The sequence below is a fragment of the Ovis canadensis genome, chromosome 5 (genome assembly GCF_042477335.2).
Source record: "Ovis canadensis isolate MfBH-ARS-UI-01 breed Bighorn chromosome 5, ARS-UI_OviCan_v2, whole genome shotgun sequence".
NCBI lineage: Eukaryota > Metazoa > Chordata > Mammalia > Artiodactyla > Bovidae > Ovis > Ovis canadensis.
In genome coordinates this window covers 112,631,522-112,775,700 of record NC_091249.1, presented here as the reverse complement: position 1 = coordinate 112,775,700, position 144,179 = coordinate 112,631,522, and the positions used below count along the sequence as shown (strand labels likewise).

Sequence of the window (144,179 nt, the reverse complement as noted above, 5' to 3'; positions counted from 1 at the left end):
CTGGAGTTCACTCAGACTCATGTCCATTGAGGCGGTGATGCCATCCAGCCATCTAATCCTCTGTTGTCCCCTTCTCCTCCTGCCCTCAATCCCTCCCAGCATCAGGGTCTTTTCCAATGAGTCAGACCTTCACATGAGGTGGCCAAAGTGTTGGAGTTTCAGCTTCAACATCAGTCCCTCCAGTAAACACCCAGGACTGATCTCCTTTAGAATGGACTGGTTGGATCTCCTCGCAGTCCAAGGGACTCTCAAGAGTCTTCTCCAACACCACAGTTCAAAAGCATCAATTCTTCGGTGCTCAGCTTTCTTCACAGTCCAACTCTCCACATCTATACATGACCACTGGAAAAACTGTAGCTTTGACTAGATGGACCTTTGTTGGCAAAGTAATATCTCTGCTTTTCAATATGCTATCTATGTTGGTCATAACTTTCCTTCCAAGGAGTAAGCGCCTTTTAATTTCATGGCTGCAATCACTATCTGCAGTTAATGTCAAATTGTGTAAGATGCTGCAAAAGTTGTTCTTAGATAGGGAAACTTTTTTAAAAAAGTAAAAACTTAAAAGATAACTAAAACTATTTTCAAGGAAGAGCTGGAGCATCAAGATGTAGCCTGTAATATTTTTGAATAAACATGAATATTAAACTAAATTATAGAGATAATTAATAATATCCAGATACTTTCTCAATACGTCCTGGGATGCCATACAGGTAATAAAAATAAATAGGCAAATTGCCCAGTCTAGCAAATATATTTGAAGCAACACTGAGGGATTAAGAACAGTTTTATAAATGATATGTTAGTGAATAAGGAAAACACACACACACACAAAAGCTCTTTTTTGGTAATATTCCCAGGAAAATCCATTGGTAACAATCAGAGAAAAATTTTATAGGGTTTTTCTGTGTCACTCTTTACTGGCATCAGTCTAACTAAAGAGAATGATTAAAACAAGCTAAGACAAATTATCTTTCATTTTCTTGGCCAACATTTCTATAACATGTTCCTCTTTCAATTATTTATCAGTGGGGGAAAAAGTAGTATGCAAGCTTTCCATACTAAAATTCAAAACTTTTCTGAAGCTTTGTGTAGAAGTATTGGTGAAATAATTTATCACTGTAAATCATATTTACAACTCACATATAGGGAGATAATTTTTTTTAAATTAAGGATTGTTTTGGAATTTTAAAAAATCTGAGTCAGATGATCAGCTATGGTCATTGTTCAGTGATCTATTTATAAAGCAAAATATGCTATTTTATATCAAATTTAAAGTTTAACCTTGAAAATTGATCCTGCAGTCCCAGTCTCACTTTGTCAGAAGAAATGATGCATGTCATTGATTAGACTTTCTTCATAAAACTATAAATGTAAGTTGTTTAATCACTAGGTCACATCTGACTCTTGTGACCCATGGACTGCAGCCTGCCAGCTCCTCTGTGTATGGAATTTTCCAGGCAAAAATACTGGAGTGTCTTGCCATTTCCTTCTCCAGGGGATTTTCCCAATCCTAGGGTCTATCCCATATATCCTGCATTGGCAGGAGCCACCAGGGAAACCCCAAAATATAACTTGAAGTATGGATAAAAACAGAATAATGTTATACTAAGAGCACAGACTACAGAACCCAGTTGCCTCAGGTTGAGCCCTGAAGGCTGGTGTTATGGGTACAAGAGTTTCTTTCTTTAGTGGAGGAGGATAAAGTAAAAAAAAAAAAAAAAAAAATGTTAAAGGAAAACAACTTTGTACTAAGGAAGATAAATAATGACAGTGTTTCTCCGCTAGCATGTTTGAGATTTTTTTTTATTAATGTTTTTTTCTCCCCATAATTTTTATGTATTTTTTAATTTATTTATTTTAATTGGAGGCTAATTACTTTACAATATTGTATTGGTTTTGCCATATATTGACATGAATCCACAACGGGTGTACGTGTGTCCCCCATCCTGAGCCCTCCTCCCACCTCCCTCCCCATCCCATCCCTCTGGGTCATCCCAGTGTACCAGCCCCAAGCAGCCTATATCATGCATCGAACCTGGACTGGCGATTCATTTCACATATGTTAATATAAAAGCTGCAGTCTGTTGACACCAACACCACTCTTGAGCCTGAACCAAAGTAATTGCAGCTTTTCCATCTGAGTTAGACACACTCAGGGCATAGATACCAAGAGAGACAGAGAGAAGATAAATATAGTGTACAGTACAGAACCTATATGTAATACAATGTATATTGAGTCCATTTCATTCCTATTAAATGTATTCAAAGCTGGAAAATAAAGGAACCTAATAAAAAGCATTTTTTATAATAGAGAAAAAGTTAAAAAACAACAGATTTTCACATCTCTTCCCATTTTCTCCAACTATTCTCTCTTTCAATGTACCCAGTGTTTGTTTGAAAATTAATAGATTAAGTTCCTTCTTTGTAGGGAAAATAAAGCCTTAATAGTTATACAACCATTATTTCCATTGTACAGAATTGAAGACGATAGCATTTTTGTCCCCCCTGAGCTAGTACCACTGTAATTCATTATGAGATATAGACTTTGTCATTTAAAGGGAATTCAGTACGTTTCAAATGAATCACTATGCAAAGCACAGCTTCACAGAACACAACAAAGTGAAACAAAACAAAGAATGTGTACGCATAGAGACGTGTCTTGGTGATGCGAGTCTCTATCTGAAAGTCTCAATAGACAATAAAACAATGTCTTAGTAAAGAAGAAATACTAATTCTAATTTTTTAAAAAAAATTCAGGTTGTAAATTTGATGATTTGGGGCAAATTGGAGGAGACAGTACTTGGAGGAAACGGCAAGACTGAGGGAGAAAACCCCATACGCTGACAATCAGGCTGACTTGGAGCCTCAGAGCCAGAAACTGTGGACCCGCATGGAGTCCACGGGAGCAGAGCCCTAGCTGATACTCACAGCACTCTCAGAGCTGGATGACTCAGCTCCAAAATTATTTTCTGCTAAAGATCAGAGCCTGAGGGTGAATTTATGGCCATGTGAGGTCATTTTTCCAAGCCCGAAAGAGACGAGAGCTTTCTATGCTGAGGTGAGGCAGAAGATTGAGACTCAAAGTGGATGTTCATACATAAAGCAGACTTGTGTCTCCCTCTGTCCTTTCGGGTGTTTAGGAAAGGTGGTGTCAGGAGATAAACCCATGTAATTTTTAAGGATTTTGGATGAAGATTTTTAAGGATAAGGATGAAGAAAAGGGCTGTCTGTATACCATGTACAACTCGAGGAGATGTATAAAAAGCAAAACAAAGATAAATAAAGCAAAACAAAGATATTTTAAAAATTCACTCTCTACACAACACCACCACCTTTTCCTTTTCAATCTGAAATAACATGGAAGAATATTTCCAAGTAGTTTGCATCCACCGGACCGGGGTGGAAGCAGAAAAGTAGGCATGAAGATGCCCGTCTAATGGGTAAAGGTGGCCGCAGTCACACTGACATGGTGACTGGAGAACAAAGGTGAGACAGTTTAACTGCTGGTATGTACGTTCCCTGCCCACCTCATCAGCTTCCAAGCTAGGAAGAGAGGAGAAAAAGTGGAAGGAGGGTGGAAAATACTGAATTGACTGAGTGTCTAACCGCTAGACTAGAGTGGGGAGCAGGAAGCGGAAGGCGGAGACAGAGACACAGACAACCTGCTTTTACCTTAAGTGAGTGCCAGTGTTTTCCAAAAAAAGTAGAAATGAGGATGAAATACCTAAGGGCATTTATGAGAAACAAGTCCTTACTTTGGCAGTTCCTGTTTGCAGACGACAAACTTTGGGCCTGCTCTGCCAGTGAAAACACCTTGATCCAATAATGGTACATTATTGCATATCTTATATAATATGATGAAATATCTTAGATAATATAAAGTTAGTAGCATTATATGACAGCAGTACTAACAAGCTGTTCCTCATGTTTTAATGTTTGGACAAAATAAACTACTCAGCTGCTGCTGCTGCTAAGTTGCTTCAGTCGTGTCCGACTCTGTGCGACCCCATAGACGGCAGCCCACCAGGCTCCCCCGTCCCTGGGATTCTCCAGGCAAGAACACTGGAGTGGGTTGCCATTTCCTTCTCCAATGCATGAAAGTGAAAAGTGAAAGTGAAGTCGCTCAGTTGTGTCTGACCCTCAGCGACCCCATGGACTACAGCCTTCCAGGCTCTTCTCTCCATGGGATTTTCCAGGCAAGAGTACTGGAGTGGGGTGCCAGCAAGTATGCATAAAAGAAGGAGAAGGAGACAAAATTGGAAGTAGTTTGTCAGTATTTAAATATTGGGATAGGGTAACTTAAGAGATGGTGGAAATGGCATCCACGTCAACTTGAGTAAAAGGAAAAGAAAAAAAAAATGTATAGGATAGACCTACCTAGACTTCAGTTGTTAACCTTTTAGAGGGAGAGGGATTAAACCCGGTGATTTTTCAAAGTACAATGTAGGACTGTCATTCTATGGTTCTTTGATGTCAGAATGCAATTCAGAGCTTTTGAAATACATTAGAAAACCCAGTATAACTTGACGTCTCCTGGGCCACAAGCAGACACGAGTCTTATGAAAGAAAGTTTCAAGGATGGCATTCACTAAGGATGCAGAACTCACCCAAAGAAACAGATGAAAGAGGGAATAAGATAGTAAAGGACGTACTAGGAAGTAAACGGTGCAGACATAAGAAGCTCAGGCAGAAACAACCTGAATTAAGACAGTGTATGTATAAAGGAGTAGTGCTTATCTGGTTTTATCGAGTTTAGATACCTGAATTTGAATTCATTGACAAGTAGGTTTCAGATATAGAACAGGAAACTATCAAACTGGTCTCTAGAGGAATTTCTTACCAGAGTACTACAAAGAAAGAAGGTTTATTGAGAATATCTGAAATCCTAGAAATAAATTATGTGTATGATAAAATACATCTGGGGACACTGGTATCATTAATCCTTCAGATAAATATTTATGAACACCTGCTGTGAACTAGACACAAGGCCATATTCTGAAAATAAATTAGTAAACAAGGAAAATACAGTCTTTCTCCTCTCGAGACATACAGTCATTGCCCATCTTATGGATCCCCCTCCTTCCCCGTGCTCTGTGTGCCCCAGTGGGGCTGATGGTCACAGAAAGCATCTCCCCGGCTCTCACATCACCGGGCTCCAGTCCTGGTCCCGCCACAGAGCAGTGCTGGTGGGAGGTGGGAGGGACAGAGCAGCCAGGATAGCCTTTGTGCTCTTTCTGTTGCATCTCTTCACTGGTTCCCACTTCTTCCGAGTGGCCTCTCTCAACAGGGTCCCATAGGAGACCATGGATTCATGAGTGCTCCTTTCATGTTTTCAGGTCCCATCTGGTCTTCCTGGATTCTGGGCTCTCAGAGCACCGCGTTTTCCTTTTGTTCATCCACATTCCAGTTGCTGCTAGTTATCTTGGTTAGCTCTATGTGTCTTCTTAGCTCTCCCCAAATTTCTATAAATTATGTCATGGAGGTTGTTTTCCTGACTTGACCCTAAGTAATCCACTGCCTAATAGAATAATTAAACAAGGTTACAGAAGACCTAGGCTGCTAAGGACACATTTGTCCATGGGGACTGCCATAGTCTTAGGTCTAGGAAATGTCTCTCAAGGCAACTGACATGAATGCTGGGACCTGAAGATCAGTGGGCTTCACGCCACTGAAAGAAAAGGAAGATTTCAGGCCTTGCAATAATAGCGCCCTCAGAATTACCATTTGTGACTGTGTGTATATGGTGAGAACATATAAATCTACTCTCTGCAAATTTCAGATATATGGTCGATTACTAGCTATAATTACCATACTGCACATTAGATTACTAGAACTTACTCCTCTTAAAAGTAAAAATTTGTTTGTTACGGCCCTATTTCCACCAGCCCCTCCCCGCCCTCCGCCGCCCTTGGAAACCGACATTTTTCTCTCTGTTCTTTAAGTTCAGCTTTCTCAGATTCCACATATAAGTAACATCATGTAATATTTGTGAGTTTGGTTTATTTCACTTAGCATCGTGTCCCCCAAGTTCATCCGCATTGTCAGAACTGGCAGTATTTTCTTCTTTTTTTAAGGGTGAATAATACTTAAATATGGAATTCCCGGGTGGCTCAGCGGTAAAGAATATCCCTGCAATGCAGAAGACTTGGGTTCAATTCCTTGGTCCAGAAGATCCCCTGAAAAAGGGAATGGCAATGCACTCCAGTATTCTTGTCTGGAGAATCCCATGGACAGAGGAGCCTGACAGGCTACAGTGCATGGGGTCACAAAAGAGTCAGACATGACTGAGTGACTAGACCACCACCACCAATATTTAAATTTAGCTCTCAGGCTTCAGGAATTGTGGGCGTGTAAGACAGGACTGGATGAGTGTTTGATGCTATGCAGGTTAAGCAAGGGAAGGGTTTGAACGATGAGAAGTGGGTGAGGAATGGACGGGCAGGGGGCTCTGCGTTTCATCTCACTGTGGAAGTAAAGAGATGTTAACCCACATTGGTGGTCGTGGTGCTCAGTTGTGACTCTTTGTGACTCCATGCACTGTAGCCCACCAGGCTCCTGTGTCCATGGAATTTTCCAGGCAACAATAATAGAGAGGGTTGCCATTTCCTACTCCAGAGGATCTTTCCAACTTCTCCCCATAAAATATTACATTCTTTTCAAAAATTCATTTTTTTCATTTTCTTTCCCCCAGATAACCAGATGCTTCACTCTGTCAGCTCGTTCAGGTGTTAACTCAAATATCACCTACTCTTTCCTCCTTCATCTCATTCAAATCCCCAACTCCACCTAGAACTACCTATTTCTTTCCCTGGTTTTGTTTTTCCCCTGCATGTTTAGCATTAGTAATGAAGCAGATTTTTATTTTACTCTGTGTGCATTGCTTCTCTGTTCCCAGCATCAGAACAGTGCCAAAAACATGTAGGAAGAGTAAGAATTTGATAAGTACTTCTTTAATTGAATCCAATTAAATTATCTCAACTCTGCTGATCCTTTTCCTTCTGACAATGATTTTATGAGCCATTATCACTAAGTATTTAGCCTTTGAAACAATAAAAGACCAGAGTTCACTTTATGTAGAATCTGCATCAATTGATTTCTACAGAGACTTTGCTTCCCTCTGAGATGTTCTGCAGTATGCTGACTGACAGTCTGACTTGTTTTCCACAGGAGCAGCGTCTGTCTGGCAGCTTTGGCTGCAGCTCTGTCTGTTCCAAAATGCTCTGCCTACTTCAGGGTTATTTGCTATGTTAAGTGTGAGGGCAAAAGAAAGACACTTCTCTCATGAGGGATTTGAACTGAAAGTGAGTTGCCCTTCTTATATAGGGCCTTACATTTTCCGATAAATATTCCCTGGAAGCAATTTTGTATCATCAAGTTTGCAGATATTGTTTGCAGACAATGTATGCAGACATTGTATTGAGCAATGTTCTAAAGGACAGAATTTGCGAGGGAATGCATGAGGCAGTACTCCCGCCTGGGAAATCCCATAGGCGAGGGGCCTGGTGGGCTGCAGTCCATGGGGTCGCTAAGAGTCGGACACGACTGAGCGACTTCGCTTTCACTTTTCACTTTCATGCATTGGAGAAGGAAATGGCAACCCACTCCAGTGTTCTTGCCTGGAGAATCCCAGGGACGGCGGAGCCTGGTGGGCTACCGTCTATGGAGTCGCACAGAGTCGAACACGACTAAAGTGACTTAGCAGCAGCAGCAGCATGAGGCAGAGTTGGGAGGAGAAAAGGGAGGAATTGGATGCAGCTGCAACAGAAGGTTCAGACGATCCCAGAGGAGATCTGAGATGACAGTGGCCCCTGAGAGAAGCTGGGCATCAAGGCCCAGGGGCCAGCCAAACCCAGCCCCACAGTAGCCATCGCTGGACTCTGCCACTCCAGGAGTCCAGTTCAGTTCAGTTGCTCAGTCCTGTCTGACTCTTTGCGACCCCATGAATCGCAGCACGCCAGGCCTCCCTGTCCATCACCAACTCCCGGAGTTCACTCAGACTCACGTCCATTGAGTTGGTGATGCCATCCAGCCATCTCGTCTTCTGTTGTCCCTTTCTCCTTCTGCCCCCAATCCCTCCCAGCATCAAGGTCTTTTCCAATGAGTCAACTCTTCACATGAGGTGGCCAAAGTATTGGAGTTTCAGCTTCAGTATCAGTCCTTCCAATGAACACCCAGGACTGATCTCCTTTAGGATGGACTGGTTGGATCTCCTTGCAGTCCAAGGGACTCTCAAGAGTCTTCTCCAACACCACAGTTCAAAAGCATCCATTCTTCGGCACTCAGCTTTCTTTATAGTCCAACTCTCACATCCATACATGACTACTGGAAAAACCATAGCTTTAACTAGATGGACCTTTGTTGGCAAAGTAATGTCTCTGCTTTTTAATATGCTGTCCAGGTTGGTCATAACTTTCCTTCCAAGGAGTAAGCGTCTTTTAATTTCATGGCTGCAGTCACCATCTGCAGTGATTTTGGAGCCCAAAGAAATAAAGTCTGATACTGTTTCCACTGTTTCCCCATCTATTTCCCATGAAGTGATGGGACTGGATGCCATCCATGATCTTAGTTTTCTGAATGTTGAGCTTTAAGCCAACTTTTTTACTTTCCTCTTTCACTTTCATCAAGAGGCTCTTTAGTTCCTCTTCACTTTCTGCCACTCCAGGAGAGGAATTGTCAAATTTCAGCGCCTCACCTCCCTTCAAACAAAGGCATTTCAGAGGGAACTACTCTGTTGCTGGTCTCCACCATGCAACACTCCTGGATTCTGTTGGAATGAGTCTCCTGAGGTGCACCCAACATCCCCTGCAAACTTCATGTGCATTTATGGGAATAACCAGAAAAGATAAGTTAAAAGAAATTAGAGGTGCAAGAATGAACAGGATTCTTTCCTTGAAGGTAAATAAAAGAATGAGTATACAATGAATAAGATGATTCTAGGTGTTATCATAATCATAAGATATAATAGTATCTTATTGCTAGATAGGAGATAATAATAATTGGTTAATACTTGTGTCTCCTCTTAGCAAAAACAAAGTTTTTTTTCTGCTGAAATAGGCAGTTATTAGGATAGCATGCATTAAATAATTAACTATTTTTACAATCATTAATTGTAATATTTCTCTTGCAGTTATTACTGTCTTATTGTACTGGTCATACACATTCACAATGAAAGTTTTAAAAATATTTTAAAAGCTCACAAAGGCAAATAAGAACACAAAACCCCACTACTCAGATGATGTTTGTTGCCATTCAGTTACAATTCTTTCAAGATGTAAGCTAGCAATCTTTTCTCAGTTTCTACACACATTCTTTATATACATGTATGCATGCATACAACATTTACCCATGCTATTTTTAACATAAGATACATGTTGTTTTATATCAACTGTATTTTATTTAATATATCATGAACATTTTAATAACTTCAGATTTGCTTATACTGTTCTACTGATTGCACATTATTCTTTTACACAGATGCATCTTTATTTCTTTATTTCACAAAGTTACCATAATTCATTTCGCTGATGAACTACTGCTTTTGATGTAGACAAATAACACTTTAAACTCTTTCATTTTTCCTTAAGCCTTGGGCAGGTTTTTCTAAAAGCCAGTTACTGCAGAATATGTGACAACATATTTTACACGACACATTTATAATTCTTCAATATGTTCCTCGGCATGCAAGGAGGCTTTGAGGCAGAATATATCTTTGAAGGTAATTAACACTAAACTGTTGAACCACTAAAATACATGATTATTTGTACTGTTTAAATTTTGTTGAATCCAATTTTTCATTATTAAAGTAATTCAGCAGTTGCTATCAAGTTCCCTGAGAGAGAATACACACTGCTTTAATCTTTAATCACATAAGTGAGGCTTATTAGACATAAAGTTACTTTTGCTTAATTTAAATACTTCCTTTAATAAAAATGCACAATATCATTTAAATATTTAATTCTAGTAGCTTCTCTGAACTGTGTATTGCTATTGAAGGTGCATTAACAGGCGGAAATTAAAGACTTGGTAATGCACTAGATAGAAATTTTTAACATTCTTTTACAGTAAACTCATTTTGTATAGTAATAAGCTTTGTCATTGCAAATGAAATGCACCACCTGCCACAATTAGTGTTATGCCTCTTATTTTTTTAGTACATCTCAGAGCTCTAGTGCAGTGGTATAATTTGCATTGTTATAGCTCAGACAAAATGCTAGAACTTGATTCAGAATATGTCTTCCATACCTGGGTCTGAGGTCATTTAATCTATTAGTTACCAGTTAGGTACCATGAAATTTTAAAAGAAAGCACTGGGTTGGTAAAATCAGGGCAAAAATTAATATATAAGTAGCTAAATCTTTCAGGAAGGAGTACTTGACTCATGTAATCTAGTGAAAATTGTTGTTGCTTAGTCGTTGAGTCCTGTCCAACTCTGCGACCCCATGGACTATAGCCCACCAGGCTCCTCTGTCCATGGGATTTCCAAGACAAGAGTACTGGAGTGGGTTGCCATTTCCTTCTCCAGAGGATCTTCTTGGCCCAGCAACTGGACCCACAACTCATGCATTGAAAGGTGGATTCTTAACCACTGAGCCACCAGAGAAACCCAGTGAAAATTAGAACCTCATATTAAAATATAAATGTAATACAACTTATCAAGTAAATGTATTAAACTATATAAAGCTAAAGTTGTAGCAATAATAATCTTCAGCCAAAGCATGCAAATTACCTTTCCAACATTCTGTGGGAAAATGTGAAGAAACCTAAAAGAAACGTTCTATTGAATAGACCTGATTTTATTAATTATACCTGAGAACAGTTCTTAGTAGGTTGAATATTGCACCATAACCATTAAATTTAAGACAATGACGAGGCCAATAAAACAACTATCAAAAACATAGTAAATTATCTCTCTCGATTTTGAGAAAGGTTATTAACAGTATTTCATTCTCTATCTTGCAAATTCCATTTAAAAATCACTGTGGAACATATATGTAAATGAGAATTAAAAATCACAAAATCTCTGACTTCTAACGATAGAAATAGGAAACATAAGATATATAGATAAATAGAGGTAGAGACAGAGATGTGTGCCGAATCAGAGAAGCCCAACTCTTGGATAGAGCTTTCAAAGTGTGCAGATGAACCCCTTTCAGGGAAAGACGGGGAGATAGGCGATTTTAACTGTTCCCTCTACATTGAGCCCTGGGTAGAGTAGGAAAGGCACTGGAATGGGAGCGCCTTTGCCTTCATTAACAATTGTTCCCTTGTTCACTGTGATCTTGTAGGTTTCATGGACACAAACCTCAGTGACGGTGGGAGGTGGGAGTTGGGGGTTCCTTCCCAGTTGTATGAGGCTGTACTAGATGTGGCGTTTATAGCAAGAATACTTGTTTTTCTTACAAGTACCTGGCAATTATTCTTTCCTCTGATTTTTTTTTCTTTGCTGTCATGGAGTTTCACTGTACACATGCAGATTGGTATTCAGCCTAAGACCCCGAGAGACACATCTGTAGATTTCCAGAGCACTTTCTCTATGTAATTCCCTCTTTCTTCCTTTTCCATTTTCTATTGCTGGTTTTGAGGATTTCAGATATTCAATAAATGGCTTTTATTGTCAGTTTCTTGGGAGAGATCACTAGTGTACAGTCATGAGCCTGCCCTGGCTATGCAATTAGTGATGCAATCTCTCCATTAAGCAAGCTCTGCTATCTAAGCAGACAGTGCTTAAGAGTCTAGTTATACTCAGAGAGAGGTGACATTGTAATCACAGTTAAATTTCTGAAGTATACTTTTACCTAAGTTTGAACGTCCAAGTTTCATATGATACCTGTATTCAGTTCAGTTCAGTTGCTCAGTCATGTCTGACTCTTTGCGACCCCATGAATCGCAGCACGCCAGGCCTCCCTGTCCATCACCAACTCCCGGAGTTCACTCAAACTCATGTCCATCGAGTCGGTGATGCCATCCAGCCATCTCATCACCTGTTTCCCCCTTCTTCTCCTGCCCCCAATCCCTCCCAGCATCAAGGTCTTTTCCAGTGAGTCAACTCTTCACATGAAGTGGCCAACGTATTGGAGTTTCAGCTTCAGTATCAGTCCTTCCAATGAACACCCAGGACTGATCTCCTTTAGGATGGACTGATTAGATCTCCTTGCAGTCCAAGGGACTCTCAAGAGTCTTCTCCAACACCACACTTCAAAAGCATCAATTCTTCAGCGCTCAGCTTTCTTCACAGTCCGACTCTCACATCCATGCATGAACACTGGAAAAACCATAGCCTTGACTAGACGGACCTTAGTCAGCAAAGTCATGTCTCTGCTTTTCAACATGCTATCTAGGTTGGTCATAATTTTCCTTCCAAGGAGTAAGTGTCTTTTAATTTCATGGTTGCAATCACCATCTGCAGTCATTTTGGAGCCCCCCAAAATAAAGTCTGACACTGTTTCCACTGTTTCCCCATCTATTCCCAATGAAGTCATGGGACCAGATGCCATGATCTTAGTTTTCTGAATGTTGAGCTTTAAGCCAACTTTTTCACTCTCCTCTTTCACTTTCATCAAGAGGCTTTTTAGTTCCTCTTCACTTTCTGCCATAAGGGTGGTGTCATCTGCATATCTGAGGTTATTGCTATTTTTCCCGGCAATCTTGATTCTAGTTTGTGCTTCTTCCAGCCCAGTACTTCTCATGATGTACTCTGCATATAAGTTAAATAAGCAGGGTGATGCCTGTGTTAGTCCAGGGTTTTCCAGAAAAACAAAACCAATGAGATATGTTTAGAGAGAGAGATAGAGGTTATTTAGCTATAAGGAATTGGCTCACACAATTACAGAGGCTGATGAGTCAGAACTCTGTAATATGGACCAGCAGGTTCAAGACATAGTAAAGCCAGTGGTGCAGGTGAAGTCCAAAGGTGGTCTGCTAAAGCTTCACTCAGGTCTTCAACTAATTTGAAGGCAATGGCACCCCACTCCAGTACTCTTGCCTTGGAAAATCCCATGGGCGGAGGAACCTGGTAGGCTGCAGTCCATGAGGTCGCTAAGAGTCAGACACGACTGAGCGACTTCACTTTCACTTTTCACTTTCATGCATTGGAGAAGGAAATGGCAACCCACTCCAGTGTTCTTGCCTAGAGAATCCTAGGGACAGAGGAACCTGGTAGGAGGCTGTCTATGGGGTCGCACAGAGTCGGTCACGACTAAAGCGACTTAGCAGCAGCAGGTTATCAAGGGCTATCTGATTCACCCAAAGTTTACTAATTTATATTCTATTTTCATCCAAAACCCTCCAAGTTGACACATAAAAGCAGCCATCACAATAACATTTAATGTTAATCCCTTAGGCTTATGAAAATACTGAGAAATAGACAACTTACTGTAAAAAACGTTGGATAAGTTAACAAAGACATGCTCATTTTATAGGATGAAATGGCAAGAGTTATTGTGAGGAGGAGAAGCTGTGGGTTAAAGAAAATAGAATGGGAAATATTCAAGAGGTTGAGATAAAGAGGGAAATGGTGTATTTGTCATATTCTGTTGTTGAATCTCAGTCGAGTACCTACTGTCTGAAAGCCTTACTTGCCAGTGGCACAGAAGAACTGTGAAGCCTTGTGAGCGCTAATGACTGCAGGTACTGAGTCGCATGTGAAAACCCTACAGTTACTGTCTGTGATAATTAATTAGCAGTTTAAGTCACACAAGGGCTAAGAGACTTTTTTAGCCTTAGCTTTTGGTGTAAACATTGCTAAAGAGAAAGCCATATTACACACAGTGAGAATTAAATAATTAAACTTTGTTAAAGGAGTTCCTAATCTGCCTACTGCTTCCCTGCTGGCTCCGATGATAAAGAATCCTCCAGCCAATGCAGGAGACCCAGGTTTGATCCCTGGGTCGGAAAGATCCCCTGGAGAAGGTGATGGCAGTCCACTCCAGTATTCGTGCCCGGGAAATCCCATGGACAGAGGAGCCTGGTGGGCCACAGTCCATGGTGTCACAAAAAGAGTTGGACATGGCCCAGCAACTAAACAATGACAAGTCTGCCTCCCAATCCATAGCAATCAGTTTTTTTTTTTCTTTGCCTTTTTTTTTTTTTTTTAATTTCCCTTATCGGTCTTGAGGCAGGAGCCAAAAAATGGATGCATTCCTGACTGATTTGTGAGGAAATTTCCCTGGCTACCTTATTTTCTTTTTTCTCCCAGGATACTTGAATATGTAAAATTCCTGTGCTACTTTGATTCTTATCCTCCACTCTCAAAAATAAGTGCCCTGTCTGGTGATTAGGAACATTTTAGTCCAACTCTGCGTCACACTGTCTGAAATGAGGGACAGAGAACAGGAACTTGTGCCTTTTGTGTCTGCCAGACGCAGTACTCTCCCAGGGAGTCAAGGGTTACTGAGCCACCTCCATAATCACAAGGTTCTAAACACTCATTCAAACATTCTCTTTAATCTCTGAACATATAAAATGGCCCGTAATTCATTTGTCATTTTATTCCTTCATTTTGCATAATAACATGCAGACTATTCTTATAGCTCTCCTACCACAGTTTTATTTCGATGTTTGGAAACAACACAAAGACATACGTAAACATTGGAGTGAGTAGATGATGCTACAATAAATATCAACGAGGTCTATTTTCATTAATCACCCATTCAAATGTGCACTTTCAGGCTTTCTAGATGAAGCTATCTCCCACAATATGAAAACATTTAGGTAAGTGTTGGTGAACGTTATGTGCAGCCGTGTGATAACTCATGAACATTTATATGAATCTTTCATTGCCCATCCAAATAAATGCCACATTGAGCATTCAATATGTTTGAATGTGCAGTCTCGTACAAAAAGTATCCTCTTTCTTCAAACCATAATGTTACCTATTGCCTTACCATCGGGCTTTTAAAATCATCCTAGAATGTGATTCTGCACATATCATCTTTGGGATTTTGTGCTATGAGCCATGGGATGCTCCTATACACTGCTGTCTGGATCAGTGGACCTGCGCTCTGTTATCCCAGTGCAAACAGAAGGAAGAACAGAGGTGCTTGTCACTTAACATCGGTGTCTCTTACTTTGATTCTTTCAGTTAGTAAATCTCAGTGTCATTAAGGGTGATTTGAAAATTAAACACTGCAAAGCATTTCCAAAATTAACAGTTGGCTGCTTCACACAGCAAGATGAAGAAAATCCACTTCAAACTACACGTGGTATTTTTTTTTCTTCCCTTCTTTTCATTTTCCTTTAAACCTCCAAGAATTAATTAAACAGCCTATTTTTCTAAAGCCTACCAGAGATACTGGGCTTGCTGAAGTTAGCCATTGTAAGAAGTGTCAGACATAATCTGCCTTTTTTGTTATTAAATCCTGGGTTTCTTGAAAGGAATATATTGTCTTACTCAGAAAAATGTTAAGTAACAAAACTCCAACATTCGTAAGTTAAAATGGCTGTCATGTGTGTCAACATTCATGACAGTACAGAATAAACCTAATGGAACTTGAATCAACTTCATACCCTCAGAAACTATGATTAAAAACAGGGAAAAATAAAGGCCCTAAAATTCTTATGAATGCAAAACCAAGGAATGACCAAACAGCGCAATGCCATTTTCAGTCACTTTCTATAGTAGATGATACAGTGTGCCACCCAGACTCCCCCTGCCAGACTCTGCTGGAGAGGGTGTGGAGGAAAGGGAGCCCTCTTACACTGTTGGGGGGAATGCAAACTAGTACAGCCACTATGGAGAACAGTGTGGAGATTCCTTAAAAACTGGAAATAGAACTGCCATATCACCCAGCAATCCCACTGCTGGGCATACACACCGAGGAAACCAGAATTGAAAGAGACACGTGTACCCCAATGTTCACCGCAGCACTGTTTATAATTAGCCAGGACATGGAAGCAACCTAGATGCCCATCAGCAGACGAATGGATAAGAAAGCTGTGGTACATATACACAATGGAGTATTACTCAGCCATTAAAAAGAATACATTTGAATCAGTTCTAATGCGGTGGATGAAACTGGAGCCTATTATACAGAGTGAAGTAAGCCAGAAAGAAAAACACCGATACAGCATACTAACACATATATATGGAATTTAGAAAGATGGTAACAATAACCCTGTATACAGGACAGCAAAAGAGACACAGATGTATAGAACAGTCTTTTGGACTCTGTGGGAGGTGGGGAGGGCAGGATGATATAGGAGAATGGCATTGAAACATGTAAATTATCATATGTGAAATGAATCGCCAGTCCAGTTTCGATGCAGGATACAGGATGCTCAGGGCTGGTGCACTGGGATGACCCAAAGGGATAGTATGGGGAGGGAGGTGGGAGGCAGGTTCAGGATGGGGAACACATGTACACCCGTGGCGGATTCATGTTGATGTATGGCAAAACCAATACAATATTGTAAAGTGAAAAAATAAATAAAACTGAAAAAAAAAAAGACTTGAGACTCTCATTCCTGTACCTTTGGGGAACACCAACAGCTGTGTCCCTCTCCAGAAATTTCCTTCAGCTCAAGTAAGCATCTAAACTCAGGTCGGCTGCCATCCCCAAATGGTCTCAAGGCAACACTACTCTAAATGACCACCCCAAGTCCAGTGATTCCCAATAAACTGTGAGTTTATCTTTGTAACTCCCTGAAGTTCATCTTTGTAACTCCCTGAAGTTCAGGTTCTCTCTTTGTCCAGTTCTGGAGTGTTTATATCTAAATATTGGTATTGAGGGCACTGCCCAAGACACCTTTTTTTGTTGCTGCTTTTTGCCCCAAACACGTTCCACTTGAAAATCTCCCACTCATGGTCTGTTTTCCAGAGCTCTGACTTAAAACAATATGTCAGCAGTGGTCCAGGTTAATAGTTCTTAATATGAGTTGTTGAAGCTGGATGTTCTGGCAGCAAGCTGGCAAGGAAGACTCTGTCACTGGTTGTAGGCACAGTCCTACAATTATAGCAGTGCATTTGTTAAAACCCTCACCTTTGGTGAACTGGTATACACTCACAGGTACAGTATCTCAGGCTTTTGCGTGGCTGAGGAAAGTTAGAAGGAAATCATGCCAGGGGTCTTATATTGCATGACTTTGATGCATCCGAGAAAACCAATAAAAGGCCATGGGGGATTAATCACCAATTGAAGGTGAAGTATAAAATTCAGAGGGCCTCCTTGGCAGATTATAAAGGGACTTTTATCTCCTGCAGCTAGAGACAGGGAAAAAAACTGAGTATTCCGTCCAGGAATTAATTACAATAATAGCAGAGAGCCTTCCAGAGAAGATTGAATTATCAGTCTTTCCTGCAAAATTTGTGCCAGTGATAGATCCCTGGTTGGAAAGACTGAGATCCTGAGGCTCAAGTTGGGGACATTTGGGTTGATGAACTCTTTATATTAACTCCAGATCCCTTAAATCATTTTGACTTGAAGAAGAGGCCTGCTCCTTCCTAATAAGGGCCTGCGTGTCTCCACTGCTTAAAAATACTCAGTGATCACTGCCTCACAAGGAAACATAAACACCCCTCAGCACCTGGCTGTTAGCTCCCCTTTTAGATTCCAAGCTGGGGAAGTGCTGGGCAGGTGAAAGGAGGCAAGGAATTATGACCTCCAGGGCACCTCCCAGCAGACTCCTAGTGGGTCTGCAGGACTTAGTCAGTAAACAAGGAAAGGAGCTGGGAGAATCTTACTGAGACTGCATCCTGATGGTCCTGTATCAAAAACAGTAGAACACGAGATTGGATAATAGTTCCTTAATTTATTAAGAAGGGGAGAACTGTCTTGGGATAAAGGGTTTGGCAGCTTGACAAGATCTCAAAGAACAGTGTCGAATCAATGTTAAGATAGGTCTTGGAAGCATGGAGACAGTGAAAGCCCATAATAAGTAGAGTCAAAACGTCAAAACAGCCATGGCAGATGTGGGCAAAAGGGAATTTTAAAAATTAATAAAAATGGCCAAGCTCCTGGATTATATATGGCCTGAAAACCCACCGGTTAATCATGTCCTGAGGGAGAGCCTGGGATACTCCTCAGTTACAGAAGCAACAGTGAAGCTCTGGTGCTAAAACACCATTGTCCTTGAAAAGCTCAAGGACAGCTATTGTCTGTTGGCAGGACTCAGGGCAATAAAATACTGTCATAGAACTGTGTTCTCTGCAGATAAGAAGGATGATGGAATCTTGAAAATGCAGAGGTCAAAGGTAGCATCGAACCGTCAGAAGCAGCGTGGGTGCAGCTGCCACGATGAGTAGTGAAACAGGTATGGCTGCCACAGGTGTTGCCTCTCAGAGAGTTTCCCTTCTGACAGCATGAAATAATGTTAATACTACTGGTATGAGTCTCCCCCAAGCACATGCTAAGACTGAGACTTGGGACTGGCTCCATCACTACCCAGCAAGCAGAGGAAATGCAATCCTGAACAGCCCGTGGGACATTGACCTGAGACGTGGCCCAGCCCCTCATATTCACACTGGTAGTGATCTGTGAAAGCAGCCCTGGGGAAGAGAACACCTTTGTAGATGCGATGGGGGCAGAGAGGTGTCAACATGGAATTCGAGTGACCCACTTGGACGCTCCTGTTGCAACTTTCCTCTGAAGTAATTGTGAAGAGACACAAGCAGGAAACCTGTCCTGGGAAGATGATGATCACCAAGAGGTTAGAACCATCGTGAATGGAGGTCCGCATGAAACCACTAGGGAAGCCACCGAGACTTTCAAAGGTGCCTGCTGAGGGTGAAACATGGAGGCGACAGTGAGTACAGGGTACAACCCCATGACCAACAGCAATAACAGACGCTATTTGTTCAACCATCCACTGCCACAATTCCCCTGCCACCGTCCTGCCAGGACCCCACTTCCTATGAGCTGATCCCAGCCAACGAATGATTATGGCAGAAAAACCAATGCCTTCCAGTGGGCTACTTTGTCTTCAGGATTCTCCATAGCCATGACTGAAACTCTCATAGACTTGTACTGAGGCTGACATTTATTTTCCTACCCAGCCCTCCTTCCTCCCCTCTTTCTTCTAGGGGTAAGCGTTGCATACCGGTCTGATGGAGCCCCCTGCCTCCTGGTATTCCGGTCCCATCCTCCAGTACATCTTTTGTCTAATCCTGTCTTAGCTTCTGCCTCTCAGAAGAAATGGGCTAACACATCTGTGATCCCTAAGAGAAGGGAAATGCTTGAGGTGAGCCTCATGTTCGCACTAGGTGCTGAGTGCATGCCACTTTCTGAATTAAAGTGTAAGGAATTAGAAGTCAAACAGAACACGGTTTGCTGTAACATAAAGTTGAAAAATCTCAAGACCAAGCTAGGAAAGAATACTACTGCATAAGTCCATCCCTAGGGAGCTCAAGCACAAGAGAAACAAATGGATAGCGAGATAAATAACAAAGATTCACTGTATATGGTAGACGGAGATTGACTGGAAAGGGGAACAAAGGGCATTTCCAGGATGATGGAAATGTCCTATGCTCTGATCAGAGTGCCAGCTTTTGCTTAATTCATCAAATTGTACCCTTCATAATAGTACATTTCACCAAATGTCAAGTATTTTGATATATTTATTGATTCACTGATAATGAAATAAAAATGACCCTTGCCAAAGTCCACAATGGACCATGAGAGTGAATAGCTAACTCATTGTTACGCTTTTATGAATACCTCAATTCTCATGTCTAATTGCTCCTTTAAGTAAGTCTTTCTGCCTTGAGCAGATAATTACTTAGGGTTGTTGGTTTGATGTTTGAGAGTGTTGAAGTCTATCTTCAAAAGATATATAATTTATATTATTATATTTGAAGTGAAGTGAAAGTCTTTCAGTCATGTCTGACTGTTTAGGACCCACTGGAATTCTCCATGGAATTCTCCAGGCCGGAATACTGGAGTGGGTAGCCGTTCCCTTCTCCAGGGGATCTTCCCAATCCCGGGATTGAACCCTGGTGTCCTGCATTACAGGTGGATTCTTTACAGCTGGGCCACAAGGGAAACCCATTACTATATATAAATGTTATTAATTTAATGAGGCCATATAGTTAAGGGAAAACTCTCCAAGTTTAAGATTCAGGAAGACATGTATATTATGTGAATTCTCTAGAATTACAGGATAGCTACATAGCTGTGAATTCATTAATGTAACTTAAATGGGATAAGCCTGCTAAATAAGAAATGTGCCAATCAGAAAGGGTCAAGATTACACCAGAAATACTACATAGAAGAAACTTGTAGATAAATTTTTGTCAGCCAAGGAATAGACTTACAGAAAGAGAGCTTTGGTCATCAGCCTTCAAATACATTAGCCCACATCCCTATGCTGAGACAAAAGGGAAAAAAAAAAGCTTTGCTCTTTGACACATAGAGCTTTTGTGTAGTGATGACAAAATTAATATGTCAGAATCACTAAATTTGGTGGCTAGATGTTGGATCATGAATAATTTACAGTGGAAGAGTTGCTACTTTGTGAAGGATTTAAGGCATGGACTGACAAAACTTTCTTTTCTAACGGTATTATTCCCATTGCTTAACCTGTTTTTATTTTCTGTGATTTTTACAGAAAAAAATATTGCTAACATTTATTCTGTCTTTAAATCTCATATCCCTTCAGACTCTACAGACTTTGTCAGCTTGGATCTCTATCCGTGATAGATGCAACTCTACCTGCCCAGTATGGATTTATCTCCTGAGTAGTTATCTCTTAATGATTTATTATTAAATCTTATCTTTTGAGTCAGGTATTAGATCTACCGGTGGTAGGTCTTATTTTTCTGCCAAATTTTCACTTTCTTCCTAGTAAGGGTTTTACCCATCCTCATTATGGACACATAGCATGCAGGTAGGCCCCCACAGTACTAACTCATTGATTTGGGTCTTGGCTACAGCAATGTGAAAGAACAGAGTGTACAGAAATATCTGAGGGGAAGCTTAGGAGACATCAAGAGTTCCTGCCAGCTGCCTTTCTGAATGTCCCAAATAAGGCCAGCTCCCTGGGGCTGGAATCTAGAATGAAAAAACTTGTGGATCAGAACCACAGAACTTGAGCCAGGCCAATGACATCTACCATGAGCAAGACCTAAATATATGTTGTTGTGAGCCACTGTGATTTGGGTGGGGTCACTGGTTTTTAACAAAGCTTACTAATAAAATTCATAAGCTGAATTAAGAAATAATCAAACTGAACTCTTGTGACAGCAAATTTGAATCCATTTTACCTGATATATCACGTAAGAGTGAAGAATAGGACTTCCCAGGTGCCTCAGTTGGTAAAGAATCCTCCTGCAATGTGGGAAACCTGAGTTCAACCCCTGTGTTGGGAAGATCCCCTGGAGAAGGTAATGGCAAACCACTCCAGTATTCTTGCCTGGAAAATTCCATGGACAGGGGAGCCTGGGGCCTGGCAGGCTACAGTCCATGGATTGCAAAGAGTCGGACATGACTGAGCAACTAACTCACACACAAACAAAAATAATTAAGCAATTTAAAATTCACATTAATACAAATAAGAAAAAACTATGGCAGCAACTACAATCCAAGATTGCTAAAAAATGATTTATTTGTCTTTTGGTTATAATTATTTAAGATTAAGTAACTAGTGTTCTCATCGCTTAATGAACACCTCCAAGCATTTGAAGAGAGGTCTCTCTTTCTCCAACAAGTCCTCACAAATGAAAGCTGTTCTTCCTTGACATGTCATATAAATCATGGACAGTAATAGAAGAAATATCCTTTTTGGTTCCCCATTACATATACAAAACATCTCTTCATATCCTTTGATGCTTATGCCATCAGTAGTATCCTTGTCTACCAACTCTGATGCTGTCATTTACAGAACACAGACCCAATGGACACGAGGCTGAGTAAACTCCGGGAGTTGGTGATGGACAGGAAGGCCTGGCATGCTGCAATCCATGGGGTCGCAAAGAGTCAACATGACTGAGCTACTGAACTGACTGAACTGAACAGAACAGCTACTCACTCCCAGTAATTAAAGGCCTGCTCAGCTCACACAGTCCACACTCACTCCTCTTGTCCTCCTCGGTGACTTCAAATAGTCATCTAAGTGATCCATCTGAAATCCTTGTCTTTGCCTTTTGTCTCATCTCTAGCAAAATTTGGTTTCACCTCAATTTAGTCTCCCATCCCATCGATATTCTGTATCTTACACTGCCATTGGCTCATTTTCCCCTGAAATGCATATTGTTAGTATCTCACTCTTTGAGTACTGACTCTCACCTTTTGAACTTTCTCCTGTAGCCCTTTAAAATTATTTCAGTTCAGTTCAGTTGCTCAGTCGTGTCCGACTCTTTGCGACCCCATGAATCACAACATGCCAGTCCTCCCTGTCCATCGCCAACTCCCGGAGTTCACCCAAACTCATGTCCATTGAGTCGGTGATGCCATCCAACCATCTCATCCTCTGTCGTCCCCTTCTCCTCCAGCCCTCAATCTTTCCCAGCATCAGGGTCTTTTCCAATGAGTCAGCTTTTCACATCAGGTGGCCAAAGTATTGGAGTTTCAGCTTCAACATCAGTCCTTCCAATGAACACCCAGGACTGATCTCCTTTAGGATGGACTGGTTGGATCTCCTTGCAGTCCAAGGAACTCTCAATCTTCTCCAACACCACAATTCAAAAGAATCCATTTTTCAGCACTCAGCTTTCTTTACAGTCCAACTCTCACATCCATACATGATCACTGGAAAAACCATAGCCTTGACTAGACGGACCAGTGTCTCGAAATTTCATCCTCTTGGGTTACAGACTTCACACATCTGTACCTCTTTTTAAAAAATGTTTGGAAGTATAGTTGATTGACAGTCGTGTGTGGTACTATTCTGCTTTGATTCCCTTTTTTCCCATTTTAGGTTTGGTGGCCCTTTCAACCCTTGTTAATCACTGTCAACTCTCTCCCTTTGCCATTCTTGTCTGGCAAACCTCAACCCTGGTTGAACAAAAGTATACACATATTCTGTGTTTGAAACCTGTATAACTGAGCTCGACTAGAAGTAGGAAGTAGTCATATAACCATACAGACATGTCTCTCCTTAAATCCATGAGCTAAAGCCTCAAATAGATAAGGAGGATTGCCTAAAAATAATACTACATGTCCTAAATAAGTTGGCTTTCACAGGCTTTGAGATATATATATATATATATGTATATATCTCAGAAGTTTGTTTTCCTCAAATACCTTCTTATATGATATCTTCTATTTCACTTAATTTATTGTGCACTGTATAATGACTTCTGGCTGGCCCAACTTATCTTGCCTTTAGGGGCTTCCCTGGTGGCTCAGACTATAAAGAATCTGCCAGCAATGCAGGAGACCCAGGTTTGATCCCTGGGTTGGGATGATCCCCTGGAGAAGAGAATGGCTACCCACTCCAGTATTCTCACCTAGAGGATTCCCTGGACAGAGGTGGGCTACAGTCCATGGGGTTGCAAAGAGTCAGACATGATTGAGCAACTAATATCTTCACTTCTTTTTCATATAATGGCTGCCATTGTATTTGTTATTTATGACATATCTGCCGAGCCATTTTCTGCTTCCTGGCCATTGTATTTGCTATTCTCTTAGCCTATTTTTCTCTTACTGAGTTCTGTGGATTTCTATATCCCTCTCATTCGGCAAGTTCATTTCAACCATTATGTCCTCTGAGAGCCCTTGCCTGACCATCTTACTCAAAGAAAAACATCTTTATTACCCTCCGTTCCATTGCCCTGTTGACTGCTTCACACACTAATCACAATATGAAATTATCCAATAAATATTTTGGCTAATGAATAAATGAATTAATACCATCTGTAAATCACTTGATAATAGTTTAATTCATTTTACAATGTGTAAAATGAAGATGGAATAGTACATATAATAGTCATTTTTTAAATTTGTAAAGTGAGGGTGTATTAGTACACATAATAGTGTATGGTTTACAAGGTCTCCTGTAGGATTCTAGCCATTTCTTTAATTAATACCTTAACTGTAAGTTGCGAATAACTATCACAGGATTAAGTGGATAGTTGAATACTAGTTGTACGGGCAGTTTGACAAGTCTTTTTATGCTTGTTCTACCAGCTGTTGTCAGAGAGCTATATAAGACTGGTTTTCATGCTTACTATAGGTGACTTCATCTTCAAAGGGATCGCAACATCCATGGACAGGAATCAACTGCCCAAATATCTCTGCTCACCTTAACAGACCTATGACAGATATCTCTAATACCAAGGACACACGTTCAAAATCTTCATAGGTTCTAGGTTAGTCTCCCCAGGAATTCTATACATCATAAATGTTATAGTCATAGTCCACTCACGTCAGAGAACTACCTGTAAGCATACTACTCTGTCAGAAAGACTGTGAGTGGATAAATCCAATCAGCATTCTTCTTCCTATCTCTTTCTAAGACATGCAGTCAGAAGGTAAAGAGTTTCACATTTAGGTCACACAGAAGGGATAAAATCCCCAGATATTTTTTATCTTCCCAGTAGAATTCTAAAATGCATATGTTTATTTTTCTGAGGATAGGATCATAATTGTAACTAACAAGCTATCACAGTTTGATAAGGTGTGTATTTGTGAGTATGTGGTTAGCCACAACGCCTCCATTATCCATAGCTATTTACACGAAGTTTTCTGGTGTAATGCAGGGATATACGATAGTGGTGACGCAGTGTGTGTGTGTTCACTCATGTCTGACTCTTTGTGACCCTATGGACTGTGGTAGCTGGCCAGGCTTCTGTGTCCATGGGATTTTTCAGGCAAGAATACTTGGAGTGGGTTGCCATTTCCTCCTCCAGGGAATCTTTCCAACCAAGGGATCAAACTTGTGTCTCCTGTGTCTCCTGCATTGTCAGGCAGATTCTTTACCAATGAGCCGCCTGGGAAGCCTCTAGTAGTAATGTAGAAGACAGATCAATTATTATATTATGAGGCACAGGTCATATGTTATTTAGATTCATTATTTTTCCTTTATTCCCACAGGTGCCCTCTAGGGAATATCTATTGATTCATTCTCCCAGAGCAACTTTCTCTTCTGACAGACATTTGTAGACTTGGCATTTAAATTTTGGTTAATAAGAGCTTTATTTTGTTACTTAAAAAAAAGCTGGTATTGTCTAAAGTTCAATACTTTAGACAGGTTAATCATGAAGTATATATCTTTTAAAGGAATCATTTACTTGAAGGACTGCAACTCAAATACCTGCAGGGGCCAAGAAGTTAAAGTATAAGTGAATTTTTAAATTGTGGAATAAACACAAACAAGAGAGAGATGAAACAGCTGCTGCTTAACTTCACCTAATTACTACTATCAGAGTAGAAGAATCTGATATTAACAAGTCTTATGATATTTTTAAAAAGAAATTTGAAGTACTGACAACTAATTTTCTGTGTGTGCGTCTGTGTGTCTGTGTATCTTATTTCAGTCATTTCCCCATTTTGTGGGAAAACAAAATGCCTTTTACAGGCTATGTTGGTCACTAGTTTGCCAGTTAATAATTACCTCAATATTATTTTTCTTTAAAATCTTCAAATGACAAATTAAAAATAACTTGAAATGTCTGCTTCACAAAATTCAATTTACATAGAACTGTTCTGTGTTATAATATATACATCAAAACAATATTTTCCAGAGATACTCGCTGAATACTACTTTAACTATAAAAGCAATTACTTGAATATAGATATCTGGAAAGAGATAGACGTACACAAATGATTTTTTAGCCTTGAACAATTTTTATTACTATTTCCCTTTTGCTTTTATTGTGATGAATGGAAAGTCATATACAAAGAAGGTGGGTTCCATAAAAGATGATATTAAGTGGGTGATTAGATTGGGAAATTTTAGGAAATATAGATAATGGAAGAAAAGATAAATTGGGTGAATCAGATACAAGACAAGACTTTTAGAAGGTACAAAAAGATTAAAGAAATCACAACCCCAACAGTAAATTCCCTAGGTGGTGACACACAAAATTGCCTTTGAAGTGACCACTATTCAATAGCTGAGCAGTTTGAAGTAATATTGAGCCTTATGGTTATTCTTATCCTGGTAGATAGCTTCTCCCATCACCATTAAGCACAGAAAAACAGCAAACTGAGAACACAAAATGTATCACTAGGTAATAAGGTAGGGCACCTGGAACTTGCCAGAACATGTATGGGGTGTGTGTCTGTTTATTTTAACATTCCAGAGGTGTGTGCAGTAGGAAATAAAACACCAGGAACTATGTCTAAAAGAAATAGCAGTTTGTAAACAATTAAAATGTGAACTGTGAGCAAAAGAAGTGCTTATTTCCAACTGAGCTATGTTTGACAAACAGAAGTTAAAAGATGTCAGAGAATATTTCAAATGGATATTACAACTTAAAGAATATTTGACTAATAGTACATAAGAACTGTCTCTTCTAAGGACGTTCATGTTTTGAGATTAAGCATTAAAAGCAAATGATGATGTAAGTGACATGCATCACTTAAATAATGCGTTAAATGATGGGGAAGAACTGAGAATGGCAATGATGGAATTTTTCCTGTTGTTCCAGTTATACTAGATTTATGCTTGAAATGGTACCTAAAGTCAAAACCACTCTTGTACTATAAGGCTAGAAAATTGGTTACTGTGAATGAAAATAGTAACAGACAGTGAATATACATATAAAAATATGTGAAGATTTTATGAATTTTTACATGGGCAAAATGAATTAATATAGAATGAAATTTAAAGACTAGATATTTTGTCCAGAAACAAAGAGGTTGAGTTGCCTATTGATGAACATCTGAATTTTCTCATTAGTATGCTTCTTGTTCTTATTGATAATTGATTCATGGGTAAAAGGATTTGTTTGAATAATTCTTACTGTATTGCTAGGTCATACATAAGACCTTCATTTAGCTCGTCTGTGAATTTTACAGTTGATTAGGCCGCAACACCCAGATATTTGATCCCAGCACCAGTCTAGATATTGCTGAGATGTGTCTTTTAGATGAGGTCATGGTGGTAGTTGTTCACTTGCTTAGTTGTGTCTAACTCTTTGCAACCACATGGGCTGTAGCCCACCAGGCTCCTCTGTCCATGGACTTCTCCAGGCAAGAATACAGTGGGTTGCCATCTCCTTCTCCAGGGGATCTTCTGACCCAAGTAGCGAACCCTTGTCTCTTGTATCTCCTGCTTGGCAGGCAGATTCTTTACCACTGAGCCACCTGGGAAGCCCGTCTTTTAGATGAGAGTAACATTTATACTGGGCATCCCAGGTGGCTCAGTGGTAAAGAATCCACCCACCAATGCAAGAAGAGGCAAGAGTCGGGAAGATCCCCTTGAGAAAGAAATGGTAACCCCCTCCACTGCTCTTGCCTGGTACCTTTCATGGACAGAGGAACCTGGTGGCTATGGTCCACTACTGGCACTACAGCCCACGGGGCCTCAAAGAGTCAGACATGCCTTAACCACTAAATAGCAACAACGTTTAAATCAATAAACTATGAGTAAAGCAAATTACCCTCCATACTGTGGACCTTAGCCAGTAAACTGAAGACTTTAAGGGAAAAACAGACCAAGGTTCCCCCAGAGGGACACCTGCCCCCAGATGATCTGAGAGTTGAGTTGCAATATCAGTTCTTTCCTCTTCCCTGTCTCCAGCCTGGCAGCGTGTCCTGCAAAGTTAGAAACTGCCAGCTTCCACAATCGTGTGATCTAGTCCTTAAAACAAATCTCTTTATTTCTGTACATACACACTTTCTATTGTTTCTTTTCCTCTGGAGATTCCTGACTACTACAGCAACATTCTCACTATTGAAATGTCACCGGTACTAGCAAGGAACACTTGGAATTTGAAATGGAAAAAAAGGAATATTTATATGAGCATTCAAAAAAAATGAAATACTTGAGTATAAATTTAAATATGTACAAAAGGTATATGGGGAAAACTACTAAATTCTGATGAATCACAAAAGAACTAAATTAAGGAAGAAATGATCCATATTTATGGATAGGAAGACTCAGTATTGCCAAGATGACAGTTCTTCTCTGCTTTCAACAGAATCAACACAATTCCAATCAAAATCCCAGCAAGGTATTTTGAGGATATTGACAAACCAGTTACAAAGTTTATAGTGGAAAGAAAAAACCCAGAATAGCCAACACAATATTGAAGAAGAACAAAGTTGGAGAAGTGAAGCTACCAGACTTCAAGGCTCACTGTGAAGCTTTAGTAATCAAGAAAATGTGATCCTGGTAAAAGAAGAGACAAACAGCTCAATGGAACAAATAAAGCACCCACACAAGTGCATTCAACTGATCTTTGATAAAGGAGTAAAGCAGCAACATTCAGAAAAAAACAGTCATTTCAAAACAAATAATGCTGAAACACCAGACATCAGCATGCAAGTATACTTTCTGTATGCTTGTCACAAAATTTAACTTAAAATAGACAATAGACCTATGTGTAATTTGGGAAACTATAAAACTTCTAGAAAGTGACACATGAGAAAATCAAGATGAGCTTGGATGTGACTATGACTTTTTAGATACAGCATCAATGACATGAGTAAGAAATAGCTGATAAGCTGGCCTTCATCAAAATTAAAAATTTCTACTCTGTGAAAGTCAAGAGAATGAACTGGAAGAAAATATTGCAAAAGACATGTGATGGAGGACTGTTATCTAAAATATACAGGAACTCTTGAACCCAGCAATTAGAAAATGAACAATGTAATTTTAAAATGGACCAAAGATCTGAACAGCTCTCATCACAGGAGATAAACATGGGGCAAATAAATGTACTGTGTGTTACTGGAGAAATGAAATTTAAATCAACAGTGATACCACTACATACCTAATATATGGCCAAAACCCAAAACGTCAAATGCTGGTAAGGATGTGGGCAACACAATCACATTCTTTGCTGATGAAATGGATAATAATCCAGCCACTTGGAAGTCTTACACTTCAGGTTTCTTACAAAGCTAATTATGGTCTTCTTGTTGTCATGTCCAACTGTTTTGCAACCCCATGGACTACAGCCCACCAGGCTCCTCTGTCCATAGAATTTTCCAGGCAAGAATACTGGAGTGGGTTGCCATTTCCTTCGCCAGGGCATCTTCCTAACCTAGGGACTGAATCTACATCTCCCGCTTGGCAGGCAGATTCTTTACCACTGAGCCACCATCAGTCTTACCAGCAACAGCACTCCACGGTATTTACACAAATGTTTAAAACATGCCTACACACAAATATAAAAGCCTATACATGTTTGTAGTAGCTTTATGAGTGCCCAGACTTGGAAGCAACCAAATGCTCTTCACAGGCATTTGGATAAACAAACTGTGGTACATGCAGATAATGGAATGTCTGTGTCTGCTAAGTTGCTTCCATTGTATCTGACTCTTTGTGACCTATGGACTGTAGCCCGCCAGGCTCCTCTGTCCATGGGATTCTCCAGGCAAGAATACTGGAGTGGATTCCCATGCCCTCCTCCAGGGGCTCTTTCCCAACCCAGGGATTGAACCCTCACCTCTTACGTCTCCTGCATTAGCAAGTGGGTTTTTTACCACTAGCACCACCGGGGAAGCCCAGATAATGAAATATTCAGTGTTAAAAATATGAGCTTTCAGGCCATGAAAAAATATGGCAGAATCTTTAAAGCATATTATTAAGTGAAAGAAGCAAAGGGCTGCATACTTTATCATTCTAACTATATGACTTCTGGGAAAGGCAAACCTATAGATACAATAAAAAGAACAGTGGTTGCCCGGGGAGGGGGCCATGAATGGCCAGAACATAGAGCAGTGAGTCTACCTGTATGACATTAGAATCGTAGATATTATCCCGTCATTATATTGGTGGATATCATTGTACATTTGTCAAAGCAATTAGATATATAAACCATAGAATGTACAATTCCAAGAGTCGACTACAGACTATGGGTGACGATGGGAACGTGTGCTTTCATTGACTTTAACAAATGTGCTGTGGGATGTTGATAGTCAGTGAGGCTGTGCGTGTTTGGAGGTAAAGGTGTGTGTGGCTGACCCACCTGGACTCCATTGGTCAGCTCCTTGTTAGGCCCACAGTCCAAGCCACCCCCTTTTCCTTATGACCGAACATTTGTCTACTCATAAGGAATGCACCTAAGCCAAACGGGTTCCCCATCAGCCTTTACCCTTGCCTTCACCAGATGCGGAAACTGGAAGAATGTCTTTTGCTAATGCAGATGGTTAACAGTCATGACACCTCCAGGGGGAGGGAAAACCCCTGGTTCCAGTCCCTGTTTATATGCGTCTCACTGGGTAGTTAGTTCCGTTTTTTAGAGTTTGTCCCTTTGAATCCCCCAGTACCCCTTTTGTTGGACGGAATGCAGCGGCAAACGTCTCAGGATCCTCCGTTTGTAAGTTACCCACAATAAACTTCATCGTTGGCACTTTCTGGAGTTGCCTGCTTTGTTTTTTGGTCTCCAAAGTTCCTTCTCAGTTTGGACGATATTCAGTGTCTCCACCTCTCAACTGCATATGTGGGCAGTCTATAACTTGCTACTCAATATCTCTGTAAACCTAAAACTGCTCTAAAAAATAGCCTATTAAAAATGTCATGGGCTATTTAAAAACCCCACTATGAGATTCCATGTGTCTATTCATTTCTTTCCAGCTGAAGTTGAGGGCACAACCAGTAATTAAAACATGATTTACATTAAGTTAAAGGATAAAGTTGCAGTTTGAAACCAACTGCCATTACTTGTATTATTTATTCATAGGGTACTGTGTAATTGCAGATTTGTGCTGAATAAAGACAAATGTGTTCTCTTTATTGAAGAACTTACAGTCCAAAGATAGAAGGGAAATTTAGCAGCAACTTTAATTTTTCAGGATCATCAAAACCAGCATTCTAATGGAGGGCTGTAAGTTCAATAGACACTTGCGTGGATAAGAGTTTTTACCCAACTTACGTATTTATGGCTCTTGTCCCTAATAGCACATTGAGAAGAATCAGACTGTCCTCAATTTGGCCATACTGTTGGTCTCTATGTATTTCTAAACTTGGCAAATGAATGTGGATGCATATTTCATAAATCTAATAAGCCTGAAATAATTGACATTAAATTATACTCTCAACACTTAATTGTTCAAATATGGAAAGGAGGAATCTCTTGAATTTCACTGAACCATTATCAACCATTCAGAAGTGTTCACCTCTAAGTAAAAGGTGTTCTGCTTAACAAATGCAGAAACAGCAGCATTATACAACTGGAGAGTTCTTTTTTCCCCCAGATGTTTGAATTTGTCTTACGTGTTCCCATAACTAGTTCTTGGTTTGCTTTAGTTTTGCTGTTGATGGATTTGTTTTGTTTTGTTTGGGTCATGTGAACATTTTCACCAAACTTGAAGCTTAATTCGTGAAATAAACTTACAGTCCTCTTGAAGATTTTCATGTTGTAACTTGCCTATTAGAGAAAACAGTTTGACATTGTGGAGGTTTAGATTAGTATGATCACACTGAGGACTATATCCCACTGTTTTCCTTTTCCATTTCTTGTTCCAACAGTACTGATCTATTCCAAAGCTCCAGCAATGTATTCCTCCCTGTGTACACATATCTTTCCTGTGCTTGTTAAACCCTCTGCCTGACTTACCTCTTAGCTTTGCAAATTCCATTTATGTGTGCCCTTTCCTAGAAAGCTTACCTTCCTTGCTGCCAAAAACTTGAGCACTCTATGTGCTTCCATCCAGTAGCTTACCTACATATGAGAGACATACTGCAAACCTACTGTTAATTCATGGTGCCTAAATGTGACTTGGGCTTCCCTGGTAGCTCAGCTGATAAGGAATCTGCCTGCAATGCAGGAGACCCTGGTTTCATTCCTGGATCAGGATTACCCCTGGAGAAGGGACAGGCTACCCACTACAGTATTCTTGGGCTTCCCTGGTGGCTCAGCTGGTAAAGAATCCCCCTGTGGTGCAGGAGAACTTGGTTCAATCGCTGGGTTGGGAAGATCCCTAGGAGAAGGGAAATGTTACCCAATCCCAGTATTCTGGCCTGGAGAATTCCATGGACTGTATAGTCCATGGTGTCACAAAGAGTCGCATGCAACTTTCACATTGCAACTTATTTTGATTTCTTTTTCTCAATCTTTCCCCCTCTGAGTGAATGCTCTTCCTATCTGCTTAGATGCTATATTTTATTCACTACTGTATTTCCAGGTACCTACACATTATAGGGGACTGGAATGGAAAAGTAGGAAGTCAAGAAACACCTGGAGTAACAGGAAAATTTGGACTTGGAGTATAGAATGAAGCAGGGCAGAGGCTAATAGAGTGTTGCCAAGAGAACACACTGGTCATAGCAAACACCTTCTTCCAACAACATAAGAGAAGACTCTACACATGGACATCACCAGATGGTCACTATCGAAATCAGATTGATTATATTCTTTGCAGCCAAAGATGGAGAAGCTCTATAGAGTCAGCAAAAACAAGACTGGGAGCTGACTGTGGCTCAGATCATGAACTCCTTATTGCCAAATTCAGACTCAAATTGAAGAAAGTAGGGAAGACCACTAGACCATTCAGGTATGACCTAAATCAAATCCCTTATGATTATACAGTGGAAGTGAGAAATAGATTTAAGGGACTAGATCTGATAGAGTCCTTGATGAACTATGGACAGAGGTTCGTGACATTGTACAGGAGACAGAGATCAAGACCATCCCCATGGGAAAGAAAGGCAAAGAAGCAAAATAGCTGTCTGAGAAGGCCATATAAATACCTGCGAAAAGAAGAGAAGTGAAGAGCAAACGAGAAAAAGAAATATATAAGCATCTGAAAGTTCCAAAGAATAGCAAGGAGAGATAAGAAAGACTTCCTCAGTGACCAGTGCAAGGAAATAGACGAAAACAACAGAATGGGCAAGACTAGAGATCTCTTCGAGAAAAGTAGAGATACCAAGGGAATTATTCATGCAAAGATGGACTCGATAAAGGACAGAAATGGTATGGACCTAACAGAGGCAGAAGATATTAAGAAGAGGTGGCAAGAATACACAGAAGAACTGTACAATAAAGATCTTGATAACCCAGATAATCACGATGGTGTGCTCACTCATATAGAGCCAGACATCCTGGAATGTGAAGTCAAGTGAGACTTAGAAAACATCACTACGAACAAAGCTAGTGGAGGTGATGGAATTCCAGTTGAGCTATTTCAAATCCTGAAAGATGATGCTGTGAAAGTGCTGCACTCAATATGCCAGCAAATTTGGAAAACTCAGCAGTGGCCACAGGACTGGAAAAGGTCAGTTTTCATTCCAATTCCAAAGAAAGGCAATGCCAAAGAATGCTCAAACTACCACACAATTGCACTCATCTCACACGCTAGTAAAGTAATGCTCAAAATTCTCCAAGCCAGGCTTCAGCAATACATGAACCCTTAACTTCCAGATGTTCAAGCTGGTTTTAGAAAAGGCAGAGGAACCAGAGATCAAATTGCCAACATCCACTGGATCATGGAAAAAAGCAAGACAGTTCCAGAAAAACATCTATTTCTGCTTTATTGACTATGCCAAAGCCTTTGACTGTGTGGATCACAATAAACTGTGGAAAATTCTGAAAGAGATGGGAATACCAGACCACCTGACCTGCCTCTTGAGAAACCTATATGCAGGCCAGGAAGCAACAGTTAGAACTGGATGTGGAACAACAGACTGGTTCCAAATAGGAAAAGGAGTACGTCAAGGCTGTATATTGTCACCCTGCTTATTTAACTTCTATGCAGAGTACATCATGAGAAGTGCTGGGCTGGAAGAAGCACAAGCTGGAATCAAGATTGCCTGGAGAAATCTCAATAACCTCAGATATGCAGATGACACCACCCTTATGGCAGAAAGTGAAGAGGAACTAAAAAGCTTCTTGATGAAAGTGAAAGAGGAGAGTGAAAAAGTTGGCTTAAAGTTTAACATTCAGAAGACTAACATTATGGCATCTGGTCCCATCACTTCATGGGAAATAGATGGGGAAACAGTAGAAACAGTGCAGACTTTATTTTTCTGGGCTCCAGAATCACTGCAGATGGTGACTGCAGCCATGAAATTAAAAGACGCTTACTCCTTGGAAGGAAAGTTATGACCAACCTAGATGGCATATTGCAAAGCAGAGACGTTACTTTGCCAACAAAGGCCCGTCTAGACAAGGCTATAATTTTTCCTGTGGTCATGTATGGATGTGAGAGTTGGACTGTGAAGAAAGTGGAGCACCGAGGAATGGATGCTTTTGAAGTGTGATGTTGGAGAAGACTCTTGAGAGTCTTGGACTGCAAGGAGATCCAACCAGTCCATCCTAAAGGATATCAGTCCTGGGTGTTCATTGGAAGGAGTGGCGCTGAAGTTGAGACTGCAGTACTTTGGCCATCTCATGCAAAGAGCTGACTAATTGGAAAAGACCTTTATTCTGGGAGGGATTGGGGGCAGGAGGAGAAGGGGTCGACAGAGAATGAGATGGCTGGATGGCATCACCAACTCGATGGACATGAGTTTGGGTAAACTGCAGGTGTTGGCGATGTACAGGGAGGCCTGGTTTGCTGCAATTCATGGTGTTGCAATGAGTCGGACACCACTGAGCTACTGAACTGAACTGAACTGAACTGAAGGCATTTTCTGGTCCATAGGAATTGCTTAAGAAATGTTGGATGAATTTAATTAAATTATATATATTACACTGTCAGCAGCAGCAAATAGTGTTTTATTTGGAATTCAGAATATGTTTGTTTACTGCTTAAACATCAGAAGTTAACTTAGCTCACATCCTAACCATGCATTGCCCACTTCCTCTGCATCCAGGCACCCTTCTCACTTAAATAAGAAGCTGTTTATTCTTGCAGTTTCTGCTAGTGAGAAGGAACTGTGTTCAAGCTGCATTAATGCAAGCGGGATTTCCCGAGACATCAATAAACTCGAAAGGTTCCCAGTGGGCCACTTGTAGTGTCAATAAAGGTTCATAATTACTTGCTCCTTTGAGCTTTTTAGACCCAACTTCCTTTCACTCTGCTGTGAATAGGAGGCTGGAGACCTGAGTGGTTCTTAATTTTCTACATCTTAGGTGAAGAATGGCAAACATCGCCAGGGATCCCAAGTTTTTAAGCAAAGGTGTTGGCTGTTATCCTTGTTATTTTACGCTGTCAAGGGACTAGAAGTTTTTGCCAGTATTGCTCCCCTCCAGCAGAGGACTGGCAGTGAACCTCACCATTTCTAAGTTCAGGGGGGTGGAAGGCCTAGCGGCCAAGGGCGGATGACAGCTGGAGCCATTGCTGAACCCAAAGGAAGAGAAATAGAATTGAGAGAGGCTCAGGGGGAAGGACCAAAAGCAGAGGGTCTGGATCCTGCTCAGATAGATGGGGGAAATTCTGGCTTCCAGGCACTGTCTCACTTTAGGACTGACTCCCTCACGCACCTCCACTATACTCACACCATGCAAAAAACAAACCAAGGCAAACTAAGTTGCAAGCTTCTCTCTGGCTGAGGCTAGGGGACCCAAGAGTTGGAGAGGGACTCTAACTAAGACTAGGAAAGAAAAAGTGCTCCCGCCACCAATACAGTAGAAGTCAAACAAACAAACAGTGGAGGGAAAGAGAGGGTGAGAATTAGGCTGAATACAATTTACTACGACTTTGAGAGAAAAGCTTGCTGTTTTTCCTTTTCCCCCTTCTTCCTCCCTCCCTTCCTTCATTTCTCCTCTCCTCCCTTCTTTCTTCTGGGTGTGTGCATGTGTGTATGCGTGTATGGTTGTGTGTGTGTGTAAGTCTACCTGCGTTTTAAAAAGGAGATTCTGCTTTTCTCAGACTCTGAAAGTTAAAGTGGGATTGGAGTTTCCTTGACTTCTGCGTGAGGAGTTTTCAAATGGCAGCGATCGACCCTCCTAAATATCCATCAAGTCCCCGATGACACCTCTGCCATCTCACTGGTTCCTTGCCAGATTCTGAGCTGGGCTGGTCATCCACCACCCACCCGGAGTGGGAGATCCGCTCTTGCGCGCGTGTTTTTCCTTTCGGGATGGAGCGGCGCCCAGCACATCAAACGTCCTCCAAACCCCTCCTCCTCCCGCCCCCCATTCACTCCCCTCTGGAGGCCCTGCGTTTGGCCTGTGTGCGCGCGCGAGGGTGTATATTTAGCAAAGACGCCTGGAAGCGGCTACCCCTCTTGCTAGCCACCCTCAGCTCTCAGATCGCGTCTCCGATCTGTGTCCCCAGCCGCGGGGTCTTCTCCACGCGGAAGCGGAGAAGACTATCTATGTGCGCCCTGGTCCCCAGATCGAGCTCAAGCTTTACTGTCCCGAGAGGACGAGCTGACTTTTTCCTCGGGCGCCGCTCTCTTCCCACGGTGTGCGAGCACTGGTGCGTGCGTATGAGTGTGTGTGTGTGTGTGTGTGTGTGTGAGCGCGATTGTGTATGTACAAGACTGAGCTCGCGAGCTTCCTCTCTACGCACCGCGCAGGCAATGCCGGCGACGTTACTCTGCAAGCAGCAGCCGGAGACCGAAGGCAACAGCAGCCTCCGCCCCCTCGGCGCCGTGATTGGCTGGCTTTGCTCATCATTTCCATGCTAGCAAAAAGGGAAGGGCCAGTGACGCCCCCGAACCCCGCTGCAGAAGCGGCCGCCACCTCCAATGCACAAGGTGTCTCTCCTGCAAAGGAACCGAAGCCCCAGGGAGGAGGCGCTGGACCGACCCGGGCCGAGCTGGAGGGAACCGCGAGAGAGAGCGCCCCGCGCAGCGCTCGGGTACCAGCCGGAGCTCGGCCGCAGAGGACCCTCGAGACCAGCTGGGGAGATTCCGGCTCCACGGTCTCCTCGGCTTTTACAGATCTTGCCCCCCCGCCCCGCGACTACCTCTCCCCCGAACGGAATCTTTCTATGAAGAGGAGGTGAGGGAGCTGGGGCCACCAGGAGTTTCCCGGGCACCCAAGATGCGCTCCATCAGGAAGCGGTGGACGATCTGCACCATCAGTCTGCTCCTGATCTTTTATAAGACAAAAGAGATGGCACGGACCGAGGAGCACCAGGAGACGCAACTCATCGGGTAAATGCAAAGCTTCATTCTAGGATCTGACAAAAAGTCCAGCCGCGAATGAGATGTGAATAGAAGCGGTCGAGTGAGCGTTGGGGTCGTGTTAGCGGTGGGGTCCGCCTGTGAGCGCTTAGTCTCGTGAAGTAAATAACAAAGGATGTTGTTGAGGTGTGTGATTTCTCCACGGCGGGTTCTCAGTAGGAGTTCAACTTGCCCTGCGCGGTGATAGTGACAGCTGCCTTGCTGCCGGGGCTCGCAAGCCAAAGAAGTCCCCGCAGAGTGTCAACAAAGAACGGGCACCCTTGCCCTTTTTAGTCCCAGGGCAGAACTCGGTCCAAATGTCTTTATTGCCCTTCCTTCCTTCTCTGTGCTAGCTCTAAAGGGAGGTACCAGCAGAAACTGGCTTCCTGAAAGGCTGAAGTTAAAGCCCAGAAAGTAGGAAATGCGTCTCCTCTTTACAATTGTGTGTTGGTTTTTGTTGTTGTTGTTGTTGTTTGGCGTCGAGTAGATCTGTGTATCATCATTTGAGTTAGAAACTCCAGGTCAACCAGTGATACTTGCTTCTTTGCTGTCCGTGGGTCAAATGCATGGGCGTCATGGTTACAGTTTTGGAAACTGGGTTCTACTTCACACAGACTAGATTTCTGCTTTTTCTTTAGTTTGTCTAGATGAGTTCAGAATCTTCCTCCACCCTAGTCAGTTCTCTAAATATCACACTTCCTTCCTCCCTCTCCCCAGCCTCTGTGACTTTGAAGTTTACCCAGGAGGTGGTTGCAACTTTGTGTTGCTTACATAGCTTGGAAACGTTCTTTTTTTCTTTCTGAGGATGTGACCCCTGGTTGTCAACTCTGCTCGAAGTCCTGTTTCGGAAATCCTGCCTCATCCGGAGGTGTCTGCTGTCGCTATCGGAAACTCCAAACTGGCAGAGATGCCAGCCTGGTTTTTCTTTTCCCTGAAGATGAGGACGAAGATAGAACCCTTGCACGCTGGGGCGGGGAGGCGGGGGCACAGGACAGCTAAAACGTGTGTACACGCGCGCGCGCACTCACACACACACACACACACACACACACACACACACACACTAAACTTAACGCACTCCATTTCTTAATATTTCTGCTCTTCCCTAAGTAATGAGAATTTAAGTGAACAAAAAGCCGGCTTATCTGTACAGAAGACGCTGTTCTTTGATAGAAAATTAACACAGAAGTACAGTCGAAGGGGACTGGAAGAGAAAGAAAAAGCCAAAGAGGCATGTGCGGGATGGTCGTTATGCCTCAATAAATCTCCAAATGGGCTATTCGGGGAGGGGGGTCCCCGAACTCTGTGAGGTCCTTAACACTGGGAAGGGGTGGCTTGAACCTTCAGCCTGGCTCGATTGTCAGAGAAGGACTCGGGGGAGAGGGGGCGGGGGTGAATGGGTGGGCATCCCTGGGTAGACCTGGGGCTTTGCTGACGGACAAAGGGGTCTTTCGGGAGGTGGTGAACCGGCGCCCGAGGGGGAGAGGCTGAGGCTGGGCTTGGGGGTGGGGGGTCGAGGCTCTCGGTGATCTTCCGGGTTCGGTGGGCTTCGCAGACGCGCCTTGAGCCCAGACAAAGCGGCCGCGTCCTCGGCCAGGACTCCGAGGGTCGGGGCCTCGGCGGCGGGTCACCCTGCGGGGCGTGAGCGGGAGGAACGGGTGGGGGGCACCCCGGGGGGCCCCCTCCCCAGGCCTCCGTAACCGGCCGGCAGGAAGGCGGGGCTCACCCCGAGTCTTGGGATGCTCCCCCTTTCCTGGGCGACATGCCTCCTGTGGCCTCTGCCGGCCGGTGGGCGCAGCCCAGGGCGCCCGGGAGGAGGAGGAAGGGGAGGGGAGTGAAGGCGGGGGGGCGAGCAGGCGTCGGCCTGGGCTAGAGGGTCGGGCCAGCCCCGCGGGGCTTCTCTCGCACCTTCTCCGGGCCGAGCCCGCCCCTCCGAGGATGCGCGGGGCTGGCGCATCCGGCAGGAAGAGGGGTGCGCGCGGAACGGGGGTTCTCCGGGCGCCCCTCCACGAGAGAGCTGCCCGCCCGGGTGGAGGAACCAGCCTCTATTGCAAGAATCAGGCCCCCTTTACAAATAAAACAATAACTTTTACTGCTCCAGTCGGCCCCCGCGCGCCTCCTCCCTAATTAAAACCCGCAATCACGGCCACGCGGGGCGGCGCGCGCCGCGCCTCGCTGAAACCTGGGAGTTGGCGCTGCTCGGGGCTCGGGGTGGGGGGTCGCACCCGGAGGACAGCTGTTCCCCCCCAGCCCACCCTCGCCCCAGCGCTTTCCCCTCGGCTGCAACATGCCCCTGAAAAGCTGGGGATAGCAGCTGATTATTTCAACTCCCCCGAGTAGTGCTCCTGGTGGCGGGGTTGACTCATCCCAAACAACGGTTCTTCTCATTGACTCTCTTTCTACCCAAGCCACGTGGAGGGGCTGGTTTCTTTGGAGATGAGTAACCCAGCGCGGCGGTTTGGCCGCCTGAACCCAAGCCCGTTCATCGCCCGAGAGGTAAACAGGAGTCTGACCTTTGGGGGCGCCGCTGCGTCTCTTGTGAGCGGGCGTAGATTCGGTGAAGGGCAATTCCATAGTCCTTGGATCTTAGGACATCCTTCTGGATTCGGATTCAGCGTCCCTGCCTCCAGCTGGCAGCAGGCCGGGAGTTACTTTCTTTATTCCACCTGCCTGCCTTTTAACACTGGAGGTCCTACCTAGAGTCGGTGTGACCTGGTTCTTCTTATATCCAGGATCGAGCAGTCATTCCACACAGAAGGAAAAGCAGGAAACAGCCTCTCAGCTTCCCACACCAAGCAACCACATTCACACATCTCCAGAGGAATTCCAGCAGCATGGAATCATTCCATAAGCAAGGATTGAAGGATAGGTCGAGTAATTATTGGATGTTCAGAATTGTTTCTTTCAAAGCTAGCCTATTAATTGCCTGATCTGTTGGCTAGTTAATAAAGTTTAACTGAAAGGGCACTTAGGGATATAAAGGGCTCTGTTCTTAACTGATATTTTTACTTAATGAGGGAAAATGGCATTTGCTCTCAGTTGGCATATTCTTTTACTGACTGTGTTCTTTGGATATAACTAGAAATATGCTAACTTAAAGATCCTACAGATAAAATTATGTGGGTGTACTCATTTAATGAAATAATGCATTTGGGAAAGTAACAAACTTTAATACCAAATAGACATTTGCTTTGTTAACTCCTTAAAACTTGCCACATACTTTTTTAATGGTGGACTTTAAATGGCAGTTTAACTTACTTATTATCTAGAGATCTCTTTTTCACTTGACTGTGCACTTTAGGTTGTCTCACTAGTTTATCTCCAGTATTAGTTCTGAACCTTAGGATTGACAATGGAGATAAGCATTCATACTTAAGAGTGTTTTAGCGTTGTCAGCAGTGTTCATTCCAGTTTGTTCTAGAGTAGAACACCCTCTGGTAACTCAGGAAACCAGAATCTGCATGTTACTTCATATGTTATATTTGGAATTCTACTAAAAGCCATATGCTGTAAGTTAAGTTAGCACATTTCATTGTTTTTTAGTTGTTTTACACTTAGGTTATGAAAACACAAAACTGCCTGCTATTTCTGTTGAGGATTAGTTTGATGCAAGTTCTTTTTGTGTAAATAACTTACATTTTCATTTTAAATAGGAAGTTTAACCTAAGAGATCAGATCCCAAAGCCAAATCAAGAAGAGTTTACAATGAGATGAATACAGGGCTTTTGGGTACCTAATTTCATGAAACTGAATTAATCCTATGTATTAGGTACTGCAGAATTAATAGAATAAATTATAGCGATGCCTGGCAGCTCATATTTCAAAGAGAAAAACATTTATAAAGTCTAGTAACATAACTACTAACTTTATCCCTGGTATTACACGGATGGCCATCTAAGTGGGTGTTTTAGCTGCATATAAGCAGGAATACTTTATATGTTGCTTTATTTCTTTTATATGGTGTGTAATTATCCCTTTAGAAGTACATGTTGAACCTTCCTGTATATAGCCCATGCAAGAAATGTTTTCAGTGCAGCTGTTTGGATCTGGGATGAGAAGCTAGGAGGGGGTGGCAACATCCTTCATGCCTTGCATTCACAGGAAGGAAAAGGCTTGTCCAAGACCAAGTACTACCAAGGTCACAAGTGAAGAACCCCCTGGGACTCATTTAACTTTATACAAAGAAGTTTGCTCCAGAGCCTCAGATTGCTGGAAGCCTGGCCTTCTCACACATGAGTTCCACTGACTTCAAGGAGAAGTGTGACTGGTTGTAGATACTTTCATTCAAAATACTTTCCAGTAGTAAAAGTCTGAAGTTTGGCTGATCACCAGTTTACTGAAAACAAAACAATTCAAAGGGCAGAGTAATGTGGCAGCATTTCGTTAATATATTAATAAAACTGATTTAAACTTTTAAAGCACTTCTTTAAATCTTTGCAGTTCTAAAAAGGCTGCATACCATACTGCGGCAATCATCCTGCTTTATAAAAATGTATCTTTATCTACCTGTCAGTAAAGCAATCTTCCACAGGTATTTAAAACGCCAGCTTACTTCTTCTATAAAAGTTTATTGGTGGCAAAAAGCTATTTTAATTAGAATAGGGAAAAGGAGTCCAAAATGGCGGTGCTAAAAGACAAGGAAGGGAAAAGCCCACAAAAATAGAACAGAGGAAGGTCAAAGGAAGGTCCGAGGACGGAGTGAGGACTTCAAGTAGAATAGCATTCCTGACTAAGCCAAATCTGCATATGGCAGGCCCAGGGGGGAAGAAAAGTAATAATAAAAAGAGGAGCCAAAGGGCTCTCTCTCTCCTGCCCCTGCGCACTGGGGCACTCTTCTCTTCCCATCTTTGGACCGAAGTGCCCTCACGCCTCGAAGATAGATTTTCCTGCTATCTTCTAAATAAAATAGAGCTGTAACACTGATTTGTCTAAGAGCTATAACACGGTCTGTTCGCGACCTGAGAGCTATAACAAGGCCTGTCCAAGACCCCAGAACTGTAACTCCCAGAGGGGGCTTTAATGTCCGTCACTCCAAATCTTCGTTGTGAGACAAAAACCGAGGAGCCATACCCTCGCCTGACAGTAGCAATCTGTGTTTAGAAAAAGATGAATTGACAGGCCAAGTATTAACAAGATGAAGACTGGAAAGATACTGACCCCCTAGAAATATTTGTGTCCATACCCTTGGAAGTACATCTCCAAAAATATGAAGGTTAACTCTGTACATCCACATTTTCATTCATATATAGTTACATGATTAGACATGTAATACAAAAATTGACTCTGGACCACTGAGTAGTAATTGCACCCTGTTTCCTTACATCCTAAATGACCTCTATAAAATGACTATTATTAGCCATGCCTAGGCATGCGAGTGCATCGTTTTCATCAGTAGAACAGTTTAAAATATTAATTTTTATAGACTTCTAAATTTTACAGGGAGTAGTTGCATTTGATGCTTTGAGTTGCTTCAAATTGGAACTACATGTTTCAAAAAGAATGCAAACCAAAATACCAAACTATAAGGCTCCAATTACAGAATTCATCTAGCAGCTGTTGCACAGGCAGTGTTTCCATTGATAGTAGGGGAGGATTGCCTACATAATAAACACAGATTTAGACTTTGTGACTGAGCAAATAGCCATGCTGCTTTTTAACTATGTTCTTGAGATTCTTAAAAAAAAAAAAAATTAAGAGGTGACATGTGAAGAAATACAGATTTGAAAGGGCTAGGCCATAGACAGGAGGCTTTTTTTTATACTCTAAGTCTGGATTTACATCAATAAAATGCCCAGAAATAGTCTACTGAACAATGAACAGTTTCAACTGTAAAGGCCCTAAGGGCCTAAATGCCATCATAGGTATCTGTCACTTACAGTCAGTACCCCTGCTGTTAGTATGCCTCATGATATACTTGTCCCATGCTGTTGATTGGTGGGGGCAGCACAGTTGATTTTTTGATGTAACCGAAAGTACCAGTAATAATGGCTACTGAATGAGTATTCCCCCAGTTGCAATCTCTTATCTCCCCACCCCAAACAACTATCAGAAAGCACTTCATTGTTGAGATTTTTTGAGACCAATGTTATTTCAGAATTAGCACTTCAGTTGTTTTATAAATCACATTCACGTGCAGAGTCCCATTTAATCCTCACAAAGTCGAAGCATATTAGTTAATATTTTTGCAGTTTTCAAGGTAAGGTTCAAGCCACCTCATCACAGAGGATGAGATGGCTGGATGGCATCACTGACTGGATGGACATGAGTCTGAGTGAACTCTGGGAGTTGGTGATGGACAGGGAGGCCTGGCATGCTGCGATTCATGGGGTCACAAAGAGTCGGACACGACTGAGAGACTGAACTGAACTGAACTGAAAGCCACCGTGGCCTGGAAAGAAAATAGGGTCCAAGGATTTAGGCGCTTGCAAGCAACAGAGTCACAAACATGCCTAGATCACTTGATAGCCAGCGTCTTCTTACTCCAAAACAAAAGCTCTTTCCGTTATGTCTCATGGCTCCTGTGGAAATAAAATTACTCTCTTAGGAGTCACAGTTACCCAGATGCAGGGGAACTGGCCAAACATCCTGTCTCTATTGTTAAGCGCAGCAGGGAGGGAGGGATTAAAGGGGAGCAGAACTTTGATGAGAATTTTTTCCTTTTAAGTACCGCAAAGGTCTTTTCTTTACATGAAACCAGTTTTATTTTAAAAGAGTAAGTGAAATGATAAATGTAGATGATTACCTGATAAAGTCACATTTACCTAATCTTCGTAATACCTTTCCTCATGCTCATATGTCTTCTTCTAACATATAGAAAATGTTGTATCTGTAAGCTGTCACCATAATCTAAATCAGGTATTATGATATTACACAAAGTGTTTCTTATTTTTACAAAGCTTTTATTGTGTTCTGTTCCAGAGAAGGTGAGCTGTGTTTGAGTCGATCCCTTGTCAATAGTTCGGATAAAATCATTCGGAAGGCTGGTTCTTCAATCTTCCAGCATTCTGTAGAAGGTTGGAAAATCAATTCCTCTTTGGTCCTAGAAATAAGGTGAGTGTCTTTAATAAGGCATAATGAATTTCACATCATGTTCGAGAATACGCTGGACTTGGCAAACTTACCTTGAATGCTCGATTTATAATTTTAAGTGCGAATACTTCAGTAAGAGTGGACCAGTGCTTAGTGTTGCTCACTGAAAGATGTGAAGTCATAAGACTGAAATCACTATACAGTCAGAAATATAAGGATGAATATGTGAGTTTTTAACATACTGTCTTTATACTAATGAAGTAAAACATTCAGCAGAACCCTAATATTTAACATAACTTCTGTCTGGATGGACATATATTTTGAGAATTATCTTTAACTTCTCTAAAGTCTTTAATAATCTTGTGTTTTCTCATACTGGATACAAGTAGAGCCTATTCAACTGCTATTTTTGCCAACAGTTCTAAATAAACTTTACTTACTCCATGAGTACTTATTCAATAATTATATCCTAAACAGGTGAAAATTAGCAAATAAGGTTTCTAAAATAGAGGTTTATTCTTTGTAAGATTCTGGTATTTTCATGTAGATAAGCTCTTGAAATCAAATACAGCACCTATCTATATTCATTATATCTTGGTTTATTCAGTTATAATTCTATAACTAAGAAGAAAGTTAGGGCCTTCCTAATTATAGAGGAAGCAAGATCATTTTCACAATACTTACTCTGCTGTGTTGGTTGGCATGTTTAAATCAGAGCATTTCAGTAAATCAGAACTCTTAAAAGTTCAAGAGAACAACCATCCTTTACATAATAAAACATTGCATTTTCTAGCATTGGTAAAATGCTAATTACTCAATGACTGAATATTAACATATAGGTTTTGTAAGAGTGGTTTAGTGGTTAAGAGGGTAAGCTGGCTGATCTCTTTGGGTTTCTATGTCCTCACTTCTTGCCTCACATCTATATATAATGCAGAATAAGCCACTTGAAGGAAGAATCTACTACCCTCATCTTCACTGTACGCATAGCAATTCATAGAATGCATTGCATCGAAGGCACTCACTACATGTTAAAATATAATTGAAAGAGTGGCTGCAAATTAAAAAGAGATGGGTGCCATGGAAATGCAGGAATTGTTTTAAAACTTTCAGTCTAACTGGAGTGGAAACAGGAATCAAATCTGACACTTGGCAATGTCAAGTGGTGTATGTTTGGTTGTTTTTAGTTGAGGGTGAACTTTGTATATTTGAGGGCAGAGTACAAGAACAAGGAGATGAGTAGCATCTGACTGATGTAGGACAACTCTGACAGTTTATAAATTAATGTCTTCCGGGTAGAATATGTGCAGCAATCAATGGATAAAAGGAAACTTCAAACAGTTCTAATACATTAGCAGATTCCTTATAAAAGTACAGATTTTCATATTCTCTTGAGAGATTGAAAAATGTATGACTCTGGGCCTGTACTCCTCCTGAGACTTCCTTGGCTGAAACCAACACTAAGCATGGTATCTCCAGTTGGACGGTTTTATACCTTGGCTCTGTTTTCTCATGATACCCACCTAGTGTCATCCTTACTATCTCATACTCCTATGCCCACACTGACATTTAGAAACCCTTTACGAGATGAGATAATTATGAAGGAAAAGCTACAGGATGTGGAACTAGAAGGGGCCATGAGTACAGTGTGTTTGAGTTTAGAATGGATTAAGGATTTAATATTTCTTAGAAGTAGATCAGAGAGAGAGACATATGGGTGATTAAAAAGAAAATATATGACCTACAAGAATGGCTAGAAAGAAAATGTTTAATTGTGAACGATTTGATGAGAAAGGTGTTATGTAGGTTCTGTAGGTCAAGTAAAGGAAAGTAATGAAAGAAAATAAAGTAAAATCAGAAATTGAAATACTTTAATATAATTATTATAGCTAATAATTAATGTAATGAATGTATCTAACCATGCTGAATAATAAATCAGGTTAAGTCTAATAAATAAAAATACAGAATTAACAATAGTTTAATCAATAAATCTGGCCATGTCTTCTTAGTATCTGTGAAAAAATGAATACTACATAGGGGCATGAGGCTCCATCTATTGCTGTTTTTAAGATATTCAAGCTAAAAGTATTTAACATAAGTTGACCCAAGCAATTTATTATTACAACTTTACAAATTAATGAGAGTTGCATTCATATCTTTAAGGGTGATTTATTTTCAATTATAATAGCTCATAATGTGAATGAAATGTAAATACTCTTTTCATATGGTTCTCCTTAGCAGGTAAAGAAATAAACAATTAAACACTGAGCAAATATTGAATAAGACATACAAAGTTATCACTTCCTTTCAAGGAAATAATAATTTATAAAACCATTACTGCTCAATATACAGTTTATAAAAATTATATAATTGCCTATCACAGTAGTGACTAGTAAGTATCAATTTGACACCTAATATACAAAAATGTAGAATATAAAATAGCTAGTTAGTGGCTTAACTTTCTTTTTAAGTCCAACCTAAAACTAATTTTGGTTATTTTCCTTTGTTTTTCCCCACATCTATAGCATTTATGAAGAACCACATTAAATTTGTGTCAGTGAGTGGGTGTGGGCCTATTTTACAAGTGTTTTCAAAATTCTACTTTGAAGTTTTTGATTAAGACATTACAACTAGTCAATTTTGACCTTACATGATTGAACAGTGCTTACAAATCTTTCTCATTTTTGAAATCTCATTAAACTTACTATGCTCTTGTGACATTCCTAATAAATTATTTATCTATTTACATTAAAATGTGAAACAGTCACTGAAGATAAATTGTTTTCCCCTACTTTTGTAGACATGATTTTCTTTCTTATTACTAATTCTCCCAGCCCTATATCCACTCTGCTGCTTACGTATGCACATCAAGAAAGGATTCATATATATTCATCAAACAACTGTACCTCTGGGGAGTTATCTGAGAGAGATGCTTTCGTATATTAGTTCATTATACTTTGAAAACTCATCGAGATTGAGGGAAGTTTACGCATCCCACAGCTAACTTCACAATTAAACTAATTAGCTTGGTTAAAGACTTGATTTTATTGTTAGTAGCTCATTCTTTCTCTTGCCTGGAGAACCCCAGGGACGGGGGAGCCTGGTGGGCTGCCGTGTTAGTAGCTCATTCTTTCTCTTGCCTGGAGAACCCCAGGGACGGGGGAGCCTGGTGGGCTGCCGTCTAGGGGGTCGCACAGAGTCGGACACGACTGAAGCGGCTTAGCAGCAGCAGCAGCAGCAGCTTGTTCTTTATATTGTAAGCTAAGAAATGACACGTTTAAGATGCATCAGATGTTGTCAGTCTATTTGTGAACAATGTGCTGAGAAATTGTACTAGTCATGTCCAACATTTGTGACTTGACTTTCTTTTTCATCTTTGGGTTGTTTCTTTTTGTTCCCTCATTTTTCATATGTTGAATAGGAATCTAAAGAATTACAATACCAGATATAAATGTGCGGAAACGTATGAGCTCAGCTACTGCTCTTCAGGATCAGAATAAGCACATCGTGATTAGTCAGCAAATGTATCTTCAACTGGTAGTGGCATTATATATCAAAGTTCTTCAGTGGATACAGTTTGCAGGTTGAGTAACCATAGCAGCAGATTTGTTCCTGCTTCAGCTGTCAACAATAGCTTGCTCCTGCACGCATTGATTTACTATAGAAGAAGGTCCACGTACCGTTCCACTTGTCCAGTAAGTGACCATTTTGGGTCTCACAGTGCATTAATTCCCTGGTCATCCTTCAAAGCCAGGCCTCTCTAACTGTGGAACCAGAGCCTCTTATTAAGAGATAAATATTTTAGAAGGCTCAAGTTTAATACTAAAAGTGCATACTATTACAACGCATCTTTATGTAAAGTTCACAAGGTGGAGTTTTTTTGCTCTAACATAATAAAATATAACATTATCCATCCAGTATTGCCAAATGCTGAACCAAAAATCAAATGGCTACCTGAGGCGTAAATTAAACTAAAACAGGCTTTTCTTCAAGCTTTTTTTAAGACAGTTTTGCCTTTTCATTTAGTTGTGTTCAGAATTTTTTCTTTTATTTTAAACTAACTAGAATATCTTTCCTGTAACAGCTAGAACCCTAAGCTCAGAAGCCCTAACAAGCCAGGCTCCTCTGTCCATGGGATTTTCCAGGCAATAGTACTGGAGTGGATTGCCATGTTCTTCTCCAACAAGCTATAGGTTATGTTTTTGTTTGTTTGTTTGTTTCAGAGCTTTAAGTCACGTTACCTTGCAGAATTAATCTTTTGAGACAAAAAATTGTCTGCTTTTTCTAGGCTTAATGAAACACTTGGCATTTCTTAAACTTTTTTTTTTTTCAGTGAAAACAATTGAATTGATTCAGTGATTTTTGTCTAGAGTCAAAAGTTTGCAAAAACTGATTCCTAATATATGTGCATCACTACCTAATTCGTTTCTCAACGTGTGATGCCTTCCAGCTGTAAGATTTGCCTCACAATACTTACTGATGAAGTCAACAATGTCATTTAGATTAAATTTTAGCTGCCACAGCACGTGTGCTTGCTGTTGACAGGAAACCTACAGAGAAGAAAGAGTGGCACCTGGTGATAGGTTAGCTATATTTAACATTTCACAAGTGAAAACAATGTTTAGTAAATTAATTCCCCAGGACTCTGCAGCTGCTATTTCAAGTGGTGGGTGACGTTGAAAGGGAAGTTGTAGTTGAAAATTCAGTTGAAAAGTTTCTGTATAGCATCTATTCCTGTCGGTTTCACAGTCTAAACCAGTCTTTCAGTTTAAGCCAACATTGCCTAACAAAATAGTATCTTTATGACTAACTTTTTAGTCTTACCAAAAGTGAAAAATATTTTCTGATTCTGTCAGTTTATCTTTAAGACAGTTGCTGAATTTAGGTGTTTGCTTTTGAATAAGGTTTCAGAAGTTACATTATGCTAACAAAGTAACAGTTAAAGACCTGTAAGGTCTTCCCGGCGCCCTCGGTCGCTCAGATGAAACCCTTCCGTTGTGTTATTCTTTGAGGTCACACACAGACAACACAATTCTCTGCTTTAAAAAGCTGGTAATAACTTGACCACATATTAAGAAAGCTTACACTGGTACAGCCTGCATATTCAATGTTAGCGTCTGTTGATTCATGCTTCCACGTCCAGAAATTGGAGTTTTCTATCTCTTTCCAAAGTAGGTTTTGTTTTTTTTTTTAAACGAGCTGCTTTCATTCATGTCGATTTTATCTTTTAAGCAAAGCATGTATGTTCCCCTTGGTATAACATGTTGTTTCAGTTCAACATAAGTACACGAGCTTTTCAGGCTCCCAATGACGTTCAGTTAATTATATTTAAGCACTAGTTTTCTTCTTTCTGGGGCTTCCCCAGCGGCTCAGCAGTAAGCAGTCTCCCTGAAATGCAGGAGACTTGGGTGTGATCCCTGGGTTGGGAAGATCCCCTGGTTCTTGCCTGGAAAATCCCATGGACAGAGGAGGTTCATGGGCTACAGTCCTTGTGGTCACAAAGAGTTGGACACGACTAAGCACCCCCTCACTTTATTTGTTCTGGTTTTTTCTTCAATAGATTTATAGTCTGAACAACAATTAGACTTAGCAAATCCATATAACTTGTATATTACATTAAACCTATAATCTAAAAAATACAACCTACTGGGGAGGGAAAAAAAAAACCAAATTTTCTTTACTGTTTCCAAACAAATATCAAGCATTTTCATCAATATTTTCACTCATTGTAATTATTTTCAGTCTTTATTTCACCCTACACTAAGAATTTTAGCTCAGATAATACTCAAAGCATAGGTTTAAGCCCATAGAAATGAAAAGTTTGGTTCAATGTAGGAAAAAGAATAAGCTGGAGGCATTCAAGGTCCACCTCCCCTTTTCAGCTTAAGAAAGCAAATTCTATGGCAACAATTGTTCTGAGTTTTATCTAAGAAGATTACATTTTTATATTTCAATTAGTCTGTGTGAATTGGTGTTTTGTATTCTGTTTTGTAAAGTACTTTTACTATTGTTACTGCTTCCATTAAAAAAAAAAAACACTGTTGAGCCTGTAAGACAGCATTGGAATAATACATACAATAATATCATCTGTACTTAATACTTATTTGTCACATTAAGCATTATTTTTTCCTGAACTCTTAGAATCCACTTTTTAAATGTCAATTTTCCCTAAGAATGAACTTATATAAACTCAGAGATTTAGAGACCTGTGTTGGAAAATATTTTTGCTGCTAACTTTTTATAACACAGCAAAGATACTGTGATTGGAAAGTCCCTCTTGCCATCCGTTGACAAGCATTTAAGTGTTAACGTTATGAGTAAGGGGATTTTCCCTTTTGGATTTCCAAGCTAAAGAGTCCTTTTTCAAAGCCGGACCTGTAATCCATTCACCTTTGGCTTGCAAACATACCACAACTCCTGTGTTAAATCTTCAAATACCTACAGCAACTCCTTTAAATTATGTTCAAAGGAAAATGATAAACATCATCTAGTTTGTCAATTCGACCACATCCGTGCAGTCTTTAAAGTCAAGCTTGTCATTTTCACAGGAAATGAAAAAAAAAATTGTTAAAATACAGGTATCAGGCATTAGCTAATTTTTTCACCAGAGAAGTAAGTGGGAGTTACTATGTACAAAAGTTGATTGCTGCTCTTGGCGCTAGTTAACTTTTATGAAGACTCACATGTGCTTAACATAATGAAAGGCTTCTTAATTTTCTACAGTTCATATGCTCCATAGTTGCTGATTTCAACAGCAATTCTCTTCTGATGTAGTCTGTACTTTGTTAAGATGACTATTATGATGCCTTATAAGGTTTGTTAATTTTAAATTTTCATTTGTAGGGCATTTATATACATTTTCCTGTATAAATTTTACTCCTTATAAGCCTGATAATCCAAATATTTGATAAAAATTCAAAAAATCTTTTTTTTCAGAGCTAATGGGCATATTCCTTGTGTATCAAATCTAGACAAATAAAATATTCAGTGATCTGGTTTCTTAATTAGATCACACATTAAAGTGGCATGTGTTTAAAGCAAACCAAAGTAAAACCAAAGGATTACAGTTTTCTCAGGGTATATGCCCAGTAGTGGGACTGCTGAGTCATATTATAGTTTTATTTTAGTTGTTTAAGGAACCTCCAGAGTGGTTGTATCAATTTACATTCTCACCAATAGTGCAAGAGGGTTTCCTTTTCTCCACACCCTCTCCAGCATTTATTGTTTTTGATGTTTTTTTTTGATGATGACCATTCTGACCAGTGTGAGGGCCGTTTGTAGCGATATGGACGATCCTAGAGTCTGCCATACAGACTGAAGTAAGTCAGAAAGAGAAAAAGCAAGTACCACGTATTAACACGTGCGTATGGACTCTAGAAGAACGGTACTGATGCACCTATTTGCAGGGCAGGAATAGAGAGGCAGGCGTGGAGGACATACTTGTGGAGATGGTGGGAGAATTGACATTTGTAATGTCAATTACATCTTGACTACCATATGCAAAAGAGATAGCTGGCGGGAAGCTGCTCTATTGTACAAGGGGCTCAGCTTGTTGCTCTGTGATGATCTAGGCAGGTGGGATGGGGGAGGTTGGAGGAAGGCTCAAGAGGGAAGGAATATGTGTATACATATAACTCATTCGTCTTGTAGAGCAGACACTAAAAAATGTGCAAAGCAATTATATTCCAATTAAGAAATTAATAAAAAGAAAAGGAAAGATTGTTGTTGTTCAGTAGCTGTTATGTCCAATTCTTTGTGACCCCATGCAACTATAGCATACTAGTCTCCTCTGTCCTCCACTAACTCTCAGAGTTTGCTCAAATTTATAACCATTGAGTCAGTGATGCTATCTAACCATCTCATCCTCTGCTGCCCTCTTCTCCTTCTGTCTTCAATCTTTCTGAGCTTGAGGGTATTTTCAAATGAGCCAGCTCTTCGCATGAGGTGGCCAAAGTGTTGGAGCTTCAGCTTCACCAACAGTCCTTCCAATGAATATTCAGTGTTGATTTCTTTAGGACTGACAGCTTTGATCTCCTTGCTGTCTCAGGACTCTCAGGAGTCTTCTCTGGTATTACAGTTCAAAAGTGTCAATTCTTCAGCACTCAAGCTTCTTTTTGGTCCAACTCTAACATCTGTACATGACTGCTGGAAAAGGCATAGTTTCCGCTCTCTAGATTTGTCATAGTTTTCCTTCCAAGGAGCAAGTATCTTTAAATTTCATGGCTGCAGTCACCATCCTCAGTGATTTTGGAGCCCAAGAAAATAAAATCTGTCACTGCTTCCACTTTTCCCCTTTCTATTCGCCAGGAAGGAAGAGACTAGATGCTATGATCTTAGTTTTTTGAATGTTCACTTTTAAGCCAGCCTTTTCACTCTCCTCTTTCACCTTCATCAAGAGGCTCTTTAGTTTCTCTTTACTTTCTGTCATTAGAGTGGTGATAAGCAAAGATATGAGTTGTTTTACATCCCTCTTTGCTAGTCATGCTTCTGGCTTTTAAGTAGGATTTGGGGAATTTCCCTTTTGTTGGAGTGTTAAGAAGAGATATTTTTTTGCTCAATAATAAAATTCACAAATAGTGACGAAGCTTAAACAGTAATATCATTAGAGGAAAATGTATCTATCATATCATGAATATTATAATGATGACATTGTTTTGTGCTTTCTGAAAATTCAAGCTTGGAGTTAAGAGCACTTCAGTAAATAATATCCAACATCCAACTCAGAAGACTGCTTTCTCAGATTTCTTCTAGTGGGTCTCTGTTTAGTAACTTGAGGATCAAGCAGTCTAAGACTTTTGTAAGCTAGGTTTATAGACATTTCTTTGTTAATATATAGTGAAAGTCACTCAGTTGTGTCTGACTCTTGTGACCTCATGAACTGGGGCCTGCCAGGCTCCTCTGTCCATGAGTTACTGGAGACATTTGGGAGGTCCCAATTACTGAACTTTCACACAGTTTAAATTGTAAGCCATTGCTAGACTTACTTCCGTCTATCTCAGCTTGCAACTTGGCTGTTTCGTGTCTGACTTAACCTCTTTTAGTGCCTTGCTGAAAGGGGTAACCAACATAGTTATCCAAGAGCAACAAGCTATTATATGTAGAATATGACTCAGGTTATTACAGACCACAGTTTTAGCAGATGCTATCCTGTATCGTGCCAGGAGTCACCAGCTTTCCAGGCAGCTGTATCTATTTTCTCATTTTCCATCATTTAACTTAGCATAAATGCATATATTTTTATGTAGCTTATCACATCTGTCAACCAATTTCTTTAGTAGATAGGGGATAGGCTAAGCTTCCACAGAAGGGAAACTTTAAAATACAGTGGGTCACAGGGAGCTCACCTTGGTGCTGTGATGACCCAGAGGTGTGGAATGGGTGGACGGGTGCAAGGCAGGTTCAAGAGGGAGGAGATATGCGTGTACTTACAGCTGATTCACGTTGTTGTATAGCAGAAACTACCGCAACATTGTAAAGCAAGTATCCTCCGATTAAAACTTTTAAAAAATTCAGTGTGCTGGTCAAACAAGTTGGAAGCTTATTTCTTTCTCCTATAGGAATATACTTGATCCACTCATATCCTGTTTAAGAAAACTAACTCAGATGACCAAATCCAGCTATACTTGGGTTTGAAAACTTGGACATGTTCTAGTTGAGCATCCATGTCCCCAAGTAAAACTTGGAAGATTCGATTAGGAAAAGAGAGAAGGGAAGAAAGAACACAGAGACAGTGAGTTGTCCCTGCTGTACAAGGTCCAGTATTCTATCTGTCCGTGTTTTCCTCTAGGATAGCCATCCTGTTTCCAAGATTCTTGAGCTTGGAGGGAAACTTTCATAAGTACATATTGCTGTAGCTTTAGCATTACTTCAAATAATTACAATATACACATGACTTGGTAAGTGTCAATAATTTTATTGGAATGATCAGTCCTTTAATAGAGCTAACTAAAGTATAATTCCAAACAATTTCAAGTTTCTTCTATGCACCTTAACTAGACAATACTGAACAAAATAGATGATTATGGATAATTAATGAAGGTTGGCAGAATACTATCAGGCTCAGGAAAGTCAACTCATGGCAATAGTATTTCATTTAATAAACTAATTTTCTGTTTGATAGGGGGCCTTTTTCACTCCACATATAGGTGTATATAGTGTATATCTACTTACAGAATCATTGAAAAACTATGTGTAAATGACGTTTTAAAAATATATTTTATTTCCTAAAGTATCAACTTAATTGGTGGGTTTAATTACCAAATGTGTTTCTTTATAAATGATATTACCTCGTTATTGACCAGAGACGCGTTCATGCATCTTTTGTTTCCTGAACATTATTGACCAGAGACGTTTCAGTTTCACTTACATAACAAATTGCTTGACACCTGCATGAATTTCTGCGAAAATCCCCCAGTCAATAACATGTCACCAGTCCTTGGATGCGTTGTCGTTAATGGGAAACTTTGCTTGTATCTCAAATGCAGGAAGAACATTCTTCGTTTCCTAGATGCCGAACGAGACGTCTCCGTGGTCAAGAGCAGCTTTAAGCCTGGTGACGTCATACACTACGTGCTGGACAGGCGTCGGACACTAAACATTTCTCAGGACCTGCACAGCCTCCTGCCTGAAGTTTCGCCAATGAAAAACCGCAGGTTTAAGACTTGCGCTGTTGTTGGAAACTCGGGCATTCTGCTGGACAGTGAGTGTGGAAAAGAGATCGACAGTCACAATTTTGTAATAAGGTGAGTTTTCTTCTGTTGCTAAAATGTGTACTTTCTTCAAAGACCATTTACTTAGGACTAGAACGCTGACAGAAATATGTAAATCTAATATTAATAAAGAATTAGTGAAAGCTAAACCTAGCATTCATCGACAGTATCTTTATCTGTGTAATATCCACATTTACTTACCCTGAAATGTCAATTTAAAATTATCATTGACAGAAAAGGTGATCTTATAGCAATAATTCATACCAGCTTTTTTTTTAAATTTTTTTGGCCAAATGATAATTATATTACATATAATACATAGAAAAACTATTTGCTAATGGATGTAATTACTTGTTATAATTTAATTTATTTAATTGTTTATTTCTATTACTGAATAGTTCTTCTGTGTATAATTTATAATATATTTATAATTATTCTTTTCTATTAGTGAATGAATTAATTCACTTAATTGCATTTATAAGCCATTTATATTCAATAAATTATTTTACTTATTCACAAAATTATGAACATTACTCTGCAATGATATAACATATGTAACTTAATTTTACTGTTTTAATAATGATTATTTAACATATTCTAGGAATATACTGTAGCAAATTTATATTTGATACCTTGGGCCAAATTGATTTCATCACTTTTTATATGTAGTATTTGTGAATGTTAGTATATTTTGATTTTTTAGTTTTCTCATGGAATTAAACATAGCTATTTGTTTTTCATTGATGTTCAACAGATATTTGATGAATCATGTGTTTAGTTAGCTTTTGATTAACTGAAAGAAAGACAACCGTAGACTTAGGATTATAATAATGACATAGATATTAATTAGCATTTTTAAATTCTGTTATTATTTTTGAATAGAGTTGTTGGTTTTTTATTTCTTCATAAATACTTGCTAAATAAATGAAACATGTATATTGAAATATGAAATACGGCAATATAAAGATAGATAGGAAAGTATGCTGATTTGCCATGTTGACAAATAGCTTGAAGTCTTGAAGCTATGTAGGAATCCTGCTTGTGGTAGTATAGATCTTGAAAAAAAATTTTTTTTGAACTATGGTATTAAAAATAAATATAATAAATATTAATATAAATAGGCCACAGGTTTTTTATAAAGAAATAATAGCTGTGAAAAATCATAAGAGAACACTCAGGGAATACAATTCATAACAATGAATATTGCTACGAACATTTTGTATAACTATCTTACTTTGCTCAGTCACATGAAGTGTTAGTGATTGATTTGACATCAGTTGACCCTTTAAAACCCTGAGCTTTTAAATCGATTGAACTGAGAGGGAAAAACCCTGTGAAAATGTAGGTATACAAACAAAATTGTGTCCAAAGAGGAAACAAATTGTTTGATGAGGGAATGCTGGTCGAAATGGAAGCAATGAGCTTAAGACATTGAAGTCTGTATGAAGTATGGTTGGGAAGAAACAGTAAGGCTTCTAGAATTTCTGAAGAGATTAAAATCAGAGCTCAGATAAAATGAGGAAGAAAAAATTTTAGAGTATAGTAGAAATTTCAGAAAGTAGATAATCTGTAAAGATGATTAATACTGGAGGGATACAGGATTCGATTGTGTCCTGTATCCTTATTAATAAGGACTGACTCTTTATTCCTACATCTCTTTAAACTTCAGCATTGAGACCTACATAATGCACTGGGTTCAACCTCACCTCTAACTCTGAAATTAAGATTGTAATGTCAGCTAACACCTCAACCAGAGCACATAATTGTCTCTTCTTTTTTTGTGGTGAGAATAATTAAGATCTTGTATTTTAGCCACTTTGAAGTGGGTAGTGCGGTGTGGTGACTATAGTCACTGGGCTGAATTAGATCTCTTGAACGTCCATGTTTGTTGCAGGTCGCTCACTAACGTTTGAGGGTTCTCCAGGTGCCACTGATGGTAAAGAACCTGCCTGTCAATGCAGGAGACATAAGAGACGTAGGTTCAATCCCTGGATCGGAAAGGTCCCCTGGGGGAAAAATGGTAACCCATTCCATTCTTCTTGCCTGGAGAGTCCCTTGGACAGAGAGGCCTGGTGGGCTACAGTCCATGGGCTCGCAAAGAGTTGGACGTGACTGAGCGACTTAACCCACCGATGTTTGAGCATTTGCAATTGTAGAGTGTTTTTAGGAACTGAACTCAGAAGTTCTTTATACTTTCCTCAGCTATGATTATTTGAAAAGCTTATTAACAAGAACACCATATAGCGGTCAATTCTTAGGGTCCCTAAGTGTGTTATGGTCTTACCAAGAAGTGTAAAACACTGAGGATAAGCATTTCAATGAAGGCATAAGATTATTGCCATAATTACTTTTTTTTTTTTTTGCTTCTATTTTACTAGTTTCTGAAACTAGAAGCTGGAATGTTCTACATTAAAATATGTACTAGGAAAGTGTAGCCTACGGATGGGTTTCTGATTTTCCAAGAAAAATTTCGGCAAGAATACATTTAACATTAGAAACAGGTAATCGCTGCAGCGAAACCTGTTTTTTTGGTCATAATATCTAGTTTGGAAACCCATTCCTTTGAGTCTCTTGGGCACGAGAGACTTCAGTGACACATTGTTATACCAGACCTCCACCCTTCCTAAAACTCTAATCTTCCCCCGGCATGTGGCTCGTCATCTGTGTGCATCTTCCTTCCCCAGGTGTATGTGACCTTCTGTTAGTGTGCAGGTGTCTGTTCTACTTTAGAACAGCAGAAAGGATTTTTTGCTTTAAAACTCAATCAAAACCCCATTCCTTGAAACATTAATAGTTTCCCATCCAGGTCAAACTGGTTAAAGTCACAAATTTTAGTAACGATTTTTAAAAGTCTTCCAAATTTCCCATCTTCTCAGAGCTATATGGTGTGTACGTGCATTTGCTTAGGTATATAGTTTTAATTGGTGGTTTGCCTGTATCATCTATTGCTCCCAGTTTGTTTGTTTCTCTTTTCTTCTTGTTAGATAATAAGTTTGTTATGGGAGAGACAACTTATGTCTGAGCTCTTACCAAGGACACTGTTAGTTCAGTGATCCCTCAAGGATCAGATTCACCCTGGTATTATGTTCAATTTGACCTCTGACATGAAGCAAAGCATTCTTTTTAGATAAAATATTCATTCAACATTAGATTTCAAACTTTATCTGTATTTTATCTGAAGGTGCTTTAGAGAAATGAAATGCTGTCTTCTTTGTTTAATGATGTACAGAATGCATTATTACATGCAAACAGGAATCTCTCGCTCCAAGCAGTTGTCCTGTTGAGAAGGAGAGCAAGGTGCATGGCATAATTGGCCTGTGAAGTGTATCGGTATTTTGGGAGAATGTTACTTTTAATGTCCCACAATATTTTTAAATAAGCTGCTGAAAACTGCTCATGTTAAGTGCCTGCACGCATAGTGATAGCTGTGCACAAGAATTGACACACACACACACACATTGTCATGCATTTCTTCTCTTAGAAGAGATACTCCCTCAGGGGCTATTTGTATTAGAAGTTAATCAATTAAATTAAATGCTGGGTTTGCAGGGATGTTACACAAAATGGGAGTTCGATCAATATCAGGATGCTTAAAGGGGAAAAAATGAGGGTCAGAAAAATCAAAACCTTACTCTGATTCTCTAATTACTAAATATTGAACTGATTTGTAAAATCTAGGTTTTACATGTATCTAAAAAACAGAAAAATGGGCAGAGAAATATTTTTATTTCTTAATAAAAATGCCTAAAATCATAATTCAAATATTAGCATTATGTCCACGTGTGCTACCCTTAAGACCCCTAATCTGTAATTCCTCAATCGGTGAGTACCGTGCTGCAAGAAGGAGGCCAGGACAGAGCACAGGTGGGCAGTCACTCACTCAAATTGAAAATACCTCGCTTTTCTGGACTTGAAATCCTGTCTGAAAGGGAAAGTTCATTAAGGATGATAAAGTTCTTGTGATGTTAAAGATCTTGAAATATAGCTCCAGATAAGCAAAAATTCAATTTAATCTGGCACCAGTGTGTCAGATAAAAACCTTCTCTCACCTCATAAGCATTAGAAACATTGTCCCATTGATATTACATTCTGTATTTTATATCTGGATGGCCTGACATGCTAAATATTGGAAAGAAAGAGAGAGAAAATCAATGCTTCAAAGGAAGACTATTACCCAACATAGAGTCCAGGATTTCAAGCAGAATTCATTGTCTATGATACTGGATAAAGTTGTATACCTTTCTATACTTTAGTTTTCTAATTTAGAAACTGATATTATTGTATGAGCTGTTTCTCTATTCCTGGAGTGTTACACCTAGAGTGATGAATTGTCACTGCACAATGTCAGTGCTAAATTTAGCCTATATACTCATCTAAAGGTATGCTGTAAAATTTCAAGAATTTAGAGTTTGGAAGACATGCATCATTTATGTATCAGATTAAGTAAAAGAAAACAGAAGTTCCCTTCATGCAGTCTGTTTAAAAGAATCTTTAAATCCTTTCCTGGGTCTTTTTTTTTTTTTTTTTGCTTTGCTTTGTGTTAGGTATAAAGTTATTTCAACAGTTCATATCTTAGACTAAAGAATATACCTCTTTAGTGGTCAAAGTTGGATTTTGCAAAATGATATTTAAACTGCTTTTCAATTGTCCTGCAGTCTTTGAATGTTTTCTCATTTTTTGGATGCTTTAGTCCCGTGTATATTTACAAAAAAAAAGTACATTATAATATTTGTATTGTCTATATTCAAGAATTTCATAGGCTTAACAAGAGTAGTTTTCTTCTCTTTTTTTCTGCCACTTTATTCTTTTAACTGAAGGATAATTGCTTTACAGAATTGTGTGGTTTTCTGTCATACATCAGCAAGAATCAGCCATAGGTAGACCCATATCCCCTCCCTCCCGAACCTTCCTCCCATCTCTCTCCCCATACCACCACCAAGAGTGGTTTTTCTAATGAGAACCAGAAAAGTAAGGTATTTCCTAAAACTAACCCTGAAAGGTGCTGAAAGACCATCTTCCCTGGTTCTTCTCTACCCCCATCGTGGTGTGGAAGCGATCGTGCATTCTTTCCATTTTCTGGGCGTGTGCGGATGGTAGGAAATGGCAAGCATCTGCCAGGGCAGGTTCTTCATAGAAGGACAGCGTCCAGCCTCATCTAAAGTAAACTGAGCCCGCAGTATGCTCTTTGATGCCGTATGGGGGACACTGAAGTGAAGTCAAGTGAAAGTCACTGAGTCGTGTCTGACTCTTTGCGACCCCACGGACTATACAGTCCATGGAATTCTCCAGGCCAGGATACTGGAGTGGGTAGTCTTCCAGGGGATCTTCCCAACCCAGGGATCGAACCCAGGTCTCCCGCATTGCAGGCGGATTCTTTACCGGCTGAGCCACAGGGAAGCCCGGAGGACACTGAGGGAGGAGTTAGTAACAGTTATAGTTCGCAGCTGACACGTTTTGACCATCAGCTGCCACTCCTGTCTCCACGTTGTGCTTAAACAGAGATGCTAGAAGCAATGAGTAAGACTTAAGTGATTCGGACATGGTTAGCTAAGAGCCGCAAAACACTTTGTGGTGGTGTTCTGGCTGCTTGGGATTTCAGTTCATTTTGTTTATTGATTGCTCTCTTTCCACCTTTCATTTACCCATTCTGTCTTGTCCCTGTCTTCCTCTCGGATAGACAACTTTGCTCGTTTTTCCTTTGTTAATCATTATTCTCAACTCCTGCCATGGTTGACCAGTTCCTTTCTAGTTTCCTTTTCATTAATGTTTTTGTTTCCTAAAAGCACAGGAACAGCAAGGAAAGATCACTTAAAATATCCCTTTAAATGTATACATAGTTATATAAAGAAATCTTTGTCATTCAGATTGAGATTCTGAACTAGCAGCCTTGACATCACTTGGAAGCTTGTTGGGAATACAGAATGTCAAAACTTGCAAAAGGCCTGCCAAGCCAGAATGTGCTTTTGATCACCGTGCCTTGGTGCTTCTTCTGTACATTAAGGTTTGCCATGTACTAGAATTCTCAATATGGCTAAACAGCATGCTCTACAGAAGCTGGCACTACCCAGTAGTCTGGTTTATGTAGCCTGTTATCTTCAAGAACCTAGCACCAAATTTGATACATTGAGGCATGTGCTGTTTATTGAATGAAAGAATTAAGGTAGGATTTGAGAAACTTTTGGTTTGTATTCACATTTTATTGTATTAAATTTATATACTACTGAATTTCAAAGTTAATATGTAAGAAGAGTCATATATAAGGTTATTTATGGTCATTTAAACCTTTACAATTAACAAGAAAATATAGAAATATGAGTAGTATAATGAAATGTACTAGATGTTGGGAATCAGAAAAGCTGGGCTTCTGACAATTACTGGATTCATTATGTTGTACACCTGAAACTAATATAATATTGTATATCAACTATAATTTAATAAAAAATAAAATGGAAAAATAAAGCCAGAAAATTAATATTGCACAAAATATCTTAATTTCTAAATATTATTATTTCCAGTGTCCAGTGGCGATGATAATAATAGACCTATAATTTAAAAGTGATTTTCCAAGTATCAGATGGGAAATATAATAAAGACGTGTATAAACTGTAAATCTAAACTAATGAAGAATGATATTAAAGCATACCTTGCTTGAGTTAAGTGTCAGAGTTGAAAGTTAAATTTGTTACTGCATTTTCCAATAGCCATGACCATTGGCTGGAAGTGCAGGTTATCTCTGTCTTTCATAAACAGACGTCAGACCTTCCCCAAATTTGTCAGCTTTATCAACCATGTCTGTAGTTGATACTGAATAACATATGAGATAATATGAAGACACAAGAACACTACTCAAGAGTGTCTATAAAATTTGAGTGTATACAATTAGAAATAATTGTAGTGAAGAGATATATTTCTTCAGGAAACCAAATTATAAGGTAAAAATGTTTTACTTTATGATGATCTAGCTTCCTAAGAGAAGGGATGAGATGTTTCACAAAATGAAAAGATGGAAGAACTGACTTACGTTGACTGATCCCAATGTGTTTTTATAACTCAATCAGTGTTTCTTTCTCCATTGGTAGATAATTTATGGGAAACTTTAAATCATTCTCTTTGACCTTCTATAAATGCTAACTCTTTTATAGCAAAATAGAATCTTTTCTGAGATAAAAAATTATGCTTGCTTTTCCATGTGTTCACAAAAATGGCCTTATTTTTTTTTTCCTTCCACTTTCACTGAGAATGTTTGTCATTAACTCAAGTGTGTTTTAGCTGCAAACAACTAATTTCTGGTAGTGAATCTGATACAGGCATTAGAAAGATTTTTTTTTTAATTCTTATTGATTAAGATAACCACATTATATTTTAGAAATAACAATGTTGATTATTCAGTATGTTATTCATATTTTTGATCTATGAAATTTTATAGTTTTCAAGAAACTACCATTGTTATTTCTATTGATTTAACCATAAAATTCATATTCTAGGTAGAAATCAGAGTTTCTATTTAATTCTAATTAGTTATGGTTTTTAAAATTAACTTAAAACTAAATATGGAATTTTTGTGGCTTGTGATGTGAGTTGGGCTTCACTGGTGGCGCAGTCGGTAAAGAATCCGTCTGCAATGCAGGAGACCTCGGTTCGATCCCTGAGTTGGAAAGATCCCCTGGAGGAGGGCATTGCAACCCATTCCAATATTCTTGCCTGGAGAGTCCCCATGGACAGAGGAGCCTGGTGGGCTATAGTCCATGGGATCACAAAGAGTCAGATATGACTAAGTGATTAATAAGCACATGTGATGTGAGATAAGACTCTTTTTTCTTTATAATCATGTGACTGCTTGGATGAAAAGATTTAATCCAGAAGAAAAAAAAAATAATGGAAATAACAATGAATTGACAAGCTATTTTTAAGTTTTAAAATGCTTATCTCATTTTCTAAAAATGCAGTATTAAATACAGTTTTTTCTATCAATCCAACAAGGATATTTAAAATTCTTAATATTCAGCACAAAGTTATGTTGATATTGGGACTCATATGAAATGCTTTTAAAAATGAAAACTGATACAACTTTTCCAAAACTCAGGTTGACAGTGTCCTCCAAGCCTTAAAAATAGTAGATTGCTTTATTTACCATTTCCAGTTCTAGGAATCTACCCAAATGTGGACACCTATTTAAGTATAAATACATTTTATAACACAGAGCAAGAAAAGGATGAGTAAACCATAGTACATGTGGATGATACGTCATTCAGCACATGAAAAAGGAATCTCAGGCAGAGATGAGTAAGCACGAAGACAATTGCCTTCAGTGGTCTTAGGAGAAGGCGGTGTTTGGGACTCCTCTGCTCTTAGGTTCTTAATGAGACACGCTGTGGAAGGGAAAATGGCAAGGAATGCTGGCCTTAAATTATCAAGGATTGTTTCACATGAAGGTTTCACATGATATCCTATAGTCCAAAAGACGGCCTTGCAGTTTGTTGGTTTATTTATTTGTTCTTGTTGGGGTTTTGTTCTTCCTGTTGTAAGCAGGAGAGGAATACAGAGGTAAAGAAGCATCAGCATATTTGCAAATGAAAAGACCGTGATAATGAATAAATCAAAGATAAGAAAGAAAAAGAGCACTCAATAAGATACTAGAGGAGGCAGATGTGATGAATTACAAATCACAGGACAGAGTAAGATGATAGACTTTGATGGTAAGAGTCATACTAATGTAAAATATGGTGGGGATCATCCTTCCCAGATGCCAGAGAAGCATTAGCAAGTGGGCAGTTCACCATTTCATAGATTTTCAAAATATAGCTTCAGTTTTGGGGTTAAAGCATTTGCTACTTGCCTACCAGCGTTCCAAAAACTGAGATCATGGCATCTGGTCCCATCACTTCATGACAAATAGATGGAGGAAAAAGTAGAAGCAGTGATAGATTTTATTTCTTGGATTCCAAAATCACTGCAGATGGTGCCTGCAGCCATGAAATTAAAAGATGTTTGCCCCTTGGAAGAAAAGCTATGTCCAACCTGACAGCGTATTAAAAAGCAAAGACATCACTTTGCCAACAAAGGTCCACATAGTCCAAGCTACAGATTTTCCACTAGTCATGTACAGATGTGACAGTTGAACCATAAAGAAGGGCTAAGTGCCAAAGAACTGTGGGGTGTGTTCTTTGAACTGTGGTGTTGGAGAAGACTGTTGAGAGTCCCTTGGACTGCAAGGAGATCGAAACAGTCAATCCTAAAGGAAATCGACCCTGATTACTCATTTGAAGGACTGATGTTGAGCTGAAGCTCCAATACTTTGGCCACCTGATGCAAAGAACCAGCTCATTAGAAAAGACCCTGATGCTGGGAAAGATTGAAGGCAAAAGGAGAAGATGGCAACAGAGGATGAGAAAATACTGAAAATAGTCTAAATATGGAGATAATAAGAGGTAAAGTAAGAGAGTGATAGTGGGGATACATGGTAGAAGGCAGTTTAAGAAAATCAAAGAATATATGAATTGTATAATTTATGACTCAGTGGACGTGAATTTGAGCAAACTCTGGGAGACAGTCAGGACAGAGGAGCCTGGCCTGTTGCTTAGGGTCTGTTATATGGGGTTACATTGGGTCACAAAGAGTCCATTATGACTTAGAGAATGAATAACAACAAATAATTCATGGAAAGGGCAAGTAATAGTGAGCATGAATATGCCATGTTTTAAAACATAACATATTTTTAGATGGCAGAAAATGGATCTTGAATAATCCAAATTGGTTTCCATTGGTTCCTCTGAGAAAGTTAGGCTTAGGTTCAGTTCAATTCTCCCGCTCAGTCGTGTCCGACTTTTTACCACCCCATGGACCACAGCACAGCAGGCTTCCCTGTTCATAACCGACTCCCGGAGCTTGTACAGACTCATGTCCATGGAGTCGGTGATGCCATGCTACCATCTCATCCTCTGTCATCCCCTTCTCCTCCCACCCTCAGTCTTTCCCAACATCAAGGTCTTTTCTAATGAGACTTAAGTTAACATACCACATTTTCTCATAGATCAGAGAGTCTAAATGACATTCCTGAGTGTACACAGTAAGTTAAAGAAGGAAACAATAGAACTTTTTCCTCTAATACTCAGTCTAATACTTTATTTTTAAATGAAGATTGGAAACGCTTGTCTTTTTGCATATTTGTTTATTTGCTGGCTGCTCAAGCCTTAGTTGTGGCACGTGGGGTCTTCAGTCTATGCTGCAGTGTGCAGGTCTTTAGATTACAGCATGCAGACCTTTGGTTGTGGCATGTGGGATTTAGTTTGCTGATCAAGGTTTGACCCCAGACCCCCCTGCACTGGGAGCACAGTCTTAGCCACTGGACCCCCAGTAAGTCCCTGAGAACATTTATCTTTTTAAATTAGAAATAATCGTGTTGCACTAGAGTGTGAAGTTTTTGGTTGCATATTTATTCTGAAACGTGGAGACCAGTGAGAAATTATCTTAATGAGGGTATATTTCAAATTTTGATGACTTAACATGAAAAGCAGAAGAGGGAAGGCCATTTTTAATGTCTGACATTTCCTCAAGGCACCAGCAATTCTTCAAAGGCTGGGCTAAGAAAGCAAATTGAATAACAAATAAAATCGCACACGCAAAAGCTGTGTGGATGGTAGCTATATATGGCGATCATTTCGAAATATGTACAAGTATAAAATAACCATGTGTGCCTTAAACATATACAATGCTATATGTCAATTATATCTCACTTCCCTGGTGGCTCAGCTGGTAAAGCATCTGCCTACAACGTGGGAGACCCGGGTTCAGTCTCTGAGTTGGGAAGATCCTCTGGAGAAGGAAATGGCAACCCACTCTAGTACTCTTGCCTGGAAAATGCCATGGACGGAGAAGCGTGGTAGGCTACAGTCCATGAGGTCGCAAAGTGTCACACACGACTGAGAGAGACACTTCACTTCAATGCTACAAAAAAAGGCAAAAAAGCTTAAATAAACACCAAAGCAACCTTATAATGTTTAGCATTGTCTCCAGTTGTGGTCTGTGGATCATCCAATGAGAATTCTTTTCTTTTACTAAGCACTTGCTGTGTGCCAAAAATATGTCAAAATATTCTAGAGACAGATCATAGAGCAGGAGGAGACTCATGACCTTTTCTCTCAGATAATCAGATGTGATAAACCCTTAAATAAGATAAATCTGGTTTCAAGTTCCATCTTTTCCATCCAATTTATTTTCAGTTTTCTAAACCCCAGTTTCTTTATATGTAATATGATGGAAATAATCTCTTTCTTCCCTTTTTCTGTGGGTATAGATAATATGTGTGAAATTGTCTAGAATAAATCCAAATACACAGCAGCTATTCAATAAATAAAGATCTTCCTTCCTTTTGATGGTATTAGCATTAACATATTGGTGGGATACTCATGGTGGTAAAATTATATCTGTGCCCCAGGTACACAGAAGATGTAAATATTTGTGCTTAAATGGTTGTTGTTGCTCAGCAGTACGTATTCTCTCATGAAGTGCAGTTAAAATAATACTCGTCAGAGAGTTCAGAAACTTGGATCCCCTGGCTGGCATTGCCTCTAAATATAGCCGTGTGACTTTGAACAAATACTGTAAACCGTTTGGGGCTTCAGTTTCCTAATATGCCAAATCTAGCCATTGAACTAGATGGACTCGTAAATTCCTTTCTGGCTCTAAAAGTCTGTGACTATCTTCTTACGATTCAGTAGACAGCTTTGGAATAGAGCCTGTCAACTTGCATTGTGGTTTGAATTTTTTTCCCTTCTGGTTGTCATGTTCTATGAATAAATTTCCTTCTTATCAATCAACCTGTATAAATAGCATTCTCTCTTAATACTGTGTATCCTCTAATCTGGTTTTCTGTTTCCTCTGGGCCAGGAGTATTGCCTTGTCTCCTGATGTATGCGAGCCAATGTTAAGACCTAAAATCAGGGGAAGGGTTTTACTTCTCAGACAAAAAAAATAAGACTAAGTTTTTGTTGCTTTTTAATTTTGATTGAAATATAGTTGATTTACAGTGCTGTGTTAATTTCAGGTGTATAGCGAAGTGGTTCAACTTTATGTGCATAAACCTTTCCCTTTTGATAACTAAGTACTGTGCTTAGTTGCTGACTCGTGTCTGACACTTTGCTATTCCATGGACTGTAGCCCTCCATAAGTTTGTTATTTATGGATCAAGACTAAGTTTTAATGATTTATACAGATTATTCTAAGTGTGATGAGGTCAGGGCCTTGGGAAGTCACCATATGTACAAAATACATGAGGAACTGGTGAGTAAAAGTACTATCAAAAGAGAGAGAAATTGTTTCACAGCAGTATCACTTAGTACAGTTTTGGGAAAGGACCCTGACATTTTTCTGGGAGAGAAGACCTTCCACTTCTCATGTATACTTCACTCAGTTCAGTTCAGTCGCTCAGTCGTGTCCAACTCTTAACCACCCCATGGACTGCTGGGCCTCACTGTCCATCGCCAACTCCTGGAGTTCACTCAAACTCACATCCATGGAATCGGTGATGCCATCCAGCCACCTCATCCTCTGTCATCCCCTTCTCCTCCCACCTTCAGTCTTTCCCAACATTAGGGTCTTTACAAATGAGTCAGTTTTTTGCATCAGGTGACCAAAGTATTGGAGTTTCAGCTTCAACATCAGTCCTTCTAATGAACACCCAGGACTGATCTCTTTTAGGATGGACTGGTTGGATCTCCTTGCAGTCCAAGGGAGTCTCAAGAGCCTTCAACACCACAGTTCAAAAGCATCAATTCTTTGGCGCTCAGCTTTCTTTATAGTCCAACTCTCACATCCATACATGACCACTGGAAAAACCATAGCTTTGACTAGGTGGACCTTTGTTGGCAAAGTAATGTCTCTGCTTTTTCATATGCTGCCCAGGTTGGTCATAACTTGTTTTCCAAGGATCAAGCGTCTTTTAATTTCATGGCTGCAATCACCATCTGCAGTGATTTTGGAGCCCAGAAAAATAAAGTCAGCCACTGTTTCCACTGTTTCCCCATCTATTTGCCATGAAGTGATGGGACCAGATGTCATGATTTTAGTTTTCTGAATGTTGAGCTTTAAGCCATTTTTTTCACTCTCTTTCACTTTCATCAAGGGGCTTTTTAGTTCCTGTTCACTTTCTGCCATGAGGATAGTGTCATCTGCATATCTGAGGTTATTGATATTTCTCCCGGCAATCTTGATTCCAGCTTGTGCTTCCTCCAGCCCAGTGTTTCTCATGATGTACTCTGCATAGAAGTTAAATAAGCAGGGTGACAATATACAGCCTTGACGTACTCCTTTCCCCATTTGGAACCAGTCTGTTGTTCCATGTCCAGTTCTATGTGTTGTTTCTTTACCTGCACACAGATTTCTCAGGAGGCAGGTCAGCTGGTATGGTATTCCCATCTCTTTCAGAATTTCCCATCTATTTCACTGGCATCCACCAAGATTCTTGGAACTACAGCTTGATTTATGCCATTAATGGAATCTTTTTTCAGAATATTAGAATTCAATTTGGTACCAAATGTTTATAGTGATGGTCTTATGGGAAGATTTGCAAGTGTCCTATATTTGAAAAGTAATTTGGCTTCTGTTCTTGTTAGTGTTTGTGTGTGTGCATGTTTTTCCATGTAGTGAATACCAATACTATTTTTAAATTGGAAATGAGAACAATTTTAACTTTGAAAATTATCTTAAAAACCTGAGTTATAGATAAGATGAGTGATAAACAGGGACTTAGGACATTTGGGGTCATGTTATAGCTCTATCACTACCTGAGAAATCTGGAAATGTTTCTTTAAACAAATACATAAAACTGCAACTTATAGATTTTGTAGGCTGTTGCTTTTAGTATGCTGTCTTTAGTGCCAAGTGTAGTGTGTGGGGGCGGGGAGAAAATGAATATGTATTTTAGACAATGACAATCATTTGCATGCGGTATTGTGCAGTAAGTTTTGGATTCATAATGTTTTAGATACAAAGTTGGATTTAAATCCCAACTCTGAAGGTTCATAAACTGAAACGATTTTCTTCATTTGTAGAATATGATTACTTACTTGTACTTAATTATTTGGATGTTCTGTAAGTTTGAATAACAGATATGTATAGTATCTGGCATAAGGTAGAATATGATAGCTCTTATTATGTTTAGTGAATTATATAAATGATCAGACTGAACAATGTCAGGAGCATGGTGGTCCTATAAAGAGGTAAGAGGGACTTTTCTATTGTGATTAATAATTGTTTAGAAAATAAGTCCAGAGTTAGGGTCCACAATTATTTTGTAAGTACAGAAATCACATTTGGCACAAATATATGTCTCCTAAATAACAAGAAGCATTTACTTGAAGTTTTAAATGGAAGCAGTGACTCCATTAATTTGTAGTCATATCAGCAAGTATTTCTTCATTCAACTAATAATTATCAAGCAGCCACTAGATGACAAGATCTGAGGGATTTCAGTCGGTGTTCGGGATATAGGGATAAATTACGTGTTCTATTCTGTTTGAAGTTCACAGTCTGATGGAGGAGACAGTCTGATGGAGAGATGAATAACAAAACAGGACAATAACAGTAATAATAACAGTAAAAATGAAACTAAGAACATAGCATTGCTGCCAGGTAGACAAAAGGAATTAATTATAAAAATGAGTGAAACTGAGTTTTAAGGCTGTTCAACCTGGGACAGGAAAATAGCCTCCCTTTCCAGGAATGTTGTGTTCGTATGAATATTCTTGCCCCTACTCTTGGCATACACCATCTTATCGAAGGATTGCATGGATATGCTTTTCATGCTTTTTAACTTCAGTGATTGATATCGTTAATAAAAACCCTACTTACCTTGTAAACATATAGATACACATGCCTGGTCCCTCAGTTTATCTTTTCAACTTTCCTAGGCATGATCTTCTGTATGTAACTTAAGAAAGCTATTAACATTTGGAATGTATTGTCTGATTCCTTTAATACAAAGATGTTTCCAGTCCATTCTTTAATTATCTGCTGAGATTTCAGAGTCTTGGGTAATTTTAATGTATAATAGACTTTTAGGCATATCTCAACATTTTATCTGATGTTTAACAAAGAAACAGAACACTGTCTTGGTTAAAGGATAACTCAAAGTATCAGTTATACAAACCATGGACTGAAACTGTGAGACTTTAATAAAAGGGAGAGGGAACCCCACCAGTCAGTGAATGCTAAGCAACATAGTTTCTTTTCTCCACCTATCATCCCTGTGTATTCTCTTATGGGTACATTTTGACTTCTGAGTGTTTTTAAATATCAGACTGAAAAATTATTATCGGCCTTTAGAACTCCTCTAGCCTTACCTTGCTTGTTTTGAATGATGATGGCTTGGTACATAGAAAACACACGTCATCTAGAATAGGTGCATCAGTGAAACAGATTGCATTTCTTATTGTAAATAATTCCAGCTAAAAAGGATGATTGTTTTCCAATTTTTGTGTACTTTAGTTAGCATACCTTCTGACGGTTAAACATTTTATCAGCTTCAGAGTTTTCAGCTTAACACCTGTTTATTAGTATGTTTGGTGTTCCTTAATTCACTTTCCCAAACACACACTGTATCAGCTTTCTAATGAAACGCCTTTAACGTATTTAAAGAACAAACACATTAAAAGTGAAAACTGAAGTGGTTGTACAGAGAATCAGAAGATTTAGTGCAGAGCTCACGAACTGACACCCTTGGGGCACAAACCAAGTGGTAGTTTTGTTTTCTTCGGCATTTATCATCATCAGCCCACGAGAGCCTGTCCCTTTTAAATGGGGAAATAGCCCCGCAAAATTGCCCATTTCTCAGAGTTGTGTTAACCTGTGACCCAGAGGCCTGTGAATTTTCAGGACTAGGTTGAGAGCCTCAGCAGCACTCCTAGAAGACTAAGAGATCAAGTAACCACTGTAAATTAAACAGGTTCTCAATTCACATACACAGAGTAACCGACATTATTATTATTCTTGGCTTAACTAATTGCATTAAAGAAATAGCAACCCTACACAAGCAACTAAATGTAATGGAGTTCCATACGTGGTAGAATAAAGATAAGGCAAATATTTTAGAGCAGTGCCACAGAAGCAGTCGGTTCTGCCAAAGAAAACATGTAAAGCATTGCAACGGATATTAACCTTTGGGTTTTAGGAAAAGATAGGACGTTTTGAGGTTGGAGGCTAGAGTGTCTTAGAGAGGGAATAATTACAGTCAGAGATGTTCATCATAGATAAAGAGACACAGACAGAGAACTACATGGAGTAGTCTGATGCCATTGGGATACAAGACAGGCAAGCATGTAGAGAGAAAATTCTGGAAAGTAAGGGTAGGGGCAAGTTATGAAAACCCTTGGACTGATGTCACTGAAGGTTTTTGGTTGGGATAGTATTGTGATCAAACATGCTTATTAATCGGAGAAGGTGATGGCATCCCACTCCAATACTCTTGCCTGGAAAATCCCATGGACGGAGGAGCCTGGTAGGCTGCAGTCCATGGGGTCGCGAAGAGTCGGATGCCACTGAACAACTTCACTTTCACTTTTCGCTTTCATGCATTGGAGAAGGAAATGGCAACCCACTCCAGTGTTCTGGCCTGGAGAATCCCAGGGATGGCGGAGCCTGGTGAGCTGCCATCTATGGGGTCACACAGAGCCAGACACGACTGAAGTGACTTAGCAGCAGCAGCAGCATGCTTATTAATAAGATGATACTATCCTTGAAACAGACAGATCAAGATGGAGTCCGGGTTTTATAGAACTGGTTAGAGCAGTGTTTTTCAGTACTGCTTAATACATATTACAGCAAGAAGTACAACTTACATCATGATATCCTCCTCCTGTTGCTTCCCCAGCTACTGTCATTAATGCTACACACATGTAAACCTGAAATAAATTTCCGTAAGATGATGTGCATGGAGCACTGTCGTGTTCTGTTGTAATCCATTTTATTTTCCGTCATCTTTAACAATAAAAATTGCAGATTAATTCATGATTCATCAGTTGTTATAGCTAAGTAATAATCAATTTGAAAAGTATTCCAGTGATAGTTCAAACGCACATGGTGGTGCCCAAGCTTCGAAAATACCGGTAAGGATGAAGAAGAGAGAACATACTCAGGAGAGATTTTCTAACATGGATTTTTAGGGCTTTGTGATGAACCAGATACGGAAGATGAAAGAATTGTGGAGATCAAGTCCTTTTAGTCAGTCAGAATGTGACTTTCTGCTAAATGGAGATAAAGACCCACTTAGAATAAATATGATGCAATTAGTGTGAGATGGCCTTGGCCTGCCTTGTGATATTAGCAAATGAAACATTCATTTTTATCCATGCATGGTATGATACTTTTCTGAATGCTTAGTGAGCATCAGAATACCTGACTCTTCTGAACATTATATCAACCGTCTTTCCAGGACCATGTGTCAAATAGATTATATATACTAAGTAAGAAATCATCTTTTAATCTTGGATTGTACTTTCAAAACAAATGACAAGAGAAGTACATTTGTAGTTTAGAATGATATTTGTAGCTTAGAATGACAAGTTTTTGTCTTCTTAAACAAGAAAGTTGTGTCAGCATGATATTACTGTGATGAGTTTGCTGGTATCATCACTAAATGTTAGAAAATTCGGGTGTGTTTCCCACCACCAACGTAACGGTCACATGGTACTTAGTTTATTAACACTATGAATTGCAAAGATAAAATGTTATCGTTTTTCTGCCTCGGTTTTCTGGCGTGGGTGATTAAAGTATCAGCTATAATATTTCATGAATGCTGTTTCTTTCCTTTTAATGTACAGCATAATTTTTAAGAACATAAATTCCATGCTAAATCAGTTTTTCCCTCTGTAGAAAAAATAGTAACTGCTCAGCAACCACTGATAAATGGAGTAGTTCAGTTCCCTGACTAGGACAAGAGGGCTGAAAAATACATCCTAAGAATCTTGCTTGGTTTTTCTTGTCTTAAATATTTCTAGTAATGAATTTTTACCAGAGAAAAGGAATTCCTCAACAGGAATTTTTTTTGCCAGAATTTTTCCTTTATACCCCTTTCAGAAAAGTTAAAATGATCCTTCACTTTTAATTGCAAAGGAAGTATTTAGAGTGTATGCTTAATATTCATTTCATATGCATTTTCAAGAAACTTACATGTATAATTCAAATAAATATTGTCTTGCAACTATATATATTCACTTTGTGAAAAAGAAAACAATCACATGCATGGAAATTCATTTGATTTAAGCACGATATGTTCATTCTTTGGCATCCCTTTCCTTCTCCCCACCAGGAAAAAAACTAAGTTTTATTGAATAATATCTGTGCAGTTATAGCAAATTTGCCAAATGGGTGATGCTATTTTGATTTTGACTGAAGTATTGGAATGACGTAATCTAAGATATTTCTTTGTTACATGGATCGTTGTCTTCTAGAATGAGTTTGATTTTTTTTTTCAATTCTGTGATTTCCCTAGAAATACTATGACACTGTTTTCCCACCCTTGCCAGTCATATAAACAAATCTGGGTTTGTGAAAAAGAAACCTCTTTTCTACTTAGTCACTTAGTCATTTTCATGATATGTGTCATTTGCATTTATTTCTGTCAACTTGAGGATTTTATTCATTGTTACCAGCAAGCATGGCGCACGATGTGTGTTTTTGTGTTCATCTACCATACTGAAAGTTCAAATCTGCAACATGATGCTTCATCTCCAACTCTTATGCTTTGTCTGCTACATAATATTATACCCCATATACGTCATCTGTTAACCCTAGGCTTCATATTTCAAAAAGTGACATCAATTAGCTATTTAATCCTTTTACTGGCATTTTAAAAAATCCTTTCTTTCAAGAGACCTGAAGTGTAACTATTGTTTCGCTGCGTTAGATATTTAAAACCCCTTTGTTCAATAACTGCTCAGTGTTTGGGGAATGTTGTGACTAAGTGGCCTTGTAGAATATGCTTGAGACCAAATGGTAAGGCATTCTCTTCCTTACAGGAGGGTTGGGGGAAAGATGAACATACAGAGATTTTCACTGATTCTGAAAGAAATCAGTGTGTAAATAGTGTCAATTAAAACTCCTGTCCTGGAGCAATTTTTAAATAGTTATGCTTTTATTTTCTATACACTCTGTCCTTAGACTTGTTTCTTAATCGGCTTTGACCTAGTTCCTCACCCCTAAGTGGAGATAATACCCCTCCTGACCTCAAAGTATTGCAAAAAGTATTGGCTTCAGTTCTACTGACTTCACCTCAGGAAAAGCCAGAGAGGCTGAGAGGTTGCATGTTTCGGCTTCCCCTAGCAGTTTTGAGAGGGTAATCACAAAGCCTAGAACAAAGCCAGGTATTAGAGAGTCAGTGTTCTCTTGACTCTTCAAGCTCAAAAACAGGATGGGAGCAGCTAGGAACCATGTGCTTCCTCTCAGGGCAGAAAAGAAAAGAGGTCGTCTCCCATTTCATTGCCAGTTGACAGATGTGGTTCCAAGGTTATGATGGTTTGAGTTAAGGGATTTCAGTGTTAGTACAGCAAAATACACAGTGAGATTGGCTAACAGAAAAAAGGATGTGTTTGTAAAATTATGTGATTGGAACTTGTCTGAACATTAATGTGAGAAAGAATAAATAAAGATAAGGCTGTGATCCCCTGAGTTGTTATTAACAGCCTCCTGTATCACAGTGCCTGCTGTTTCTCCTCAGTGTCTCAAATGACTTGTTCTCTAGGTAGCACAAGGGTATATAACTCACACTGTGGGATACGTAAACATGTGGCTAATTGAGCATTTTTTTTTTTTGAAAATTTTAACTTTATTTGGCCAGTGTGTCCAATTCCAATATTGTGGTAGAAATGCCTGAAGAACTGTCAACATGTGATTCAGCTCAAGCATCCTTGGCTGTCTCCCAGCCTGGAAACGAAAGGTCCCAGTTCTGCCTGGTGCAGGCCTCAGGCCACCCTGGACATCACAGAGCAATAAGGACCCTGGCTTGGGGACGGAGGGGGTAATTGAGCATTTTCATATTGCTATTACTAATAATAAATGTCAGGATCATACTTTGGCCAGATTACATCATTGCCAACTAGCACAAAGTGTAAGATAGCCCGAAAAAAAGAAAACAATTCTGAGCAATGTGTTGTATTTGCGCAATGAACTCTTAAGGCATATCTGTTGAGCTTTTGAAAGAGGGACCTCCTAGTTGCTTAGACGACTGTTCAGCCATAACTTAAGGGAAATACAGAGAATATTGACAAGTCTAAAAGATATGTCTTGCTGGAGAATTAGGTGGTCTTGAGCGATTATTGTGAAATAAACACAGCTTTCCTTAAAAATTAAATGAATTAAAATGTAAATGCAATAAAGAATATTTTATATGGCCGTGAGATAAATGAAAGTGCCTTCAATTCTACATAAAAGGACTGTTGAGAGGGCATCACATCTAGCTTGAGATCACAGAAGAAATTTCAGAGGTCTAGGGTGGAAATGGAACTGGCTGCATTCCCAAAGGTTTTTAATCAGTCTTGGAAAATAAACACAAACAAATTGAAATTGGGCAGCTTTGAATAAGCAGTGAGTTTGGCCACCATACCTAATTCTTAGATATGGTTTCATGTTTATGATATGTCAAAATAGTTGGTCAGTATAAAAATTTGGGGCTTCCCTGGTAGCTCAGATGATAGAGAATCTGTCTGCAATGCATGAGATCAGGGTTCCATCCCTGGGTTGGGAAAATCCTCTGGAAAAGGGAATGGCAACCCACTCCAGTACTCTTGCCTGGGAAATCCCATGGACAGAGGAGCCTGGTGGGCTACAGTCCATGGGGTCAAAAAAGAGTTGGACACGACTGAGCATCTAATACACACACACACAAATTTAACTTGGCTGAAGAAGTGGAACTTGAGCGCATTAAATATTCTTACATACTCAGTAGTTTTGACTCACAGAAATCCACCATTTAAAAGTCAGGCACTCTTTAATTTTACAAGATTAAGAATAACGTGAAATAATGATTCATAAATGCTTGCTACCCATTCTGGCTACTTTTGATTATTGTAATTCCTGAGACGATTTATTAAAAAGGAAGATGAAGAATGTGTGATTGCAAACCTATTTATAATCTTGCTCAATCAGCACCATTGCTACTAGTAATGCTGTGAAGTTCACAAGTCTCCTGAATTGCTGGAGTACAACACAGCTGGTTGGTTATTTTGGCTTCCTTAATGCTTGCCCTGATTATATGATTCAGCTAATTATATGACTACATATCTAATCCAACCGCAGCAAAGTTAATTTGCTGGCCACATGTGGACATGATATTAATCTTTCCTTAGGCATAGGCACTCCAAACCAAAAGAACAAGCAGGCTTGTGGAGCCCGCACAGTCTAAATGTTACAGTGTGTCCTGTCGGGCTATTTTCAGTACTTCCATTTCCATCCTTCACCAGGCCTGATTGGGCGGTGCTTGGGTCATAGAAACTTTACAGCAAAGCTCAGGTGGACTGATGATTCTTTGATCGCCTGATGCCCTTTCGGTTTACATCACAGCCACTTAGCGTTTTTTACCTCCTCAGATACGTTAGTTCCCTCTTGATGACCCCTGTTCTCCAGAAATCTTGTTATTCTGTTAGTTTCCTTTTGTTTCCCAGGTGGAAAGTCCCTGCCTTTCAGCACCCAGCTTTATTGATGACTACCTTAATAACTCTTCAATAACATCTGGCCAGACAGTCCTGTTTCAGAAACTGAGCTGAGGCTGTTCTAAAGAGTGGGTGTTTGCAAACACGAGATGTGAAGGGGCTTTTAAACATGTGATAAGAAAAAGGAATGAAAAGCATAAACTAAGTCATTTTTTTTTTTCCTGAAAAGCTAATTCATTGGGATGCTATCTTGGCTGTCTTTAACAGGGTTGGCTCTGATTACTTGTACAATTATAGAGAAAATTACATTTATAGATATTGTTTTTCATCTGGTAGAATCCTCTGAAAAGGATGGCTGAGGTATCATTACAGCAGAAAGATCTGTCTGAAGTTGTCTCCCCAGACAGGAACATGTTAACTGTCATGCTAGCAAGCCCTGTCTATTTTTTACCTAAGGAAGGGGAAGTGTCTGTACCCATGTTGTTCAGAAGGTATTTCTACAGTTTCCAAATCCATCTTATAATCAGCTTGGTTAGAATTTTAGACTACTTTTGAAGCTGATGGGGAGTGCATTTTAAGGCTTTAAAAATAATCATGTCCTTAGTTTTCCGTGAGTTACACTATAAGATGTAGCTGTTCTTTCCCAGGGCAGTCCCATCGCTAGTATTCTTGCTGTGAAAGGTATGAGTAATAACTAATCTCCAACAGTGCATGGATCACGGATAGAGACAGATAAATACTCTATCACATAATCTAGTGGGTATAATTAAAGTTATATGACTTGAGATTATTTCTAAATAATATGATGTGTTAACTTTGTTTTCTCTCAGTAGCTCAGCCTAGATAACAGAGACTCTGCTTAATTGTTTGAGATGAAAGATATTGGTTGTGTTAGGTAAGTGTTGTCAGAGACCTAGGAAGTAATCAGATATATTAATTAAGAGAGATAAGGAACGATATTAAGCCAATAATTTTAATAGAAGAACATACACTTTACTTTCTAATTAAATTTAACTGGTTTGAGAATTTAATTAATGTGGAGAAATGCAGCAGGTAGAGAAACGTGAGAAACTTGCATAATGCAGTCAAACCTGCAAAAATGCAGCAAGAGGAAATTAGTTTATCTTCCCTTCACTTGAAAGGCTGATGTAAACAGCCGAAAAGAAAAGAAAACAAAAAAAATCTGTGCGTGTGAGAGTGTGTTTTCGTGAATGGATAGGTTCAAATTATTTTTTTTTCCAAATAGCAAACTCTTGTTTGTTAAAAATCTAATTTTTCACTGATCAACTAATTAAAATGTGCCTTTTTTTTTTTAGCAAGTTAAACTATTGTACAATTTAAAACCTGTTTTTTAAGTTTCATCAAATCCAGAACTCTTTGTGACAGAATCGAAGTGTCACAAGTGGAAGACAAATTCCAGGTGCTTTCCAAAGCTTTCTTAAAATGCAAAAATCAGGTTACAAGAGTAGAATCAGAATCAGGTACTTTGTGAGGCCCAAGAGCTCGGGTAGTGAGAACAGGGGTCCTCCTCCACAAAGGGCTCGTGTCTGATTAGTAGTGAAGGCAGGCATTTTGAGGATGTCCTCAAAAGGGACAGAAAGATATCTGATCCCTTGGTAGAGGATTTTTCTCTGGTAACATCTCAAAAAGGCATAGTAAATGCAGTAACTCCATTTTCTTACTTTTCCTCCCCATTTAGGCCTAGGGAAAGCAATTACAAATAGGTTTGTGGAAAATGTTGCAAGAAGTTATATTTTTCCCTTAACCTCAGGGTACCGAAAAGCCATCTCCACTTACATATGTTTAGAAACTTGTTGAAGTGACTTAGCCTTGACAAGCGGTGCAGGTTAGACTATCAGGTCAAGTGTATTTTACTTACTTTTGAACATGTGGCTTAGACTGCCTACTTCATGGCAGAGCTCTTATGAATTTACCATCATAAATTCCCTTATTAGGAATTCATATCATGTGGTTTTATGAAGATAATAGCAATGAGTATTATTCAACACCAGGTTGTGTGGGTATAACTGACAATTTGAGCCCCATTGTAATCCTTATTGAAGACAGTACTGTATTCCTGAAAGTGTGTTGACTTGCTGAAAATGTAATTTTACCAGGCAGATGATGTTTTTTTCCCTACCTGGTTAAAAAAACCTAAAAAACAAAAATCATGCTCATTCCGCTTTTTCTTTTCATGAATGCTATTTTATAAGTGAATGCTTCATACTTACTTTTCATTTATCCATTAATTTTTTTCCCTCTTCAGGTGTAATCTAGCTCCTGTGGTGGAGTTTGCTGCAGATGTGGGAACTAAATCGGATTTTATTACCATGAATCCATCAGTTGTACAAAGAGCGTTTGGAGGCTTTCGGAATGAGAGTGACAGAGAAAAATTTGTGCGTAGACTTTCCATGCTGAATGACAGTGTCCTTTGGATCCCTGCTTTCATGGTCAAGGGAGGAGAGAAGCACGTGGAGTGGGTTAATGCGTTAATCCTTAAGAATAAACTGAAAGTGCGGACTGCTTATCCATCACTGAGACTAATTCATGCTGTCAGAGGGTAAGTGTCTGCAAAGGACCAGTCTGTCCTTGGCACAATGGTGCATATACCTACACAGTTTCCCTAGACCAGAAGGAACTTCAGTAATTTATATATACATATATATATATATATATGTATATAGAAATAGTTTCCATTGTTTTATAATGGCTACTCTGCTTACCAACTTGAATTTTATTTACCTACTACTTCATTTTAGCTCTTCTCTTCTTTGAAAAGGCAAACATATGATATTGGCACTTACTTCTATCTGCTTATGAACAAACGACTGATTTTTATCTGTTGCTGCATTAAAGAATAATAAGAATTCATAGTATAATTTGATGAATTTGGGGTAAAAACTATGAACAGAAGTGCTAAATAGCTAGTGGGCAATGTTGTGGAAGCTTAAATGTTAAATGTCTGTAAGAAGTAATTAAATCCCATCTGTAGTTAAGAGGCCAACGAGTGATAAAGCTGGCTGAGATAATATGCCTTAATGCTTCCCCACTAAAGTCACAGATGCCACTTTTATGGATTATGTCAATATTTTCCTTTTATTAATACAAGCTCAACAGAAAGACCTCAGAGTAGACTCTTGTTTCAGAGTGGCAAATAACCAAAAGGGTAAATTCAGTTGCCCATACATGTGTGTGTAACATGTATAACATAAAGATAAACAATACTGTATATTTATTAAATATCTACTGAATGTCAGATACTGTAGATTCAAAATTGAAGAGCTGATCACTGCTTTAGAGGAATGCATAGGCTTTCTGGTAGAAATAGAGGCCTGTAAAGTGAGCTAAGGCATAAACAATGATAAGGGGGAATATTGTCTGAAGTGTAGAATTTGTTCCGCATGCTAACAAAGAAGTCCCAAAAATCTAACGTCTGAACTGGACTTTTAATGCAAGAAGTGATTTTTAAGAAGTTTAACGTGATTGTCAGGGGAAAAAAGAAGAAACCAGAAGGAAATGTTATTGCATCATTAGAGCAAACTGAGGCAGGAAAATAATTTAATGAATTGTAAATTTCTGTAATAATGGAGTCCATGTTGGTGCAATAGGATACAAAATAACTTTTGTGATCTGGTTCGGAAGATAATCAGTTTTATCCTTCATGAAGCATCATTAGATATGTGAATTTAGGAGATTAAATCTTGTAACTGCAGACTGTATTGACAAGGAAAAGTGCTAGAGATACAAAGACCATAGAGGCTTTTGGTTAATTTACTCATAAAATGATAAAAATGTAGAGCAAAGTCAGTGGACATGAAAATGATGGGCGAGTTCAGGGTACCAAGTAAATCCAATGGACAGACATCCCAAAAGAAAAATCTTTCCAAACTCAGAGTTTAAAATAGCTTACTTTATACACTGTCATTTGGACGGGGCTAAGGTGTTTTCTGTTTTGTTTTGTTATTGAGATAATTTCCTTCAGGAATTTGTCATTTCTTTGTTTAATTCTTGAGACAGTTTTTTTTTTTTAATTGTTATTCTGCACAGAAATAGATTGCATTCTTGCAATTAGATCCTGGTTATTCAACTTTCATTCTCTTGACATTTGGCATGAAGTTTTAACAAAGATAAAATACATGCATTCAGAAGATAAGTATTTTTTTTTTTAAGTTACTGATCCCTGTAATTACAGATTGAGTCTGGAAAAAAAAAAAAAAGAGTTCTTAATAGAGAGAAACTTCATAAAGTGTTGTGCTAGGAACATATCTTTTTAATTTCTTTATTAATCAAGTGTATTGCCAATATTTTTTCCAGTCTGTGGTTTGCTTTTCACTCTCTAAATGGTGCCCTTTGATGTACGGGAATTTAATTTTAACAAAACCTAATTTGGGCTTCCCTGGTGGCTCAGAGGTTAAAGTGTCTGCCTCCAATGCGGGAGACCCGGGTTCGATCCCTGGGTCTGGAAGATCCCCTGGAGAAGGAAATGGTAACCCACTCCAGTATTCTTGCCTGGAGAACCCCATGGATGGAGGAGCCTGGTAGTCCACTGGGTCGCAAAGAGTTAGACATGACTGAGCAACTTCACTCACTTCACTTAATTTGGTCTATGTTTTTTCCTTCATTTAAAAATTGTGATAAAGCACACATACCAGAAAATCTACCATCTCAACCATTTTAAGTGTGCAATTTAGTGGTATGAAGTGCATTAGTTTTGTTGTACACCTATCACTACTATCCACATGCAGAACTCTCTTCTCGCAGACTGAAACTCTTCATCTGTTAAACAATGGCTCCCCATCCCCTTCTCCCCCCACTCACGGGCAGTCACCATGCTACTATCTGTTTTTATGATTTGGACAACTCTGCTGCTGCTAGGTCGCTTCAGTCATGTCTGATTCTTAGCGACCCCATGGACTGCAGCCCACCAGGCTCCTGCGTCCATGGGATTTCCCAGGCAAGAGCACTGGAGTAGGGTGCCATCGCCTTCTCCAGGACAACTCAACTACCTTATATACGTGGAGTAATACAGTATTTGTCTTTTTATGACTGGCTTATTTCACTTAGTATAATGTCCTTTATTGTTTCTTGTAATTTTTTAAAGTTAAAATTTGTTTTGTCTGACATTGGTATAGTCACTCCTGTTCTTATATTACTGTTTTGTTTTTTGGTATTTTGTGTGTCTATGTGTGTAGTGAAACATTTGAATTTCTTTCTCATTTCCTTTGTGTGTATTCTAGAGCTATTTTCTTTGTGGTTACCATGGGGATTTCATTTGAAATCTTAAAGTTACAACAATTTTATTTGAATTTATACCAGCTGAACTTCAGTAACACACAAAAAGTTTTCTCCCCACTACTTCCCATTGTTGGTGTCACAAAATTATATTTTTATACATAGTGTGTCCCAAAACATAAACTAATATTTTTAATGCCTTAGTATCCTAAATTATGTAGAAAACAAGATTTAGATATAAACCAAAGTTACAGTAATCCTAGATTTCACACTAATAATTTTTAATATATTAATCTCTTAAGTCATGTAGAAACAGATGACAGTAGTTACAACCATTGTTAAACTAATACTAACTTTTATAATTGCCCATGAATTTATCGTTAGTGAAATCTTTATTTCTCCACACATCTTTTTTGATGTGTTAAAAACTGAGTATCATTGATTCATAGAAAAACAAAGAAGTCACTCTGTCCTGTCTTACACACACACACACACACACACACACACACACTCTAACACATACATATACATATATGCTTACATGTACACATCCATATACACATGTGCATACATACACATATACACACTCGGGTTTCCCAGGTGGCAATATTTTAGAACCTGGCTGCCTGCCGGGCAACATAACAGACGCGGATTCGATCCTTGGGTCGGGTCGGGAAGATCCCCTGGAGGAGGGCATGGCAACCCACTCCAGTATCCTTGCCTGGAGAATCCCATGGACAGAGGAGCCTGGTGGGCTACAGTCCAAAGGGTCTCAAAGAGGTGCACACGACTGAAGTGACTTAGCATGCACACGTACGCACACACTAGTGATATCTTAAGATTAAATACAAATATTTTTAAGGATACCTTGATTGTAGGAAACTAATAAGAAAATTCAAGGTTACTGTGAATGAATACTTTTCCAGTAGACTATTCTTAGTGCCATTTTATGTTCACAGAAAAATTGAGAAGATGGTGCAGAGATGTTCCACATAATCCCTGCCCCCACACATGCATGGTCTCTGTGGTCAAAATCTTCCAGTAGAGACCTATATTGTTACAATTAGTGGACTTGACTTTATAGATCATCACCCGAAGTCCATACTTTATACCAGAGTTTACCCTTAATTGTACATTCCATGGTTTTGACAGATGTTATATGACATGTATCCACCATTATAGTATCATATAAAGTTTCCTTGTCCTAAGAATCATCTGTGCTCAGACTGTTCATCCCTTTCTCCCATTAACCCATAGCAAGCATTGATGTTTTTACTTTCTCCATAGTTTTTTGCCTTTTCCCAAATGTCATATTGTTAGAACCATACAGTATGTAGCCTTTTCATATTGGTTTCTTTCACTTAGTAGTATGCGTTTAAGTTTCTTTCTTATCTTTTTACCACTTGGTACCTCATTCCTTTTTAGGGCTAAATAATGCTTCATTGTTTTGATGTACCAGTTTATTCATTCATCTATTTCTTATCAGTTTTAGCAATTATGAATAAAACTAAACTAAAAACGTCTGTGTGCAGATTTTTGAGTGGACATCATTTTCAGCTCATTTGATTGCTGGGTCTTATGCCTGGAGAATCCCATGGAGGGAGGAGCCTGGTGGGCTACAGTCCATGGGATCGTGAAGAGTCGGACACAACTGAGCGACTTCACTTTCACTTTTCAATTTCATGCACTGGAGAAGGAAATGGCAACCCACTCCAGTATTCTTGTCTGGACAGAGAAGCCTGGTGGGCTGCCGTCTACGGGGTCGCACAGAGTTGGACACAACTGTCATGACTTAGCAGCAACAACATGATAAGAGTGTTTGGTGTTGTAAGAAACTGATTAACTGTCTTCCAAAGTGACTGTATCATTTTACACTCAAACTAACAATGATTGAGAATTGCTGTTGTTCCACAGCCTTCTCTGCATTTGGTGTTTTCAGTTTACATATAGGTGATTTTGGTCATCCTAATAGGTATATAGTAGTACCTTCCTGGTAGCTCAGTTGGTAAAGAATCTGCCTGCTATCCAGGAGACCCCGGTTCGATTCCTGGATCAGGAAGATCCGCTTGAGAAGGGATAAGCTACCCACTCCAGTATTCTTGGGCTTCCCTTGTGGTTCAGCTGGTAAAGAATCTACCTGCAATGCCAGAGACCTGGGTTTGATCCCTGGGTTGGGAAGATCCCCTGGAGAAGGAAAAGGCTATCCACTCCAGTATTCTGGCCTGGAGAACTCCATGGGCTGTACATGGTGTTGCAAAGAGTCAGACACGACTGAGTGACTTTCACTTTCAATTGTTGTTTTAATTTACATTTCTTTTATAACATATGATGTGAAGCATCTTAGAATATGCTTATTTTCCACCTGTATCTCTTCTTTAGTGAGACGTCTGTTGAAATCTTTGGCCCATTTTATTTTTTTTTAGTCAAGTTAGTTTTCTTATTGGAGAGGTTTTTTGTGTGTGTATTTTAGATAACTAGCCTTTATCAGAATTGTCTTTGGAAAATATTTTCTCCCAGACGGTGACTTGTCTTTTCATTCTGTTCCCATTGTCTTAATGAAGTCAAATTTACCAATTATTTTTTTCAATGATTGTGCTTTTTGTGTTGTATCTAAAAAGTCATCACCAACCCAAAGTTATTTAGATTGTCTTACGAGTCATCATCTAAGAGCTTTATAGTTTTGCATTCTATGTTTAGATCTATCATCCACTTTTAGTTAATTTTTGTGGAAGGTGTCAAGTTCTTTATCAGGAGTCATTTTTTAATGAGGATGGCCAATAGTTCCAGCACCATTTCTTAAAAAGACGGTCTTTGCCTTTTTGTATTACTTTTGATTCTTTGTCAAACATTAGTTGACTAAATTTGGGAGGGTCTATTTCTGGGCTTTTTAACTGTTCCATTTGATCTATTTTGTCCGTTCTTTGCCAACCTTATATTGTCCTGAATACTGAAGCTTTATGGTAAGTCTTTTTTCCACCTCAGTTTTATTTATTTGTTTTACTTTACAATATTGTATTGTCTTGAAGTCAGGTATTGTCAGTCCTCTGACTCTATTCCTCCATCAATATTGTGTTGACTATTCTGGGTTTTTGCATCTCTGCATAAACTTTGGATTTATTACTTTATTCCCTAGGTTCTGGTTTTTCTCTCTCCATTTACTGAAAACAGCATACCAATCAGAGGAATGGTTGAAATAGGGCATTTTCAATAAGTTAGACTCTAGATAGAATTATATATCTTTAACAACAGTAAATTCATATAGCCCCTTTGCATTTATTTTAAACATAGAAAGTGCAAAACTTTTTACTAATTACTTCATCAGTCCTCTCCTTTGATGTTGTCTTATTCACTTTTCTTCCATAAACATTATACATATAAAATATCTCACCATTTTCTAAACATTTCATTCCAAAGAACAACAGAGTCAAGCTTCTGACTACTAGTGAAGTCAGTGATATGCTTTCTTTTGATTACTGTACTTTAGATATTTTTGACAAGACTTATTTTGTATTCTCCAGAAAGAACTTAACTTGCTACTTTCATGCTTACACATCAGCATCTTTCCCCTCAAGGTCAAGTTCTCAACTGTGGCCTAGGGTATAAAAAGTAGCCCTAAATTTACCTTTCACCTTTCAAGTACATTGGAAATTTGTACACATGATGTTTGGCAAAGGTTGTTTCATTTATGGGACTAATGAAATTAACACATTGATTCACGCAAATGTAGCATTTCAACATAATATTTTTACTCTACAAAGTTACTGAGACTCAGAAAGAAAATAAGGAAGTGGGAATACTGATGAAACAAGATTCACATGATGTGAAACCATGAGCAAACTCCCCAAAGATATATTATTTACGTATTTTTTCACATGTCTCTGAAACCCTGTGGTTAATACAATTCAGGAAAATAGTTTAGAGAGTTTTGTATCCTCTATGGATTATTAGAGTTGTGTCCCATGAGAGGTCTTTCATGCAGTCCATGCATTTTATGGTGCACGTCATCACAGTATTAAAGTGGAAAGCCTCTTCCAAGTACTACAGTTACAAGTAGAAATTTTAAATGATTTGGAAATCAAAAAAGTCCTTGAACACCCATGAGAATCATTTAGTTTCCATACTGTCAAGCTTCATGATTTAAATTTTTTCCTCTCTGAAAATTATGATGGCTTACCAACTTTAAGCATCAAATTAATTGTACGTGTTTTAAAGCTCTGAGAATATAACCATCAATCACAGAATTTGACGATGGTTTTGGATGTGTGGTCATTCTTCCCAAGCCATGTTAAGTGAAACAGGAGGGGAAAATATCTTATTTTCTAATTTTGAAACAGTCTTACAAAATAATGAAAGAGTAGTCAAATGGGGAAAATTTGAAAAAATAAACTATAATTACAAATTAAAGTGAATGAATCAATGTTTACACTGGTTTGGGATTGCAAGCTATTCGTTTGTATTTATTCTGAAGCTTCACATGTCTGATACTCTTATTATTATGTTGTGATTTCCCTTTGAAGAATGCAACAATTTTCCTTAAGACTTTAAGAGTGAAGAAGGAATTTTGAAACTTTAAAGTGACTTGTTGAAATTTTAAAAATGTGATTACAAAATGTAAATATCAAGGTTTCTTCTTTCTATATTGAAAACAAACTTATCAATGTATAACCTGAAATCTGAAAAGAATTCAACCCAATAATGTGATTTAATATGCAATTGAATTATTCTATAAGATATATTAAATATATTTTTGCAAAATATATAATGATAGACCAAAAATTCTAGTTTTATAATTACTATAGTTTGATTCATGATAGTCAAGTGCTGTTTTTAATAATGGGATGATTATACTTTTATTTTCTTATTGTTTTTATCATTACATCAAATAAAATTAAGCAGTGCATAAAGTAGCTTCTCAGTTCCACTACCAACTACAATGGATAATTTCTTAAGAATTCCAGGCAATAAGTAAATGAGCATATTTTGAAATTATATTTTGTATGCATAAATATGTTATATGTAAAGTGTTCTAAATTAGAATCATGTGTACTTTCTGCAATTTCTTTTGAGTTTGTACTTTGAAGAGTTTATTTGTAGTTTTCATCTGTATTCCCTTAGAATATGCTTAACTTTGTTCAGATATCTCTCTTAAAGAGCTTGTGCACGCTAAATCACTTCATTTGTGTCTGACTCTTTGCAACCCTATGGACCATAGCCCTCCAAGCTTCTCTGTCCGTGGGATACTCCAGGCAAGAATACTGGAATGGGCTGCTGTGTCCTCCTCCAGGGGATCTTCCTGACCTAGGTATCGAACCCACATCTCTTATGTCTCCTGCATTGACAAATAGGTTCTTTACCACCAGCACCACCTGGGCAGCCCCTTAAAGATATTAATTGATTTAAAATTTAGATTTGTTTATATAAATAGTTTTGGAAAAAGTATTCAAACATTTCTATTTGAATGCTTTGCTTCCTGGCAAATATTATGAACTATTATTGAAGTACTTAAAGCAAAAGTAAAATATCCCCTTTAATTATATTATAAATTTTTATGATCCAGTTTTGTTATTTGAATTCTACCAAAGCAAAAATAAGGCAATTACCCTATTTTATCACCACATTCTAATTAATAATTTATTTTAATATAAATACTATAATAAGGACTATACTCATTACGTTGACAAGCTAATACTTTGTATTAATCAGAATAAATACTAGGATTGATGATTCGCTGGTGATCATTGAGATTGATAAACATGTGTAGTGTTCAGTGATGTAACCTTCATAGTTAATAATTCTAAAGTTATCCAACAATTTTGTAAACAAATATCTTCACCAAAACGATTTTTAAGGAAATGATAAATTCAATTCATACATATTCTTTAATATTTTATATGAATTCTCTTTATGAATTTCTTCCTTAACTTTTAGCTTAGAATATGTATCTACCCTTGTATTTGAGAAAAATTCCAAGTGATTTTTTTCTTTGAAAGATAATTTTGCAACTACAAAAGAAATGTGCAAATGTGAGATAACTTGACTATATGACTGCTTTAAATTTGCTTGGAATTAAGAATTTCTATTTGAAATGCTTGGGATAACCCTCATGACCTACAGCAATGTCATTCAAATTGGAGTTCACAGATGTATTTCTCAGGTTCTGAGAAAAAATACTTATTCTCTTTAAAACATGTTTTTATATTGATCCAAACTGAGAACACTGGCTTACAGAATTTTTAAAAATTACTCAGGAGTTTGACCTCTAAAGACAGTCAAAACAAACCCTTCTTATTCTCACCATAGACAAGACTGTTTACAATCTTGAGCCTCAGATTTATATTCTATAAAATGTGAATATTGACATAAATAATCATCGAGATCCTTTGGGCTTTGAATTTCACTGGTTCTATTCTTTAGTTTTCTTACTCACATGAATATTCAAAATGCCACAAACATTTGTACTGAATTTTCATAAATATCCTCAGGAATATCCTCTCTATAACCTTAAGGGAGGCATCATTTAACTTTTGATTTTCACAATAACTGAGGTAGCTTTCTAAAATATTCCTGCTTTAAAGTCATTTGTCTAGGAATTTAAATATTCCTCTTATTTTTCAAGACCAGAATTAATTAAGATCCTCATCGGAATGTTACACACACACAAACACATTCATATACACATATAAATATGTACGTGCATATATGAAGATATAGAAGAGATAATTATATATGTTTGTTATGGGGCCATTTATCTATTGAATTATTATCTCTTTGATTTCTGCAGTTATTGTTAAAAAGCATAGATCTTCCTATAAATGCAAATTAAGGAAAATTATTTCTGGAGAAGTGATTTTTTTTGCATATGTGAAAAATAAAAGTAATGTTCATATATGCTGTATATACATACTCACAAAATATATTCCTATATAATATAATCTATAATACATTAAAATATATTAGTTCAGTTCAGTTCAGTCGCTCAACCGTGTCCGACTCTTTGCGACCCCATGAATCGCAGCATGCCAGGCCTCCCTGTCCATCACCAACACCTGGAGTTCACTGAGGCTCGCGTCCATCGAGTCCATGATGCCATCCAGCCATGTGATACTCTGTCATCCCCTTCTCCTCCTGCCCCTAATCCCTCCCAGCATCACAGTCTTTTCCAATGAGTCAACTCTTCGCATGAGGTGGCCAAAGTACTGGAGCTTCAACTTTAGCATCATTCCTTCCAAAGAACACCCAGGGCTGATCCCCTTCAGAATGGACTGGTGGGATTTCCTTGCAGTCCAAGGGACTCTCAAGAGTCTTCTCCAACACCACAGTTTAAAAGCATCAATTCCTCAGCACTCAGCTTTCTTCACAGTCCAACTCTCACATCCATACATGACCACAGGAAAAACCATAGCCTTGACTAGACGGACCTTTGTTGGCAAAGTAATGTCTCTGCTTTTCAACATGCTATCTAGGTTGGTCATAACTTTTCTTCCAAGAAGTAAGCGTCTTTTAACTTCATGGCTGCAGTCACCATCTACAGTGATCCTGGAGCCCAAAAAAATAAAGTCTGCCACTGTTTCCACTGTTTCCCCATCTATTTCCCATGAAGTGATGGGACCAGATGCCATGATCTTCATTTTCTGAATGTTGAGCTTTAAGCCGACTTTTTCACTCTCCTCTTTCACTTTCATCAAAAAGCTTTTTAGTTCCTCTTCACTTTCTGCCATAAGGGTGGTGTCATCTGCATATCTGAGGTTATTGATATTTCTCCTGGCAATCTTGATTCCAGCTTGTGCTTCTTCCAGCCCAGTGTTTCTCATGATATACTCTGCATAGAAGTTAAATAAGCAGGGTGACAATATACAGCCTTGTTGTACTCGTTTTCCTATTTGGAACCAGTCTGTTCTTCCATGTCCAGTTCTAACTGTTGCTTCCTGACCTACATACAGATTTCTCAAGAGGCAGGTCAGGTAGTCTGTTATTCCCATCTCTTTCAGAATTTTCCACAGTTTATTGTGACCCACACAGTCAAAGGCATTGGCATAGTCAATAAAGCAGAAATAGATGTTTTCCTGGAATCTCTTGCTTTTTCCATGATTTAGCGGATGTTGGCAATTTGATCACTGGTTCCTCTGCCTTTTCTAAAACCAGCTTGAACATCAGGAAGTTCATGATTTTATTGCTGAAGCCTGGCTTGGAGAATTTTGAGCATTACTTAACTAGTGTGTGAGATGAATGCAATTGTGTGGTAGTTTGAGCATTCTTTGCCTTTTTTTGGGATTGGAATGAAAACTGACATTTTCTAGTCCTGTGGCCACTGCTGAATTTTCCAAATTTGCTGGCATATTGAGTGCAGCACTTTCACGGCATCATCTTTCAGGATTTGAAATAGCTCAACTGGAATGCCATCACCTCCACTAGCTTTGTTCGTAGTGATGCTTTCTAAAGCCCACTTGACTTCACATTCCAAGATGTCTGGCTCTAGATTAGTGTTCGCATCATCATGATTATCTGGGTCATGAAGATCTTTTTTGTACAGTTCTTCTGTGTATTCTTGCCACCTCTTCTTAATATCTTCTGCTTCTGTTAGGTCCAGACCATTTCTGTCCTTTATCGAGCCCATCTTTGCATGTAATGTTCCCTTGGTATCGCTAATTTTCTTGAAGCGATCTCTAGTCTTTCCCATTCTGTTGTTTTCCTCTATTTCTTTGCATTGATCGCTAAAGAAGGCTTTCTTATCTCTTCTCACTATTCTTTGGAACTCTTCATTCAGATGCTTGTATCTTTCCTTTTCTCCTTTATTTTTCACCTCTCTTCTTTTCACAGCTATTTGTAAGGCCTCCCCAGACAGCCATTTTGCTTTTTTGCCTTTCTTTTCCATGGGGATGGTCTTGATCCCTGTCTCCTGTACAATGTCACGAACCTCATTCCATAGTTCATCAAGCACTGTATCTATCAGATCTAGGCCCTTAAATCTATTTCTCACTTCCACTGTATAATCATAAGGGATCTGATTTAGGTCATACCTGAATGGCCTAGTGGTTTTCCCTACTTTCTTCAATTTGAGTCTGAATTTGGGAATAAGGAGTTCATGATCTGAGAAACAGTCAGCTCCCAAGTCTTGTTTTTGCTGACTGTCTAGAGTTTCCCCATCTTTGGCTGCAAAGAATATAATCAGTCTGATTTCAGTGTTGACCATCTGGTGATGTCCACGTGTAGAGTCTTCTCTTGTGTTGTTGGAAGAGGGTGTTTGCTATGACCAGTGCATTTTCTTGGCAAAACTCTATTAGTCTTTGCCTTGCTTCATTCTGCATTCCAAGGCCAAATTTGCCTGTTACTCCAGGTGTTTCTTGACTTCCTACTTTTGCATTCCAGTCCCCTATAATGAAAAGGACATTTTTTGGGGGTGTTAGTTCTAAAAGGTCTTGTAGGTCATCATAGAACCATTCAACGTCAGCTTCTTCAGCATTACTGGTTGGGGCATAGACTTGGATTACCGTGGTATTGAATGGTTTGCCTTGGAAATGAACAGAGATCATTCTGTCGTTTTTGAGATTGCATCCAAGTACTGCATTTTGGACTCTTTTGTTGACCATGATGGCTACTCCATTTCTTCTAAGGGATTCCTGCCCGCAGTAGTAGATATAATGGTCATCTGAGTTAAATTCACCCATTCCAGTCCATTTTAGTTCTCTGATTCCTAGAATGTCAACGTTCACCCTTGCCATCTCCTGTTTGACCACTTCCAGTTTGCCTTGATTCATGGCCCTGACATTCCAGCTTCCTATGCAATATTGCTCTTTACAGCATCGGACCTTGCTTCTATCACCAGTCGCATCCATAACTGGGTATTGTTTTTGCTTTGGCTCCATCCCTTCATTCTTTCTGGAGTTATTTCTCCACTGATCTCCAGTAGCATATTGGGCACCTACTGACCTGGTGAGTTCCTCTTCAGTATCCTATCATTTTGCCTTTTCATACTGTTCATGGGGTTCTCAAGGCAAGAATACTGAAGTGGTTTGACATTCCCTTCTCCTGTGGTCCACATTGTGTCAGACCTCTCCACCATGACCCGTCCCACATGGCATGGCTTAGTTTCATTGAGTCAGACAAGGCTGTGGTCCTAGTGTGATTATATTGACTAGTTTTCTGTGAGTATGGCTTTCAGTGTGTCTGCCCTCTCACAGCACCTACCGTCTTACTTGCGTTTCTGTTACCTTGGATGTGGGGTATCTCTTCACGGCTGCTCCGGCAAAGTGCAGCTGCTGCTCCTTACCTTGGACGAGGGGTATATTATTAAAATATATTAATATATTATTAATACCTTATGTATATTTACTGAGTAAATAATGTGTTATACACTGTTTTATATATACATATATAAAGTACAGTATACTAATAATACATATATAAGAACTTATTCCATGCAGGTTGCTTTGCTACACCTTGTGTGTGTCAAACAATACTCAATAATACATTGTCTTACATTGCTTAATATATAGCAGTCTCCCATTCTGTATTTATATTGTTGGCAATTATTGTGCCATCTTGAATTTCTTATTTCTAGTAATTTCATCTTGTGCTGGAGGACTAAGTTTCCTTCTATATTGTTCTGAGTTGGGATCAGCTCAGTTTCTCAGTTGTGTCTGACTCTTTGTGACCCCATGGACTGTAGCACACCAGGCCTCCCTGTCCATCACCAACTCCCGGAGGTTACTCAAACTCATGTCCATTGAGTCGGTGATGCTATCTAACCATTTCATCCTCTGTCTTCCCCTTTCCTCCTGCCTTCAACCTTTCCCAGCATCAGGTTCTTTACAGTGAGTCAGTTCTTCATATCAGGTGACCATATTACTGAAACTTCATCATCAGTCCTTCCAATGAATATTCAGGACTGATCTCCTTTAGGATGGACCTGTTGGATCTCCTTGCAGTCCAAGGGACTCTCAAGAGTCTTCTCCAACACCACAGTTCAAAAACATCAATTCTTCGGCACTCAGCTTTCTTTATAGTCCAGCTCTCACATCCATACATGCCTACTAGAAAAACCATAGCCTTGACTAAATGGACCTTTGTTGGCAAAGTAATATCTGTGCTTTTGAATATGCTGTCTAGGTTGGTCATAACTTGTTTTCCAAAGAGCAAGCGTCTTTTAATTTCATGGCTGCAGTCACCATCTACAGTGATCTTGGAGCCCCCAAAAATAAAGTCTGACACTGTTTCCATGGTTTCCCCATCTATTTCCCATGAAGAGATGGGACCAGATGCCATGATCTTAGTTTTCTAAATGTTGAGCTTTAAGCCAACTTTTTCACCCTCCTCTTTCACTTTCATCAAGAGGCTCTTCAGTTCCTCTTCACTTTCTGCCATAAGGGTGGTGTCAACTGCATATCTGAGGTTATTGATATTTCTCCCAGCAATCTTGATTCCAGCTTGTGCTTCTTCCAGCCCAGCATTTCTCATGATGTGCTCTGCATAGAAGTTAAGTAAGCAGGGTGACAATATACAGCCTTGATGTACTCCTTTCCCTATTTGGAGCCAGTCTTTCATTCCATGCCCAGTTCTAATTGCTGCCTTCTGACCTGCATACAGATTTCTCAAGAGGCAGGTCAGGTGGTCTGGTATTCCCATCTCTTTCAGAATTTTCCAAAGTTTGTTGTGATCCACACAGTCAAAGGCTTTGGCATAGTCAATAAAGCAGAAATAGACATTTTTCTGCAATACTGTTACTTTTCCGATATTCCAATGGATGTTGGCAATTTGATCTCTGGTTCCTCTGCCTTTTCTAAATCCACCTTGAACATCTGCAAGTTCACGGTTCTTGTACTGTTGAAGCCTGGCTTAGAGAATTTTGAGCATTAATTGCTAGCATGTGAGATGAGTGCAACCCTGCAGTAATTTGAGCCTTCTTCGGCATTACCTTTCTTTGGGATTGGAATGAAAATTGACCTTTTCAAGTACTGTGGCCACTGCTATGTTTCCCAAATTTATTGGCATATTGAGTGCAGCACTTTCACACCATCATCTTTGAGGATTTGAAATAGCTCCACTAAATTCCATCACCTCCACTAGCTTTGTTCATAGTGTGCCTCCTATGGCCCACTTGACTTTGCATTGCAGGATGCCTGATTCCAGGTGAGTAATCATACCATCGTGATTATCTGGGTTGTGAGGATCTTTTTTGTATAGTTCTTCTGTGTATTCTTGCCACCTCTTCTTAATATCTTCTGCTTCTGTTAGGTCCATACCATTTTTGTCCTTTATCGAGCCCATCTTTGCATGAAATGTTCCCTTGATATCTCTAATTTTCTTAAAGCGATCTCTAGTCTTTCCCATTCTATTGTTTTTCTCTATGTCTTTGCATTATTTCTATTATATTATTATTGTAAGCGTTTAAATAACTTGAATTTTTCTTCTTATTCAGAATATAAGATATATTCTAGTTTATCTATTTCATGATCAGTAAACTTATTTCTTCATTTTTATTAAATAATATTATGTTGAACAATGGGAAACCTCCCAAGTTTCTCAGAGTTTTGCTGAATCATTTATGTTTTCTTTTAGCTTGCAGCCTGTAAACTATTATAGCTGAGTGTTTAATTCCCAGTGCAGTGAGCATAGTTGTAATTCCTAGTCTGTGGATTTTAATGTAGGAAGGAATGATACACCTTACAGAAATGATATCAAGTGGCATCTCTAGCTTACCCCTTATCTGTATAGCTCTCTCTCTCTGTTATAAACTATTTCATTGGTCAAGTGTACTTTTCTATTAAAAGAAGCGCATATTAGTTCCTTTGTTACAGTGTATGATTTTCAATATGGTTCTTACAGGTAAACACATTGTATTTTCATACATGTTTCAGCATCAGTGTCTATTCCAGTAGGACTCAAACAAAAATACTGTATCAAATACCTTATTTTCTGAACTTATCTTTTAGATGTTAAAATCTGTCACTTTTAAAGGAGTATAAAGATAAAAGGCTATATAAAATTAGGTTGATCCTCTGCAGGCTAAATTCATGTGAATGACATGTACTTGAAGAAGAAGTTGAATCAGACCAGGCTTCCAATAGAATCGTCGGTAAAAATATACACGGATATAGACCAATGCTCGGAGAAGGCGATGGCACCCCACTCCAGTACTCTTGCCTGGAAAATCCCATGGACGGAGGAGCCTGGTAGGCTGCAGTCCATGGGGTCGCAAAGAGTAGGACAGGTTTGAGTGACTTCACTTTCACTTTTCACTTTCATGCATTGGAGAAGGCAGTGGCAACCCACTCCAGTGTTCTTGCCTGGAGAACCCCAGGGACGGGGGAGCCTGGTGGGCTGCCGTCTATGGGGTCGCACAGGGTCGTTTATGACTGAAGTGACTTAGCAGCAGCAGCAGCAGACCAATACTAGACTTCAGGAAACTTGAGTTTACCTCTGTTATACAAGTGGATTATTTTAAAGTATTTAATCAACTCAAAATTGTATAAGGAAATGCAATTTTAAAAGACAACTTTGAAAATGGAGACATTCACTCAGAACACTTTCTGAAAATGGCTTACTTGTTTTAAATTTAGTTTTACGCCAAAAACACTTCCATATGGTTTCCATCTTGACTAATGAGCAACACAGCTGTAATACTTCTTTGTAAAACATGTATCCCTCTTTAATGCTTTTGAGCAGCTAGAGACTGCTTAATGGGTATTTTAAACATCATGATATTTCCGTGGTAGAATATTTCTTCCCTTCCTGGCAACTCTGATATCCACCCTTCCGCATTGCAGGGTTTCTTGATATCTTAATCTAGTTGGCCTTGAGCAGTGGTGTTGTCTTCTGGCAGCTTCCATCATTCATATTTTACTGTGGAATGTGACAGTATAAGTAACTTATATCTGAGAGGTCATTCACACATGTATGGCTCAACAGGACCCTGTGGGATTGCCAGGATGCCCTCAGCCAGCCTGTTTTCCAGTTCTTGATTCTTCTCATTGAGACTTTGCATGGTATCTAGAGTGCTTTTGGGGGAATAGAGAATCCTTCATAGCACTCACTGATATTGATGTATCCTGGAGCTTCTCCTTGATAGGCATTTTTTTTTTCTTTTCTCCACCTAGATCATTCTGCTTCTTCACTTTAAAGGTAAGAGCCAGTTGGACACAATTCCTCACTCTTGTCCCTTTCTCTGAAATTAACCTGGATGTCTTTTCTCTTCAGAAGGGGCATATATTTCGAATAGAACAATCATCAGAATGTATGATTATTTTTTATATTGTTCTCTGTCTTTTTATATTGTATATTTCATGAGAGAAAAGGTTGATTTATTCATCCCTTTGTATACCTAAGAAAAAGTATGAAAACCCTGTGTTCATTATGTTGGGGCCTGGGGCCTGGGGCCTGGGGCCTGGGTGCAAGGGGACGGCGAATGGAGTCATGAAAAAGAGCCAAGTTGTGCTGAAAAAAGACTTTGAAGTTTTGTTTAAGGGTTCATTATTTACAGCAAAGAAGCAAAACAGCAAGCAGAAGGAGGAAATGAGTTTTTTTTTAATATGAATTTGGATACCACTGGGAATCACATTAACCATTCAGCTTATTTTGAAATAGAAGGAAATCATGGAAAGAAGGAAGGCTTGAAACTCAAATAATGCGGTTAAAACTAGAATAACTAGTCTTTCCCACAATTTATTAATTAATCAACTGGTACACATAAAGAACCATCCTGTGCTCAGTATTCACAAAATTGTGAAAGCAGTGCTTACTAAATTTTACGTGCCTAAGTTGCTAGAATGAAAATATAGGAATAAGTTCTAACTAAAAAGTAAATAGATCATAATAACGAAGTGTGGCATGGGAACATTCACACTAAACATCTACGAATTCATCCTGGCCACCTGAGGAATATTGTCTTTGTTCCATAATTCAGTAACTTAATGTTTTCTCTTCGTTATAGTTTTTCACACTCTCTCTCTCTGCATATATATACGTATCTATTATTGTTTGATTATGATGCTTTCTGAAAGAAAATGGTTATTTTAAACACGTTAAGGAAGGAAATACATTTATTTTCATTACTTTAAAAAATTCCTATACTGACACTTAGTATTCAGAACAAAGGTTTTCTCTGCTATTTTAAGAGCTACACAAAACATTCATGAATGTATTTCATGGATTGTATTCATTACTTGCTTTTGGTTCTTTTATTTCCTTTCTACTCTGAAGACCCAGTCTTGTAATGAGTGGTAGAAAATACATAAATAACATTAGAAATTCCCTTGTTTCTCTGACCTTTAAAGAAAAAAGAACACTGATCACTATGCAGAATATGTCTCGAATTAGTCTGCATAAAGCTATTCTAATTTAAGTTCAAGTGATCTAGCAGTGACTACATTCAGAGACTTCTTATATACAGTAAAAAATTAGTTGTGAATTTTAAATAAAAGGCAAATATATAATAAATTTTTAAGCAGTATGACTATATATTGTCTAAGTTTGCTGAGGAATATAACTGAATCAAGTGTCCCATAAATCTTTTAAAATGTACAGTTTCTTGAAAGTGGTAAAGTGTTAGCTGCTCAGTTGTGTCTGACTTTTTGCCACCCCATGGACTGTAGCCAACCAGGCTCCTCTGTCCATGGAATTCTCAAGCCAAGAATACTGGAGTGGGTCGCCATTCCCTTCTCCAGGGGATTTTCCCAAACCAGGGATCAAACTGGGTCTCCTACGTTGCAGGCATATTCTTTACCATCTAAGCAGTCATTTCCTCCAATTAGTATTGTACTGGGCCCAAGTGAAGGTAAAATCCTAAGGTATTTTCTCCATTCTTACAAACAGTTTTTATCATATCCTATGAATTTTAGCCATCTAATATGTTGTTATTATCCTCATCCATAAATTACAATTCTGCCTGTTTGGTAGAATTTTTGTATATGCCATGAGGATTCCTCATCCCTTAAAAGATTTTACTTCTGTGCAATTTGAACAGATTTTTGTCTTAAGGAAAAATAACTACCTAAATTTAAGATATTCAGGAGAGAGCAGCTTAGATAAGCAGTAAGCTATATATAACCGATAAGTAGTTTTTACTTAATGGAAAATAAATTGTTAGAATTAAAGGAACAAGTGAAATTGCTCGGTCGCATCCAACTCTGAGACCCTATGCCTACCAGGCTCCTCCATCCATGGAATCCTCTAGGCAAGAAATTGGAGTGGGTTGCCATTTCCTTCTCCAGGGGATCTTCCCGACACAGAGTCAAATCCAGGTCTCCCACATAAGAGGCAGACTCTTTGCTGTCTGAGCCACCAGGGAAGCCCTAGGGTTAAAGGAAAGTAATCATAAAGGCCCAGTGAACATACATTGGGAGCAGCAGTGCTGATATTTCTGTGCTACTGTGGCCCTTACCCTGTCTGTGTGTCTTTATCCAACTGGATCATGAAGTTAGATCTCAGTTAAGGTTACTACAAAAAACTGTTGGTGACAAGTCACTGCTCTGTATTGGATAAATACCTGCTGCATTTTTGGTTTTATGTGCGTTTTCAGCTCAGGACCTTGTTAGCACAGCAATGGTATTATTTAGCTATATTCCCTGATTAAATGTTCCTGGAGACAGTGTCAGTCAAGTACTAGTGTATTAAGAACTCACAATCATTCAGTTCCACTGTGCTTTAACTTTTATCCTGAAACCATCATCCAACGACCTTGTTGGTGGTCAAGTGAAATGTGTTACAGAGATTAGGCTGGCAGTTACTGTCTTATCATTAATTCCTTACTAAACATGTAACAGGTTTTATTTCAGGCAGTATACATTTCCACTGTCAACACCAAATTGTTTCACCATAATGGAAGTATGGGTCATATTACTTGTCCTATTCTTTAATTACTCATTTAAAGCAAGCTTTTTGAAGAAATGTCACCCTTTGATGTCCTTCTAGAGACAGTAAAGTCAGTGGGAGAATCCATTTTTCCTTCTTTAAAAGATAAGTAAAATGCTAAAGCTGAAGCTCCAGTACTTTGGCCACCTCATGCGAACAGTTGACTTATTGGAAAAGACTCTGATGCTGGGAGGGATTGTGGGCAGGAGGAGAAGGGGACGACAGAGGATGAGATGGCTGGATGGCATCACCGACTCGGTGGACGTGAGTCTGAGTGAACTCCGGGAGTTGGTGATGGACAGGGAGGCCTGGCGTGCTGTGATTCATGGGGTCGCAAAGAGTCGGACACGGCTGAGCGACTGAACTGAACTGAACTGAACTGACTGAATAAGGGAATAGTGCAATAAAGTAACTAGGAATTCTTGGTACTTAGCTTGTATGGGTTCCATTGAATGACTTATATGTACTGACTTTCCTTGGCCTTTATCATAAAATCAGAGAAATTGGCCAAAATTAATAAAACGGTAGCACCAAGCAACTGAGTTCAGATTTAGAGCTTCCTTATTTCAGGTACCCCATGATATCTTTTCAGTTCACACTTGGATGAAATTAAATAGCTAAAACAATCGTGTGACATCTGGATATTCTTCCATAATTTAAAATGCAAGGGGTTCTATATTAATATTTTTTGGTGATTTAGTCTAATAGAATCTAACTTTATTTTTTCCTTTGCTTCAGTGAATCTTACTTAAGGCAAAATTATTACAGCTAAAGTCATGATTTTGCATTTTATTGCATTAAATCATCTTACTCAACAGAATTTTGTAAACTTTGTAACAGAAATTACTTTATAGCTATATATAAAATTTTCACAATATGACAACCTGATCTTATATTAAAGTGTCTATTTTTCAGTAGAGTTTGGGAAAATTGTACAGTCATTATAATTACTTGGCAGTGTCTATTTTAAAATAATAAAAAATTAAAGAAACAGTTGGAGTGGAAAATTGGCAGTTTCCCCAAACTCTCATCTTTGTTTTTGCTTCATGGTAGTCACCATATTAAAAAAAAAAAAAAGAAATTGACAGTTTGTAGAATTCATAAAGTTGTAGTCATATAACCCATCAGCAGGTCTCTGTTAATAAAAGTCACTAATAGGCAAAGTCAGCACATTTTGTAGTTTATTCAGCTGGAAAATATTTTCTTTCTTTTTTCTCTAGAACAGATGCCTACAACAGTATTAACTGTCAGTTTCAAAATTAGTAATTATTTTATGATTATTTTATGGAAAATAATAAAATATGTTTCAGACAAATATTTTAGTAGTGTAAAAAGCATGGCATTCCTATCAGACTAGACAAGAAATGAAATCAAAATTTTTCATTAAAAAGTTTACATTAAAGTGGCTTTAATACTTTAATGTACTTTAAATCACATAATTCCACATTTGGAAGGTATGAACAGATGCGTTTTGGCATGCTTACCCATTCACCGATTATCAGTTCAGTTCAGTTCGGTCACTCAGTTGTGTCCGACTCTGTGACTCCATGAATCGCAGCATTCCAGGAGCTGGGCGGGGTCTAAAACTGCAAAGAAAGCAAGAGAAGTGTGGGTTTCCTCTAGTGATGGATTCCCCTCCTGCATTATTCAGAGATTCATATAAGGAAGAGACATGGTAATTTGTGAACGCCAGCCCAAGAAATTTGGCAAATGCCTGGAACCTCCAGTGGGATATATGAGCTGAATGGACTCACTGAGCAGAGATGCACAAAACAGTTTCCAAGCAGGATGAAAGGTTAACTAGAAGAGAATAGACCAAGAATTCACAGGAGTGCCTAATTCACAGGAGTGAATTGTCTAATAGCTAAATACTGCATAATAGTCCTCTTTTGAGAGAAATAAATAGAAAGACTTCAATACGTTACGGCTTGATTTTTAATAAAAGACTATTCATTAGAATCCCAGTTTACAAAAAGCCGCAAGATCCAAACAGTGATTCCACAGGCTAAATATTTTTCTAGAAAGGGATGGAAGGTGATAAAAGGAAACAGGTATACAACCTGGTAGCTCAGACGGTGAAGAATCTGCCTGCAATGCAGGATATGAACAGAAAACACATCTGTTCATATCTTCCAAATGTGGAATTATGTGATTTAAAGTATTTTGCCACTTTAATGTAAACTTTGTAATGAAAAGTTTGTGTTTCATTTTTTTTTGCCCAGTCTGATAGGAATGCCATGCTTTCTGCATTGCTAAATGCAAAATCAAACCCAGACCCAGGGTTTGATTCCTGGATCAGGAAGATCCCCTGGAGATGTGAACAGCTTACCCACTCCAGTACTCTTGCCTGGAGAATCCCATGGACAGAGGAGCCTGGTGGGCTACAGTCCTTGGGGTCACAAAGATTCGGACACCATTGAGCGACTAAGCATGCATACAGCTACTAAAAAGAATAACCTGTTTAGAATAATTCAAGGTGACAGAACAAAATTATATTCAGATAGATTTATGCATCTCTCTTCTTTCTCCGCCATGATATATGGTGGGCTTGACGTTTCCCTTGCTCTGGTTTTCTCATTTCACTTGGTGTGCATAGGACCTAAGTCCTTGGACTTTTCACAGCATGCCAGACGCTAAATATTGACGAGAAGACATACTGGGACTGCAAGCATATTACATGGAGGGAAGAGATTTACTGGAAAACAGAAGATGAAGAAACAATTACAAAAAAAAAATATAGTGACACACCGCTATTTTCATTCACTTTATTCTTTTGGATCTAAGTAATAGGAAATCTTTGTAGATTGGTTTTCTTCTATCGTGAAGAAACTTGGTGATAGGGAAATCACAAACACAAACATAGCCTGTCTGGGAAGGAGACTGAAAGCGGACTGAACTGTTCCAAAGTGATGCTGTCCCGGCGGGCCAGGAGATGATGGAGCTGTGCGGTTTCCTCTCCAGCAGTTAGTGTTAGGAAATGACTCTGCGTTGCCCAAGCCTGTGACTCACAACACAGTGAACTGTTTGGGGAATTTGACATCCTCACTCAGGGTTCTGGACCTTTTAACACTTAGGTTTGATTGGGGACTTTCTCAACAAGCTGATGGTTGATGATTTTAGGGAACATTTTCATAACTTGTTCTTTGTTTTGTTAGAGTAATATATTGAAAACTAGTTTTGTAGTTTCTTTGAAAATCCCCCATATTTTACTCTAAGTTCAGTTCAGTCACTCAGTCATGTCTGACTCTTTGTGACCGCATGAGCTGCAGCACACCACGCTTCCCTCTCCATCGCCAACTCCCAGAGCTTACTCAAACTCATGTGCATTGAGTCGGTGATGCCATCCAACCATCTCATCCTCTGCCGTCCTCTTCTCCTCCCGCCTTCGATCTTTCCCAGCATCAGGGACTTTTCAAATGAGTCAGTTCTTCGCATCAGGTAGCCAAAGTATTGGAGTTTCAGCTTCGGCGAAGGTCCTTCCAATGAATATTCAGGACTGATCTGAATATTAGGAGGGACAGGTTGGATCTCCTTGCAATCCAAGGGACTCTTAAGAGTATAAAGGAATGTCTAAAATTGCCATGTATTTATATACATACATTGAAGCAACTGTATCCTCTGACTTGGGTTTCTTTAAAAATATCACTATAGTCTTCCTTAAAATAAGTAGAAAATATTTTAAAATATTAAAGAAGGTGTGAGGAAATGCATAACTGCTGAGAAAACTTTAACTCACTTGAAAAGCATTTCAGATTGTCATTTCATGCATCAGAAAATTTTGTTGTGTCTCATTGATAAAACCATACATAATAAAAAAAAGTTCAGGATTAGGAATAATTTAAAAATATTTGAGGTGTGGTAAAAATATTTGAAGGATATAATTTTAAATATAGAGATACTTTCAGTTCAGTTCAGTTCAGTTCAGTCGCTCAGTCATGTCTGACTCTTTGCGACCCCATGAATCACAGCACGCCAGGCCTCCCTGTCCATCACTAACTCCCGGAGTTCACTCAGACTCACGTCCATCGAGTTGGTGTTGCCATCCAGCCATCTCATCCTCTGTCGTCCCCTTCTCCTCCTGTCCCCAATTCCTCCCAGCATCACAGTCTTTTCCAATGAGTCAACTGTTCGCATGAGGTGGCCAAAGTACTGGAGCTTCAGCTTCAACATCAGTCCCTCCAATGAACACCCAGGACTGATCTCCTTTAGGATGGACTGGTTGGACCTCCTTGCAGTCCAAGGGACTCTCAAGAGTCTTCTCCAACACCACAGTTCAAAAGCATCAATTCTTTGGCCCTCAGCTTTCTTCACAGTCCAACTCTCACATCCATACATGACTACTGGAAAAACCATAGCCTTGACTAGACAGACCTTTGTTGGCAAAGTAATATCTCTGCTTTTCAATGTGCCATCTAGGTTGGTCATAACTTTCCTTCCAAGGAGTAAGCGTCTTTTAATGTCATGGCTGCAATCACCACCTGCAGTGATTTTGGAGCCCCAAACAATAGTCTGAGGCTGTTTTCACTGTTTCGCCATCTATTTGCCGTGAAGTGATAGGACCAGATGCCATGATCTTCGTTTTCTGAATGTTGAGCTTTAGGCCAACTTTTTCACTCTCCTCTTTCACTTTCATCAAGAGGCTTTTTAGTTCTTCACTTTCTGCCATAGTACATAGGTAATTAGTATATATCTAAGAGGCTGATCCTTAGACACAATTGAGCTATAAACCCCTCATTTTACAGAGCAGACTGTTGAGACCCAGTCTGATCCAAGACTGCTTGTAGATATTCAGTTAGTGGCAGAGCCCGTATTGCTGATTTCAGCAGCTCACTTTCCAGTAATATCTCTATAGAAGAGTGTAGCTTTATATTAGCATGACCATATTTGTGTCCTTTTATCATTCCTTTTGAATGTATGACTTTTGACTATAATAAAAGTATTAATTTATGTAGCTTTGTACTCTTTGCCAAAATGATATTCAAAAAGTTAATACATTCCTATTTATATCTTATCACAGATCTTGAACTGTTTCTGACTTGTGTTTCCTGGCCAGAGATAAAAGAATGTTATTTTTCACAGACAAAAAGAGGAAACAACTGAAGAAACTTTGTTTAGCTAGGGATTTATACCTCAAACTTCAGACACAAGTTTCTAAGTAATCCTAAAATTGAATTCCATTTTTTTTCCAACTCTTAAAGAAATAACACAGATCCTATAGCTGGGTTCTGAAGCACTTCACTAAATTGAACTTCATGTATCTACCTAGGCTTTCAGCTGACTTCTGCAGAGCAAAATCAATATCTCTTCTAGAAAACTGAATGATTTTGTACATATTATTTATAAACCTCAAACCATGTGTATTTGAAATATTTTAAGCAAAATTTGAAACCCATTAAGGACCTTTAAAATTGTTTGCCCAGAGAATCAGTGAAATTTGTATCATAACTAAATAACAAATCTTACATATTCTAAGTTGGTAAAAGGCTATAGGAACAAAAAATAATGTGGTTTTTTTTTAACTAGCTTTGTTCGCATGGTTTAAATAATTTTTCTGGAAAGCTTATTGTGCATGACATTGTTTCACAACTGACTGAAAATACCTAGTGACAACTGTGTTTTCTATTATATACATTCATTATTACATACAGAACAATCATTCATGCAGATATACCTGAGACAATTGTCAGAGAATATATTCTAAGTAACTGCAATGTTGATGACTTAGACCTGAGTCTCTGAACTCAAGTCTGTATTTGTTTGAAATTCAGATTAAACTAACTGCATTCTTATAGATAAATAAGCAAATGGCTAGTTACACTGGGACTTCTACTTTAGTGTTTAATTTGGCAGGTTTTTTCTCTAGTGCTCCCAACATAATTTGTTGTTAATGTTTTCAACTGGAGTAAGAAAAATATAGTTTATATATTATTTCTGGTCAAAACAGTTTTTTTAAATGTATTGTTATGGTGTATATTTGGCACTCATGGTGTCTATTTGGCACTCATCTCTTTGCTAGTAGTAAAAACAATATAATGTTGGGCTTCCCTGGTGGTGCAGATGGTAAAGAATCTGCTTGCAATGTGGGAGACCTGGGTTCGACACCTGGATTGGGAAGATCCCCTGGAGAAGGGAAGGGATAACTCCAGTATTCTGACATGGAGAATTCCATGGACAGAAGAGCCTGGTAGGCTACAGCCCATGGGGTCGCAAAGAGATGGACACTACTGAGCAACTTTCATACTTCATACTTCACTAAATACCTGCTTTATTTCATTTCTCTTGTAGAAACACCCTATCACTATTTCTGTTCCTCTTCTTGATTATGGAGTACGGTTATCAAACTGATGACTAACAATTCGTTTCCAGCCTACTGATCTGTTTAACAACACAGATATTTTCAAATGAAATTTCTTGCCAATATTTAAGATCCTTGAACAATCAAAGAAAAATTTTAATCTTTGTTGATTCTTTAGAACATCTGGCAGTGATTGGTCCTTCATTTCTTCAAAATGCCTGTGAGCCAGAACTGAACTTTTGTCTTCTGTGTCTAGCTGTTGTTATCCTGTTATTCATCATTCACACAGCCCTTTGTCACTTCCATCCTGACAGTCAGCCTGATTCACTTATCATAGTTTTCCGCTTTATCCAGCTCTTAACCATTATTTCACTCTTCTACTTCTGGGGAGGAGAATGAGGTATAAACATATATGGCAATGAGTCAAACAATCTTAGAAATGGAGAAAACTTTTCATATCATCTAACCAAAATTCTCATTAAAAGTAGTGACATTTATGCATATTTGGACAGGTTAGGTGACTTACTAAGATTTGCATATAAACAGGTGTTTAGTCTCAAATATCCATCTATTGATACTAAATGTCATGCTCTTTTCACCATCTTAAGAAACTGGTTGTGAAATAGTTGCAGAAAATTACTCAGCGTTTCACCAGTAGAATTTCTTTTCAGGCAGTGTGTGCAAATAAATGTTTAATATCAACTCTCTGGGAAAACAAACCTGGATTATAGCATTTGCTGATAGTGTAAATACTCCCACCATGTTCAATTTCAAGCTACCAATGAGACATCAACCAACTTATAAAAGTCAAGAAAATTTAGCAATAGCTATCGTTAATCATTGAGCCACATCCAGCCCTCCAGAATACATGTTGATTCAAGGATCTTGCATATATTAGAGAAATTCAGGTGACTAACATACATGCTTATTAAACAAAATCCTTTCTATTGCACTGGCAACCCTTATCAAAAATGTCTGTCTCACTTATGAGAATATTTTCCTTTTATTTTATCTGTTATCATGGCTTAGATCAGCTAATGGAAATTCACTGACAATACTGATACATATGAAAGCAAAATCAATCACTCTGATATAATTCATCTCTTTGGTTTATTATTCTGACCAAATATAAGCATGCATAATGGACCATTTATATGGTAATTTCTAAAGTGGAGTCTTTGAGTGTTATTGACTAAGGAAAAAGTACTTGAGTTCTTTATCTGCTATTGAGTTTGGCCTGGCTAAGCACTTTGAATGGCATTCAATTTTATTTTGTCAGAAATGGATATGTACTATAAGCTTTTTATTATCTAAATATTGTTCTTTTTTCTAAAATGTAAGAACTCCTAATCTTATTAGTGATAGCTATGATATGGCAAAATTTTTATGTTCTAGTTTCTCTATTGTAAATGCTTGAAAGTGTTTTGACAGTAGTCAAAATTTTCCATTTTATCCTGCTTTTTGACATTTATTCTCACAGGTAAGAGAGTTGTTTACCTACGTGATTTGAAATTCCTGATTTATTAATGACATAACATGAAAACAAAGATAATATGTAAAAATGGTAACTATCTATCTGAGCAAGTAAAATTGTATTTTCATTTCCTTTAGTCATAACTGAAAAATATAAGATAGTTTTGGGTAAAAATATTATAAAGAAAGCAGAAGTAAGTTTTAATACTTAGTATAATAATACATGATTAAAATATGTATGTGCATGTTACTGTGCTTCTAATTCTATATTAGGTATTACGGGAGGCTAATGTAGTTTTCTATGGAAATAATTGTTAAGACAGATTAAGACTCATTTGAAAATAGAAAAAAAGTTTATGTGTGAAGTAGCAGCTCAGATTTATAAGAAAAATATTTCATTTAATCTATGATTTACTATAACTAGTTATTTAGTTGAGATTTTTATGTTAAGTAACTGAAATATTGTTTTCTTCTTATTTAATAATAAAAGCTTCTCAGCAAAGAGAATCATAACCAAACCTTTTCCAATACTTGAAATCATCAGTTCACCATTACTCTCTTTTTAGCAGTTTTAGTATTTTAATTGAGGAAGGATTTTTGTCGAAAAACTGACTGTATAGAGCTGTACAGGCAAAGTAGTGGCTCCCCAGGTGGCTCTAGTGGTAAAGAAACCCACCTGCCAGTGCAGGAGAGGTGAGAGGTGTGGGTTGAACTTCTGGGCTGGGAGGATCCCCTGGAGGAGGGCATGGCAACCCACTCCAGTATTCTTGCCTGGAGAATCCCATGGACAGAGGAGCCTAGCAGGCTACAGTCCATGGGGTCACATAGCGTCAGACACGACTGAAGCAACTTAGCAAGCAAACACAGGCAAAATAATATAGTGGGTGTTTTATCTAAAAACCTCTTACATTCACTCGAATGTCATTCCATTGTAACCACTGCATCTCCAACATTTTGCTCCTACTCTCTGGAGATGGCTTGCTCAATGCCATAGAACCAGTCAATGTTATAGACATCAAATATGTTCCATTTGTTCCATTAATTGTTTTTACCCTGATGAAGAAGCAGTAAGAAGCAACAGACATAGTGTTTGATTTAGGGAAAGCAGGAAACAGTATTTGGAGATGAGCAAGTAAATCCTAGTGAAAGGTTCCTGATGCTTACAGGACCTGTGGACACCATTTATTTTATTTTTTCTGTGGAGAACACTGACAAAATGGAAAAATGTGTGTGTGCAGGTGTTTATGTGTGTGTGCACGCATGGTGGTGTATGTTGTGCTGCTGGAAGAATCACTTGGCACGGTTGGTGACCTCTACCTTCTTCTGTTATTTATAGTTCTCCACTTATCACATAAAGTAAATAATTTCTTTTGCTTAACACACGTGTACACACACACATTGGAGAGGGCTAGTATTCTGAGTTTGGGTTGAACAATATATGAAAGAAAAATACGTAAAAGTAAAATGGCCTGTGCTTTAATATTTTAGAATTATCTTCAAGACAGAATTTGGATACATAAGACTAAGATACAAATTGGCTTATGACTGTGTTTTATGTGCTCTCCCCAAATTTGGAGAAAATATTGAAAATAAAGCTGCAGGACTCTGCCTATCTATTTATCATCTACCTATTAAACTGTCTGTCTAACTATCTTATACTTGCCCTCTTTTTTTTTTCCTTTGTAAACCAATTCAGCCTTGACTCCCGAAGTACCTCTAACATGATGACTTGGATTTTACAAGTGAAAGCAGAGCTAATAATCAGAATGACCTCTTATTTCCCTCAGGTATAATGGGTGTGTTTATGTGTATGTGTGTGTGTGTTAGCACTAATGACAAAATTCCCTAAACTTCCATTAGAGCTCCTGTGAGTAAAGTCAATAGTGATAATAACTGACATGGGAGTGTTTCTGCCTGGAAATTGGAGAGTCAGTCTCCAAAGTACTCCATTTCAATGTCAGCACAGAACAGTGGCAGTTTTCTCTGATGGATTTTATTCTTTTCCAAATATCAATGTTATTGCTGCCAAATTTAAGTAAAAATAAAATCTAGAGATGATAAAATACTTCCTAGAATTTTTTCTAATTATGCATAATTCAAGTTTATTGCTTATTTTTAGTCCTAAAATTATTTGTCCCCCTTAGAGATATAGCATAATAACCTTGACAAGTATAAAGTAAACTTGGAATTTAACATTTGCCATAGAAAAGTGAAAGTTTTTTAATTCTAGGTTATACTTAATAAGAGTGCCATATATTTAACCAAGAAAAGCACATTGACCTATTTTTCTATGTTAGATTTTAGAAGTATTCCTACTTCTCTGCATTTTATAAGTTAATGTAACATACCTACTAACTAATCCCAGAATAATATTCACAAAAGTTCTAACATGGAGGGAATATAGGATTCTCAGACACTTTTTACTTTTTAGTAGTTTTTTAATTTCCAGTTGAATTGATGTAATGCCAGTTAAAAATGGCTTGGCCAAGTTAATAGCTTTACTAATATTAAGCTCAACCTAGTTTCTAGGGCACAAACTCTGAAGGGAGATTGTTATTTCCCAGTACCCAGTACCTGCTCACTCTTTGGGCCTATTCTTCATGCTCGTCTATGCTTCAGGTTTCATTGTAAAATGGGGCTATTAAGAACATCTACTTCATAACATTGCTGAGAGGACCATTTGAGTTATATATAAAGCATAGAGATTAGTGCCTGACACATTGTCAGTACTAAACAATTAGGCTTGGCTCTAACTAACAGATACCTGAAAAACAGGTTCAATAAATTACCCTTTGGGCAATTAAGAAAAGTTTTTTTTCTTTTTTTATTAAAGTATAGTTGATTTACAATGTGCTGTTAATTTCTGCTGTACAGGAAAGTGACTCCATTTTATATATATATACATATATACACACACATATATATGTGTGTATATGTATATATATATAATATTTATATGAATTCAATTGTATATATTTATATATAAATACATGTTATATATGTGTGTGTGTGTACACATTGTTTTTTTCTATTCTTTTCCATTGTGGTTTATCAGAGGACGCTGAATATGTCCTCTGTGCCACCCAGGGAGACCTCGTTGTTTATTCACTCTATCAGTAATAGTTACACCTGCTAAGCCCAGTCCCCCTCTCCATTCCTCCCCCACCATCTTCCCCTTGGCAACCACAAGTCTGTTCTGTATTTCCATGAGTCTATTTCTGTTTTGTAAGTGGGTTCATTTCTGTCATAGTTTAGATTCCACATATAAGCAATATCAAACAGTATTTGTCTTCCTCATTCTGACTCACTTCACTTGGTATGATAATGGCTAGTTGCCCCCATGTTGCTACAAATGGCGTTATTTTGTGCTTTTCATGGCCGAGGAGTATTCCATTGTATGTGTGCACTGCTTCTTTGTTCATTCACCTGTCGATGGACATCTAGGTTGTCTCCATGTCTTAGCTACTACAGAGAGTGCTGCTTTGAACATAAGGGTGCATGCGTCTTTTTGGATTAGTTTTGTCAGGATACATGCCCAAGAAAGGGATTGCTGGATCATATGGTAATTCTGTTAGTTTTTGGAGGAACCATAATGGCTGTACCATTCTGCATTCCCACCAACAGTGTGGGAAGGTACCTTTTTCTGTATATCTTTCCAGCATTTCTCATCTGTAAAGTCTTTAATGATAGTCATCGACTGTCGTGAGGTGGTGCTTCATTGCACTTTTGATTTGCATTTCTCTAATAATTAGTGATGTTGAGCATCGTTTGTCTATTGTCTGTGTCTGTTCCTTTGGAGAAATGTCTATTTAGATCGTTCTGCCTACTTTTCAACTGGATTGTTTTTTGTTCTTGAGCTGTATGAGCTGTTTGTATACAGATTTTGGAAAGTAAGCCCTTGTTGGTTGCATCTTTTGAGAATGAAGTGAAGTGAAGTCGCTCAGTTGTGTCCGACTCTTCGCGACCCCCGTGGACTGTAGCCTATCAGGCTCCCCCATCCATGGGATTCTCCAGGCAAGAATACTGGAGTGGGTTGCCATTTCCTTCTCCAGGGGATCTTCCCGACCCAGGGATCGAACCAAGGTCTCCCACATTGCAGGCAGACGCTTTAACCTTTGAGGCACCAGGGAAGCCCTCTTTTGAGAATATTTTCTCCAATTCTGTAAGTTCTCATTTCATTTTGTTTATGGCTTCCTTTGCTGAAAAAAAAAAAAAAAAAGCTTATTTCTCTCTTCAGATATCCCTCTCTTTGCTGCCAGCCTCTTCTTTCTGCTGATTTATTTAAATTAATAGCAAGTACTTCTAATAAAATATATTGAAATAAATGAAAATCTTTAGCTAAAATAATAGGAGACACTGTAATTGTTAATAGATCTTATGCCTCACCCTGATATCAGAATGTACGCTGCTCCAGATGTCCGTGCTTAGATTCCTCTTCACTTCTATGACTCCCTCAATTTGGTTTGAAGTTAACTGATGTTTATCTTTCCATTCTGGTGAATATTAATAATGGATGAATATGTCTATTGCATACTAAGAGGGGAAATATGTCTATTCTAAATGTGGCAGGTGAAACAGGTCTGCATTTGTTGCTGGGAAATCTCTCTCATCTTTTCTGTTATTTCTGAAATACTGTTTGGCAACCACAGCATCCATAATGTCTTTTTCCATTTTAAACTTCATCTTAGACCTTTCATGTGAGTGACAAGTACAACTTCTGATGCAACATTTAGTAAGAATAAGAACGAAACATGCTTCAACTGCTAGTAATTTCGATACTGCATGAAACGCACTGTCCAGAGTTTACCTTCTGTAACATCAGACATGTTCCGATTTCAGCTGGCCACTTAGGTTGTGACTGAAAAACATTTTTTTCAAAGTTAATGATTTTCCCATGTATTTTCTATTTCTTCACCCACATAATCACATTATGTTGGGGAATACGGTAACATCATTCAAAATAAATAAGAGAATCAGGCTTGGCTGTCAGAATATCCAACATTTCTGTAAACAATTGACTAACTCCCTGCACAGTAAACTCTGGAGTGTTTTCTGATACCAGTGACCAGTTCTCTAATTCCTTGGACAACAAGTATATGTCCAACAATTGAATCCACTTTTGATAAAATCTATGCAGAGTTATCATAGGATGCAAAATTGCTATAGCTATACGTGAAAGAATATAAATTGAAAGACTTCTTCCCATTTTTCTTTGTTTTATGCCTTTAAAAAACTAATTTAAGAAGGATAGGTCAGTTTCATCAAGAGTCATCACTTGAGAATGAGAAAAAAAAATTTAAGCATTCAGAAATTCAAAGCCATCAAATTAAAGTAAGTCACAATAATTCCTTCCAGCAAATATGTTTTAATGCCCCCATTCAGTTCGGTTCAGTCACTGAGTCGTGTCCAATTCTTTACGACCCCATGGACTGCAGCACGCCAGGTCTCCCTGTCCATCAACAACTGCCAGAGCTTGCTCAAACTCATGTCCATCAAGTCGGTGATGCCATCCAACCATCTCATCCTCTGCTGTCCCTTTCTCTTCCCGCCTTCAACCTTTCCTAGCATCAGGGTATTTTCCAATGAGTCAGTTCTTCTCATCAGGTGGCCAAAGTATTGGAGCTTCAGCTTCAACATCAGTCCTTCCAATGAATATTCAGATTGAATTCCTCTAGGATGGACTGGTTGGATCTCCTTGCAGTCCAAGGGACTCTCAAGATATCTTTTCCAACATCACAGTCCAAAAGCATCAATTCCTCGGTGCTCAGCTTTCTTTATGGTCCACCTCTCACATCCATACATGACTACTGGAAAAACCATAGCTTTGACTAGACAGACCTTTTTGGTAAAGTAATGTCTTTGCTTTTTAATATGCTGTTGAGGTTGTTCATAGCTTTTCTTTCAAGGAGCAAGCGTCATTTAATTTCATGGCTGCGGTCACCATCTACAGTAATTTTGAAGCCCAAGAAAATAAAGTCTGTCACTGTTTCCATTGTTTCTCCATCTATTTGTCATGAAGTGATGGGGCCAGGTGTCATGATCTTAGTTTTTTGAATGTTGAGTTTTAAGCCTGCATTTTTACTCCCTTCTTTAACTTTCAAGAGGCTCTTTAGTTCCTCTTTGCTTTCTGCCATAATGGTGGTGTCATCTGCATATCTGAAGTTATTGATATTTCTCCTGGCAATCTTGATTCCAGCTTGTGCTTCATCCAGCCCAGCATTTCTCATGATGTAGTCTGCATATAAGTTAAATAAGCAGGGCGACAGTATACAGCCTTGATGTATTCCTTTCCCAATTTTGAACCAGAATCCATGTCCAGTTCTAACAGTTGCCTCTTGACCTGCATCCAGATTTCTCAGGAGGCAGGTAAGGTGATGTGGTATTCCCTTCACTTTAAGAATTTTCTACAGTTTGTTGTGAAATGTCCCCATTAGATACCAAATTACAGGCATTGTCAAGTTTAAGCACATTTCTCTTTTATGTGAGATAGACAACCATGAGGTAGCTTTGTTTAATATCCAAGTAAAGTTTTAAGAAATGCTGCATCCTAAGCTAATCTATTCTCTCTGCATGTGTTGCTTGCTTCCTTCAGTTGTGTCCAACTATTTGCAACCCCTGGACTCTAGCCCAGCAGGTTCCTCTATCCATTGGGTTTTTCAGGCAAGAATACTGGAGTAGGTTGCCATGCCCTCCTCCAGGGAATCTTCCTGACCCAGGGCTCGAACCTAGGTCTCCTGCAGCTGCTGCATTGCAGGCAGGTTCTTTACAAACTGAGTCAGCAGGGAAGTCCCACTACTCTTTCTACGCCCCACAAATTAACAGTTGCTCCTTTTGTCACTGTAGGATTTCATGCTTCACTTCTATTTATTATCATTTCCTTTTTTGACTCTTGTAATTCTGTTAAAAGTAGACATCAATATTATATTCACCTGCGTATTTTGTACATGCCTATATGTTTAGATTGCATCTTATACTTATCCCTTATTATTATATTAGTACTCACTAAGATGATTTCCTAAACTTTCACTTTCTTTTCTACTTTCACCTATTCGTTCAGTTTTTTTATTGAACATAAGCTATATGCCAGGTAGTTTGCTTGGTCTAGGGTTCCAACTTGGACTAAAGAAATACAGTTTCTCCTCTTCATGATTATATTAGTACCAGATAATTATAGTGAAGTTGCTCAAACGTGTCTGACTCTTTGCGACCCCGTGGACTGTAGCCCACCAGACTCCTCCATCCATGGGATTCTCCAGGCAAGAATCCTGGAATGGATTGCCATTTCCTTCTCCAGGGGATCTTCCCGACCCAGGGATCGAACCCAGGTCTCCCACATTGCAGGCAGATGCTTTAACCTCTGAGCCACCAGGGAAGCCCACGGGCAGTGTAACAAGAGCTATGAGAAGGGGAGGTAAGGACTCTGTGGGAGGATCACTTCTAAAAGAAATGAGAATGGGAGCTTGATGACAAGAGAAAGACCTGCTGGAGAATTCGGTGCTTCATTTATTTATTAGTGAATTAATGATTCATTTCTTTTTGCCATGCTGGGTTTTCACTGCTGTGTGGGCCTTTCTCCAGCTGTGAGAAGCAGAGGCTACTCTCTAGTTGTGGAGCACAGGTTCTCATTGCAGTGGCTTCTCTTGTATGTTGCAAGGGCCCTAGGGCACAGGGGCTTCAGCAGTCGTGGCTCATGGGCTCAGCAGTTGCCTCTTCCGGACTCTAGAGCACAGGCTCCATAGTTGTGGCACAAGGGATCTTAGTTGCTCCTCAGCATGTGGGATCTTCCCAGATCAGGGATCCAGCTTGTGTCTCCTGCATTTGCAGGCTGATTCTTGACCACTGAGCCTCCAGGGAAGCCCCAAAGTTGGTGGGTTAATGCAAGGAATGGGGAGGGAAGTGTTTCAGGCAGAGAAAATGACATATGTAAAGACAGATGCCTTGTTGCAATTATTTCACTGTATAATATTACAACACTCATGTAACACTATGTACCAGTCACTATTACAAGTGATTTTGTACACCATGTAAACAATCCACTAAGCTAATTCTGTTGTTTCTTTCATTTTCCAAATAAGGAAACAGAGAAAGTAAGAAGTTAGCTCAAGTTTACGCAACTACTCAAAGGCAGAGCCAGAACGCAAGTTGGGCAGCTTGTTCTCATTATCTGCACTCTTCAGTGCCTGTTACACTGGAAAGGCATTCAAATTCAGTTTTCATTTAGGATGCTAGGTATTCACTTTGGAGTCTAATAAAACCAGTATGATTATTTTAGAGACCAGTTCACCATAGCTAAAATAATACGAATCACCAAAAAGTCTGTGTGTCATTTATCATGAATCAGAAGTCAGAACAGAACAAGCACTCACTTCCCTTCCGCAAAGACCTGCTGTCTTCCTCCACACGCAGTGTTCTCTGCTAGGACCTAGGGGCAGCAATTCATTTAATCTCTGCTCTCCAGGGATTTCTCTGCCCAGGAAAGTGAGATGGTAACCAAAAACAGTGTGTCAGATACAACAAATGCAACCAAATAGATGCCTGTGCGATATGAGGGCAGAGAATCTGTCGTATTCACCTCTGAATTCGCCACACAGTGCCTAGCATCTGATTAGACACAGAATGGTTGAATGATTATAACAATGTGTTATGAAGGGAAGAATTACTTTCATCGGTGTAAATCATGAACTACTTAATTAAAAGGGAACATTTTGAGCTCTGAAGTATGGATTAGATTTCCCTAATCTAAGACGGTTAGATCAACCTCTAAAAAAATGTAAAAAAAAAAAAAAAAAGAAAACAAAACAAAACTTGCTTGACACAGGAGATGAACAAAATCATTAGGGTAAAAAATAACAGAACAGTGGAGAATAATTAAGAGGGTGAGACAATGTACAAAAGAGTTTGACTGGAGTAAGTTTCTAGAAAGCTTCAAATCCTGTAACAAAGAACTTTATTCTTTTGAAAGTTAGAGAATCAGCAGAGGTTTCTGAGCAAGAACTGATCCGATCAGAGCAGTATTTTCATAAAATTAGTCTTTTTTTGGGTAACCAGAGCCTATAAGAATATTTTAAAGGCTAATTTGTTAAACTGTGTACGAATTTCTCATAGTCTAAAGAAGGCCAGTAAATATGAGAAGGAAACAGATGTGAAACTTAGCTAAGGGTATATTGAATTTTTAGAACACTGCGACATGGTTCAGGGCATTAACCTGTATTATCTGAGAGAGAATGAGTCACACTGAAAATAAGAACAATTTCCTTCACTTCATTGATGAGAAGAGCAAATCTTTCCTCTTGATATAGTTGCTGTGGTCCAAAGCATGTTTGAAAATGAAACATCTGTGATACGGAAATATCTTCAATATTTTTTAAGAATTGGGAAGGCTTCCCTCAGGCATATGTCCCAGATATATTGTAGCACACTTGAGGTCTAATTGCAAAACTGTGGTGGGCCCACAGAGCCTAGAAGGAAAAACTAGTCCATGTTAAATTAACTTTAAAAAGAAGAAAGAAAGCTGAAACCCAAAGTGTGGACTGATTTCTATCAGAGCTCTTGTTTGAAGTGTGAATGAACACAGCACATTTAACTTATCTAGATATGAAGTCTCCACTATTAATAACTGGTATCTGTGTAGACCATTATGAGGTGTTGTTTTTAAGCAAAATTAGTTGCTGTTAAGAACTCAAAGATAAATTCTGAGTGTTTTGAGGAATCAACATTTTAAACAGAATTTTGGCTCTAGATCCTGAGAGTGTACTCAAATATTTTTCACTTGCATATATAGTTTCCTACTATGTCTCAACTCCTATGTCACCCATCTACCCCCCTCAAAAAAGTGTAGGAAATTTACACTGAAGCAGATGAACATTTTTCAAGTTAAATGATTTTTTTGGCTCGTCCCCTCAGAAATGGTCACATCTGATCATCTAGGAGCACTCTCAGTTCAGTTCAGTTCAGTTCAGTCACTCAATCGTGTCCGACTCTTTGTGACCCCATGGACTGCAGGACACCAGGCCTCCCTGTCCATCACCAGCTCCTGGAGTTTACTCAAACTCATGTCCCTTGACAGTGATGCCATCCAGCCATCTCATCCTCTGTCGTCTCCTTCTCCTCCTGCCCTCAATCTTTCCCAGCATCAGGGTCTTTTCCAGTGAGTCAGCTCTTCGCATGAAGTGGCCAAAGTATTGGAGTTTCAGCTTCAGCATCAGTCCTTCCAATGAACACCCAGGACTGATCTCCTTTAGGATGGACTGGTTGGATCTCCTTGCAGTCTACCTAGCTAACGACTGTATTCCACCTCCAGTGGAATGTTAGGTAACAGAGTAGCAGGGAAGGAAGGAAAAATTGATACGATGAACCAGGTTGGAGATGGGAAAATATGCTGGAGAAGAGCTGTGTGTCTCTGTGTGGGAAGAAGAACAACAGTCATAAGAACTGTTTATTGAACATTTATTTTCTCATTTAATCCTCATAATAGGATAATAGATGGATTTGTAAGTCTCCTTTTAGGATAAGAGCACACCTTGTTCTATACTTGCTCCCCAGCAGAGTACCTGGAAGATAGTAGACCATCAGAGCTAAGTGGTCACTTAAGGACTGGAGCATAAATGCAAAAAAAGAGAAATATTTCCAAAAGTAATTTATAATGTTGAAAATATAATGATCCACTGGTAAAATCAGCAACTTCAATTTCAGTTTATATTATTAAAGAGAGTTGTCAGTGTATACTCAAAGTCAGTCCTATCTGTATTTACAGTAAGATTTATTTTGAGAAACAGTGGGTCTAAATTTTAAGAACTAGTGTTCCTAATGGCCTTACTATATTTTAGCATTTTGTTCTTGAAACACTACTTATATAGTTACAACCTAAGCAAATGTAATAAAAAAATAATACTTAGATTTGAGGTCATATGCAGGCATGGTTATATAAATACGTATGACTGTGTGCTTAATCCTCAGTAGAAATCATGTCTGTATCTCTTTTAAAAATTAATTTTAATTAATCAAAAGTTAGTTTTAATCATAAATCAGTTTTAATTTCCATTTGTGTCTATATTTTTGTGCTCAATAGTAAATACAGCATAAATAATAGATAGTATCTTATAAATCTTTATCTTTTTGAATTGCACTTTAGAAAGATTAGTTTTGCCTAAAAGAGAATATGTTGCTAGATAGAAACATTGTGGTAATTCTGAAAAGTATGCTCAAGCATTTTAGAGGTCAAGAGCATAAGTGATTTATTATGTCCATTTTCTGTTTAACTTATGACTTTCCTTTCCCTATTATAGATCTATCACTGTCCATAGCTTTTGCTTTTCAACCTTTTCTTTATTACTCTAAAATAGAATTAAGGCAAGGAAAAGCTTCAAGTAAATGAAAAGATTTATCAAAGCATTTAGGCAGTAGCTAGAAGGAGTTAAGAAAAATGGATAAAACAGGATATATGTGCTTGTTTGAAAAAAGACTAAGGTTTAATTTATAATCCAGGAGAGGGGAAAAAAAAGACAGGAGAGGGCATCAAGCCTTAAGATAATGGCTTTGAAGGGGGAAAAGAGACAGTGCTGGGCAAGAACTCTTGGTTCATAAGCTCTCATCTTTTGCTCAGTTAGGGAGTGGTGTGTACTGAAAGGGGCTTTCCTGGTGGGTCAGAAGGTAAAGAATTTGCCTGCAGTGCAGGAGACCCAGGTTCATTCCCTGGGTTGGAAAGATCTCTTGGAGAAGGAAATGGCAACCCACTCCAGTATTCTTGCTTAGAGAAATCCATGGACAGAGGAGCCTGGCAGGCTGCAGTCCCTGGGATCGCAAAGAACTCAACACAAATCAGCTAACTTTCACTTTTTCACGTGAGCTGAAGCCCTTTACCTCTGCTGACTTGAATTGACACCTACAGACTAAGCATCTTTCACGCCCCATGCAAATTGCTCATCCTCTCTATTGGACTATATTGGCGCCATCTACCTAAAGCTGCCACAGGCAAATTGCAGGTTTAATCATGAAACATGGCCTTAGATGTCTCTGGAGTCCCTCAAGTGAGAAAAACTAGGACCCAGGCTAGACTTTTGACCCAAAAGGAGTTTTGTTGCAAAGATGTGCTTCAAAATCTGAAATTCAACCTATGTCCCCCTCTGACATAGATTTTTTTTTTTTTTTTTCCCTTACAAGCCTCTTTCAGAAAGGTCTTCAAAGAGGGTAGCTGCCTTTCAGGCACAAAGTGGGGATGGAAAAGCTGAGAGTAATACTTCTTTCTTCCGTGTGTTTTGAATATGTAGGCACGTTAGGGTCTTGCATAGTGGTTAGTTTATGCAGTCCACATTTGGTAAGGAACTCCAGCAGTGAAGGAAGCAATAACTCACGTAGTTCTTTCCCGTGAATGGGGGGGACCCATGTTTTCTTATTAAAATCAGATTTGCTCTGGTTGGCAAGGTGTCTCAGAACTAAATTAAGATGATTTTTTTAAATTTCACTTCGTACCTCTGTATAGACTGAAATAAATGGATGTGAGGCACAGACTTCAGTTTGAAACTTGAATCACTTAACCAGTGTCTCCCAACAGTGTGTGTGGTATCAGGAGAAAGCTCTACAGTGGGACACAGGAAATCTGTGTCCCACTGCTAAGAAGGACGTCCCAGTGCAAAGACGCTTATCAGGCTCTCACAGAGCCGCGGGAATTGCTGCCGTGAATGTCCCTGCTATTTAGGGAGTGGAAAATGGACATCTTGAACTTCTCAGACTGGCCTGTAGCCACACGTGCAACTTTGTCACAGAAGCTGGGGAGGGCTTGGTTAAAGCCAGGGCCGACCCACTGCGAGAAAACTCTCTGGTATCCCAGCTGCCATTCAGAATGTGAAATCCAGGATATGACCTGTCGAGATGAGCCACTTCAGCATATTGTGGCAATGCAGCTGTCACGGAGATACATAAGTCTCCGGAGAAAAGCCTTCAAACCGTTTCTATGGTGGAATGAATACAAATGCAGGGCTCTGTCACATTCGAATGTGATTTTTTTTTTTTCCTAACAGGATGGTCTGCACTAAATATGCAGATGGGTGGAAGTGCCCCCAGTGCCTCTTATCATCTTTGATTGCTGAGCGTTTTCTGGAGGCAGATTTGTTCAGTCTTTCTCTCCATCTGTATTTGAGAGGGTTAGGCAGTGTTTGGAAACCAGACGGATTTAAACTACATGTTGGTATCCTTCTCTTTCTTCAATGAAGACGAAATTGCTAGATTCCCCCAAGGTGTTTTAAAGAAATGTTTGCAGAACAGATGATTCCATAACCCAGATTTTAAAGAATTATTTCATATTTATTCCTTGATATGGAACTTATTCTAATCAACATTTTTACCAACTTATAGCACTAAAACCAAAACTTATAATAGGGTTTGAAAACTTCTTACTTGTACCATTAATGTCAAGAGAAGTTCAGGGAGTAAGATGAGTGATTATATGAGCATTTTATTAATAGAGAATTAACATACATGGTCCCTCAAGTGTGTCCAAATAGATGACAGTAAATCAATTTTAGAGCAAATTTCTTTTCTTTTAATTTCATTTTTAAAGCTTCTAGAAAGTAGGAAATAGAGTCATTTTCTTGATAAAACTGCTGAAATGAGTCTCATAACAAAAATGCCAGAGTTTTATCAGGAATTATGCAGATCTACATTTTCAGCTAACAAACTTCATTCTAATAGCAAAAAGGAAATGAGAGAAATATTTGATGCAACTAATACTAGAGTTCAAAAATCTTGCTGTCTCAAACTATTTTTGATTTTAAGGCAATGTTGTCACCTACATATTCTGATATTTAATGTACCTGTGAGATATCTGTGGGCTTCCTAGGTGGCACTGTCTGGCAGGGCAGGAGACATAAGAGATGCGAGTTCGATCTCTGGGTCGGGAAGATCCCCTGGAGGAGGGCACAGCAACCCACTCCAGTATTCTTGCCTGAAAAATCCCGTGGACAGAGGAGCCTGGCGGGCTATGGTCCATAGGGTAACAAAGAATCAGACACAACTGAAGTAATTTAGCATGCACACATGTGAGATATTTGTATGTATACATCTTTTCATAGCAAACTAGTGAGGCATATTACACATATTTGTGTATATATGTTTATTTACATGTGCATTTCTAGGTATTAATGTATAATTGTACTTTAAGTGTGCTGCTAAGTCACTTCAGTTGTGTCCGACTCTGTGCGACCCCAGAGATGGCAGCCCACCAGGCTCCCCCGTCCCTGGGATTCTCCAGGCAAGAACACTGGAGTGGGTTGCCATTTCCTTCTCCAATGCATGAAAATGAAAAGTGAAAGGGAAGTCGCTCAGTCGTGTCCGACTTTTAGCGACCCCATGGACTGCAGCCCACCAGGCTCCTCTGTCCATGGGATTTTCCAGGCAAGAGTACTGGAGTTGGGTGCCATTGCCTTCTCCAGTGCACCATATAACTATATATATATAATGGCCTTACTTAATAGTATACTTGTAGGGAGATTCACATTATTAATTATAGTAAAATGTCCTATTTCCCAATCATAACCTCTGTTAATTTGTTTCACTCATTTATTTCTTGCTTTCAACAGCTCATTTTATTTAACAAATATGTCCTTGCTTACTGTGTAAAATTGTTGAATAGATAAATATTTTGTGGTTTGTGTGTATATAAATTCAGAACTTATCTATTCCAAAATACCTGAACGCCATCACTGAACTATGAAGTAACCTTAAGACCTTCACACGTCATTTCTTCATTGTGCTGTGACAGATTTTTCCCCCCAAGTACCCATCATGTTCCCCAGATGGCTTAGCCATCATCACTGGCAGATTATGAATAATGTTTTAGGTTGAAGAGATATAAGCAATTTATAATTTTTCCCCTTTCTGAACCAGCTTAGTTTTGATAAGTCAACTGGAAATTAAAATTTAAAGTAGAACTTCATTTTTGAAAAGGAATAGTATTTTCCCACATTAGAATACGTAGTCAGCTCCTAAATAGGGGCAAGAGACAGTCAGCAGGGAAACTGGTCAGAGTATGTGACTAAGATCTGGACGATCACCACTTAGCATTGCATCACAGTTCCAGTTTCTTTCGTCTGTAGAACCACATGTAAAAAATTAGTTTTAGGTCATTCCAAACTAACCACACTTCTGTTACATCTACTGGATGCTTGGGGCTGGTGCACTGGGATGGCATGGGGAGGGAGGAAGGAGGGGGTTCAGGATGGGGAACGTGTGTATACCTGTGGTGGATACATGTTGATGTATGGCAAAACCAATACAATATTGTAAAGTAATTAACCTCCAATTAAAATTTTAAAAAAGACAGTTTTTAGCTAGTGTAAAAATTGCCTGTTTTTCTCTTTGGTTAAAATACTCTTCAAAGAACTAGAGTTCTGGAAATGCAGAAAGTGCTGATGAAATGTTAAGAGAAAAGGAAATGAACTATCCTTCTGGCTAGGATTTGATTTATTGTGCCAAATTATATTTTAAGTAAACTATACAAATTAAAATTATATTTTGACTTTAATATAGTCAACTTAAATTGAGACTTACTGGCAATCCAGTTTCAGGAAAAGCTATTAACAAACTATAAATTGAATATACTTTTGTAAAAAAAAATAATTTAAAAAATCTACCTATTAAGACAGGTCTTAATTCTATAGCTATAAAATACATATGTATCTATACATTGATCATCCATTTGCAAACAATATAATGTCTTTTTCTTACTGTAGTCAGTTTCGGGGCCTAAAAAGCCCTTTTAATGTCTAAATTCATTCACTGTCCTGTACTTCCAGAGCTTGTCTCTGACCTGATAGTTCTTGCCATAAGAATAAAAATTATAATGAATGTTTTTAAATTTCTTTAAGGTTTTTGAGACTAAATTAATTAGAAAGTGGTCTAGATTAGAGAATTAAGAATACTTAAATGCTTAAGAACTTGGGAGCTCCAATTATCAAAGACAGTTATCCATACATATTTTGTGTCTGTACTTCTTACTACATTTCGAAATCATTTAGGAAGCTTAATGTTAATATAGTAAAATATTTTAGGTAGAATGTGTAGACAATCCTCAAAGCATTTTTAAACTTTGTCCCCTTTTAAAACCCACAAAATCTCATACCCTTTAATTATATTTGCAATTTCAAAATAAATGGTATGACTTAAACCATCAGTCAAAACAACTCTAATGTTTATTAATTTTTTCACTTCACTCCAAAAATGTGCCTGTTTCCCCTTCTTCCGTGAATAATCACTGGTTCTAATGAAGCGGGTTAAAGATCTTATTTACTGAGTCTCTCATGTAGGCAGACATTTCCAAGAACTCATTAGGTATATTTTCTTACTTAATTGAGAGACTGTCCAGAATGCCCTACGTTGGCTCCTTTTGTTCTCTTGGAGCCGATACTTTAGTGTTCTTCAGATGTGCTGCTCCGTCCCTGAGTTCCTGAGTTTGCTTTCATATACCGTTGTTAGACCAAAGATGAAAAGGCTTGTGCTCATGCCTTTACAAAATGAAGGACCCTCTGGCCAGCTCTTACAACAGAGTCTCTGCAAATTTTAATGATTTGCAGCCTTTCTGGGATTGTGTTTCATTTATCTCCCATATTTGAAAGGATGAACAGTAAGATAGCAACTGAGACATTTCAGGGATGTTTTATTTGTTAAGCAAAACCATAGAGATTCAGTGTGAGATTTCTCAATATTTTCAGCCTGATCACTCTTATTCCAGAATGTAAATGTAATTTATTCTCCAGAAGTGCCTGCTCCCTTTCTGAACCTGTATATTCCCCAGATTCATCTCTTGCTTTCTGTACTCTACGTGTGTTTCATGAATTAATGAAGTTTAGAAATGCAACTTAGGTCAGCCTACGAAACAATATTACATGAATCTGTTAACACAAAGAGAAGCAGATGGTCAGGAATGCTATATACATGCTTTGTAAGCCAACTCCCACAAATTGCTTATCTTGAGACTTTTTTTTTCCCCCAAGTAGAATCAATCATCAGAGAAGTGATTTGAGATTCTTTATTATGGAAATATTCCTCTTGAACAACAACAACAAAAAGGCATTTCAGTTACATTTTCATTTTAAAGAGAGTTATGTTTCACCCTCTTGATAAGTTTATTGTTATGAAGTCTGAGGTAATTATCTCCATCAACTTATATTCTTGTTTAAAGTGTGAAAAGAAAGTTTTGTAACTGTCATTTCTGAATTTCTATTATATCGATATGGCTAAAAGAAAACAAATCTTGGAAAATAAATGTTTTTCTTATAGGCAGTGCCTCTAAATTTATGTGAATTTCATGATTGCTATATTCAGTTGAATTGCATAGCTCATATTCTGGATGGAAACCTAATGATTACTTCTTCCTGCCTCTTAAAATTTATCAAGTTTAAAGAAAGTAACTACTGGGTTTTTTGTTTGTTTTATTTTGTTTTGCTAGATGGTTTTTGAGCCCTAGTTGTATAATGCAGGCAATAATTCAACAAGTTCTTTAAACAAAGTAAACTAAACTAAACTCAAATTGAGTGTTACTTAGGTGTGTGCACAGGTAATGTTACTGATCTTACCTAATACAATCACATCAATAGAATAAGACTTCTTGGGTAGATCCAAGGTAAAGAAACTGCCTGTCAGTGCAAGAGATGTAAGTTTGATCCCTGGGTGGGGAAGATCCCCTGGAGGAGGAAATGGCAACCCACTCCAACACTGTTGCCTGAACAATCCCATGGAGAGAGGAGCCTGGTGGGCTACAGTCCATAGTGTTGCAGAGAGTTGGACACAGCTGAGCACAAATGCAATATCCTAAAATTTATTTGTGTATGAATTCACAGTGGACACTTATTTGTATATATTCAATTTCTCCAATATTCCCAGAAGGTAAGGTGTTCTAGTTCAAATTTATAGAACAGGAAACAGAAACAGACATGACAAGGAGCAGCTGAATCTCACAAAGCAGATTCCAATTTGAGCAGAGCACACTCTGATAGCTGACTCTATTTTAAGTCCTAGGATTTTCCATAGTACCAAAGCCGCATAGTTGTACAACACAATAAGATCAGTTTCATAGTCGCTTCTGAACTGTTCCACTTCTTGTTTTGAGATAGATGATGTGCTTACGAGCTCAGTCATGGAGGGCTCTTTGCAACCCCATGGATTATAGCCTGCCAGGCGCCTCTATTCATGGGATTCTCCAGGCAAAAGGATTTGAATAGGTTGCTATTTTCTCCTCCAAGGGATCTTCCCGACCCAAGGATCAAACCAGCATCTCCTGTGTCTCCTGCAAACAGAAGGGTTTTTTGTTTGTTTGTTTGTTTTTACTACTAACACCACCTGGGAAGCCCAAATAGAGGATAGATATTGTAACTTTAAATTATTTGTTATTTAGGTCCTGTAGGCTTATAGTTCTCTACCCTTTAATTTTTTGAGTTGTGAATTTATATTAATAACATTAAAGGAAAATAATTTTTGACTTAGGACCTTATCTCCTTCCCAATATAAGGTATAGATGTTCATTATTGCATTTTTAAATATAACAGCTGTATTGCTACATAATTTACATACAAGATAACTCAGTCTTTAAATTATATAATTAAATCACTATAATGACAGATCTGGGCAACTATTATCACAATCAATTTGGGGACATTTTCTTCACTCCAGAACAGTCAATACTTATTCTCCCCTAAACCCCCAACTACAGCTCTTGGCAATCACTCATCCACATCCATGTAGCATGTCTTAGTATTTCATTTTGTCTGTCATGTAATATTCCATTGTATGCATAGATCCACATTTTACTTATCTGTTTATCAGTTGATGAAAATGTGGGTTGTTTTCACTTTTTGGCTATAATGAATAATACTACTATAAATATCTGTCTGCAAGTTTTTATATGATCAAATGTTTTCTGTTCTCTTGATAATTATGAAAGAGAAACTGAGCCAGACAGACTCTGGCCAAAATGATAACAGATTTTATTCAGAAACTATTGCCATAAGGGAAAAGAGACTTCAGAATCAAACTGAGCTTAGTTCTGAATACAGCAGACAAAAAAAAAGGTAGAAATTTACGGCCATTGTACAGAGTATGGGTTGGGAAATTCTAAGAGAAGATGTTCAGGGAGGTAATTCTTACTCAATAGGCTTAATGAGACTCTTCTAAAGTTAGGCCAAGAACTTGGACATCAAAGTTGGGGTATGAGAAATTTGGTCAGATATCAGTGGTGGTCAAAGAGCAGTGGTAGAGAGATTCTCACTAAACTACCTGGGCAGGACTTTTGCTAAAACTGGCTTCAGCAAAGATGGCTACAGAAGGCCAAAAAGTAGAGGCCTAGTTGAGAGAAGGGCAATTGCTACATGATAAGATAACTCCATGTTTACCTTTTGAGGAACTTGCAGACGGTTTCCAAAGAGGCTGCCTCATTTTCCTCTCAGGCACAGTCATTAGCAATTTATGATGGCTCCAGTTGTTCACATCTTCACCAATAATTATCATTTGTCTTTTTTATCGTAACCATCTAGTAGCTGCAAAATTCTCTCACATCTCCCTAATGGATGGTGATATATATTGCCTTTTCACGTGAAGGTTGACCATTTGTATGTCTTCTTTGGAAAAACGGCTATCCCTTTAAGTACTTTTTGTACTTTAAGTACAAAAAACCGAGTTTTTTGTCTTTTTATGATTGAGTTGTAGAAGTTATTTATGTGTTTTAGATACAAGCCTCTCAGCAGTTATATGATGTTGCAAATATTTTCTTCCATTCTGTGGGGTTTTTTCTAACTTTCATGGCCTTATTTGAGGCATAAAAATTTTTAATTTTGATGAAGTTTAATTGGTTTTATCTTTTGTAGCTTGAGCATTTTGTATTGTACCTAAGAAGGATTTTCCTAAGGTCATGGCATTTTCCTTCTGTATTTCTTCTAAGAGTTTTAGAAATTTGGGTCTATGACCCATTTTGAGTTATTTCCTGCATGTAATATGATGGAGGGGTCCAGCTTCGGTTTTTCAGCATTGTACTTTAACTGAATGTTATGACAAGCATTATAATGGGGGGAAATCCTAGGCAAGGTACAATTTGTTACACAGCAGCCTGCTTTTGTAGTGCTTTTTTACTTTTGTACTTTTCCTTTGCAAAGAATAATATTTACATAATGTAATTGTGTTTACAGCTGAGTTTTTGATTATTTTATTTCCTCAGAAGAACACTATCTTTTTGATATCTACTAATGGTCTTCTATTCAGCAACTATTTAATAAATGTGATTTATAAGTTTAGTGATTCTACCTATAAATATGTTGAAGGAATCAGCATTAAGTGAGACTAAAAAAGAAAAGATAGGAAAATAAGCATTGATTTCATTAGATTAGACTTTCAACTGCACACTGACATCTGGAGGGAGTAAAATTCCCAAATATTTATTAATATTTGGCATAATGAAAAATATTATTTATCACCCTATTGCCTTCAAACTTTTAAAGATGAAAATTTTAAATTATCCCCTAATTAAACTTGTGGAACAGAATTACAGCAATAGTATTTCTAGTGACAGGTAGCTTTAGCATATTGGGCTTCCCTGGGTGACTCAATAGTAAAAAAATCCACCTCAGTAGTAAAGAATCTTCCCGGTAAAGAATCGAACTTGGGTTAGATCCCTGGGTTGGAAAGATTCCCCTGGAGAAGGGAATGGCTATCCACTCCAGTATTCCTGCCTGAAAAATCCCATGGAGAGAGGAGCCTTGCAGGCTACAGTCCATGGGGGTCGCAAGAGTCGGACATTGACACGACTTAGGGACTAAACCACCACCGCCACCACAGGTCATAAACCCTGCTTTGCTGGAATTGTCTCAGCAGTATTCCTTCATGGGACTCTTCTCTCAGCCGGAAACCCCTTTCTCAGCTTACATGCTCATAGAAAGCTCTTTATTGAGTGACAGTGCGATGCCAAGGACAAGGTTGCTTTCTAAATGATCCGTCTCTTCAGCGTCACACGCTTTATGACAGGAATAAAAATAGAGAATACTGATCTATATTTGACTACCCTCCCCAAATGTTATTGTTTTTATACTTGCTGAGAAAGCTTAAAAGAAGTACTTTGAACTTGCTTATGACTGTCTTGCTTCTGATTCTCACTGGGTTTTGAGAACACTGATCTTCGGCTGATGTTTAGTTTGTACACTTTGGTAGTAGGCATTTTTCATTATTTAGTGGATTATAGATCACATTATTATTGAATGGATTATAGATTGCATTTGCTGCTCCTTACTCTTCTTAAAATAGATTTGAGTGCCAGACCTACCTGGAAGGTTACTGTAACCTGAGTTATTGATGTAAACTGGGCATATCCATTTGTAAGTAGTCTGAATGAAGCTAAAATAAGATCAGGCCATTAGAAGAGTTGTTTACATTTTGTTACTGGAGAAAAGTAAAATGGACTTCTGTTGAGAAACTGTGCTTATGTTGGCTGGGGAATGTGGAAGTATAATCTCTAAGTGCCTCCTTAGAATAAATGTTTATGTAAAGGGGAAAATCTCATGGATAAATCACTGCTATCATTTTCACCTGCCAGTATCTAAGCCATTTTTGATAAGTGTTAGGATTACCTACTCTACTTACTCTTAATTCCTCTTTCTTTTCTTGTAAGACTCCCTGTCTTATGATAAAGGACTTCACTGCTTCCTTTTAATTTTAGGAGGAGAAATGTAAAGTTTCTGTAATCTTTCATTTTCAGAAAGTCGCCTGCTCCCTCATGAAAAAGACCATTCACAAAGCACTTTAGCGTTAACCTCATTTAATTCCTTCATCATACTTCAAAAGACTGTCCCCCTTCTACGCTGCCAATATTTCACCTTTTGGGCATCACCACTTCCTCACTCTGGGAGTTTAGATGATACATTCAGTTGTCTTTCAGAGTTCAGTTGGGTTATAACAGAAACTCATTAAAGCCTGTAGCATTATGTCCACGTTATTATTATTTTTTTTTATCTTTTTTACCATAGTGTCCATGTGCCAGTTCAAGATTTTAAGCACTAATGTTTAAAATTGTGATGGATGATTTTATAATTTTTAGATAACAAGTATCATTTTACTGTGATTTGGAGAGTAAATAAAATCGTCTGCTCTCCCATTACAACTATTACAGGAAACTAGAATTGTTGTTTTTTCAGCAAGGATGACTTTTATAAAAGAGCTATGTAATGTTGTTGAAGGAGGAGGCCGCATGTCTGTCATATGACACATTGTCAAAGTCGGAATAATTTATGGTTAATAGCGAGACATAAAGATTGGACTGCTGCTACTAGTGGATAAACACTCACGTTCCTCAGGCAGAATTCAGGTATTATTTGTGACCTTTTATAAATGAGAGCTTTAAGTGTAGGAGAAGCCATATGTAGAATCTCATTTTACTGATAAGTAAGCCAAGGCTGAATAAGTTTAAGTAGTTTGCCCAAGACCACATAGTTTGCTGAAGCCGTAACAACAAGACGCCAACATTTGCTGCACTTTCCCACTGTTGACCGTTGTCACTTGGAGATGGCCAAGGTATGCATATGCTCCATCTCATTAACACTACAGATCTGTAAGGTGCCAGAAATAACACATTAAGTAAGCACTAAGTACTCAGTGTGTATGCAGCACTGAGTTAAATAGAAGTGAAAGTGAAGTCTCTCAGTCGTGTCCAACTCTTTGCTAATCCCATGGACTGTAGCCCACCAGGCTCCTCCATCCATGGGATTCTCCAGGCAAGAATACTGAAGTGGGTTGCCATTTCCTTCTCCAGGGGATCTTCCTGACCCAGGGATCGAATCCAGGTCCCCTGCATTGCAGGCAGATGCTTTAACCTCTGAACCACCAGGGAAGCCACCAGAGTTAAATATAATGTGATAAAAATAGAAAGAGAGCACTGTGCTTTATATAATGAAGTTAAGCTTCCCTTTTAGGATATAGTGAAGTTATCTTTACAAAGTTACACATTATACCTCCATCTTCTCTCTTTAATCCCTACCTGGGAATCTTTCTAAGGGAAGGTTCTTTAGTGTTGAATTTTATTGTGCAAACGGAACGAGATCATGGGTCAAGAGGACTTTTTTCCGTCTCTTTTCTACCACCAGTAGTGTGGTGAAGCTGGCTTGTACTACCTTGCAAGAGATGATTTTGCCATCCCTCCTCCAGCTCAGTGCTCACTGATGTCAGCTTCAGTTCAGTTCAGCCACTCAGTCATGTCTGACTCTTTGTGACCCCACAGACTGCAGCAGCCTCCCTGTCCATCACAACTCTCGGAATTTACCCAAACTCTTGTCCGTTGAGTCGGTGATGCAACCCAACCATCTCATCCTCTGTCATCCCCTTCTCCTCCCGCCTTCAATCTTTCCCGACATCAGGGTCTTTTACAAAGAGTCAGTTCTTCGCATCAGGTGGCCAAAGTATTGGAGCTTCAGCTTCAGCATCAGTCCTTCTAATGAATATTCAGGACTGATTTCCTTTAGGATAGACTTGTTGAATCTCCTTGCAATCCAAGGGACTCTCAAGAATCTTCCCCAACACCGCAGTTCAAAAGCATCAATTCTTCGGCGCTCAGCTTTCTTTATTGTCCAAGCTCTCACATCCATACATGACCATTGGAAAAACCATAGCTTTGACTAGACGGACCCTACAGTATGATGTCGGCTTAGTCAGTTGCAATTAGCCCTAATGGGAACATTTACACTACAGAAATTGACAGGCACTACAGAAATGCAACTCTCTCTCTCCCCTAGCCAGTGTCTGCGTTAAAACATTTACCAGCAGGTCAGTGTACAACACCAGCATTCATTGGGCAGAATTGGACGAGTTATTTTTACTTCTTGAGCTATTAACTGCACCTTATGTGAAACAGGGATAGTCATATATCCTATAGCATATATCACAGGATTTTAAGAGGAACATGTGAGAGTACTTTGAAAATGTATGAAGTGAAATTAGTAACATCACAATGATAAGTTGTATATTCAGTGATAAAACATGAGACTCTTGGCAAAGCCAATAGACTGTAAGTGGATCTAGACTTTCTTACCCTATATCTACGTTCAACCTGACAGTGTATCTGGTCAGATGAAAAGAAAAGTGAATTCAGAGTCAAAGTATCAGGCAAAACACTGGTTTCTATAGTATACATCAAGTAACAGATAGGTACCAAATACAATGTAGAATACAATTAGCCCAAAATAGTAATAACCCTATTCCTTTTCGTAAGCTCTGCGCTGTCTATGCCTCTGATGAATTAGGCTTATGAAGGTGGATAAAATATTTTCTGTATGTATACTATGAAGGGCCTCAGCAGAAAGAATTTTCTGTCTTCTTTTTATCACCTGTTCAGTACAGAACTCTGCATATAAAGGACACACAGAAAAAATTACTGATGAATTTGACCTCTTGAGGTTGCAAATTCCTGCTTTCATTTTAATGACACTTCAAAATACTTTAAGAAGACTTATTCAAATCTGCATGAAAATCCCTACCCTTTGATTCAGTGTCACTGCCTTTGGCATTTTCAATGTGGTTAAATAAGTTACATATTGAAACTATGAAATCATCTTCTGACTTCAAACACTTTTGAGAGTGCTTATGTGGAAAAGTGGGTACTTTATACTGGTCAGCTCTTATTTACCTTTGAAAAAAAAAAGAAAGCCGAGAAAGTTCCCTCCATAAAACACATCACTATTGATACTGGACTGTCAATCACCAAAACACCATACAGTTGTTGATTTTTCCTGATGTGAACTGTGTGTTGCAGATTGTCCTGAGGACTTGCTGTTCCAAGATGAAGGCTTTGTAGAAGCTAAGGAATCCTGTTCTTTTTTAGCTGAAATTGAAATCATCATAGCCAGATACATGTGAGCTTGTCATTCTCAAATTCCACAACCTTAATCTGGTTATTTAACCTCCCCAAGCCTTGGTGTCCTCATCTGTGAAATACATGTACAGGTTTGTGGTAAGGATTAAAGGAAGAAGGCTACATATATGGAACTCTTAACACTGTTTCTGGCACATTATAAATAATACATTATTATTACTGTTACTACCTTTTAATAAATTGCTTACTCCTGGGTTTACTCCTATCTTGCCAAATCACATTAAATATGCTACTCTGTCCTTTTGTTTCCTCACATAAGAATTAGGTATAAGATCTACCACTTTTTGCTGCTCTGGAATAATAGAATTAATTCATGGTGGACTAAATTATTCTCAGTGAGTATAGTGAGAACTCAGTGAAGTTCTTTTTTTTAAAAAAAAAAAAATCCCCAACCCTAGTTTTGTGACAAGCCAAGCTATCTCAACAATCCTAAAAGGTATCATGAAGGTTACCACAAGAGTTTTATGAAAAAAAATAAGTTTTATGCACTTTTAAAATCGAATCATGTTACATAGTATGCTGCAGACTGGGAATACAATGGAAAGACAATGTAAATAGTTGAAAATAAAACAGCGGTGATATTCCATTTCAGAATGCCCAGGGATGATTGCTTTGAAGTCTTAAACCTTATAATCTGAACACACATACTCCTCCTAACAATGAACTTAAATAATGACAAGCATGGAAGACACAATTCCAGAATACAATATTCAGATATTATAAAAGAATTAGTTTAGGGGAGTGGAGTATAGAATTGGTAAGATGCAAACATTTTCTGCAAAGATGATGAAAACGAATTCTTTTGTAATGCCTGAGATTTCTGCAGACATTGTACAGCCAGAAGCCATCCTGTTTACCTTTAACAGAATCTTCCTCTGGAGCCAAGCTCAAAGCTCGGTTGTAGAAGGGTAAGTATGAGTGGAGAAATACAGAAGATTCATCGGAACTCAGAATGCACAGGCACAGTGGGCTGTGTACTCCACCTCCCATCCCAGAGAAAATAATTTCTGGACTCTTGAATGGATATTTTGCTTATAATAAAATATTAAAATAAAACTGTTGGCACAGTGGGGATTCATTCTCTCTATTCAAATTCTTCTAGAAATTTCCTTGGTTGATTTCAGGAAGAATAATATTTTAAGAGGAAAAAATATATTACTTCTAAACTTTTTGGCTTCTTTGTTTAAATATAAATACAAATTAATATTCCTTGTTTGCCAGTGTGTTGAGTCTGAGCTATCATTAGTATGTTAAATACTACTTTGAATTTAACATTTTTTGCTTTCATTTCGAAAACATGAGTTTCTGAAAACAATCATGTATGTTGGCTCCTGATTATTATCTAATTGATTATGAGATAAAATGTAACCTGTTGCAGGCTTTAAAATCAAGAAGCATCTATTAAGTATGTTAGGCAGGATTTTAGAAACAGAGACCTAATTGAAATAAAAAGGTGTTTATTTGGAGTTTGTTAGGAGACATATATTTGCCCAGGAGACATATATTCAAGAAACACTTGAATTGTGTACCACAGAACTGTACAAGGAAAGGAGGCTTACAAAGGAAAAAAATCTCAAGGTTGCAGTTAGTAACATGAGTGGCGGTGGTTTAGTGACTAAGTCGTGTCCAACTCTTATGACCCCATGGACTGTAGCCCACCAGGCTCCTCTGTCCATGGGGATTTCCAGGCAAGAATACTGGAGTGAGTTGCCATTCCCTTCTCCAGGGGATCTTCCTGACCCAGAGATCGAACCTGGATTTCCTGCATTAGGCAGATTCTTTACCAACTGAGCTACAAGGGAAGCCCCTAGTTACATGAGTTGTGTATCAATCATTATAATCAGACCTGGAAAAAAGTAAGGGTGCTTGTTAAGTAAAGCGTGATTGGAATCCGAAATGGTTGCGTAGTCACAGGGAGAGACCTTGGGAGCTGGATGCTGCAGCTGGCAGGTGCTGCTCGGAACACAGCTGGTGGTGAGCTTGGGCCTGGTACAGTTCAAAGACAGTTGGTGTTTTCAGTGGTGCAGAGATGTGTCTGAGACCTGAGCCTCAGTGGCCTCTCAACTCCATACTTTAAGCTTGTGATTACCCATTATAATATCGATTGGTCATCAGATGCATTTGCTGTGAATGTATTAAACACTAAAGCGGGTAAAGGGAACAGAATGGGGAGGGGGAAGCTAGAGCTGGAACAGAGTCTCACGTGGCTTCAGGGAGCATGCAGTTTCACTGAGAGAGAACATTTGAAACAGTAATCGAATCTTAGAAACAGAGGAAACCCTAAAGCCATACGGTCAGATGGTTTTGTTTCTCAGCTAAGGAAACGCACCACTGAGATGAAATGACACGTCCAACCCATTTGTAGTTTCAGATGTTGCTGGGAGAGAGTAGGATGTAGGCGCGGAATTGAAGAATGGGTTTTGTGGGCTACATGAAAGTTCAACTACTGTCACTCACTGTATGTCGATTCCTGGGTCAGAAAGATCCCCTGGAGGAGAGTGTGGCAACCCATTCGAGTATTCTTGCCTGGAGAATCCCATCGACAGAGGAGCCTGGCGGGCTACAATCCTCAGGATCGTGAGAATAGAACATGACTTAGTGACTGAACCCCGCCACCACTGCGTGCCAAGCTTTATGCTATGTTCTTATGTCCTTACTACCTCTTTTACTTTATCCTAACAATGTTGTGTTCATCACTGAGTCCTGTCCGACTCTTTGCAACCCCATGGACCATAGCCCACCAGGCTCCTCTGTCTATGGAACTGTCCAGGCTAGAGTACTGGAGTGGGTAGACCTTCCCTTCAGGAGAAGGCAATGGCACCCCACTCCAGTACTCTTGCCTGGAGAATCCCATGGACAGAGGAGCCTGGTAGGCTGCAGTCCATGGGGTCACTAAGAGTCAGACCTGACTGAGCAACTTCACTTTCACTTTTCCCTTTCATGCATTGGAGGAGGAAATGGCAACCCACTTCAGTGTTCTTGCCTGGACAATCCCAGGGATGTGGGAGCCAGGTGGGCTGCCGTCTATAGGGTCACACAGAGTCGGACACGGCTGAAGCGACTTAGCAGCAGCAGCAGCAGCAGACCTTCCCGTCTCCAGGGGACCTTCCTGGCTCAAGGATAGAACCCAGATCTGCTGCATTGCAGTGATTACCATCTGAGCTATAAAAATGTTATATGTTAAATATTATTAACCAAAGTCTGAAGAAGTAAAGTAGTTTTCCCAAGGACTCATAAGCATTATATTATGGATTCACACCCATAACTTCTGACAATAAATTTGGCCTTCTAGCACACCAATGTGGTGAGTAAAAGCATTTCAAATTGCGTTTGTTTGAAATAAGAAATGGGACTGATATTTGGAGGAAGAGAAGATAAGATACCTTGCTGAGAAGCAGAAATAACTGTGGAAAGTTTTATATCTATAGAAAGTTACATGGCAAATCCAAGGTGAGCTTGTTTCATACAAGACAGAGTATTAGAATATTTAAGTAGAAAGGAAGGGAGGGAAAGGGGGATTAATAGCCTTTGAAATAAAACTGAGCCTAGCTGATAGAAAATATCCTATGTATGTCTATGAATGGTTGTAATATATATTGATTCAAAACAGCTAGGGAAACAAAAGGATTCAGCACCTTGTAGCAGTAATTATCAATTTGTGTTTGGATTATAGGTAATATTTTTCTTCTGCAATCATTTCAAAGAAATAAATATGTGGAAACTAGATTATTTGCTGAATTGAAAACACTGCTGAATTTTAAACCATAATAGATAAGAATTTGAAATAAAAATTAGGACAACTTGTACTAAATTGGAGTATGAATAGCTCATTATTTTATCAGTTAATTGCTTTCCATCTTTTTTCCTAATTAGAGTTAAAAAATTAACAGTCTATTTTGATGAACTGTTCACAAGAAATTTGTAGTTTTTAAATGCCAGCTTGTGTATAAGTAGATACTCACAGATTCTTTAAAATTGTACTGTGTTCCTGGACAAATACTGAATCTTTATAGTTTAGGTTGGTCTAGCTTCCCTGGTGGCTTAGAGGTTAAAGCGTCTGCCTGCAATACGGGAGACCTGGGTTCAATCCCTGGATCAGGAAGATCCCCTGGAGAAGGAAATGGCAACCCACTCCAGTATTATTGCCTGGAAAATCCCATGGACAGAGGAGCCTGGTGGGCTACAGTCCATGAGGTTGCAAAGAGTAGGACACAACTGAGCAAGTGACTTAACTAACTTAAACAATTTCAAGCATAACATTAGAGCTATATTAAACACTCAGTAAACTTTTACTGATTGTGTTTGGTTTGGCTCCTTATTTATTTTTTTTTAATTTCACAGAATGTTACAGTGATAATTATGACTTTAGTTCTCGACCTGCTTTAGATGATTTTGTTTCAATTTATCTGTTACATATTGATGCCATTTATTAAGGCCTTTTTTCCTGTGATTTCTTTCTGGAAATCAATAAGATGTGATTTATTTTCATTATTTCTCAAAAAATGTCAGTTTTTAAAAATTATTCAAGTTGTTATAAACCAAACATCACAAAGTTTATTTATAATATGATCTTGTAATTACGCATAATGTGACTTTGATGTCCCATACAAATGCTATAGTGTTACATTTTCTTCTCCTATCTATTTTTCTCCCACTTTAGAAATAAGATAATTCAGCATGACCAATATACTGCCAAGTGTTAGGCACTCAGTCATGTCTGACTCTGTGACCCCTTGGACTGTAGCCTGCCAGCCTCCTCTGTCCATGAAATTCTCCAGGCAGGAATATTGGAGTGGATTGGCATTCCTTTCTCCAAGGGGATCTTCCTGACCCAGGGATTGAACCTGGGTCTCCCAAATCGCAGGCAGATTCTTTACAGTCTGAGCCACCAGGGAAGCCCATATATGGCCAAACTATTTCCAGTAATTGACATTCCCTGATGGAAATGATCTTTTTTTTTTTTCTTCTAAACTTATTCACTCACTTTGCACTTTTTAAACTAACCAACTGCCTCAGCTGACATTTGAAACCACACACAAATCATGCTCACAAAACTTTGCTGTAATAACCATTTCATCTTAAAAACACCTGCTTTCTCAGAGCGGAGAGAGCTGCAGGCTGTATCAAAGTTTCTTCAAAGCCTCCAGGCTGTAGTTTATGCTCCTTCCACGAAATCCGTCTGAGGTTTCTTCATGATGTTAACAGTATATGTGCTGCGGGTTTTGCTCATGCCTTTGGGTTTTGAGAAAATTCTTAGATGTTCTTCTCTAAAAATCCCTTAATAACCTTTACTGAGAATATGCTTTCTCAAAACACTTACGTTAACAGAAAGTTCATAACGCATTTCACGCTGCTCACAATATTCAGCACGTGCCCTTTACCCAACAAGAAAGATAAAAAATGTGACAGGTCAATACTAGTTCAAAGAAAGGAGGGAAAGAAGGAAAAAAAAAAAGAAAAACAGGAATAATAACAGCTAAGTATATTTTCCCTGTTTTGAATGTTTGTAGTGAGGTTTGAAAGTCCACTATTTCCTTAACCAAATTAAATGAAACAAAATTTGGGTTTTTGTGTACATTAGTGTAGATGTATTTGATCTGGCCAGGAAAACTTCATAAATTACTTTTTAGAAAAAAAAGAAAACAATATTATGTAAAATCTAAGGAAAGGATTTAAGCACAGCAGTGACCAGAATCGAACAATCTTATCCTCATATTTGATGGCCAGTTATTTATTTCCCTGAATAGAAAATGATAATAAAAACAAAAATAAGAAAACAAAATTTATTAAATTCATTTGTAACTAGACAACTTTGATCTTGTGAGTTTCTACCTTGTTCCTTCATTTGCAATATATTTCTGTCTTGTCTTTTTCCTTCCCCCTAACTTGCTCCATTTGAAGTCTCCTTTTCCCAGGCTCTAGGGTTGTATTGCTTCTTCCTTTTGATTCCTGCCCTCGGTGGGTAAGGTTGGTCCAGTGGGTTGTGTTGGCTTCGTGTTGGGGGTTACTTGTGCCCACAATCTAGTGGGAGGAGGTGAGTTTTCCTTTTTCCCCTGCAGCGGACAGGACTGTGTGAGGTGGTATGATCTGGGGTGTCTGTGGGACTCCCGTCTGCTGATGGCTGGTTTTGTGGTGTTTTCTTGCTTCTTGTTTGGGAGAGGCGTCCTGCACTGGGTGCCATTGGCAGCTGGGTGCTCCTGAGCTTTGTTATGCAGGTATAGTCCTTCCTGGAAGTTCTCACTAATGAATAGTCCCTGGGATTAGGAGTTCTCTGGCAGTGTAACTAGACAACTTTTTATATCAAAGAAAATCCACATTCTTCCTTAACTTTAGCTGATCGCATATAAGATCATGACTGTGGCGAGAAGGCTGGGCCGCCTCCTTTCCTGTTTGAGGTGCTGATTAACCTGTGAGTGTGCATGCTGTTCAGGTGAACAAAGCTTGGCCACAAAGGTGGATCAAACATTTTGGAGTATTTTATTGCCTTTTTAAAAGAACAGTGTAAAATACTTACCAGCATTGAAAAATATTTTTCTATCGAATTTTAAACAGCATAAGCAGTGAACAATTTACAAATATTTGTTACTTGTGCTATGTTTTTGCTCTTCTGTGGGTTGAGGCAGTATTCTTAATTAGCTTTAGTAACATGTGACTTAGAAATTGGAGTTGAATAAGTCAGTATAGTACAGGCAAAGCATTTATGTTTGGATTTTTAATTGAAATATGAAAGATTTTAGAAACCTGTAGGCATAGTTTCAAATCCTCTTTTTCTGAGAAAATTGCTTAATCACTGCCCAATTACTGTGCCTTTTGCAGTCATTTTTAACCCTTTCTGAGAAAATTCTACTCTGCAGGTTCTATAAATGTTTTCTTCTAGTTCTTTTTAATACAAGATTCCACAGTAATATTTACTCACATTCTAGGTCCCTTGTCTATTCACATGACCTCAAAATAAGCAAGAAAATAAAAGATACGAAAGATAAAATAAATGCATTCAATTTTCTAAATGCATGAGAAATACATTATTTCCTCAGCAATCTTTTTAATGTCCCTTATACAATTACTTTTCACATTTCATTTACTTTATACATAGTATGCTTGCTATAGGTTATATTGAATGCTTCTCTAAATTCTTCTCTTGTGTGTATGTTTTTTCTTCCCAGTTACTGGCTGACAAACAAAGTTCCCATCAAAAGACCCAGCACAGGTCTACTCATGTATACACTTGCCACGAGATTCTGTGATGAGATTCACCTGTATGGATTCTGGCCATTCCCCAAGGATTTGAATGGGAAAGCTGTCAAATATCATTACTATGATGACTTAAAATATAGGTACTTTTCCAACGCAAGTCCTCATAGAATGCCGTTAGAATTCAAAACATTAAATGTGCTACATAATAGAGGAGCTCTGAAATTGACAACGGGAAAGTGCGTAAAGCAGTAAAGCACGCCTGAAACACACAAGCAGACTGAATATGCACTTCTTTTCTGAAGATGCTTCCTAAGATTTGAAAAACGGGATCCAACGCAAGACTGGGTTGCAGCATCCACCACTTACCGGAAAGGTGATTAAAGGACACCCATGAGAAATCTACTACCAGCTGATGAAATACCTGCAAAGTGCTCTAAAAATTAAGTATTTTGACTTCAAGGGTCCTAGTAAGTGCCACTTCCACTCAGAACACAGTTTGAATGTATAATCAGTAGTGTTTACAAGATCCAACAATGCACTCGTCATTAGTTAACGAAGCAAAAATGTTCATCACTGTTGGGTTGCCACCGCAACGCCAAGCACATGAGAAGAGGAACCCAGGAACACAACTCAGCCCTTGGGGAAACTGAACTGTCCTGTCAGCAGAAATCAAGATGGAAACAGTTTGAGCAGTGAAATCCGTAAGGTTAAACAACTCAAGGAAATGCCTTCAGTCAGGACTCTGAGTCTGATCATGATGAACTTTATGTTTTGTTTCTGTTCTTGTTTGCCTTCTGGAGTCTCTTTTTGTTTGGGTATCGGGGTGCTTTGAAATCCTTTCTGAGATAAATATGAATGAGATAAATAACCGTTAAGTGATTGTTTTTAAAGTTCTTACATTTTTTAAACAGTTATCACACAATAACTTTGTAAAAAAAGTTTTATTTTGCACAACTGTAAACCTCCCAATTTTTTCCCAGTGGTGTAGAAGGTACCAGCTAAACTGTTTCACTTAGTAATCTCGAGCCATTCTAAAGGAGAGACAAACTCTGTGTCATCTGAGATGGTAAAATTAGCAGGAAAAAAAAAAATTACTTTTGGTACCAAAGATTATACTGATGTGTCTACACGAGAAACCAGTCTCCTTTCATGAAAATAACATATTAGTATATTACGATGCTACTGCTACTAATGTGAAAATTGTCTCTAGATATTTTAAATTTTCCAAACTCAATCTTCATTTTTGTTTGAAGGAAGATTCCATGGCTTTTACATTTCATAATGATTTTGTGGAAGCATTTTGCCCATTAGAGTAAATGTTTAACTGGTAGGGCTGAAATGTGACTTCCAGTTCTTTGATATCCCGCTTGTTAATTCAGATAGAAACATTGACTTGCTCTGTAGATGATTGTTAAAATTTCTCAGTGCAGAAATAATATGATTAATAGAGTGCTGTTTTCATCACAGAGATAATTTTAAGAGGTTTAACAATGAAACTGTATGTCAGTATTTTGAACTTCAGATTAAATTGACCAATATTTTTTCTATAGTTAAATTTATTCACATTATCACATTAATGTGTTTCCAGAGAAGCACATGAAATTATTAATAAAGTGATTTTTGAAAATTTTAACATATAACAGAATTGACCAACAGGCCAATTTCTGGTAATTACTACGCTGGTAGGTAATTCTGACGGTAAATTGTTCTTTAGAAAGCAGAAGTGCTACGTACCCACTTCTACTCTTGGCCTGAAACAACATAGATTACTTCTTGTTTCTTAGGGAAGGCAATCTGCGAAAAGAAGAAATAGCATGAGGAATATATATGTTTTGTTTCTTGGCAAAGAAGGCCTGAAAAAGAATAAATAGCATAAAGAATATACATATATACATATATATGTTATCAAGAAAAAGGATATTCATAGTAATACAGTTCTCAGTATATTAATAATATGTGATATTCTTTTTAGAAATATGATAGGACCTTGGGATAAGAAGATTATATTTTCTGAGAATTTATGTGTCTCAAAACAAAATAGAATCCACAAAGGAGATACATAGCCAAAAATGGATAGAATATGATGTACTTTTATCACTGAACTTCTTCTTATTGGGAAGTTTTTAAAGGATTAGGTCCATATTTTGAATGTAAACTTGAAAAGTCTGATTTACCCAACCAATCAAAAGTAGGCGATTTCTTAATTTGGACTTGCAGACAAGCTGTTTGAGTAGTCTTTAATTTAAATTCAATAAACATTTTGAAATCACAAGTCAATTCTTATAGATAAGATACATCTCAGAACTCATTGAAGGTAAAAAGCGGCATCAAGGTACCTTGCCATTTTGACTGCGCTTTCAACAAATGTGTTTAGACAATTTTAAGGCCACAGCAAAAGCATCCCAGACATCCACTGTTCCGTGCATTGATGTTCATCTCATAAATGCATTGAGTAGTGCCTTTTTAGCTTCGCATTGCTTTGTTACCCTATGTTTTATGTTCTCTAAATACATTGCCCAGTTCTGAAAATTCTCAGCATCTAAAAAGGGCTTCAGTATCGACTGAGACTACTTTTGTTCATCTCAGGGAACTTTCAATACTCAAGAATGAATTCAAGTAAAGGCGTTTAGTGTTCAAAGAAAACAAACCGTACAAGACCAATCCATTCCCTATTGTAGTGCTTTCCGTCTCCTCTCCCCGTTCACCATCCACTATGGCCTTCTTACAGGGGTGGGGCAGGGAGATTACTGAAGGCTAACAGCAAGAATAAGAAAAAGTATTCAGATCTAACCAATCAGGGGGCAAAAGCGACCACAATGAAATCAAATTATGAGTACATACTTGAAATATTTGTGTTTTTTTTTCTTCTGAGAATATGTTCGCAGCTTTAATATTTTATTTCCTTTTCATGATTTAAACCTTTACCTGGCAATACTCAGACAGCTGAGTGTGAAACACTCCTGTCCCTTCGAGAACATGGTTGTTAACTGTGCTGTTGACATGAAGAGGCCATGGAAACATTTTGTCATTATGTCCCAGCCTGTTCTATACTTAATATTAAGTTGCTGGAATAAAAAATAATAAATCAGTAACAGATTTTTCTGGGCAGATCTGATGATTGAGCCCACAGGACTGATGAAATGACTAAAAGTTTTTCTATCTGAAAGAAGGTGCTGGGCATTCAAATGTGTTTATGTATTATATATCATATGAAATGTATATCAGTTGCTAATGGGAATTTCTACATATATGCTTACAGAAGCAATTTATTTAAATAATGTTGTAGGTAGTGTACATACCAACTAGTTGTTAAGCTACTACGCAGGAAGAGGGTGAACAAAGTAATTTATTTCTGATTGAGCCAGTTAGTCATGATACACACAGTGTGGTGTTTGGTTCATAAAAGAGTTGTTTCATGTGGTTATTGTTGGGAGTATCCATAACTGTGGAAGGGGTGTAGGAAGAGTTATGTGTAGTTAGTTGTGACCTCTACCAGTTAGAGAGTTTCCCCATCAGACATGATCAATATACCAATGTTTGACAAGTTGAGTGAGAGAGGGTTATCGTTCCTATTTGATGAAAGAAAATCCAAATAAAGCCCACCTAGAAATAGATATTTTATTATATATGTGCTATAGATATAGCTACATAGTACAAATAGACATGTGTGATGCATATATACAATGTTATATATGTGTGTCTGTGTGTATACACACTGAATCTGTAATATACACACACTAGATTTGTGTTACGCTCATGTCTTCAGGGTTTGCGCTGTGAAACACTCTGGAGATAAGACCTCTTTAGAATTAAGAAGTTCTTTTGAAACTTCAGTTGCTAACCTGCTTTAAAGGGATCTACTTTGTAACTGAATTCTATGTTGTTCATACCTAGAGTTACAATGAGGGTCTAGTATATCCAAATCTTTAAAAAAATTAAAAATTATTAAAAAAAAAAAGTCTTCAAGCTGGCAATGTATTTGAATAGCAGTTTTCAGATTGTGGCTCCAGAACCATTGTCTCCCCATTTAAGTAGCACCTTTTAATAATTACTGTTTCTTTGTGTAGGCAAAAGCACAAGAGTTTCAAATGTATATAGCAGGGGAAAAAAAAGAGTTTACAGAGATAGTATTGCTGCACAGAACAATTGCTACTGAGTGTTTCTTATATCATTTGTGAAATTGAAAAATGACGTTTATTCTGTCAAGTTCATTCTCTTCAACACTGTTTCCCTTTTGTTTATGTATAGCAATCAGGTGTTATTGTTTTATCATTTGTAAAACTGTAAAATAAATTAAACCCCATTTTTTTTTTCATTTTTCTCTTCTCTCTTATATCTACTAAATCTGTTCCACTTTGCACGTCAACATAAGGTGGGTGATACCATCTTTAACAAGCTTTACCCAGGGTTCCTGTTTTCCCTCCGTGTCAGCCCCAGCTATTTGCGATTTAGCCAGTCATTTCTTTAAAGTGTATACAGAGCAGTATGGACAATATCAAAACTCTCATGGACATCTGGGAATCCTGAACAGTTTTTGTGTGTGTGTGGTACATTGTGTTTGTAGTTGAGGGAATAGAGTGTTACATAAGCTACAGTCATTTATTTCCAATTTGTATTCCCACTGACTGTTGTCAGCGAGTCACTCCAGCTTCATGGCTGAAGAAGCCAGTGGCTCCTTACACGTTCTTATGGCTGCCCTGTGACTTGTGATTGCAAATGCTATTACACCCACTTGCTCTTGTTTGCAGTTCATCTTCCAAAGGATGATCCTAAAAACCGCATTGTTAAAGCTTTCATGGCTTTCTAGAACTAACTAGTCTGTTTTCAGACTGCATTATTTTCTCCAGAAATTATTAACTTTAGTTTCTTGAGGTCACTTTTTACCTTCTATGATTTTAAAATATTTGATAGAGACCAACAGTGAACCATGAACAAAGGTTGGTGAATATCAATCTTGTTTGTATTTATGTAATTTTTTTCTTTCAAAGATCCACATACAGTGGGCAGTCCCTGTTTATTCTTGGGATATAATCAGACCTCAACATGAGCCCATGAGATGCAAGCTGCAATATCCCATTTTTATAGATGTGAGATTATGTGATTCGCTAAAGGTCACAAAGCCCAGAAATGAGAAAACAAGGATTTGAATTCAAGGGGTCTGTCTGACTTCAGTGTACACTTTCTTAACCATCAGGTTTTGGTGCCAATACTGATGGCAATACTTGCCAGTAAAAACTGGCAAGAAGTTCCCTTGGAAACTTAGTTTGCAAGTAAGTCGTTATTCAGTGAGCATAGATTAAAAGCTGAGGTAAGTCTATCAGTTCAGTTCAGTCACTTGGCCATGTCCACCTCTTCGTGGCCTGTAGGCAGAGTCATATAGGCAGTGTCATAATTTAGACTTGGGAGCAGTCTAATAAGTGAAAAAGGAATGATCATCTCTAATGACAGAGCTGTACCTTCCAGGGCAGTGTCTCCTGTATGGTTCTCCATAAATACTGTTAATTCTTGCTTCCTATATTTTTTCATGGAAGCTGGATTACTCTTATGTTAGAATGACTTTATGTATCACAAAATATATTGCACTGCATTTAAAGTCTAATTAAGAGATTTCTATACAAACATTTTGATTATTTCCTCTCCATTAACAATTTAGCACTAAATATTTACATAAATATCTTGAGGTTGAAATTCTGCAAATGACTAGGTTCACCCATTTTATATTGATTTTTTAAATTAGTTTCCTTCTTTTCCTGAGAATGGAAGTAACCGAGTCGCCAAATTAAGGAGCAGTTTAATGACTTCCACTATATACTGGCTTCATCATGCATGAGCCCATA

The 144,179-nt window shown here is 38.6% G+C and overlaps 1 protein-coding gene across 1 annotated transcript; it reads left to right on the top strand.

The window, feature by feature from the left end:
• The first annotated feature begins 36,103 nt into the window (after nucleotides 1-36,103).
• On the top strand, nucleotides 36,104-142,655 carry ST8SIA4 (ST8 alpha-N-acetyl-neuraminide alpha-2,8-sialyltransferase 4). The gene is made up of 5 exons (XM_069590186.1): nucleotides 36,104-37,029; nucleotides 43,957-44,088; nucleotides 54,552-54,809; nucleotides 78,681-78,974; nucleotides 138,312-142,655. The coding sequence occupies exons 1-5, from the start codon at nucleotides 36,917-36,919 to the stop codon at nucleotides 138,592-138,594; spliced, it is 1,080 nt and encodes a 359-aa protein (XP_069446287.1). The 5' UTR covers nucleotides 36,104-36,916; the 3' UTR covers nucleotides 138,595-142,655.
• Nucleotides 142,656-144,179: the final 1,524 nt, after the last annotated feature.

Excerpts from the sequence above, each read along its gene's own strand:
- ST8SIA4 (XM_069590186.1), top strand. The coding sequence starts at position 36,917 with ATGCGCTCCATCAGGAAGCGGTGGACGATCTGCACCATCAGTCTGCTC. Across the intron at positions 37,030-43,956 it reads CAGGAGACGCAACTCATCGG|AGAAGGTGAGCTGTGTTTGA; the intron begins GTAAATGCAAAG and ends GTTCTGTTCCAG. Across the intron at positions 44,089-54,551 it reads TCTTTGGTCCTAGAAATAAG|GAAGAACATTCTTCGTTTCC; the intron begins GTGAGTGTCTTT and ends TCTCAAATGCAG.